Below are 144,179 nucleotides of genomic sequence, written 5' to 3'. Positions count from 1 at the left end.
CAGAGCACCCGGAGGAAACCCACGCGGACACGGGGAGAACATGCAAACTCCACACAGAAAGGCCCTCGCCGGCTTCGGGGCTCGAAGCCAGGACCTTCTTGCTGTGAGGCGACAGTGCTAACCACTACACCACCGTGCCGCCCTGTTAGTCAATTCAAAAAGAATATTTCTCAATGAAAGATTTATTCCATGTAGAGAATTTAGGTCTTTCAAAACCTACAGTCCATAATATTATGAAAAGATTCAGGGAATTCAGAGACATCTTAGTGCGTAAAGGGCAAGGTTGGAAACCACTGCTGAATGTGCGTGACCCACACTGCCTGAGAAACCATCATGTTAATGTGACAAATATAGCCACATGGGCTCAGGAGTACTTCAGAAAACAGTTAGCATGGTCCGCTGCTGCATCCAGAAATGCAACCTGAAACTGTATTATGCAAGGAGAAAGCCATTTGTCAATTCTATGCAGAAATGCTGCCAATTTCCCTGGGCCCAAACTCATCTGGGATGGACCAAAAGATAGTGGACATTTGGCCCCCTAACCCTGTTCAAAACAGCCCCATACATAAACTGTCTTTCAAGTGGCATATGGTTTAGCTTGGATATGCTACGTTGAAAGTAGTGCTCAAAAGATTATCAAATGTTTATGTATGATCAGTGTTGTCTGCAGTGAGTCCTTTAAATGTTCAGCATTTCTACACAGTCAGTGGAATTCCCTTTCACTGTAGTATCTTTGATTCACATGAGTCCTGCTCTGCAAGACACATGGCAACAACCAACACAAGCCCAATTTGTCGATTTCCAATAACAGAACAGATATATGCAAATGGATATGGTTTATAGATTATGAAAATCAGAATTCCACAATCTCAAATTGTTAGAATATTTCCAAAGATTGATTAAAAAAGGATTTACAATGCAGAAATGTCCAACTTTTGAAAAATATGTTCAGCTATACATTCAACATTTGGTTGGGGCTCCTTTACCATGAATTAATGCATCAATGTGGTGTGGCATGGAGGTGATCAGCACTGCTGAGGTGTTACTGATGTCCAGGTTACCTTAATAGCAGCCTTCAACTCGTCTGTATTTTTGGGTCCGGTGTTTCTCATTTTCCTTTTGACAGTACCCCATAGATTCTCTATGGGGTTCAGGTCAGGCGAGTTGTCTGGCCAGTTAAGCACATTAATATCATGGTCAGCAAACCATTTGGTCTTAGTTTGGGGATTGTGGGCTGGTGCTAAGTCCTGCTGGATAAAGAAATTAGCATCTAATAAATCTTGTCAGCACATGGAAGCATGAAGTGCTCTAAAATCTCCTGGTAGACAGCTGTGTTGACTTTGGACTTGATAAAACATAGTGGACCAACACCAGCAGATGACATGGCACCTCAAATCAACACAGACTGTAGAAACTTCACACTGGACTTCAAAAACCTTGGATCCTCTTCCACCAGACTGTAGGATTTTGATTTCCAAGTGAAATGCAAAATTTACTTTCATCTGAAAAGAGGACTTTTGACCACTGAGCAACAGACCAGTTCTTTCTCTCCTTAGCTCAGATAAGATGCTTCTGATGTTGTGTCTGGTTCAGGAGTAGCTAGATATTCAGAATGAGACAATTGTCACCCCTTTCACCTGCCTCAGGCCTCTCCTTGTGAAGCTCTCCCAAGGTCTTGAACTGACTTTTCTTGACAATCCTTTCAAGGCTGCAGTCATCCCTGTTGCTTGTGCATCTTTTCCAGCCAGGCTTCTCAACAATACCCTTCTGTAGCTTACCCTCCTTGTGGAGGGTGTCAATAATCATCTTCTGGACAACTGTGAAGTCAGCAGTCTTCCCCATGATTATGGTTGTGTGTACTGAAACAGATTGACAGATGCATGGTATTTATACTGTTTTAATTAAACTGGAAATAAAATAGTCTAATATTTTGAGGTACTGGATTTCTGATTTTCATTAGCCATAAGCCATAATCATCAAAAGTAAAACAAAAAAGCCTTGAAATATTTCACTTTACATGTAATGAATATCGAATATATGATAGCTCACTTTTTGAATAAAATTATGAAAAATTATGAAAAAATAACTTTTTCACAATATTCTAACTTTTTGAGATGCACTAATTATATAGTTCAAATCATGAACTATATAATTATATACATGCACACATTCACTGGCCACTTTAAGAATTTGTTCTTGATTCTAACATTCCTACTCTTGGCTGGTAGGAGTGGAACCCAATGTGGTCTTCTGCTTTTGCATGCTGAGATGCTTTTCTGCCACCATGGTTGTAAAGAATTGCTGTGAGTTGCTATTTCCTTCCTGGCAGCTCAAACCAATCTGGCCAATTTTCTCTGATCTCTCTTATCAACAAGGCATTTCCACCCACAAAACTGTCGCTCATTCAGTTTTTTTGTTTTTCACACCTGCTCACCTGGATCCCTGTAAGCTGGCTGGCCCATCAGTTGAAGGCCTCTTGACTAATGCCTTCCATTCCAGTCTATCTTGGGCCATATCCTTGATTTTCCTAAAGTCTTTCTCTTCCCTTTGAGTGATTTCTTTGATCTGATCTTCCCAACATTTTCTAGGTCTGCCAGTTGGCCTTTTGGTCTTTGGCTTCCAGTTGTACATTCTTTTTGTGTCCCTGGAATCTGGCATCCTAAGTACATGCCCATATCATCTGAACTGGTTCATTTCAATGATGGTTAGAACAGACTCTACAGCAAGTGAATTTCTGATTTTTTCATTCTTGATCCTGTTCTTCCTAGTCACTCCATAGATCAAGTCATAGGACTCTCATTTCTGTGGCTTGGATTTTACTTTTGAGTTTTTGTGCTGGGGTCCATGTTTCACTGCTGTACAGAAGCACTGGTCTTAAGATGGCTGTGTAAATCCACACTCACATCTTTTGGTATCTTCCTTTCTTTGAGGAGTGGGTACAGTGCATTAAGATTTTTGGTGAACTTGGCGATTCTGCTGTTGACTTCCTCTTCAACAAGATTGCTTGATGAGAGCTGACTTCCTAGATAGCTGAAGCTTGTTTTTTGTTTGAGGACATTTCCATTTATAATGATGTCACCTTCCCCTGGTTGTCTTCCTCCTTTCATGTATTCTGTTTTGTTGTAACTTCATTTCAGGCCCGTTTTGGTTAGCTCTTGGTCCCACTGGTTCATGATGGTTTGTCAATGGGCAATACTTTCTCCTGTCTCTACTATGTCGTCAGCATACCCAAACTGTTCAGCTTTGTAATCCTCCCGTTCTACATTTAGTATGACATGGTTGAGGTAGAGGATGAACAGGAGAGGTGAAAGGACATTTCCTTGTCGCACACCGGTGTTGATGGCAAAGTATTTTGTGCTTCCAAAGACAGTGCTGCTTTGCTTTTTGTATGTACTCTTGATGGCTATAAGTAGAGTGCTGCTAATCCCTGTTTCCTCGATTACTTTCCACATTTTATCTTGAGGTGCTCTATCAAAAGCTGGTTCCTTTCAATGATGGCTAGAACAGGTCCAAGAAACAGATGTGTTGATTGATGTTATATTCCCAACTTTTCTCCAGAAATAATCTCAAAGCTGCAATCTGGTCTACAGTTCCTCTTCCTGGTCTAAAACCACATTGGCTCTCTGAGAGGACACTTTCTGTGTGGGATCTCAGCCTCCTTTCTAATATTCTCTCATAGAGTTTGCCGATATGACTCTCATCTCATCTTGTCTCATCTTCATCCGCTTATCCGGGGCCGGGTCACGGAGGCAGCAGTCTGAGCATGGAAGCCCAAACTTCCCTCTCCCCAGACACCTCAGCCAGCTCCTCGGGAAGAACACCGAGGTGTTCCCGGGCCAGCCGAGAGACATAGTCCCTCCAGCATGTCCTGGGTCTTCCCCGGGGCCTCCTCCCGGGGGGACATGCCTGGAACACCTCCCCAGAAGTTGTCCAGGAGGCATCCGAAAGAGATGCCCAAGCCACCTCAGCTGATTCCTCTCGATGTGGAGGAGCAGTGGCTCTACTCCAAGCTCCTCCTGAGTGACTGTGCTTCTCACCCTATTTCTAAGGGAGCGCTCAGCCACCCTGCGAAGGAAACTCATTTTGGCTGCTTGTATCCACAATCTTGTTCTTTCGGTCATTACCCAAAGCTCATGACCATAGGTGAGAGTCAGAACGTAGATCGACTGGTAAATCGAGAGCTTTGCCTTTTGGCTCAGCTCCTTCTTCACCATGACGGACTGGTAAAGCGACCACATCACTGCGGAGGCTGCACCGATCTGCCTGTCGATCTCATGCTCTATCCTTCCCTCACTTGTGAACAAGATCCCGAGAGACTTAAACTCCTCCACTTGAGGCAGGACTTCTCCACCAACCTGAAGATGGCAAGCCACCCTTTTCCGGTCGAGAACCATGGCATCAGACTTGGAGGTGCTGATTCTCATCCCAGCCGCTTCACACGCGACTGCAAACCACCCCAGTGCATGCTGAAGGTCCTGGATTGAAGAAGCCAACAGGACAACATCTCATCTCATTATCTCTAACCGCTTTATCCTGTTCTAAATCAAATCAAATCAAGTTTATTTGTACAGCGCTTTTAACAATAAACATTGTCGCAAAGCAGCTTTACAGAATTTGAACGACTTAAAACATGAGCTAATTTTATCCCTAATCTATCCCCAATGAGCAAGCCTGTGGCGACGGTGGCAAGGAAAATCTCCCTCAGACGACATGAGGAAGAAACCTCGAGAGGAACCAGACTCAAAAGGGAACCCATCCTCATTTGGGCAACAACAGACAGCCTGACTATAATATTAACAGTTTTAACAGATATAACCCTCAACTGTCCTCATGGGGCCGTCCTTCACAGGAGTGGGGCAATAAAACTCCGACCAGACACAGGGCACCAGGATGGATCAAGCAGGTCCGAGGGGCAGAAGAGGCCAGCATCTCAATCCCAGGATCAACATGTAACTCAGAGGGACAGATGGGGGGGGAGAAAGAAAACACGTTGTTAGGTATGCCCTGCTCTGGCTGGATGCTTGATTGGGTGATGGGAGCACACTCCTCAGCAATGATGAGATGCACATGGGACCCTTAGGCCTGGCCAAGACAATTCAGTTACATTTCACCGGGTCTGGGACATGCGACAGAATGTCTGACGGCCGATTCCCTGCAGGCTACGATAGCCAGTCGAGGTCCCCACCGTCTCCACCAAAAGATTTCCTGTTGACTCCATGTAACTCAGAGGGACAGATTTGGGGTGGGGGGGGAGAGAAAGAAAACACAGGTGGTTAGGTATGCCCAATGTCACCTGAATAAGTAGGAACAGTATACATATTGCACCGAGTACAAGCAGGGACTCCGGCAACTAACTATGACAGCATAACTAAAAGGAGAGAGCCAGAAGGTAACACAGGCATGAGGGAGCCCCGGGACATAAAGCAGCCAGCCACTACACCGTCAACAAACTCGAGTGAGCAAGCGAGTGGGGACTGACAGCATCCATACATCCCAGTTTACCAAAACACTCTATGTCTGAGGACCCTCCAGATCTACTCCTTTACCTCATAAACACCATTAACAAAAGGCTTGACTAAACAGATATGTTTTCAGCCTAGACTTAAATGCTGAGACTGTGTCTGATTCCCGAACATTACTTGGAAGGCTGTTCCATAACAGTGGGGCTTTGTAAGAAAAGGCTCTGCCCCCTGATGTAGCCTTCACTATACAAGGTACCAGCAGATAGCCTGCACCTTTTGATCTAAGTAGGCGTGGCGGGTCATAGAGGAGCAGAAGTTCACTCAGGTACTGTGGTGCGAGACCATTTAGTGCTTTAAAGGTCAATAGTAGTATTTTATAATCAATACGAAATTTGATTGGGAGCCAATGCAGTGTGGATAAGACAGGCGTGATGTGGTCATATTTTCTAGTTCTAGTAAGGACTCTTGCTGCGGCATTTTGAAATAACTGGAGCTTGTTTATGCACTTATTGGAACATCCAGACAGTAAGGCATTACAATAATCCAACCTGGAGGTAACGAAAGCATGGACTAGTTTTTCTGCATCATGCAATGACATTAAATTTCTTATCTTTGCAATATTTCTGAGATGAAAGAAAGCTATCCGGGTGATGTTATCAATGTGAGTTTCGAATGAAAGACTGGGGTCAATAATCACTCCGAGGTCTTTTACTGCTGCACGTGAAGAAACAGAAAGGCCATCCAGAGTTACTGTGTAATCAGAAAACTTACTTCTAGCTGTATGTGGTCCTAGCACAAGTACTTCAGTCTTGTCAGAGTTAAGCAGAAGGAAATTTATAAGCATCCAGTGTCTAATGTCCTCAACACATTCCTCAATTTTATTAAGCTGGTGTCTCTCATCAGGTTTTGCAGAGACATACAACTGTGTGTCATCAGCATAACAGTGGAAACTAATACAATGTTTACGAATAATATCGCCCAGAGGTAACATATATAGAGAAAAAAGCAGTGGACCCAAGACAGAACCTTGTGGAACACCAAACTTTACCTCGGTACGTCTAGAAATATCACCATTTATATCAACATACTGATAACGATCAGTTAGATAAGACCTGAGCCAGGAGAGGGCCATTCCCTTAACTCCCACAACATTTTCTAGTCTATCCAGAAGAATGGAATGATCAATGGTATCAAATGCTGCACTAAGGTCAAGCAACACAAGTAGCGAGACACAGCCCTGATCAGACGCCAACAGTAGGTCGTTTACTACTTTAACCAGTGCTGTCTCTGTGCTATGATGAGGTCTAAATCCTGACTGATACATTTCATGGATGTTATTCCTATGTAAATATGAGCATAACTGCTGTGCCACAGCTTTTTCAAGGATCTTGGAGATAAAGGGGAGGTTTGATATTGGCCGATAATTGGACAGCTGACAGGGATCAAGGTCAGGTTTTTTAATCAGGGGTTTGATAACTGCTAGTTTAAAGGATTTGGGTACATAGCCAATCATAAGAGAAGAATTTATTATTTTTAGAAGCGGTTCAATTACTCCAGGCATTATCTGTTTGAATAGATGTGTCGGTAAGGGATCTAGTACGCAAGTTGAGGCTTTTGATGTAGAGATTAATGAAAGTAATTCAGTTTCTTTTAGGGGAGTAAAACATTCTAACTGATGATCTGATACAGTTATATTGTTAACTACAAGGTCACTTTCATTGTCTAACCTTAAATTAGTAGTTTGAATTTTTTGTCGGATATTCTCAATTTTGTCATTAAAAAAATTCATGAAGTCGTTGCTACTACATACTGCAGGTGTGCATGTGTTGATAGTGGACTTATTCCTGGTTAATTTTGCTACAGTATTAAATAGGAATCTAGGATTATTTTTGTTATCTTCTATTAGGGAGGAGAAATATGTTGATCTCGCAGCACTAAGAGCTTTTCTATACTTCAGGAAGCTCTCCTTCCAAGCCAATTTGAACACTACCAATTTTGTTTGACGCCATTTACGTTCCAATTTTCGAGTGGTCTGTTTTAATGTGCGAGTGTCATCATTATACCAGGGTGCTAATTTTTTGTCTCTGACCATTTTTCTTTTTAGAGGAGCTACATTATCTAAAGTATGGCGGAATGTTGACTCTAAGCATTCAGTTGCCTGATCAAGTTCTGCAGGGGCTGACAGTGACCCAATCAAAGTTGACAGCTCTGGGAGATCATTTATAAAGCTCTGTGCAGTAGTTGACGTGAAAGTACGTTTAATACAGTAGCGTGGTGAGGTGCATATATTATTACTCAGACATATTTTGAATGAGATGAGACAATGATCTGAGATAACTTCAGACTGTGGAAGTATGACTATATTGTCTACGTTTAATCTGAATGTTAGTATTAGATCAAGGGTGTGACCACCATTATGGGTCGGTCCTATGACATTCTGCTTAATCCCGACTGAATCTAAGATGGACACAAACGCTGTTTTTAAAGGGTCTTCTGGGTTATCGAAGTGAATATTAAAATCTCCGACAACTAAAGCTTTGTCTAAGGAAATAACCAAATCTGAGATAAAATCTGCAAATTCAGAAAGAAACTCAGAATATGTCCCCGGGGGCCTGTAAATAATAAGCAATGGAATTAACTGGGTAGACTTATTTTTCGAGGCTACATACATTATATGAGTATGAAGAACTTCAAATGTATTAAATTTATAACCAGGTTTGTGTGTTACACCTAGATAATCGTTATAAATAACTGCGACGCCTCCTCCTCTGCCAGTTAGACGAGGCTGGTGTATATAACTGTATCCAGGAGGACTCGCTTCATTTAATGCTATATATTCATTTGGCTTAATCCATGTTTCTGTTAAACACAGTACATTAAACTCCTGATCAGTAATGAGTTCATTAACCATTAGCGCTTTAGATGTAAGAGATCTAATATTTAATAGCCCCACCTTTAGATCAGAGGTGCTGGCAGCAGCTGTACAGTCAGTCTGATCTAATTTTATATTGATTAGGTTAATGGAACAAACTCTCTGAAAATTTCTACCTTTTTGTTGAGCTCGGGGAACAGACACAGTCTCGATGTAGTGGGCCCTGAGTGATGACTCTGTGCAGCTAGCAGACAGTCGGTTTAGCCTGTTCGTCTGCTCCCTGGCCTTGGCTCTGGATTGTCAGAAATTAACTAGGCCTGTTCTGAGACTATGACCTATGCTGCAGGAAATGAGAGCAGCACCTTCCCGAGTGGGATGGATACCGTCCCGCCCTAACAGGCCAGCAGTGCCCTCAAAATTAGCCCAATTATCTATAAAGCCCACACTGTTTTCAGAGCACCACCTGGACAGCCAGCAGTTCAGCGACCATAACCTGCTGTAAGCTACATCGCCACGCCGCATTGGGATGGGGCCAGAGCATACTACAGCATCGGACATCGCCTTCGCTAATTTAAACACCTCTACAAAGTTACTCTTAGTAACCTCAGACTGACGAAGGCGTATATCATTAGCTCCTGCATGGATAACTATCTTTGAGAACCTGTGCTTGCCTAGGACCCTAAGATTACCTGCTATGTCCGGCGCCCTGGCTCCCGGTATACACCTGACTAAAGCTGCTGGTGCCCCTAAAGGCTGAGCTAATTTCACGTGCCGTATGATAGAGTCCCCTATAACCAGAGCTCTTTCAGGTTTCTCAGTGGGTGCATCACTAAGGAGAGCAAACCTGTTCAACACGTGACGCGGAGAGGAGTGGTGCTCCCGTGGGCGAGCCTCAGCGGTAGCTTTGGCTCTACGCTTATGCCGCCGAGCCATCACCCATTCGCCCCGCTGTAAGGGCTCTAATGCCGGAGTTGGGGGATTGCTAACTCCACCTAGGGCGTCCAGACTTTCCCTAACAGAAACTACACTGTTCTCACGCTCACTAACCTGCTCTAAAGCCTGGACACGCGCTTCTAGCACTGAAATCTTCTCCGTCAGAGAGCTAACTAATCTGCACTTATCACAAGTAAAGCTAATAGAGCTATCGCTAGTGACGGAGGAAGAATGACTAAACATCCTGCACTCAGCACACTGAACAGGCTGAAGGTGTGCCATGATGAAAAGATTCACGTACCTTAAATGAAGATCTGTTGATATTAAAGCAGATCAGATGGCCTCCACTTGTGGACTTTACACAGGAGGAGAGAAAAAGAAAGCTTCCGGTCTCGGCGTTCTTCCGAAAAAAGAAAGAGAAAAAAAACGGGAAAAAAAAACGGAAAAAGGAAAGCGAAAGTGAAAAGTACAAAAATGAAAGCGACAGTATAATAAAAATGAAGAGGATACTGGAAATTTATTTATAGAAAAAAAGTTAAAAAAGGATTAGTAATTAACGCCGGCACTCGCGGGAAAAAGGACTCGGCGCGAACAACTCAGGAAACAGGAAGTGCGTAAACCAGATTTGTTCTACAGGGTCACAGGCAAGCTGGAGCCTATCCCAGCTGACTACGAGCGAAAGGCAGGGTACACCCTGGACAAGACAGGACAACATCATCCGCAAAAAGCAGAGATGAAATCCTGTGGTTCCCAAATAGGATTCCTTCCGGCCCCTGGCTACGCCTAGAAATTCTGTCCATAAAAATTATGAACAGAACCAGTGACAAAGGGCAGCCCTGCCAGAGTCCAACATGCACTGGGAACAGTGCAATGCAAACCAGACTCCTGCTCCGTTCGTACAGGGACTGGACAGCCCTTAGCAAAGAGCCCCAAACCCCATACTCCCGAAGCACCCCCACAGAATACCATGAGGGACATGGTCAAATGCCTTCTCCAGATCCACAGAGCACATGTAAACTGGTTGGGCAAACTCCCATGAACCCTCGAGCACCCTATGAAGGGTATAGAGCTGGTCCAGTGTTCCACAACCAGGACAAAAACCTCATTGTTCCTCCTGGATCTGAGGTTCGACTATTGGCCGAATTCTCCTCTCCAGTACCCCGGAGTAAACCTTCCCGGGGAGGCTGAGAAGTGTGATTTCCCCTATAATTGGAGCACACTCTCCAGTCCCCTTTCTTAAAAAGAGGGACCACCAGCCCGGTCTGCCACTCCAGAGGCACTGTCTGTGACCGCCATGTGATGTTACAGAGGCGTGTCAGCCAAGACAGCCCCACAACATCCAGAGACTTGAGATACTCAGGGCGGATCTCATCCACCCCTGGTGCCTTGCCACCGAGGAGCCTGCAAACCACCTCAGTGACTTCTGCTTGGGTAGTGGATGAGTCCACCTCTGAGTCATCAGCCTCTGCTTCCTCAATGGAAGACGTGACGGTGGGATTGAGGAGATCTTCGAAGTATTCCTTCCACCGCCCGACAATGTCCCCAGTCGAGGTAAACAGCTCCCCACCTGCACTGTAAACAGTGTTGGCAGAGTACTGCTTCCCCCTCCTGAGGTGCTGGACGGTTTGCCAGAATTTCTTTGAGGCTGACCGATAGTCCTCCTCCATGGCCTCACCGAACTCCTCCCAGTTCTGAGTTTTTGCCTCCGCAACTGCCCGAGCTGCGGCATGCCTGGCCTGCTGATACCCGTCAGCTGCCTCAGGAGTCCTGGAGGCCAACATGGCCTGATAGGATTCCTTCAGCTTGACAGCCTCCCTTACTTCCGGTGTCCACCACCGGGTTCAGGGATTGCCGCCATGACAGGCACCGGAGACCTTGCAGCCACAGCTCCGAACAGCCGCATCTACAGTGGAGGTAGAGAACATGATCCACTCAGACTCAATGTCCCCTGCCTCCCTTGGAAGCTGGGATAAGCTCTCCCGGAGGTGGGAGTTAAAGACCTCCCTGACAGAGTGCTTGGCCAGACGTTCCCAGCAGACCCTCACCATACGTTTGGGCCTGCCAGGTCTGTTCGGCTTCCTCCTCCGCCAGCGGATCCAACTCGCCACCAGGTGGTGATCAGTTGACAGCTCAGCCCCTCTCTTCACCCAAGTGTCCAAGACATAGGGCCAGAGATCAGATGAAATGACAACAGAGTCAATCATCGACCTCTGACCTAAGGTATCCTGGTGCCACATGCACTTATGGACACCCCTATGCTCGAACATGGTGTTCGTTATGGACAAACCATGACTAGCACAGAAGTCCAATAACAAAACACCACTCGGGTTCAGATCGGGGAGGCCGTTCCTCCCAATCACACCCCTCCAGGTGTCACTGTCATCGCCCATGTGAGTGTTGAAGTCCCCCAGTAGAACAATGGAGTCCCCAGTCTGAGCACCTCTCAGTTCCTCTCCCAGGGACTCCTAAAAGGCCGGATACGCTATACTGCTATTCGGCCCATAGGCACAAACAACAGGAAGAACCCTCTCCCCGATCCGAAGGCACAGAGAGGCGACCCTCTCATTCACTGGGGTAAACTCCAACACATGGCGGCTGAGCTGGGGAGCTATAAGCAAGCCCACACCAGCCTGCCGCCACTCACCGTGGGTGACTCCAGAGAAGTGGAGAGTCCAGCCCCTCTTGAGGAGCTGGGTTCCGGAGCCCAAGCTGTGCATGGAGGTGAGCCCGACTATCTCTAGCCGGTACCTCTCAACCTCCCGCACAAGCTCAGGCTCTTCCCCCCCAGTGAAGTGACATTCCATGTCCCAACAGCTAGCCGCTGTGTTCGGGGATCAGGTCGTCGAGGCCCCTGCCTTCGACTGCCACCCAATCCACACTGCACCGGCCCCCTATGGCTACCTCTGTGGGTGGTGAACCCACAGGAAGTCGGGCCCACATCACCGCTTCGGGCTGAGCCCGGCCAGGACCCATGGACAAAGGCCTGGCCACCAGGTGCTCGCATACGAGCCCCAACCCTGGGCCTGGCTCCAGAGTGGAGCCCCGTTTGCGCCATACCGGGTGACGTCATGGTCCTTGTTCTTTTAATATCCATAAGGGGTTTGGTGAACTGCTCTTGGTCTGGCCTGTCACCTAGGACCTGTCTGCCTTGGGAGACCCTAACAGGGGTGTAATGCCCCTGACAACATAGCTCCTAGGATCATTCAAGCACACAAACCCCTCCACCACAATAAGCTGGCAGTTCTAGGAGGGGGCCGATATGACTCATGAGTAATATTCCCCTGTAGTTCTTACATTCTAGCGGGTCCCCCTTGTTCTTAAAAATAGGGCATATCACTGATTGGTTCCATTCTTGTGGTACTGTTGCTGTCATCCATGCATGGTTAAGTAGCTTCAGTATGATGTTTTTCATTTCATCCACTCCTGCTTTGATAGTTTCAATGGGAATCATATCTGGTCCTGGGGCTTTGTTGTTCTTGGTCAACTTGATGGCTATTTCAAGTTCTTCTGTTGTTATCAGGTTCTCTGTCACTTGTTCAGCTGATGCATCACTGGTCAGCTCTGCATGGGATGGTGTGATGGGGTCATCTTCTCCTTCCACATTAAGGAGATCCTGAAAAAGGAGATCCAGCGGTCTGTTATATTGGTTTGTCCAGTGAATATTTCCCCTGTGCTATTCTTCAGGGTAGAGTTCTTTGGCTTGTCATTATTCCTGTTCTTGTAGGATTTAGACATGCTATAGAGCAGTTTTTTTTTTTGTTCCTTGGACATCTGTCTCTAGATCTTGCCCTATTGTCTCCCACATTTCTCTTTGTGCTCTCCTTTTCACTCTGTTTACATGGTTTCTCTGTTGTTCATAGGCAGTTCTATTCTCTGGTGTTCTTTCCTTTAGCCACTGTTTGAAGCATGTGTTCTTCTTCTCAACCTCTGCTTTCACTTCTTCTGTCCACCAACCAGTTCTTTTCTTTTTTCCCTTGCCTACTACAATCTTTCCAACTGTATTTTCTTGAATATCTTGTATACAGTTTTTGAAGCTTTTCCTGATCTTCCACATTATCCCCTGTGATGTTGCCTTTCTCCTTCTGAAGCTTGCATGAAATTGTTGCCTTGGTGTTTTCTAGGTTTTCTTTCTTAAGTCACTTCCTAGTTGCTTGCTTTTCTCTTGCAGGCAAGTATATTTTTAATTTCCCTTTAACCAGTCTGTGATCTGAATCCAGTGATAGTGACGGAATTGCACACACATTCTTAATGATGGACTTCTTGTTGGCAAATATGAAGTCAATTTGTGATTTTTGGTCATACTTCTTCAATCATAAGTTGTATCTGTACCATGTATACTGATAATTCTCCTTATGTTTGAAGTATGTGTTCATAATTGCTAGGTTATTTATCAGGCAGAAGTCTATGAGCATTTCTCACTCTTCATTTCTCTCCCCAACTCCAAAACTGCCCAATATACCCTCTACTGCTTCCTTGCCAACATGGCAGTTCAAGTCCCCCATGATTACAATGTTGCTTTCACTTGGAATGTTATCTAGGGTATCTTGTAGTAGTTAATAGAACTGTTCTTTTTCTTCTCTAGATCTACCTTGTTGGAGGGCATATGCTTGGATGAAGGTGATTATGTATCCACTCATGTTTAGTGTTGCTCCAATGATCCTGTTACTGACACAATCAATTTTTTTCTATATGCCTTGTAAATTCAGGGTCAAAGAAAATTCCTACTCTGTGTATGGTATCTGCACCGTTTCCAGAGAAGACCATTATGTATTGTTTTATGTATTATGTATTGTTTTTCTCCCATGTCCTTTTAGTCTTGTTTCAGCAACCCCTAGGATTTTAAGCTTGTGATCTTCCATAAGTTTGGTGATTTCTTCAGTTTTACCCCTTATTGTTCCTGCATTGATTGTTCCAATGTTCGCATATCCAGAGATCTTGGTCCATGTCCATTGGGTCTCCTTCCTGAAGGTCTGTCTATTTCAAGGCTTCCTGCATTTGTCTTGAGCAAATATTACCCACTGTTGGCTTGCTAGGCCTGTCCCGGCTTCACTGCTGTTGTTGGCGTTACCCAAGGGGGCACCACGAGGAGGTGACAGTCAGACTTTACCCCCCCGTTTTGCCAATGGTGTTTTTCACACCATTCTCTGTAAACTCTAGAGACTTTTATGTTTGAAAAACCAATTAGATCAGCAGTTTCTGAAATACTCAATCCAGTCCATCTGGCACCAACACCCATGCCACAGTGAAAATCACAGAGATCACAATTTTTTTCCCATTCTGATGTTTGACGTGAACATTAACTGAAACTTTTTATTTGTATCTGCATGATTTTATGCATTGTGCTGGTGTCAAGGGATTGGCTCATTAGATAACTGCAAGTGTATGGGTGTTCCCACATAAAGTCCCCTATAAAGTGCTCCCATATGGTGTGTGTCTCCAATAGCCTCTAACAACAAAGACCAGCTCTTGACCTGCTTGTGTGCCTTAGCCTTTCAGCCTGGCAGAACTGCTTCTTCTGACAGGAGAAGGGGTGAAGGCAAGTCTTCGGCACCTTATAAGCACTTGCTTTAGGTAGATGGAGCTCATCAGCATGAGAATGCAGACCATCCAGGAGAAGGAAAACTCAAATTTAAACCTCTGCTGCCTTGTGCCTATATCCACTCATGGAAAAGGCTTCAGGAGTAAACCTTGAGGGAGAATCCAGAGCTGGATCCCCTCAGGCAGTTCATTGTACATAAGTCCATTCTGTCAGCTCCTGCAATGGTGCCGGTCCCAAACTGTAATAGCCCTGCTGTTCCTTTGGATCCAATGGCATCATGGAGAGGGGGGACATGCTACATGGGCAACAACCTGTCCTCCTATCACATTGCTCAGGCTTGCATCCGACTACTAACTCACAACTTACATCCACACCTTAGATTTATACATACACCCACATTCTGGAAAGAACACTCCAGCTGCGTCTATGGTGTTGACACAAAATGGGGAGTAACAGTTACCAGTTATTAATCATCACCTGATTAACATAAAGCATGGCACCAGGAGTTGCTCCCAATGGTGGGAGGGATTATCAGATCTCATTGGACAGCTACTGCCTGTCTCAAGCTGGCCAGCCTCCAGCCAATAATGTGCTGTTCCATCATAGTCTGCTATCCACCTTGGGTGCATTGGGATTAAGAACTATCCAAAAATCAGACTGGAACCATTGCACCAGGTAACAGAAAGAGACCAGCTCTAAACCTGGGATGTTCAATGTCCAGACAGTGATGACCAGCCTCCCTGAAGACCTTAAGGACATCAGTGACTCAAGGAAAACAGTGGTCTTAAAAAATGAGCTCAAGAGATTGCATGTGGACATTGCCTTCAGCAAACACACCTGGCAGACTCAGTTACACTGAAGAAGGAATATACTTTCTACTGGCAAGGAAAGGGCTTTGATGAACCCAGAGAGCACAGAATAGGCTTTGTAGTAAAAAAAAAAACAGCATGCTGAGTATGGTAGAACTAGGCAGCAATGGCTCAGAGCAGCTCCTGACCCTCTGCCTCAACACCACCGAAGGCCTCATCACTCTCATCAGTGTACATGCCCCAACACTGTCTGCCACACCAGATGCAAAGGATGAGTACTATAAGAACCTTGCATCCATCATCATCAGCATCCCTAACAAGGAACAGCTTGTTCTCCTGGGTGATTTCAATGCCAGAGTGGGTGCAGATCACAACTCGTGGCCTTTCTGGCTTGGACAGTTTGGTGTGGGCAAAATGAATGAGAATGGACAGTGACTGCTGGAGCTTTGCAATTAACATGACTTATACATTACAAACTCCTACTTTAAAACCAAACCTCAACACAAGGTCTCCTGAAAGCACCTGCACTCAAAGCACTGGATCTCATCCTGCTTAGGCATGCTGCTGTCAAGAATGTTCACCACACATGCTCTTACCACAGTGCAGACTGCAACACAAACCATTCCTTGGTGTGTTGTAAGATCAGGCTACATCCAAAGAGATTTCACTGCACCAAGAACCAGAGGAATTCTTGTGTTGATGTCAGCAAGATGTCCCAGCCAGATCTCGTGGAGCAATTTGCACATATTTTGAAAGGAAAATGAGAGACTTGCAACTTGGAGACTCTGTCACTGAGAAGTGGGAAACTCTGCAGAATATCATACACTGCACAGCCCTGGTTACCTTTGGAAAGAAGACCTCAAAGACACATGATTGGTTTGAGGCCAAGTTGACAGAAATGACTCCTGTCATAGAAGCCAAGCATGCCACCTTTGTTGAGTACAAATGATCACCTACTGTGAAAAGCTTACAGACTCTCAGAGCTACCAGGAGCAAGGTTCAGCAATCTCCTAGGTGCTGTGCCAGTGAGTACTGGACATAGCTAAGTGAAGACTTCCAGAAGGCTACTGAAATGGGCAATATCAAGGGGATGTATGATGGCATTAAGACAGCACTCAGACTAGTCCAGAGCAAGGCACCTCCCCTCAAATCATCCACTAGGGTTGTTATTGCAGATAAAGGTCAGCAGATTGAAAGATGGGTGGAACACTACTCCAACTTTTACTCTAGAGAGAATACTGTATTCCCCTCAGCCATTTACATCATTGAGTGCCTGCTGACCATGAATGAGCTTGACATAGAGCCAATGGTAGAGGAGGTCAACAAGGCCATTAACAGCTTGGCCTCAGGTAAAGGAACTGCACCTCAGGACATGAGTGATGCCAATCATCATCCTCTATAAGAACAAAGGCAAAAGAAGCAACTGCAAGAACTACAGAGGCATCTTCCTACTCAGTGTCTTCAGCAAGGTATTTGCTTGGGTTTGGCTGACCGTCCTTCAAATGCTGACAGAACGTGTCTACCTAGAGTCATAGGGTGGCTTCCAAGCTGGAAGGTCAAAAGCAGACATGATCTTCTCCCTTCACCAACTCCAGGAGATGTGCAAAGAACATCAGATGCCCCTGTACATTGCTTTCATTGATCTTACTAAGGCATTTGATCTGATTAGCAGAGATGGTCTTTTCAAGATTCTCCTGAAGATTGGCTGCCCACCAAAGCTTCAGAGCATGATCAAATCATTCCACAATGACATAAAAAGGACTGTGTGTTAGGGTTTTCCTGGGATTCGAACCTGGATGGCTGGTGTGATAATCCAGCAAACCCCCACTAGGCCACCAGGGGGATGGCTCAAATGCAGAGGCATGAGGCAGAAGTAGAAAAAGTATCAAAAGGTTTATTTACAATATATACACAAAAAAATCCAAAAAGTAATAACCCAAAAACGCTCAGAAGATATAAGGGAAAAAATAAAAAATCCAAAAGTACAAAACAAAAGCCAAAAAACCAGAAAAGAAAAGGCAAAAATACCAAAGCTCAGAAAATCCAAAAACACAGTCACTACTAGGTCCAAAAGAAAAGCAAAGTGCAAAACAAAGAACACGGTACAGAGGAAACTGGAGATAAACATAACAGCACAAAGACTCCGTGACAAGAGGACTGAACTCAGGGGGTATAAATACACAAACTAAATTGAACACAGGTGAAAATAATCAGGACTAAACAGGCAATCAACACAAACACAAAACACAGGAACAGTGGCGGCCTCTAGAGGCCAAAACAAACATGACACGAAAAGGAAATAACAGCGGCCTCTAGAGGCCAAAACAGTCCCAGTCCTAACAGGACCCCCCCTCTAGGAGCATCTCCTGACGTTCCCAGGGCGATCCAGATGGGCCGAATGGAAGTCCCGACACAGTTCTTTATCTAGGACATCCTGAGCAGGAACCCAGCAGCACTCCTCAGGACCATAGCCCTCCCAGTCCACCAGATATTGCAGCCCGCCGCGGACCCGGCGGGAGTCAAGCAGGCGATGCACAGTGAACACAGTCTGACCCTGGAAGATGCGGGGGGGTTCCTAGGGGCAGGGGCATATGTAGACGTCAGTACAGGCCGCAACAGGGAAACATGGAAAGTGGGGTTGATCCTCAGAGTCCGGGGCAACTGGAGCTGGTAGGAGACAGGGTTCACCCTGTGCACCACCTTGAAGGGGCCAATGTAGCGAGGAGCAAGCTTGCGGTTCTCCACCCGCAGCGGAAGGTCCTTAGTGGACAGCCAAACCCGCTGCCCAGGGCGGAAAGTGTGGGCAGGTCTTCTATGGCGGTTGGCCTGAATCTGGTTAGTTCTGGAGGTCTGTATGAGGGTCTTCCTGACCTTGCTCCAGGTCTTGCGACACCGTCTCACATATTGGTTGACCGAGGGCACCCCCGCGTCCTCCTCCTGGCCCGGGAACAGAGGTGGCTGGAACCCAAATTGGCACTGGAATGGCAACAGCTTGGTGGACGATGACTGCAGGGTGTTGTGGATGTACTCTGCCCATGGCAGCCAGGTGCTCCACGATGTCGGGTTATCCATAGCCAGGCCTCGCAGGGTGGTTTCCAGGTCCTGGTTGAGCCTCTCCATCTGACCATTGGACTGTGGGTGAAACCCAGAGGAGAGGCTGGCAGTGGCTCCGATGACCTTGCAGAACCCGTGCCACACTCGGGAGGAGAACTGGGGCCCTCGGTCTGAGACGATGTCCTGTGGGAGACCAAAGACTCGGAAGACATGATTAAACATAAGTTTCGCTGTTTCAAGAGCAGAGGGGAGTTTGCACAGTGGTATGAAGCAGCAGGCCTTGGAGAATCTGTCAACTATGACCAAAATGACAGTGTTGCCTTGTGACTCAGGGAGACCCATGATGAAGTCGACTGCCACGTGGGACCAGGGACGCCGGGGAATGGTCAGAGGATGCAGGAGACCCTGGGGACACTGTCGTGGGTTCTTGGTTCTGGTGCAAACCTCACAGGACAGGACAAATGACCTTACTTCCTTCTCCATGTTAGGCCACCAGAAGCGTCTTTTCAGGAAGTCCAGGGTCCTCCGAGCTCCCGGGTGGGCGGTGAGAGGGGAAGAGTGACCCCACTGGAGAACCTTGGCCCGGGCTTGATGTGGGACTTACAAGAGGCCCGGTGGCCCCGTCCCAGGACCAGGGTCCTGGTGTTGGGCTCGTCGGACAGCCTCCTCAATACCCCAGCGGACAGGGGCCACAATCTGGGACACAGGGATAATAGGCCCGACTTCACTCTCCCTGTTAGTGGCAGAGAACAGCCTGGACAGTGCGTCAGGTTTGGTATTCTTGGAGCCGGGGCGGTACGAGAGGGTGAAGTCAAGCCGACTGAAAAACAGGGCCCACCTAGCCTGTCGTGGGTTCAGTCTCTTGGCTTGCTGGAGGTACTCCAGGTTCTTGTGGTCAGTCCAAACCAGGAATGGATGTTGCGCTCACTCCAGCCAGTGCCTCCACTCCTCAAGGGCCAATTTGACCGCTAGCAGTTCTCGATCCCCCACATCGTACTGGGACTCTGCAGGACTCAGGCGGTGGGAGAAGTACGCGCAGGGGTGCAGCTTTCCTTCCGAACGTTGAGAGAGCACCGCGCCAACACCACTGTCCGAGGCGTGCACCTCCATGATGAATGGTTGGGAGGTGTCCGGGAGGACCAGAATGGGTGCCGTGCAGAAGCAGTCCTTGAGGTCTTTGAACGCCTTTTCCGCCTGAGAAGACCAGACATAAGGAGGAGACCGGACCTGTCCCTTTGGTGAGGTCCGACATGGGTGCTGCTACAGAACTGAAGTTCCTGATGAACTTGCGGTAGAAGTTAGCGAATCCTAAGAACCGCTGAACCTCCTTAACGGACTTGGGAGTAGGCCAGTCCCGGACGGCCAGGGTCTTGGCTGGGTCCATTTGGAGTTGGCCTGTCCGTACAATAAATCCCAGAAAGGAGACCTTGGGAACATGAAATTCACATTTCTGGGCCTTGGCGAACAGATTGTTCTGTAGCAGCCTCTGGAGAACCTGGCAGACATGGTGGCGGTGCTCCTGCATGGTCTTGGAAAAGATAAGGATGTCGTCAAGATAGACAAAAATGTACAGGTTAATCATGTCTCTCAAGACGTCGTTGATTAGGGCCTGAAAAACAGCTGGTGCGTTGGTGAGTCCGAAGGGCATCACCTGGTATTCGTAGTACCCAGACGGGGTGTTAAAGGCAGTCTTCCACTTGTCTCCCTGTCGGATACGGATGAGGTGGTATGCGTTCCGTAGGTCCAACTTGGTGAAGACGGTGGCGCCTTGGAGCAGGTCAAAAGCTGTGGACATCAGCGGAAGGGGATATCGGTTGTGCACAGTGATCTTGTTCAGGCCCCTGTAGTCAATACATGGTCGAAGCCCCCCATCCTTCTTGCTGACAAAGAAGAAGCCGGCACCAGCAGGTGAGGTGGAAGGTCGAATGAACCCAGAGACCAGGGCGTCTTTGAGGTATTCCTCCATGGCCTTGCGTTCTGGCTGAGAGAGGGAAAACAGTCTGCCACGAGGAGGGGTAGTCCCAGGGAGCAAGTCAATGGCACAGTCATAGGCCTGGTACGGAGGAAGAACGGCGGCCCTGCTCTTGCTGAAGACCTCTTTGAGATCCCAGTACTCTGTGGGAACTTGAGATAACTCGGTGAGATCAGGGGGCTCGGCAGGAGACACAGGAGAGCTAGAGAGCAGACAAGAGGCATGGCATGCAGGGCCCCATTCCACAACCTGGCTTGTTACCCAGTCTATGCGAGGGTTGTGGCGAGTAAGCCAAGGAAGGCCTAGAATAACTGGGAACTCAGGTGAAGGAATCAGGTGCAGGGATATTTCTTCCTTGTGACCTTGAGACTGGAGGAAGACTGGAGAAGTAACTTGGGTGACTCTTCCATCATCTAACGCTTGGCCATCGAGGGCAGACACAGACAGTGGGACTTCAAGAGGTGCAGTCGGAACATTGATACTTTGGGCGAAGTGAATATCCATAAAGTTCCCAGCCACCCCTGAGTCTAACAAAGCTTGACAAGAGTGGACAGACTCACCCCAGGAGATGGAGGCTGGGATGTAGATTCCTTGGCCAGGGAGTCCGGGAGAGAGGGTAGGCCCCGTCACAACCCTCCCTCGGCTGGACGGGGCAGTCCTTTTCCCGAGAGTTCGGGACATAATGCTCGGAAGTGACCAGGCTTGCCACAGTAGATGCAGCACTTGTCCCTCCTTCTGCGCTCCCTCTCAGATGCGGAGAGGCGAGTACGACCCACTTGCATGGGTTCTGGACAGTCACTGAAGGAGGTAGACGGGCTCCAGGTAGAGGTAGGGAGGCTGGGGGGGCTCAGGACTTGGCGGCGTTCTCTAATCCTGTTGTCCAGACGAATAGCATGTGAGATGAGAGTTTCGAGGTCACTTGGGCATCCAATAGAGGCCAGACCGTCCTTGATGGGGTCAGACAGACCATGGTGGAAGGCTGACACCAGGGCAGTCTCGTTCCATCCACTTACTGCTGCAAGCATCCGGAACGAGATGGCGTAATCTGCGACTCTTCCTCCTTGCCGGATGGACATGAGCTTTCTGGCTGCGTCGGTACTGATGTCCGCCTGATCGAAGACCCGAAGCATCTCTTCAGAAAACAGCTGGAAATCAAAGCACTCAGGTCCCTGTTTCTGCCAGATAGCAGTAGCCCAGGCTCGCGCCTTACCAGCTAATAAGGTTATCACAAAGGCAATCTTGCGGCAATCCATAGTGTAGGTGGTAGGCTGAAGCTCAAAGGTGAGTTGACACTGGGTAAGGAACTCTCGGCACTCACTGTGCTTGCCATCATACCTCTGTGGTGCAGGAAGGCTGGGTTCGCGAGGTGAAGAAGGCAGTATGGCAGGAGGCACTGGAGCAGGATCAGGAGATGCAGGCAGAGGTGTCAGCTGTGCCAGGGTTTTCCCAATTTGCTGAAGCAGTTCCTCGTGGTGAGCAAGGGCCTCACGTTGGCTGGTGAGCGTTTGTCCATGACCGTCCATGGTCGCTCCAAAGCATGTCAAAGCTGCCATAATTCCCTGAAGGTTGGCCGGGTAGACAGTTGAAGCAGCCTCTGCTGAGTCGGTCATGACAGAGTCGTTCTGTTAGGGTTTTGCTGGGATTTGAACCTGGATGGCTGGTGTGATAATCCAGCAAACCCCCACTAGGCCACCAGGGGGATGACTCAAATGCAGAGGCGTGAGGCGGAAGTAGAAAAAGTATCAAAAGGTTTATTTACAATATATACACAAAAAAATCCAAAAACTAATAATCCAAAAATGCTCAGAAGATATAAGGGAAAAAATAAAAAATCCAAAAGTACAAAACAAAAGCCAAAAAACCAGAAAAGAAAAGGCAAAAATACCAAAGCTCAGAAGATCCAAAAACACAGTCACTACTAGGTCCAAAAGAAAAGCAAAGTGCAAAACAAAGAACACGGTACAGAGGAAACTGGAGATAAACATAACAGCACAAAGACTCCGTGACAAGAGGACTGAACTCAGGGGGTATAAATACACAAACTAAATTGAACACAGGTGAAAATAATCAGGACTAAACAGGCAATCAACACAAACACAAAACACAGGAACAGTGGCGGCCTCTAGAGGCCAAAACAAACATGACACGAAAAGGAAATAACAGCGGCCTCTAGAGGCCAAAACAGTCCCAGTCCTAACACTGTGCAGTTCAACAGAAGCACCTCTGAGCCCTTCAACATTCACAGTGGTGTTAAACAAGGCTGTGTTCTTGCCCCTACACTCTGAGATCTTTGCTCTGCTTCTGAAGCATGACTTTGGTACCATGACAGAGGGGATCTCCCTGTGTACCAGATCAGATGGTGGGCTTTTCAACCTCGCCTGTCTGAGAACCAAGACAAGGGTTTGCAAAGTCCTTATTAGAGATATGCTGTTTACTGATGATGCAGCAGTTGTGACACACATTTAGCAAGAACTCCGGTCATTGATGGACCGCTTCTCCAAGGCCTGCAAAGACTTCGGGCTGCCCATCAGCCTAAAGAAGATGAATGTCCTGGGACAGAATACAGAGGCATCACCTGTGATCAGCATTGATGATTATGAACTAGATGCCATCCACCAGTTCACCTACCTCAGATCTACCATCACCAACCTTCTTCTGGATACAGAAATTGACAAAAGGATTGGGAAGGCAGCTACAACACTTGCTCATCTCGGCACTTTAGTGTGGAACAACCCTAAGCTGACAGTGAAGACTAAGATGGCTGTGAACAATGTCTGTATTATCAGCACATTTCTATATGGAAGCGAATTATGAACTACACATGCCAGACAGGAGAGAAGACTTAACACCTTCCACTTGAGAAGTATCCGTCATATCCTGGGTATGTCCTGGCAAGACAGAGGGTCCAATGCTGAGGTCTTGTCCTGTGCTGGCCTCCCTAGCATGTTTACTGTGCTTAAGGACAATGTAGACTGCATTGGCTTGTCATGCCTACCGAGGGAGTTTTTCTTTGCCACTGTCACCACAGGCTTGCTCATTGGAGATAGATTAGGAATTAAATTAGCTCATGTGTAAAGTCTTTAATTTTCTGTAAAGCTGCTTTGTGACAATGTCTATTGCTAAAAGTGCTAAAAAGATGAACTTGAATTGGCATGTAGAATGGTCGTATTCAAAAAGGCATCCTCTATGGAGAGCTGGCATCTGGAAGGAGGACTACTGGCCGCCTCCAGCTGCATTATAAGGATGTCTGCAAAAGAGACATGAAGGCACTTGACATTGACACTGAGTCCTGGGAGGACCCTGCAGATGATCACATGAGGTGGAGTAAAACCCTAACCCAGCATCTCAAGACAGGGGAAAAGAAACTGAGGAACGCAGCAGCAGAAGAGTGGGCATGCAGAAAGGAACACAGCAATTCCAATTGACCAAACACTACATACAAATGCAACCTTTGCAACAGAGACTGTCATTCTCGCATTGGTCTCATCAGTCACAAATGATGCTGTTCCAGCCAAGGAAACAACCAAGACAACTAGGATGCATTACACATGGTCATCACTGATAGAGGGAGGCCCCTCAAGCATGTGTGTGTGTATACACAGACACACACAGAGTTTCCCCTAAAGCATCATAGCGTAGCGTCCCTTAGTGACATGCCGCTACCCGTAAAACTGCCACCATGATGCTTACAATTTAGGCCTACCAGGGATCATGATAATGCAGAAATTGTGCATTTTTATGCACAAAAATGCCAAAAAAAATGCACCTTCAGTATTTTAATGTATCCCATGACGCAGGGCTCCGACTTGAATTTTTCCCGATTGCCTTGGCAAATCTGCTTGATTATGGTGTTTAACAAACAAAGCAAAAGTGAACAGTAGGAAAATGTCACAGCATCCTGGTTGCTTTTATGTGACATCATGGCAACTGTGGATATCTGGATGTGGGCTTTGGATGCAATATATTTTATTAGACCTAATGCTTGGCTCAACTAGCAGCATGTTTGTTATGTACTGATAATGTAGATGAGGCTAAACACTGTAAAATATGTGAGCGTTAGGCTCTGGCTTGTTTATTACTGTTATAAGTCCACATTTGAGCTTACCTTTGTCATAATAAGGTATTTTCCTTTATCGGAAATTTCCCATAACGTTCTGGCATGAAACCTGCCTTGAAATATAGGTAGGCATTTGTACTTTTGTTTGCCTTTAGCATCTCTGGTGTATTCAGAAATCCCAAATATTAAATAGTTCAGGATGTTGTAGTGTCCCAAATCCAGTAGCTGGTTTGCTGAACACTTTTCAAGTGGAATAAAAACATTTGTGGGTAAATTAAAAAGAACAAGCCTTTATTTTTTATCTATTCATTTTTTTGTCTCAAGTAAACTCAAGCACAGTGAAATTCCTCCTCTGCATTTAACCCATCTGAAGAGGTAAACATGCACATGCGCGTGCACACGCATGTGTGCGCACACAGAGAGAGAGAGAGAGAGAGCAGTGTGCAGAGTAAATAAATAAATACATCTGTGGGTAAATTATATGGATCTGTGATGGCTGCCTGTTTCAGCTTTTGAATGTAACACAATCTGCTGGTATAAAATATATTTTTAACCATCTCAGAGAGATTATACTGATTGCAGTCATCTTGATTTTCATTATTAACTATCATGGCTGTTTCTTTGTTTACTCGGTAATATGACGGATGCTGCATGATAAACAAAAAGCGGTGACATCACTGAAAGTCCTCGATATTCTATTCCAGGTTCAAAAAATGCCAGGGACCCCAATTTGGCCAGTCATGTGGGTCCTGGGACCCAGAACAAAAAATTCTAGTGCCATCCCTGTCTACAGTATAAAGCTAGAATCAATATGCATGTGTTTTGTAGCATTTGAGCAGGTAATCAATACAGTTCTTGCAAGCCCATGACCCTGATCTTGACTTAAGTTCACAACTGATGTCAGAAAAGGGTATTCCATGCTGATTGGCTGAATGTGTGTGGTATCCCGTGTTGATTGGATGAACAATGCGCAATTAAGATTCATAGGTAACTCATGCAAAAATGGTGGAGCCTTCAAGCCAGGTACGAGTGAACAAAAAAACGATGGGTTGCAGCTTAATTACAGAGTTTTTCACAAAGAAAACTGGGGGAAACAACTCCGCAACAGTGGCAGACCATATTTGTGAGACCGCAACGGCCAATTTGCTGCATTTTGCTGACTGAATTTTGCCAAATGTCAGTGTAACAGTTCCTGATGTGGGTGGAGCACAGAAGCACAGCAGGAGAGAGTTGATGTTTACAAACACACTTTTTATTTGGTTATTTTGGCTTTTCAGCTTCATTCATTCATTCATTCATTCATTCAGTTACACACATGCATTGGGGGCGGGGAGCTCCTCTTCTCTGCTCTCTCCCTCCTTTTATGCACAATCCTTGTGACAAACAAACACACCCACACACATTAATGCTGGGGTGCCATGGTAACGGCCCGCGGGCCGGATACGGCCCGATTGGTCATCACGTCCGGCCCGGTGGTTCATGAGCCTTTTTTTTTAAAATAATAAATTAATAAAAATCGAATGTTGTGTTTTTTTTCGTAATGATTTTAAATCTAATGTTTCAATTTAATTCAATTTTCGTGTAATCCATCGGTTCGTTTTTAGCTGCTCTCTGCTTGCTGCAGCACGCGCAGGTGCAATGACCCGGATTTAATGTAGAGTAGGCTAGTTGTTGCTTGTACACAAGCAACAACAGTCTAAAAAGAGAAAAGTTGATTCTGAGGGTCGCATCTTTCAGGAAAAATGGAGAGAGAAATACTTTTTATGGGAAGTAGGGGGAAAACCTGTTTGTCTGATTTGTTCGCAACAAGTGGCTGTACCGAAGGAATACAATGTCAAAAGACATTACGAGACCCACGCCGACAAATACAGCCAATTCACCGGGCAACACAGGACTGAAAAGCTAAATGAGCTTGCCTCAAACCTTCAAAAACAGCAAGCAGCTTTCTCAAAGTCTCGAGAGACACATGAAGGTTCGTTTTAATATCATACATCATCTTCAGTTCTCCTTTAATGTTAAATGCGGCTGTTTTCAAAGAGGGGTGTCTCAATATCTTTGTTGTACATTTTATTTCATGTTAGGGGCAGTGAAGGCGAGCTACATCATCGCGTGGGAGATCGCAAAAGTGTCCAAGCCATTTTCGGAGGGTGCATTCGTCAAGGATAAATACGCATCTGTTGGAATCCAATCTTTCTATCAGTCATTGCCACCAGAGTACCCAATTATCACGGCCTTTGCCGGTAAAATACTCTGTATGTTTGGGACAACATAAATATGTGAACAGGCATTTTCAGTAATGAATATTAATAAATCGAAACTGCGTAGTCGTCTGACCCATGGACATCTCAACGATGTCATGAAAATAGCAACTGCCCAGAGTCTGTCCCCCAATGTCGACAAGCTGGTAAAAAGTAAAAGACTTCTGGCTTCCACATGTAAAATGTAGCTGGTATTTCTCCCCCATGTAACCTTGTGCTGTGTGCTTGAGGGGGAATAAACAGGATGGGTGTGTGGAAATATATGTGGGACTTGACCAGCAAAGTTAATGTGCCATCTGTAGTTTGTTTTTATTGGTATGTTCAGTCATATTTGGCTCTTTTAAACTAATGCTACTGGATATTTAGTCACTTGACCTATTGGTGGAATTATTTACCCTGGCACTTCTTTCTTTTGACTCGTTTAGGCCTACTTGCCAATCGTTTTAATTGGCCTAATTAGGCCTATGCATTGACATGTTTTTGATGTGCAAGATCAATAAATCTGATCTAAGTCATTTACAGTTTACACTTGTGTTATTTGTGTCTTAGTCCATTTCTGTAGCATTTTTTTTTATAAATGTAGGCTACTTGCATGCTTAGACTGTTACATTTTCAGAGGGTAAATTGCTTTTGTCTGCCATGTTATTGTGCGCCTCATTTTGAGGCTATAGCTTTACAATTCCTTTTGGGTGTATAGGCCTTCAAAAATCATATAAAATAATGTCCTTTTGTTGAGTTAGTGTCTGGTCTTTTCAGGCCAAAAGTGTAATTCGGCCCCCAAGGTCCCACTTGAAAAAAATCTGGCCCCCTTACCAATTTCACCCTGGCACCCCTGCATTAATGACACCAGGTGTAATGACTTAGCCACTTACCTTCCCTGACCCCACCCTCCATTCACAAACTGCCGCTTGGCCACACCCCATTGCCACATACCCCCACTGCCCGACTCAGGCCGGGGAGCCATCCGGCCTGAAGCAGACCCCCTCCCCCCGACAGGACAGGAAGTTCTCCACCACCATCTGCACCCCCAGCCTGGGGACCACCTCAAACTTAAACAGCTGGAAGGTGAAATACCAACAGGTGATCCTTGGCATCCTTCATGCGGTGGAGCCACTGGAAGGGCATGTGGTCCGAACAGAGAGTGAAAGGGTGCCCCAGCAGGTAGTATCAGAGGGCAAGGACTGCCCACTCGATGGCAAGGCACTCTTTCTCAATGGTGCTGTACTTGCTTTCATGCATTGAGAGTTACGGCTGATGTACAGCATGGGGTGCTCCTCGTTCTCCACCTTCTGGGACAAAATGGCCCCCAGCCCTCTGTCCGATGTGTCAGTCTGTAAAATAAAGGGGAGAGAGAAGTCAAGGGAGTGCAAAAGTGGCCCCCCACACAGTGCAGCTTTTACCTTAGAGAATGCCTGTTGGCACTGCTCCGTCCACTGGACTGGCTCTGGTGCCCCCTTTTTAGTGAGCTCGGTTAAAGGGCTATAAAAATAATTAGGTAGAAACCTACAATAATAGCCAGCCAGCCCCAGGAACTGTCTCACCCCCTTTTTTGGTCTTGGGCCTCAGGCAGGCCACAATCACTGCAGTCTTGTTAATTTGGGGATGCACCTGCCCATGACCCAAGTGGAACCCCAGATACCATACTTCCACCCGCCCAATTGCACAATTTTTAGGTTTAGCTGTGAGGCCCGCACACCTCAGCGACTTTAGAATGGCCCTCAGATGTTCTATGTGCCACGGCCAATCATGATTATAGATTATTATATCATCAAGATATGTGGCTGCGTAGGCAGCATGAGGGCAGAGGACCCTGTCCATGAGCCACTGGAATGTAGCGGGTGCCCCAAATAACCCAAAAGGGAGTGTGACAAATTGGTGTAATCCAAACAGTGTGGAAAAGGCTGTTTTCCCTCGGAATAGAGGAGTCAAGGGGATCTGCCAATATCCCTTTGTTAGATCCAGTGTCAAATAAAAGCAAGCCACACCTAACCAATCAAGCAACTCATCAATGTGAGGCATTGGGCATGCATCAAATTTAGACACTGCATTGAACTTTCTATAGTCCACACAGAACCAAACCGACCCGTCGGTCTTGGGACTCAGGACCACTGGGCTGCTCCAGTCACTGTGGGACTCCTCGATTATGCCCATCTCGAGCATGGCCTTGAGTTCATCCCAGACCACTTTTTTTTGTGTTTGGGTAGGCGGTAAGGGTGGCTACACACCACAACCCCCGGGGCATCTCAATGTGGTGTTCTATGAGGTGGGTGCAGCCGGGTAGGGGCAAGAACACGTCGGAAACTTCCTCCTGCAACTTGGCCATCTCCTTGAGTTGGGTCGTTGAGAGGTGGTCTCCACAGGGGACCAGAGTGTTTTGAGATGTTACCTTTTTTACCTTCGGCCCCAGCTCCACCTTCTCTGGAACTATCGACACCAATGCCACTGGGACCCCCTCATTCCAGCATTTTAAAAGGTTGAGGTGGTAGATTTGCAATGCCCTGCCCCTATCCATTCACCTCACCTCAAAGTCGATGTCTCCAATTCACCATGTGACCTTGAAGGGTCCTTGCCACTTGGCAATTAATTTAGAACTTGACATGGGCAATAATACAAGTACTTTGTCTCCTGGCATGAACTCTGTAAGGCGTGTGCCCCTGTCATACAGACGGCTTTGACGTTCTTGTGCCTGCTGCAAATTCTCCTGGGTTGAGTGTGTGGAGTTTTGCACACAGGTCAAGAATGTACTGAATTTCATTCTTGCTAGGTGAAGGTCCCTCCTCCCAGTTTTCTCGTAGCACATCCAAACTGCCACATGGCTAACGCCCATGTAATAATTCAAATGGAGAAAACCCCGTGGAGGCTTGCAGGACCTCTCGTACTGCAAATAACAGGGGCTCGAGCCACTTATCCCAATTACGTGCATCCTCACTTACAAATTATCGAATTATGTTCTTGAGTGTTTGGGTAAATCACTCCACTAAGCCATCCATTTGTGCGTGATAGACACTGGTGCAGATAGACTTAATCCCCAATAATCCATACAGCTCGCGCAGTGTGCGTGACATAAACAAAGTGCCTTGGTCTGTCAGGATTTCTTTCAGAATCCTGACCAGGGAGATAAAGCGGAAGAGCACTTCCGCAATACTGCATGCTGAGATATTGTGCAGAGGCACTGCTTCCAGATATCACATTGCATAGTCCACCAGAACTAAAATAAAGCGATATCCTCGTGCTGACCGATCTAATGGCCCGATGACATCCATCCCAATTCTTTCAAAAGGGGTCTCGATTAGAGGGAGAGGACGCAAAGGCGCTTTTGGAGTGGCTGCGAGATTGACTAATTGGCATTCACATCACACCACACACCACTGACGGACATCCCCGCAAATCCCTGGCCAATAGAACCGGGCCATTATTCAGGCTAGTGTTTTATCTTGCCCCAAGTTTCCATCCATGGGATTAAAGTGAACTGCATGGAATATGAGTTCCCTACAGCTCTTTGGGATCAACAATTGAGTTATCTGTTCTCCAGTTTGAGTGTTCTGTGTCACTCAGTACAACCTATCCTTAATAATAGCGAAATAAGGGAAGGCCAGCATTGCATTTGTCTGGAGAGTTTGACCATCGATTACTCTCACTTGGTCAAACGCATGCTGCAGAGTCTCGTCTCACGACTGCTCTAATGGGAAATCCCCAAGGGAATCCCCGAGATAGGGAGGAGGGGTGGGGTGCTCCTCTCTCCTTGCATCGCTCTGACACGGTGCTGACATAGATGGCTCTGCGACAGCTTCCCCAGTCAATGCCACACTGGGAGCTTCCTGTGATATATTTATGCAGGACCCACCTGTCATTATGTGTTCTGTCAATTCTTTAAACCCTGGCCAATCAGTTCCCAAAATTAAGGAGTGGGTGAGATGAGGGTTAACTGCCACCTTAATTCTATGCATTTGGCCCTGGAATAGAATATGGACGGACACTAGAGGGTAATTGTGAACATCCCCGTCCACACAACACCTTCACCGCTTGTGCTCTCCCCAATGCCTCACCTTGCACCAGGCATTGGTGAATTGAGGTCTGATTAAAACTGGAATCCACCAATGCGTGATATGTATCTCCTTGAACACTTACTGGTATGCAATACATTCCAGCCCGATCGGGGGTGGTCTCTGGCGCATCAGGGATCCGGATCACAGCTCCCACCTCCCTGGTGGAGCTCCGACTCTGGAGATGCTCCAACTCCCCGCTGCGCCAGCACACCGGCCCAGGCTTTTCCTCTGCACCGGCATTATGGGAGTCACTCACCTGAGGTGGAGACAACACAGACACAGAAGAGGGAGATGGGAGGACACCACGGGTGCGATGGGCCGGCTGGGGTGGAGCCGGCCGCCACCTCCATGGTAGGGGAACAGGGTGGGGAGGGGAAAGAGAGACAGAGGGGGAGAAGAGAGAGAGGAGAAGCGAGGAGAGATGCCTCGTCTGCCTGCCATCAGAGCCACCTCCAGATGGTCCTCCGGCAGCTCGATGGCTCATTCTAGCGACGCCGGGCAATAACACTGGACCCATTCTGCTGTTCCTTCCGGAAGTCAAGAGATTAACTGTTCCAGTGCCACCAGATCAATGATCTCATCGGCGTTGCGGTCTTCTGCCCTCAGCCACCGCCGGCAGGCATCCCGGAGTTGCTGGCCAAATGCAAACAGCTGGCCGATCTCCTCCAATGCCAGCATCCGGAAGCGCTGGTGATATTGTTCCGGGGAGCAGCCGACCCGCTGCAGGATGGCTTTCTTCAGGTCAGCATACACCAGTCGGCTGTCAGCAGGGAGCTGCTGCACTGCGAGCTGCGCCTCGCCAGTCAGGAGTGGGAGGAGGTGCGCTGCTCCAGCAGCCACCCCCACGCCTCAGCTGCTTAATCAAAGAGGGCGAGGAATGCTTCCGGATCATCCTGTGGGCCCATCTTCATGAGGGTGCCGGCTGCGGTGATGGTCGACGCCCCTGCTGATGCGAGCAGATGCTGGAACGCCTGGCGAACTTCCTGCTGGGCCAGCATCAAGGCTTTGGAGTGTTGCTCTTGTTCCTTTCGGAGGGAGATCAGCGCTTGATGCTGGTTCTGCTGGGCAGTAACGTGGGCAAGGATGAGCTCTTCGAATGGGGAGGACTCCATGTGGTGGTTCTATTCTGTGCATCCCGGGTTTCAGCACCACTGTAATATAAGTGTGAGTGTGTATATATATATATATATATATATATATATATATATATATATATATATGTGTGTGTGTGTGTGTGTGTGCGTTAAAATATGCCACTCATATATTTCATATGCATATATTTCCTGATGTGGGTGGAGCACAGAAGCACTGCAGGTGAGAGTTGATGTTCACATACACACTTTTTTTATTTGGTTATTTTGGCTTTTCAGATTCATTCATTCATTCATTCATTCATTCATTCAGTCACACATGTTGGGGTCGGGGAGCTCCTCTTCTCTGCTCTTTCCCTCCTTTTATGCTCAATCCCTGTGACAAACAAACAAACACATTAATGACACCAGGTGTAATGACTTAGCCACTTACCTTCCCCGACCCCGCCATCCATTCACAAACTGTCACTTGGCCATGCCCCCGTTGCCACAATCAGGTCATTTGATCTTTTCTCATTTTATCATCTGATGCTTTTTCATGTTATCATTGTTTATTATTCACTTCCATCTTGAGTATTAAGTATCTAGTCATCTGCACTATTGCCAAAATTTAATCATCACTACTTTGAACAATTCGTGCCATGTTGCAACACCATTCACTTTGTTTGATGTGAAATAAACTGCAGTCTTCTTTGGAACAGTGCACTGCTTGTGAGATTCAAGTGGGTATTGTATTGACTTCGGGGTTGTTGTTGTTTTTTTTTCTGTTTTTAGGGTGGGAATTCAGGAAAATTATCAGTAAAATATAGCCTTTTCCCCAACATGTTAAACCAGTAAAAATCAGCTCTAGATGTCTCTAGATGTCTATAGCATCAACGAAGCTGACTTTATGTTAGGACTGTTAATGTTATAGTCATGTTGTCTGTTGTTGCCCAGTGAGGATGGGTTCCCTTTTGAGTCTGGTTCCTCTCGAGGTTTCTTCCTCATGTCATCTGAGGGAGTTTTTCCTTGCCACTGTCGCCACAGGCTTGCTCATTGGGGATAGATTAGGGATAAAATTAGCTCATATTTTAAGTCGTTCAAATTCTGTAAAGCTGCTTTGCGACAATGTTTATTGTTAAAAGCACTATACAAATAAACTTGACTTGACTTGACATGTCCAAGGAAGCCATGAAATGAACCCATGTATTTCAAAATTTTCTGGGGGAGCATGCCCTCAGACCCTCCTAGCTTACACACCACCTATGGCAGCATGCTCTTTGCACCTCGCTGCAGCTGGAGGGCCACTACTCTTTCCAGTTTTTCTAGGGGAAACCCTGATATATATATATATAATGTGTGTGTGTGTGTGTGTGTATATATATATATATATATATATATATATATATATATCCTTCTCACCCCCGGCGGGGGGGTGGTATCCATGTCATCCTCAAGCTCGGGTCCTCTACCAGAGGCCTGGGAGTTTGAGGGTTCTGCGCAGTATCTTCGATGTTCCTAGTACTGCACTCTTCTGGACTGAGGCTTCAGATGTTGTTCCTGGGATTTGCTGGAGCCACTCTCCCAGTTTGGGGGTTACTGCCCCAAGTGCCCCCACTACCACGGGGACCACGCAACCCTTGACCTTCCACATCCATTCCAGCTGCTCTTTCAACCCTTGATACTTCTCAAGTTTCTCATGTTCCTTCTTCTTGATGTTGGCGTCAGCTGGGATCGCCACATCTATCACCACCACCCTCTTCTGCTCTTTGTCCACCACCACTATGTCCGGTTGGTTAGCCAGGATCTGTTTGTCAGTCTGGAAGCTGAAGTCCCACAGAACCTTGGCCCTGTTGTTCTCAGCCACCTTCTGTGGTATGGCCCATTGGGACTTGGGTACTTCTATTCCATACTGGTTGCAGATGTTCCTGTATACTATCCCAGCCACTTGGTTGTGCCTCTCCATGTACGCTGATCCAGCTAGCATCTTACACCCTGCTACTATGTGCTGGACTGTTTCAGGGGCTTCTTTGCACAGTCTGCATCTTGGGTCTGATCTATATATATATATATATATATATATATATATATATATATATATATATATATATATATATATATACCATATATATATATATGGGCGGCACGGTGGTGTAGTGGTTAGCGCTGTCGCCTCACAGCAAGAAGGTCCGGGTTCGAGCCCCGTGGCCGGCGAGGGCCTTTCTGTGCGGAGTTTGCATGTTCTCCCCGTGTCCGCGTGGGTTTCCTCCGGGTGCTCCGGTTTCCCCCAAAGTCCAAAGACATGCAGGTTAGGTTAACTGGTGACTCTAAATTGACCGTAGGTGTGAATGTGAGTGTGAATGGTTGTCTGTGTCTATGTGTCAGCCCTGTGATGACCTGGCGACTTGTCCAGGGTGTACCCCGCCTTTCGCCCGTAGTCAGCTGGGATAGGCTCCAGCTTGCCTGCGACCCTGTAGAACAGGATAAAGTGGCTAGAGATAATGAGATGAGATATAAAATGTGTGTGTGTGTGTGTGTGTGTGTGTTTTATATATATATATATATATATATATATATAAAATGTGTGTTAAAATATGCCACTCATATTTTTCATATGTATATATTTCTCTATATGTCACTCATGAGGAAATTGATGAATTTTTTTTATAAATTTGGGTAGTTTTATTTGTGAATGAGTCAGTATAATAAAAAGAAAATCACACGTTGGCTTGACTATATGAAGTTTATCTTCTCTTGTTGAAAAACTCATATTTTTCATGCAAAATGCATCGCGGATCTGAGTGACCTATTTAAATAATATTGTCTGGCTTTGAGTAGTATATCAGATATATTCCATTCAGCTAGCATGGTAATGAGTGAGTTGAAGGCAAGTTCAATATCATACTAGCTGAATGGAATATATCTGATATACCACGATAAAAAGCTATTATTAGTAGTATCTCATCTCATCTCATTATCTCTAGCCACTTTATCCTGTTCTACAGGGTCGCAGGCAAGCTGGAACCTATCCCAGCTGACTACGGGTGAAAGGTGGGGTACACCCTGGACAAGTCTATTATTATTATTATTATTATTATTATTATTATTTACAGAATAAAATAGATATGCAGCAGAGAGAGATTGGGTGATCCTGGCACAGTCAGGCTGGTAAGGCTCATCATCAGCTCAGGGCCCTCCCCCTCTCTACACGCAGCCCAGACAGCGAATGGGACTTCTCCCAGGAAGCGCTGCCTAGTCGAACCCACTAAGAACCTTTCAGAGAATATGGAGACTCCCCAACACAGCAGCCTTCTGCATTACCCAGATTGTCAGAAGAACTGTGCTCCCGATGGAAAACCCGGGCACTCTCTTGATCTGCGTCAAGAGATCAGGAGGTACCAAACCAAGGGCACCGAGAACAATGGGGAGTCAGACAACCGTGTACTTGGGATGCAAGCGAGACATTTCAAATGCGAGGTTTGCATATTTTCCATGTTTTTCCTGAATCTTGTCAATCACATTGCTGTCAAAAGGGACAGAAAATTCAATTATGTAAATGACTTCATTGGCTTTATCAAAAAGGACAAGATCAGGTTTGTTGGCTGGAATTTTGCACAGGTTGTATATAGGCCTATTCCAAAGAAGTTTAAAATCATCATTTTCCATGATGCCCCGTGTACATGTTTAGGGTCATACCATGGATGGACCTCGGAGTCAAAACCACAGGCATGGCGAAGACGGTAGTAAAAAGAATGAGCCATGCCATCATGTCGTTTTAGATATTGGTTTGTGCCAAAGCAGGGCATCCACTGACAAGGTGTTGGACAGTCTCATTAAATTCATTGCATAATCTACATTTAAAATTCACATTTTGCTTTAAAATCACATTTTGGCGATTACGAGTGGGCAGTGACTGGTCCTGGGCTGCAAAAAGAAAGCCCTCAGTCTCACTTTTCAGACCAACCGACTTCATCCAGGCAAAGGAATCGGTAAAATGACTGTTCTGTTCCACACACTGCATGTAGACACGATGCAGTGGTTTCTCAGAAAGCCTCTCCTTGAAATACCGACTCTGCGCTGATTTGATGTACGACTTCACCTGGTTGACGCCCATCTCAGTACCATCCAGCAGTACATCACCATCAGTAAAATCAACATCAAAATTAAGATTTTGTTCAACAACCTTAGCACGCTTAAAATAGCTGTGGAATTCCTTGCTTTCATCATGAGTCTTGACATGCTTCACCAGTGGATCATCCGACAAATAAATGTGAGCAAAAGTGCACACTAAAATTCTATCATGGAGAGCTTCCACATTAATCAAACCTCGACTTCCAGAATTAATTGGCATATATAAACGATTGAGAGAGGAACGAGGGTGGTGAGCTCTATTATCGGACATGATCCTTCTAGTGAGGCAGTCAAGACCCTGAATGTCTTGTTTAGTCCAGTCCACTATTCTGAAGGAGTAAGAAAGGACAGGCACAGCAAAAGTGTTGGTGGCTTTGACCTTGTTTTGAGCATTAAGCTCTGGACTCCAGACCTTTTTTAGATGAGATTTATATTCTGGCCTAAGTTTGTCTTTGATGTGGGCATTCTGGAGTTTGTCTCGAACTTGCATTCCCAAGTAAGTGTAGGCCTGATCTTCCACTAGATGCTCAATAACTCCTCCTCCTTGCAACTCAACTGATCCACCTTGTACTGCCTTGCCACGTTTCAAATGAAGAGTATTGCATTTGTCGAGTCAGAAGCTCATACGTATATCATTAGAAAAGGACTCAACAAGGAGAACCTGTTCTTTTAAGTTTGATTCTCCTTTGGCAAGCAGTTCAATGTCATCCATGTAAAGGAGATGAGTAAGGGGTGTTGGGGACCTGTGCTGAGGAGGTCCAGGGTGATATCCCTCCTCCCTATTGAGCAAAAAACTCAAAGGGTTTAGTGACAGACAAAAAAGCAAAGGGCTAAAAGAGTCACCCTGAAATATTCCTCGTTTAACTGGAATAGATTCTGAAGTCTGCGCCTGCCCTTGCGAGTACATCTCAAGCTGAGTTGACCAGCAACTCATTAAAGACTTGAGTAAAACAAGCAGTTGCTCAGGCAGGTCAACACATTGCAGAGACTTCAGAATCCACTCATGAGGTACTGAGTCATATGCTTTCTTGTAGTCTATCCAGCACATTGAGAGGTTACGGTGATAAGTTTTTGCTTCTTCAAGTATCATTTTTTGAGCAAGGAGTTGATCCTTGCATCCCCAACATCCCTTTCTCGCGCCCTTCTGCTCTCTATAAATTATATCATTGTTTGAGCAGTACGCTGACACTAAACTTGTCAAACACCCTATAAAAAAACTGAGTGTTTAAACAAGTGATTGGCCGGAAATTTTTGGGATCAGTCAAGTCACCTTTTTTAGGAAGAAGTATTGTGCATCCTTTGCAGAACCATGGAGGAACATTCCCTGAATCCAGAAACAAATTAAAATTGGTCACTAAGTGTGGCTGGACGCAGGGAAACAGTTTCCAGTACCGGTTTCTTATGCCATCAGGCCCTGGTGCCGTATTAGATTTGAACTTTTTTATAATAGTTTTAAGGCAATCTGGTGTAATATATGATATATACGGCCTTTTAATTTTCTCATGCATAGCATGATCATAATCTTGGACCCATGGTTCCTCAAGGTTGCAGTTGCCGGGTACAGACCACAACTGTTTCCAGAACCTTTCATTGGAGTCCATGGGGGGTCGTGTCTCATCACCACCTTCTTTTGATTTAAGTTGCCTATAAAATTGTTTTTCATCTTTTTGGAAAAGACTATTTTGTTTAATTAAATTATTTTTCTTTTCCCATTTTCTTTTACTTTCAGTTCAAACCTTTATTTTTGCCTTGAGGGAACCAAGAATTTGGAGAATAACTTTTTCTTTTGTTGTCTTAAATTTTGTCTTCAGTTTTCTCCAGATTGACTTTTGACGTCTTGTCATTGAATTCCCCGGTAATCGTAATTTGAGGCATAGTTCAATCCAGGAGATATCTTTTCTTGTTTGATTTATTTTCATTTGAAACCGATTTTTCTTTGGAGCTTTGTTTTTATTTACATTAATATCTTCAGTTTTGGAAACCGTATGTAGTTCCTCCAATGTTCGAGCAGCAGCATACACACAACAGTTGATTTCCTCCAATGAACTGTCCACAGATAAAGTTGCAGAAATAATTTCATTTAATTTATCAATTTCATTTTCAGGGAATGATTGCTTGGAATGTTGAAGTGGCCTCCGTTTATCAATAGGCTCATTTGGCTCATGTGAGCTAATTTCATTGGTGATTGGGGAAAGAAGAATGTGGACATCCATTTGGAGTTTCGGGTCTGCTGCCGCTGGAGCAGTGGGTTCTTCTGGCAAAGGTACCTGACAGACTGGTGATTTTAGCTCACTTGACTCACGGCACATGTACATTTTTAGTCGCTGGAGTTGATCACGCAGATTTTGGTCCGTCAGGTAAGCATACATGGGCATGGCATTGTCCTAATGTTGCTTCAGCATCTTGCCATTGATGTGTGGATTGTCAGGCCATCCAGTTGCCTTTGCACACTCAAGTAGTGCGGACTTAAGTTCTTTCGTCCAAGATATTCTTGGCCGGACATTGCATCTCCCCCTGGGGCAAGTCCCATCTCCAGTTTGGTTGGTTTCATCATTGGAGGGAGACTGACTGGGCTGCGGAAGTTGGAAATGATTTTTGTTTATTTGTTTCGTAACCCAGTATACACCAGCTTCGGGGGGGTTAGCCCTAACTGGGTGATGTACATTTAGTTCAGGGGAATAGATCCTCCCAATCTAGGCCCACCACAGAGAGGCGTACATCATCAGGCCCTTATTATTATTATTATTATTATTATTATTATTATTATTATTATTATACATACACAATCTCTTGTCCAGTTTTTCAATGTCCGTTGGTATGGTTTTCTCTTGTCAACAGAGGAGAAACATCAGGGCCTTCTAGGCTTTCAGAGAAGGCCCAAAAATATCAGCATTTCAAATGTTATATTTAATTGCTTTCATTCTTTAATTGCTTTCATTCTTTCATAATTTCATTATAATAATTCTAATTCTAATTTGCCATCATTTTCTATCAAATTTGTTTCAGAAATGAAAGGGTTACTGTCCTGAAAACATTTAAAATAGAATTATCCAATGAGATTATTTTGTTTTCTGTCTGTATGCAGAGAAGGGTTTTGAGCTGGCTCACTCATTGCCAGGACAGAAGGCTATGTAGGAATGCATATGTATGTATATGTAGAAAGTGACAGATGAATTAACTAATCAGATTTTGATTTATAGTGAGAGGGACCAAAAATTTATCGCCCTCAGCCTTCTCAAAGGCCACTGTGAGCTTAACTGTGAATTGGTGCCGTCAGCATAGCAGTGAAGTAACATTCCAGCTGGTGTAGCATTCATCTGTAGTGATAGCAAATGCTAATCAAGCAGTCAAGCCAGTGCTATTGAGAGCAGCTCTAATAGTAATGATTCACAGCTATTTGTAAATATGTGTGCAGAATATCTAATGAAGTTTTGGTAGCCTTTTGGGTGTTCAAGGCATCTTTAGTGTCAGTTGTCAGTTTATTTATTTAGTGCTTAATTATAACATAGCTAATCCTAGCATTGGATTAGTCTAGTCTTTCTCTTTCCTGGCAAGCCAAGAAATGCTTCTGCATATGCGCAGCAGAAAAGTTTTGATATTGGATATTCACATCAGCTCCAGTGTGTGATGTCATTGTGGCAGTGGGGGTGTGGTCAAGCACCAGTTTGTGAATGGAGAGCGAGGCCGGGGAAGGTGAGTGGCAAAGTGGAAGCACTTGTTGTGAATTAATGTGCTGTCTGTGTGTGTTTGTTTGCAGTGAGAGGGAACAGATAAAAGGGGAGAGAACCAGAGAGTGAGGATCTCTTCCCCTGGCTGAAATCACACCCATGCTTTGGGACAGTGAAAATTAAAGTCCGCTGAAAAGCGTGTTTTGTTTTGATTACTGGTTGATAAAATAAAAAACGAAAGTGAATTTAATCCCACCTGCCTGTTTCAGTGTCCATTGCAATAGGGAGACATTACACTGGTGCCAAAAGCCAGGGCACTGAAAAAGATCCATTGCCATGGAGTCCTTTCCATTCAGTGAGCTGATCTATGCCCTCACCGCCGCCCAAGAGAACCAGCACCAGATGCTGATTGCAATGAGGACAGAGCAGGAGCGGCACTTTGAGGCTCTGCTGCGGGCCCAACAAGATGACCGCCAGGTGCTCCTGCATCTCATCACACCCGCAGGTGCACCAGCCCCAGAGTGCATGGGATTCCCACATGTCACCCTTACAAAAATGGGGCCACACAACAACTCAGAGGCATTTATGAATTTGTTCAAGCAATCTGTGGAGGCGTGGGGGTGGCCAGATGAGCAGTGAGTGGCCCACCTGTTACCGCTCCTGACTGGCAAAGCGCAGCTCACAGCAGTCTCAGGCACATCCGCATCAGCTCCACATCATGATGACACAGAGAGAGGGGAGAGCTCTCCTCTCTCTCTAGGGAACCCCTTAGGGGATTTCCCATTGGAGCAGGCACGTGATGCTAACGTTGCTCTGTCCTTCCCGTACTTTTCTATTATTAAGGATAGGCTGTATTGAGTGAGGCAGGACACTCGAACAAAAGAAAAGATGATACATTAATTGGTCCCAAAGAGCCGTAGGGAACTTTTATTCCATGCAGCTCATTATAATCCTATGGCTGGGCATTTGGGGGCAGAATAAAACACTAAATCATCTCATGGCCCATTTCTATTATCCAGGGATTCATGCCAATGTCTGCAGGTGGTGTGCGGCATGTCGCGAATGCCAACTGGTGAATCCAGCAGCCATGCCAAAAGCACCATTGCATTGATTGAGATCTCCTTCAAAAGAACCGGCATGGATCTCATCAGGCCATTAGATCAATCTGCATGTGGGTATCACTTTGTGTTAGTCATAGTGGATTATACACTGTGATACCCAGAAGCAGTGCCTCTCTGCAATATCACCGCATGTAGTGTTGCAGAGGCACTCTTTTGAGTTATCTCCAAAGTTGGGATTCCGAAAGAAATCCTGACTGATCAAGGCACTACTTTCATGTAATGCACACTTCACAAATTGAACAAATTATTGGGGATTAAATCGATTCGTACTTGTGTTTTATAATCTGCAAATGGATGGGCTGGGTCGAACAACTTAACCAAACACTTAAGATCATGATTTGTAAGTTTGTTCATGGGGATGCTAAAAATTGGGACAGGTGGCTAAACCCTCTGTTTGCAGTGGGTGAGGTCCCACAAGCCTCCACCAGGTTTTCCCCATTTGAATTGCTGTATAGGCGCAAGCCCCGTGGTGTCCTAGACATCATTATAGAAAATTGGGAGGAGGGGCCTTCTCTAAGCAAAAATGAAATTCAATACATTCTAGACCTGAGAGCAAAACTCCACAGTCTGAGTCACATAACCCAGGAGAATTTGCTGCAGGCCCAACAACTTCAAGCTCACCTGTACAACAGAGGGGCATGGCTAAGGGAATTTGTACCAGGAGATAAAGTCCTCATTTTACTGTCCACTTCAAGTCCAAAATTGCTCGCCAAGTGGCACAGGCCCTTTGAGGTCACACAGCAAATTGGGGAGGTCGACTATGAGGTCAAGCATCCAGATAGGGGCGACACATGCCAAATTTACCACCTCAATCTTCTAAAACCATGGAGGGAGGAGGTTCCTGTGGCTCTGGCAATGGTTCCAGAGAGGGCGGAGCTGAGACCGGAGGTAAGTCTAAAAAGTGCAGCCCAATTCAACCCCGTCCCCTATGGAGACCACCTCTCACCGTCCGAGAGAGCACAGGTCATAAGATTGCAGGAGGAGTTCTCCAATGTGTTCTCGCCCTTCCCTCATCACATAGAACACCACATTCAGATTCCTCCGGGGGTGATGGTGTGCAGCCGCCCATATCAGCTCCCCAAGCACAAAAAAAATGTGGTTCAGGACGAACTCCAGGCCATGCTGAAGATGGGGGTAATTGAGGAGTCACACAGTGACTGGAGCAGTCCGGTGGTCTTCATTCCCAAGACTGATGGATGAGGCTGGTTCTGTGTAGACTATAGAAAAGTCAATGCGGTGTCTAAATTTGATGCATATCCAATGCCTCACATTGATGAACTGCTCGATCAGTTCAGCGCAGCTTGCTTTTACTTGACACTGGATTTAACCCTTTGGGGTCAAGCGCTTTGCCAGTGAAGCACAACAGGTTTAGAATGAGTAGAACATGTATTTAGATAAATATCTTTGCGAGTGGGCGGCACGGTGGTGTAGTGGTTAGTGCTGTCGCCTCACAGCAAGAAGGTCTGGGTTCGAGCCCCGTGGCTAGCTAGGGCCTTTCTGTGCGGAGTTTGCATGTTCTCCCCGTGTCCGTGTGGGTTTCCTCCAGGTGCTCTGGTTTCCCCCACAGTCCAAAGACATGCAGGTTAGGTTAACTGGTGACTCTAACTTGACCATAGGTGTGAATGTGAGTGTGAATGGTTGTCTGTGTCTATGTGTCAGCTCTGTGATGACCTGGCGACTTGTCCAGGGTGTACCCCGCCTTTCATCCGTAGTCAGCTGGGATAGGTTCCAGCTTGCCTGCGACCCTGTAGAACAGGATAAAGTGGCTAGAGGAGATGAGATGAGATCTTTGCGAGTTTTTTATCATACAAGTATGATAAACATATTGACAGAAACTTTATACTTTACACTTTCCTGTGCCCACTGCCAAATAATATTATAGTTTTTAAATTACCTAAATTAAATGCAACATAAAACTTGTCACCTTATTCAGTCACACCAGAGTCAAAGCGCTGAGTGCCCACTTATGTATTCATAAAATACTTCAAATGGTAACAGCATGATAATCACTTTCAATTTTTTGGTTTCAATTGGTTTCTCTTTCATGGTGGAAATGCCCACTGTAAACAGGATAAAATCTGTCAGACATAGTTCAGGCTATTTGGAGGTAAAACTTGTTGTGAGATGGCATGTAGATTTTATGCACTTCAGATGATTCAGGACAGCAATTAAATTTCAGGACAGCGAATGAATTCATGATTCAATTCATGATTCAGGACAGCGATTCAATTCAGTCTTGAGAACTGCGACACTGATGATGAGTGGTGTCTTTTTTTTTTAACTTTGACTCGATCCAGCCAAAGATCAGCTTGAGTAAGTGTCAATGTTTCTTCTATTTATTATTAGCATATTGGTTGATATTCGTGTGCTGTAGTGCATACACAGGAACAATGACTGAGCAATTTTTCCAGAGTTAAAAGTATTTTCTTCAAAAATAGTTAATTTTGCTCTATTTTGAGTTTAGAGAGTAAAAGTTGGAGTGGGAGCAAAATTATAGAGCAATTGTGTAAGAGAGTAGGTTGTGGCGCTGAACTGAGTAAAATAGTATAAGAGTTAATTTGAAGACACACTGAATAGAGTCAAATACCAAAATTGATTCAAATAGCAGATAAATGAAGCTGTTGTAAAAAAGCAGTTTTAGAGCTGTGTTGGAATGTGTGAAAAACATTCCCTTACCCATTATGACTTGACCTGATATGATTAAGAGTTGGCAGTGGGAGAGGTTTTCACTCTTCTTATGGAACGGAATGGAAATTTTTACCCTTCTCATTGAATACCCCTCCCACTGCCAACCCTTTATCCCAAAACAATAGGACATACTTTTTTTGATGGTCAATTAATTGTCCAAATCAATGGAGCAAATTTAACTTTTATGAACAGAATCACCTTAAGTGATCAAAACAGTTCATCACAATGAGTAAGGTAATGCTTTTTCATACATTCCAACACCATTCTAAAACTTCTTTTTACAGTACATCTTCATTTATGTTTTTTTTAAAGTACAATCATGACATACATACTACATAGATATTATTGTAGCTAAACTTGTGCTGAATACAAAAGTCATATGACTTTGAAAATACTGCTTAGATTTGTTGAAATTGACAACAAAACCAGAGCATGCTAAAATCATTAGAGTGGTAGAAAATATCCTCAGACCACAGAGGGTTAACAAAGGGATATTGGCAGATCCTCTTGACTCCATTATCCTGGGAAAATATTTCCTTTTCCTCTCCGATCAGTTTACACCCATTTGTCACCCTTCCTCTCAGGCTGTTTGGGGCCCCTACAATGTTTCAGCATCTCATGGACAGAATTCTCCATCCCCAAAATGCGTATGTGGTGGCCTACTTAGATGACATAATAATTTATAGTAATGATTGGGACTCTAAATTGACCGTAGGTGTGAATGTGAGTGTGAATGGTTGTCTGTGTCTATGTGTCAGCTCTGTGATGACCTGGCGACTTGTCCAGGGTGTACCTCGCCTTTTGCCCGTAGTCAGCTGGGATAGGCTCCAGCTTGTCTGCGACCCTGTAGAAGGATAAAGCAGCTAGAGATAATGAGATGAGATGAGTAATGATTAGGAGCGGCATCTATAACATCTCAGGGTGGTCCTGAGGTCACTGAGGTGCACAGGACTCATAGCAAACCTGAAGAAGTGTGCAATTGAGTGGGTAGAAATATGGTATTTGGGCTTCCACTTGGATCATGGGATAAGATTGCAAATTGATAAAACTGCAGCGATTGCGGCCTGCCCAAGACCTAAGACCAAAAAAGGGGTGAGGCAGTTTGTGCCTAATTTATCCTGGGGCTGGCAGGCTATTATAGGCAGTTTGTGCCTAATTTTTTGGAGGTCACCAGCCCGCTGACTGACCTCAATAAAAAGTGAGTGCCAGATCTGGTTCAGTGGACAGAGCCATGACAACAGGCCTTTAACCAGGTAAAAGCTGTACTCTGTGGGGGGCCATTTTTATACTCCCCTGACTTCTCTCTCCCTTTTGTGTTGCAGACAAATGTTGGACAGAGGCTGGGGGCCATTTTATCCCAATCTGTTGAGGGGGAGGAGCACCCCATGCTGTACATCAGCCACAAGGTCTCCATGCGGGAGATGAAGTACAGCACCATTGAGAAGAAGCGCTTGGCCATCAAGTGGGTGGTCCTCACCCTCCATTATTACCGACTGGGATGCCCTTTCACCCTCTGCTTGCATCATGCCCCGCTCCAGTGGCTCCACTTCATGAAGGATGCCAATGCCCCGATCACTCATTGGTGTCTGGCTCTGCAACCTTTTAAGTTTGAAGTGGTCCACAAGCCCGGGGCACAGATGGTGGTAGCTGGCTACCTCTCCCAGTGGAGGGGAGTGGGCTGCAGGCCGGATGGCTCCCCGGCCTGAGTCAGGCAGTGGGGGTATGTGGCAGTGGGGGTGTGGTCAAGCATCTGTTTGTGAATGGAGCGCGAGGCCAGGGAAGGTGAGTGGCAAAGTGGACGCACCTGATGTGAATCAATATGCTGTCTGTGTGTGTTTGTGTGCAGTGAGAGGGAGCAGATAAAAGGGGAGAGGAGCAGAGAGTGAGGATCTCTTCCCCTGGCTGAAATCACATGTGTGCATTGGGACAGTGAAAATTCAAGTCCACTGAAAAGCATGTTCTATTTTGCTTACTGTTTGATAAAATAAAAGCCAAAAGTGAACTTGATCCCACCTGCTTGTTTCAGTGCCTACTGCAGTAGGGAGACATTATAGTCATGTTGTCTTGACAACGTGCAATATTGTAAACAACATTGCACACTCATTTTCCATTGGGTAGAGTGACGTAATACATGTAGGATAAGCAATATGATAACAATGTTGCATGCTATCAAACCAAATTAAGGAAACCTGCTAGAAGGGAATAGAATACATGTTTTTATTCCATGGAAAAAGGGTTCTGTATGTATAATCATTCCCGGTATTTCACTCTGATGACATCACTCCCAGTGTTTTCTTGCTGACGTGATGTGCAGTGTCAAAATAGCGAACTGGTTCAAAATTGAAGTCCTTTTGATTAACAAGCATTTTTTGTGGATGCGTCCATATAATATAAAGAGCATTACATGGTGGCACAAAGATGAGTTTATCTTCTTGTGTTGAAAAATATCACTCATTTGCTTCACTCACTTTTGATGTATACATTCACCACTCAAAGATAAACTTCATATTTTCATGCAACCATGTAATATCACACGCGCGCATGCACACACACACAGATACATTTTATATATATATATATATATATATATATATATATATATATATATATATATATATACACACACACATACACACAGTGGGGCAAAAAAGTATTTAGTCAGTCACCAATTGTGCAAGTTCTCCCACTTAAAAAGATGAGAGAGGCCTGTAATTTTCATCATAGGTATACCTCAACTATGAGAGACAAAAAGAAGGAAAAAAATCCAGAAAATCACACTGTCTGATTTTTTAAAGAATTTATTTGCAAATTATGGTGGAAAATATTTGGTCAATAACAAAAGTTAATTTCAATACTTTGTTATATACCCTTTGTTGGCAATGACAGAGGTCAAATGTTTTCTGTAAGTCTTCACAAGGTTTTCACACACTGTTGCTGGTATTTTGGCCCATTCCTCCATGCAGATCTCCTCTAGAGCAGTGATGTTTTGGGGCTGTCGCTGGGCAACACGGACTTTCAACTCCCTCCAAAGATTTTCTATGGGGTTGAGATCTGGAGACTGGCTAGGCCACTCCAGGACCTTGAAATGCTTCTTACAAAGCCACTCCTTCGTTGTCCAGGCGGTGTGTTTGGGATCATTGTCATGCTGAAAGACCCAGCCATGTTTCATCTTCAATGCCCTTGCTGATGGAAGGAGGTTTTCACTCAAAATCTCACGATACATGGCCCCATTCATTCTTTCCTTTACATGGATCAGTCGTCCTGGTCACTTTGCAGAAAAACAGCCCCAAAGCATGATGTTTCCACCCCTATGCTTCACAGTAGGTATGGTGTTCTTTGGATGCAACTCAGCATTCTTTCTCCTCCAAACACGACAAGTTGAGTTTTTACCAAAAAGTTATATTTTGGTTTCATCTGAGCATATGACATTCTCCCAGTCCTCTTCTGGATCATCCAAATGCTCTCTAGCAAACTTCAGACGGGCCTGGACATGTACTGGTTTAAGCAGGGGGACACGTCTGGCACTGCAGGATTTGAATCCCTGGTGGCATAGTGTGTTACTGATGGTAACCTTTGTTACTTTGGTCCCAGCTCTCTGCAGGTCATTCACTAGGTCCCCCTGTGTGGTTCTGGGATTTTTGCTCACCGTTCTTGTGATCATTTTGACCCCACGGGGTGAGATATTGCGTGGAGCCCCAGATCAAGGGAGATTATCAGTAGTCTTGTATGTCTTCCATTTTCTAATAATTGCTCCCACAGTTGATTTCTTCACACCCAGCTGCTTACCTATTGCAGATTCAGTCTTCCCAGCCTGGTGCAGGTCTACAATTTTGTTTCTGGTGTCCTTTGACAGCTCTTTGGTCTTGGCCATAGTGGAGTTTGGAGTGTGACTGTTTGAGGTTGTGGGCAGTTGTCTTTTATACTGATAATGAGTTCAAACAGGTACCATTAATACAGGTAACGAGTAGAGGACAGAGGAGCCTCTTAAAGAAGAAGTTACAGGTCTGTGAGAGCCAGAAATCTTGCTTGTTTGTAGGTGACCAAATACTTATTTTACCGAGGAATTTACCAATTAATTAATTAAAAATCCTACAATGTGATTTCCTGGATTCTTTCCCCCCATTCTGTCTCTCATAGTTGAAGTGTACCTATGATGAAAATTACAGGCCTCTCTCATCTTTTCAAGTGGGAGAACTTGCACAATTAGTGGCTGACTAAATACTTTTTTGCCCCACTGTGTGTGTATATATATATATATATATATATATATATATATATATATATATATATATATATATATATATAAAAGCATAGTGCCAATGGTAGACAAAGAGCCAAGGACAACTTCCAAAGAGATAAAAGTTGAACTCCAAGGTTAAGGTACATCAGTGTCTGATTGCACCATCTGTCACTTTTTGAGTGACAGTGGGCTCAATGGAAGAAGACCCAGGAGGACTCCATTGTGGAAAGAAAAACTTAAAAAAGCCAGACTGGAATTTGCTAAAATGCATGTTGACAAGCCACAATGCTTCTGGGAGCATGTCCTTTGGATAGATGAGACAAAACTCAAGCTTATTGGCAAGTCACATCAGCTCTATGTCCACAGAAGAAAAAAAATCAAGCTTTCAAAGAAAAGAACACCATACCTACTGTGACCCGGAGGAGGCTTGGTTATGATTTGGGACTGCTTTGCTGTGTCTGACATGAAATGCCTTGAATCTGTGTAGGGCACAATTAAATCTCAAGACTGTCAAGGCATTCTTGAGCGAAATGTACTACCCGTTGTCGAAGTTCTGTCTCAGGTTGCAGGTCATGGGTCCTCCAACAGGATAAAGTCCCAAAACACACAGCTAAAAGCACCCAAGAATAGTGAAGAAAAAAAATTGGACTATTCTGAAGTAGCCTTCTATATGCCCCGATCTCAATCCTATCAAACATCAATGTAAAGAGCTGAAACATACAGTCTGGAGAAGGCACCCTTCAAACCTGAGACAGCTGGAGCAGTTTGCTCAGGAAGAGTGGGCCAAACTACCTGTAGACAGGTGCAAAAGTCTCATTGAAAGCTACAGAATTCCCTTGTTTGCAGTGAGTTAAGGGTCTCATCATTTTTGTCCATGCCTTTTTAATTTTTTTTTTGTTATTTAAAATATTCTGTTGAATCACAAATCAAAAGCAAAGTCTGATTTGTATTAAATATGGAATAAACAATGATGGATGGCAATATTTTTGTCAGTTTCAGGTTATTTCAGAGAAAATTGTGGGTTCTTCTTTTTTCATGGAAGGCTATCAGCAAATTTGTGTGTGTGTGTGTGTGTGTGTGTGTGTGTGTGTGTGTGTGTGTGTGTGTGTGTGTGTGTAAGCAAATATAATATTAAAAACTGTCATAATTGCATCATAATCTGGTGTCATTATGCATGATGGCATGGTGGTTAGCACTGTTGCCTCACAGCAAGAAGGTTCTGGTTCAAACCTCATGCCTGACAGGACCTTTCTGTGTGCAGTTTGCATGTTCTCCCAGTTTCTTCTGGGTGCTCTGGTTTTCTCCCACAGTTTAAAAACATGCAGATTAAGTAAAAATATCCAGCTATTGGGGTTGCACAAGCCAGTGTATACTTAGTGCTGGTCCCAAGCCTGGATGGGTTCGTGAGGATTGTGTCAGGAAGGGAATCAGCTGTAAAAACCGATGCCAAATCAAATATACAGATCATGATGATCTGCTGTGGTGACCCCTAATGGGAGCAGCTGAAAAAAGATGTATGTGGAGGTATATTCTTTGATGCTTATTTATGTATATATTTTTTTCTGTAACTACATATTACTATCCAAATTGGATTGTCCATACACAGAATAACTAAATATGTTTTAAGAGGCTGCCTTTGTATCTGATTTGAAATGCCCAGGTTTTACTTTTCTTTGTAGAATTGAGGGAGAATTGGGGAGGTTTGTGTCATACAGTTAAATAAATTAACTTGAAATATTGCAAAACATTTTATTTAGAAGACAAATTAATTTTTATGAGGGCCTACTGACATTCAGTTTTTCAAACCGTAAAGCAGTCTTCATTGATACTAATTCCCAGACACTGCCATAATGCAAATGGTGGTGCTTTCTCAGTCGACCTGGCTCAACGTGTCAACTTATTAGCAATTCCATCATGAAATTAAGGAGGAGGTGGCAGTAAAACACTGAAGTGTTCTGTAAGGGCACCCCAGAAACATCACTGTGGAAACACTGCTGTGCAACATTTATTTAAATCTAAAGCAACCAGTGAAGGGTACTAATGGTTTAAATGTCTATATCCAAGACTCTCACATCAAGAAGTTTGTAAAAATCTTTTCTCTTTTGAGGAATTACTAGTAAGGTAATGATGTACTCATATAAGCTATTTGTTTGGATGTTTACAGCCTACAGTTAGTTGTGAAATTTACTGTAAATTCCAGAAGACACTATTTAGGCATGTTTGAGGGTCTACAATATCACAGAGAGTATTGTTCAATCATTCTGCAAGATGTATGTTCAGGTTAGTTGTGTGTGCACAACTTTGCAGGGAAGTGCATGCTTTTACTTTGCAATACACCATGCAGGACAGATACCATTATGTCTTGCAATGTGTGTGTGTGTGTGTGTGTGTGTGTGTAAGCGGGAAGTCCTCAGTAAAAATGTAATGGGAGTGTAAAGCTAATTAGCTCTGTCCTTGCTTTCATTTGAAATGAGTCAGCAGTAGCAAGAGTCCAAACTTTCTCTGTTAATTTTCAATTAAATTTTGATGTGCAGCACACTAACAAACATGCAAACACCTCTCCAGATGAGACACCCGGCTGTTTCTCTTAGTGGTGTGTTATCACATATTGTTTCTTCTCTTCTCTCAGCCTATTTCACGCAGTACACCAGTCCAAGGCTGCACCTGTAACTCAGACTAAACAGCATTAACAGGGGTGTGTGTACATTGCCTTTATTACACACACACACACACACACACACACACACACACACACACACACAGATGATAAGGGGCATCAATTTTTATTTGACAGAACGAGATAAATGTGGTAAGAGGTAAATTTGGGAGCTAAAAGCAACTGACTTTGCCAGTCAAAAATAATTTTTTAAAAAGTACAATTAAAACATGCTTGTGAAAAAAAATCTAAAATCAATTGGTGTGCTGAAAGTCATGGGAATTTTCCTTGCAGCATATCAACAAAGTTCGCGATTAACTTCTTCTACAAAAGTAATAATATATATAGCGCCATAGGGCACGGGAAGGACTTTAGACTTTAGATATATATTCAAATACTTTTAGTTTTTCAACTATCATTCTTTCTCAAAATATTTCGCCATACTGGACAGTTTAGTGTTTTGTAACTCTGGCATGCCTCATCCAAAATAAGAGGGACTTGATCATTAGTTCATGTATTAATCAGGATACGGATCCAGGACTATATGATTCATAAACTCATGAAATAACTTACATTATGCGACAGGCAGAGGGCGCCACTTCAACTTTATGAATAGAGGAAAAGGAGAGGTATGAATGAATGCAGAGGAGGCCTGTGGCTTTTCTGAAACAGTGGCACACAGCCAAGCATGAAAAAACTGCATGACAAGCGTGAGCACCAGTGTAAGGGAAAGTTTGGAAATATTTAACCTGTACAATAAATTGGTCATAATCCTAATTGAAATAAGACTGACAAATCACTTTCATGCTCATCTAACTTTTTTTTTTTTCCCCTGAGTGATGTACTCGACAGTACGCTGTGATTAAGTCACTCAGGCTATATAGGGTATAGCTCTAAAATAACAGTGGGATAGTTACAGAGCACCAGTATCTTTATTCATATGCCCAAAAAGGTCCAAAAGCACATACTTTCTCACTAATTAGAAGCCTAGATCTGTAGCTGTACTACTGGTTACTAATTTAGTACATTATTAAATAAGGTAGCGTGCAGTTTCTGGACGCAGCCATTGACTTGGATAATGAATGATTCCATTTCAGATCACGTGCCCAGAGCATAGAGATCCGGTCTCCTGGCACGCACGCACGCACGCAAGGACACCTGTACGTGGCGACCGACACATACACACACACACACACAGACGACGACGAATATGATATGATTACACCCTAATTTTCCGATTATGGCAGACCGATCCTGAAAAAGACGACGGCTCTTGCGGTCAAGTGGTTCCTGTTGTGTTACTGTAACTTTCCGCAAACCTCTTTACGCAGTAGTCTACTGCTATGAATGGGGTGTATTTTGACTATTAAAGCATCAATACACAGTAACATAACTGCAAGCCTGACCATGCTTGGTAATTATGGATAGTGTTGAAGTCTAATAAAGTTTATATATGTGTGTGTGTGTACATATAAACCTAATTTGCATATATATATATATATATATATATATATATATATATATATATATATATATATATATATGTGTGTGTGTGTGTGTGTGTGTGTGTGTGTGCATATAAACCTAATTTGCAGCTTTCTTTTAAAGTCCTCGCAAAAGTTAAGGGGAAATGTGTACGTTTAATTTGACTACTGCCTTATGCCGCTCTGCTAAAAGGAAAATGCCGTGCCATAGACACGCCCACCGCGGTGCAGTCCAATCAGATGCGCTCATATGGAGTTTCAACCTCAGTGCGCTGCCCAAGTGACCGACAGTTGAAACCCCTCCAGCGCATCGCTTTAGCTTGGCTGCGGTGTCACGTCTCCGACTCAAAGATTTTTTTTTTAAGAAGAAGAAAGAAAAAAGGAAAGAAAAAAATTGGTGGTAAAAACTGTTGGAAACCCATCAGGAAGCGGATTCCGAAGTCCATTCTTTGTTATTTTTATTATTATTGTTATTATTCAGCAGCAGAAGTTAGAGACCTACTCGGTTTTACCGGCCACTTACGACTTCTGCGCGAGGGACTGCCAGGTTGTGACTGACTGAGCCACCAGAGCTCAAAGTTACATCAGAGTCAATAACTCGTTTAAACAAATTAACAGCCGAGTGACAGGTTAAGTCATGGGAATATTATCATCCTTTGATGTGGATTGTAAAGCCGTTTGAGCAGAAGCAGCTGAGAGTGCGTCGGGACCATGTGAGCGGATTCACGTCGTGCATGTGGCTTCTGACGTTTCTGGATATTTTGAAAATCATCGGCAACAGTTGAACCCGACGTCCTTTCCATCAGGTGTCTTGTCTCGTGGGACCAAAATGAGACTTTTAGCTTGGTTATAGGCTAGTTCTCCTGATAACCCTATCTTTCGGAAGATCCATCCATGTCTGCCCTGTTTTCTGAGACTCTCTCTGATGCTTTTAAACAAGTTCGCCTATCGTACGATAGGATTTTAGACAGACTTTCGCGTTGCGCCATGTCAGTCATGAACTTGGCCGTGCGCTTGTTGCAGTTGTTTTGTGTGACGCTCCTCTATTTCTCAGCTGTCAAGGTAAGGGTTTTTATTTTATTTATTTATTTGTTTATTTATTCCGTGTGTGCGCTCACGGTGTGTACTTTACTTTTGTCGTGCGTTTGGGATCGCACCAGTCGCGCGTTTGACAAGGACGTCCTTGTCACTGAGGTCATTGACCATGCTCTCTTCTACACCTACCCAAATGTATAGTAGTCTATCCTAATCAAAATGAAGTCTGCGTATTCTGCTCACGCATTTCCTTAGAGATAACGATCGAGTACTTGAAGGTTGGACTGTAATTACTACCAGCTTGTCAGTATGTGTGTGTTCGACCGAAGGGGAGAGTGTGATTTTTGTGAAGGCCTCGTCAGAGCCACCTTGGTAATATTAAAGGCGCAGTGTGCTTATGGATATGTGCCAGTTCAAACTAAACCCAGGGTGCGCGAGCACTACGTTTGGAGACTTTCATCCATTCATTGACTCTTTTCCAAATCACGAACACATAATAGTGTTGAACTAACACCAACAATCATAATAAACGCTTATGCATTTATCCAGAGGAAGAATATACCCAAATATTGGTATTGTTAATTCTGCAAGGATTTTGGATCAAAGTCAAACTTTTAAGGACTTGAAACCTATTATAGTAACATGTTGAACAAGTATAGACCATATAAATGGGGGAATCATTAAGTCAATTTCATCAGTTAGCAGAAATAAAGTGGAAATAAAGCTTGATCACAGTTTAAAGAAGCGCATAAAATGTAGACTATGCTATACTTTGACAGCTGATCATAGCCCTGTGTTTTCTGCCACTTTAAACTTTGGCAGACTTTCATCAGGTCCAGTCCAACTGTCTCACACCAGATTAACTTTCAGTGTTTTACCAGTGATCTTCTAGTTAGTAGCTAATCCCATGCATAATGCTTTCTAACAAGTACTGAAATAGGCTAAATTTGTGCACACACTTTGGCTAAAACGTACCAAATGACTTAACACAAGATGAATAGTTCCACTGGCCACATGAACATCCCCAGTGGCGAATACAGTATCTGCAGAGCGAATTTAAGTCCACCTGGACACAATGGAACACTGTAACAGTTGATTCATGATTGTAGGTATTCAGCATTGGGGGTATCAGTTCAACACTGGGGACTTCTGCTGTGTGAATATAAAATTGATCTGCTAATTATGATACTTAGAAGACTTGGAGCATGTTTGGAGGGTGATAGAGTTATCAGGGGAAAAGGGTTTACAGGAATGGTGGTGAATTAGTAATATTAATTCTGTAATATTAATAGAATTAAGTAATCAGTTGGAGTAATAACAATAATCAGCTAGTTCATGAGTAACTATGTAGTAGTGTGTTATATCTTAGGCTACTGGTTCTGAAACACCTAGAAAGTATGGGTTTATTTTGACAATTTGAGATGTATTTCTAAATTTATGCAAACTGTACTACTTTGCAAGTCAAAACATGGTGGAACATGACAGCAAGCCATAAGTAGGAGTGTTTGGCAAACAGATCATTGTTTAGCCATCGGTGATGTAAAACAAAGTATGCAAACTATCAGTAGCAGTTATTTTGTTAGATTTACACAAGTGCATCAGCTTGACAACGTGAGAAACATGACTCCAAACCAGTGTAACATCTGGTTTAGAATCCTATACATTGCCAAATCATGTGACTCAGTTGTGTTAGAAACAATTTTTATGCCATTATATATGAGATAAAACTGATAAGTGACATTGTCAGGCAGTCTAAGCTGTATTAATGTGCATACAGGATAGATAAGATGCCTTTATTGTCTCTTCAAATACAATGAGATATAGGTTGGAGGATGGAGGGTTTGGTTTACCTTGCTTTGGCAGCAATCCTAAAATTACGTCACTGTAGGAACTGCCATGCAATGAATGACAGAGGTTGCATCAAGCAGTGATATTTGCACAAGACAGTACTGAAAGCCAAACCTTTTTATGTCAACTAAATTTGGATGTAGGGTGGTAAATTCATGACAGAAACCAGAATTTACTAAAGATAAATAGGGCATCCCAAAACAGTATATCTTGAGTATGCCACTAAGTATAATTGAAACGGGAATAACCACATAGAGGAAAAAAATATCATGTATTAAAATAGTGTGGTTTGAAATTAAACCTCATGGTTGTTTTTTCCTTATTTTGCATCAATTTGTTTCATTTCCATTAATGCAATATCAGTGAAGAATTTTAGTTCAATTTCTGACTACTTTAACTCATTTTCCACAGAGTGCCTATATCCCCAAAGAGAATGGAGGCAACACAAATGAGGGTAAGTTAAGAAGGGTGCTGAAGGAATTAAATACAATAATTCTTCCTTAAGCAATGATTCTTCCTAAGTTTTATTACACATGCATAAGTATATGCACATGAATAGAGCACCCTCTCCTGGACAAATAAATAAATATACAAACTTCACTCGTTCTTAGACACTTTTTTATACAGTACAAACACAGAAAAGCACATTTGTATTGATTGTGTCTAGAGGATATCTATCTTTGTTAAGATATTATAGAGAACCAAGGAGAAACATGTAGTCCAGTTTATCTTCTCAGTACTCTAAAAACTACTCACATTAGCACATTGATCATGTGATGGAACATGATCGTTGAGTCAAAGCTGCTCAAATGACATGATTGCCTTTGTCCATGTTGGGTCTCGAGTCAGTTTTACTTATCAGATTATATTGATCATGTAAACAGGTCCAGAGTAGATTCAGGACTGAAGAATATCAAACGGGTTCAGATTTATGTCCATGTAATGGAAAGAAGTTGTTAACGGAAATCAACTATTCAGCATTGACACTTCTTTGTGTCACTGCATTCCAAAAAATAGGACAGCTTATGTCAAAAGAAAACAGTTTACGTCACTGCCTGCTGTATACTGCTGACAATATGCTGACATTGTACTTCTAATTCAGATTTCAATGTACTTTTTATTTTATACAGAAGAAACATAATACATTAGTGTAACAATAATGTAGAACTTGCAATTTAAAGCCCACATCCATGACAGGATAGAAGTAAATACGTCACAGGCAATGCAGTATTATAATTTGTAGTCAGAGTGGCTCACAAACCTCAATTAAACTAGACTTTCAAATTAATATTTACTTGCAAAAAGACAATATTATCACTGACTTTCTAACATAACTGAATTTATAATATGGCTTTATATCCCTTTGCAGTTGTGTCCTTTACTGAGGTCTACAATAAGTCGATGTGCCGGCCACGGGAGATGTTGGTAGAAGTCCATCAGGAGTATCCTGATGACATTGAGCACATTTTCATTCCATCCTGTGTGGTGCTCATGCGCTGTGCTGGCTGCTGCAATGATGAGATGTTGGAGTGCACACCCACTGCCACACGCAACATCACCATGGAGGTCAGAAAGCCACTCACTGAAATTCTTAGGGAGAATCTCATTGCTAATGGGGAGCATTTGTCTGCTTTGTGTATGCCAACATGTATAAACTCACTTTCAACTTCTCACTTTCAACTTGATTTTAAATGCGTATAATGTGTATCTTTCTGCAAATTATCTCCTCTCTATACAATATTTGATTTGTGTGAGCAAACTGATGTTTGTAAGGTTTTACTGAAGAAACTTTCAGTTATCTAATTCTTTTATCTAGTGATATACAAAAAGTAAATGTTCTGCCCCAAAAGTATGCTGTTTCCATAATTTAAAGATTAGCTTGAGACTTAATGTAACAACATTTTAATTATAAATATAGCACAATATATTAGGACATGGGCAATGTTATAGTTATTTTAGTTACACACAGTGTATTGAAGTTAAACTCCAGTATGAATATGACCTCAAAGTGCAGACTTTCAGCTTTAATTTAAGGGTACTTACATCCAAATCGATTGAACGGTGTAAGAATTACAGCACTATTTTATATGTGGTCCCATCATTTATAAGGGATCAAAAATAATTGAACAAACTAACAATCATAAATTAAATTGTCATTTTTAACACTTGGGTACAAATCCTTGCAGTCAATGTCTGCTTGAAGTCTGGAACCCATAGACATCAGATGCTGGGTTTCCTGTCTGGTGATGCTCTGCCAGGCCTTTACTGCAGCTGTCTTAAGTTCCTGCTTCTTCATGGGGCATTGTGCCTTCAGCAAGACTTCTCAATTAGGTCAGGTCAGATGCTTGACCTAATTGCAGGATATTCCAGTTCTTTGCTTTTGAAGTATGATTTGGTATCATTGTGCATCTGTACTGTGAAGTGCTGTTCAATTTTCCTTTCACCAGGGAAAGATTTTTTTGTTTTGTTTTCTGTCATCCACCAGAGTTGTCTTCTGTGGTATTCATAGCCTTTTGGTGTTCTTGAGCTCACCTTTTTTTTTAAGAATGTACCAGTAGTTGGTTGAGTCACACATAATGGTTTGCTGTTTCTGTGATGGTTTTTTTTTGCACATGCGGCCACCTGTGCGCTTCCAGCTTCAGGCTGCGGAGCCACATGCGGCCTTATCGCTGAATGCACAGATTACATCATCCTTGGATCCCGACGGACTACCAAGAAGAAGAGGGGTTTGTTTAGACTTTTCATATTGATTGATGATTTGCTTCACTGACAGCTCTTTGGACTTCATAATGAAATTTAAGAACAGCAGATACAAATATAAATGAAACCCTTGATATCAGCTCTAGACCTTTTATCAGCTAACCTGTAAATCAAAGAATGAGGGAATAACACACACACACACACACACACCTGGGCATGGAACACAACTGCCCAATTACTTTTGGTCCCTTAAAAAATTTGGGGGTGGGGGTTATGTAATAAGTAACTCTTACACCATTCACCTGATTTGGATGTAAATATCTTCAAATTAAAGATGAAACTCTGCACATTGAGGTTATAGTCATTATTTAATTTAAACTCCAATAACCTGTGTGGTAGACAACTAAAATTTGTAGACTGTGTGCAGTTTCCTATGAAAATATTGGAAAGGTAAGGCAAGACCAATGTTCTTCTTTTGCTATACACTGAAGACATTTGAGTTTGAGATCAAAATATAGATATTAGATGATAGATCAGAATTCTAGCATTTATTTCCTGATACATACATTTCGATGTATTAGAACGTGGCACCTTTGATGGCAGACCACGCAATTGTTAGGTGAGCAAATGTATTGGAACAAATACTCTTAAATTATATTAAAGTAAATAACACTTATTATTTGGTTCCATATCCCTTGCTTGAATCAAGCTGGTGACCCACTGTCATCACCACTGACATGTTTTAGGTTGTTTCTCCCTTCAGTCTCCTCTTCCGTAGGTGAAATACGCTGAATTGGGTTAAGATCTGGTGATTAAATTGGCTAGTCTTAAACCTTCCCCCTTTTCCCCAGATGAAGTCCGTTGTGATGTGGGCAGTGTGTTTTGGGTCATTGTTTTGCTGCATGGTGAATTTCCTCCAATTTGATTGGGTGCAGTTTTCTATAAATTGGCAGACAGAATGTTTCTGTAGACTTTTGAATTCATTCTGCTGCTACCATCATCACTTACATCATTAAAGATTAGTGAGCCCATTTCAAAAGCAGCTATGCAAGCCCAAGCCATGACACTCCCTTCAATGTGCTTGACCTGTCAGCTTGTATGTTTTGGATCATGGGCAGATCCTTTCTTTCTCTACAGTTTCGCATTTCCATCACTTTGGTAGTGGTTAAACTTCATTCCAGAACTTTTGTGGCTCATCTCTATATGTCTTTGCAAATTCCAAAGGTGCCTTCTGACTCTTACTGCTGATAAGTGGTTTGCATCTTGTGGTATTGCCTCTATATTTCTGATCTCAAAGTCTTCTTTCAATGGTGATTTGTGATACCTTCACCCTTGCCCTACGGAGGTTGTTGGTGTTGATGTCATTAACTGTTGTTTTGGGGTTTTTCTTAACAGCTCTCACAGTGTTTCTGTCATCAACTGCTGTTGTTTTCTTTGGTTGATTTGTTCAGTGTTTATTTACCAATGGTTTCTTTGCTTTTCATGACATTCTAAAGTGTTATATTGGCTATGCCAAATGGTTATGCAATGGCTCTGATGGATTTTCTCTCTTTTCTCAGTTTCAAACTTGCTTGCTTTTCTCTGATAGACAGCTCACTGGTCTTCATGTTGGTTTATCCTTTTCAACAAGAAATGCAATCTTCACAGGTGAAACCCAGGGGTCAAACCAAGAGTAGACATTCAGAGCTATTATTTGCTTAATTAATGCAATTAATGGCACACCTGGACAAGAAGAAACACCTGTCAGTCGCATATTCCAATATTTTTGATCACATGAATGTCACAACTGTGCATGTTGACACGCATGACAGAAGGACTCTCGGGTGTGTTCTAGACAGTTCGCGCTCTGAACTGGCTCATGCATGCGTGCCGTAAATGACACACACCTGCATGGGATTAAGGTGCAATCAGCACGCCTTTATAAGGACTATAAATGTACATTCACTTTGCGAAGTATTGCATTGTTAGACACTTTACTGAGCCTTGGTTCCTGATTGTTTCTTCTGGTTTCCTGATCCCTGATTTCCTGTTCCTCATTTTTGACCCTGCTTTGTCTACGATAATCTGTTTGTGCCTCGCTTGAGCTATTGCCTGTTTTGCCGTTTCTGATATATGCCTACCATTTTGGATTGTTTGCCTGATTGTCATCTTTGTAATAAACACCTTCTGCACATATATCCGTCTCCAACCATTGCTGACAGAACACTTTGCCCAGATGACAGAATAGTTTGCCAAAACACGGATGTAGCAGAAGTCAACCAGTACGTCCCTCAATGCCATATCCAAGTTTCCATGCCTCAGCCCCTAGCCGTGTTTCTCTGGCAGTGACTTGGAATAGACAACCCGGCGCCCTATGATCGAGTGGAATATCACCTCAAGGAGTTCACATTACAGTGCAACTTCTTTTATGCTGACCTGGAGGACCCCAAGCCTCCAGAACCTGTCTGGGTCAGCTGCATGATTAGGTGGCTCATGGGACGAACACGGTGATGGGCCAATTACCTGATAAGAGTGGAGCGCTGATGGCATGGCTTCCAGTGTCAGACTCTTATCCCCAGAGCAAGGGAAGATGGATTTAAGCTCCCAGAGGGAGCTTTTTTTTGGGGGGGGGGGGGGGGGGGGTTTGTCTGTCACACCTGTGCGCATTGGCGCATGCAACAGGGGGCCTCTCAGGTGTGCTGTGGACAGTGTGTGCTCCAAACTGGCTCACGCACGTGTGCTGCAAATGACACATCTGCACAGGATTAAGGTGCGATTAGTACACTTATATAAGGACTCAAAATGCACACTCACCCTGCAAAGTATTGCATTGTTAGACACTTTACCAAGCCTTGGTTCCTGATTGTTTCTCCTAGTTTCCTGATTCCTGATTTCCTGTCCCTCATTTTTGATCCTGCTTTGTCTACGATAATCTGTTTGTGCCTCGCTCGAGCTATTGCCTGTTTTGCCATTTCTGATATATGCCTACCATTTGGGATTGTTTGCCTGATTGTCATCTTTGTAATAAACCCCTTCTGCACATACATCCATCTCCAACCATTGCTGACAGAATACTTCGCCCAGCTGAAAATGAAAAATTAATGGGTTCAAACAAAAAAAAAATGCTGTGTTCTAAGTTGTTTAACACATCTGGATGTAAATATTAGGAAATAAAAGCTGAAATTCAGATCTATCCTCTCATATTCATCTTTTGATCGCCAACCTACATGGCTTCAGTGTATAGCAAAAAAAAAAACCCTTGCCATTCCATTACTTTCGGAGGGGATTGTATATAACATATATAAAATAAGCAATATGGTTTGGATAATTCCAGTTGCATATCGTGATAAAACGACAGGTTTGTTCTCCTCAATTCTTAAGGTTCCCCTGCTTGAAAAATGCCTGATCCTACTTATGGAGGTCATCAGCTTGTGAGCATGGTCTGGTGTGTTTGGAGCAAGGAATGAAATGAAACTCTGCAGGGCAGTGGCCCCAGGATTGGTGTTGATAAACTGATCTGTGTTTTCTGGCCAAATTGCACCTTGCAAACCATCAGCTCCAGAATTATTGGCAGCCCTGGTAAAGATAAAGGGTGAAGAAGGTATGTTTTTGTGGTTTGTGGTTCGTTAGCTTAATCGCAAACTAAACATATGACAGAAATTTAACCTTTTATTGATGTGTATTATTCTAAGAACATTGAAAACATTTTGGAAAACTGTTTGGAAGATGTGCAGGAAGAAACCCTTTTTTTATCTCACCACAAATGTAAACACCTTGAATTCAGTAATCACAACTTGAACTGGGTTCAGTGGTCAGTTGAGTAACTACCCAAGGCTTAGTGTTAAAAAAGGTTGGTTATATGGAAAATAACATAAAAGTATTGTGATAGGTCTGTGAATTTGTGGGACTGTTTTTCCTTCAAAGGCCCTGGGAACCTTGTAAGAATACACAGCATCATGGACTCCATGATATGCAAGGAGATTTTAAAAGAAAATCTAGCTGTGTCTGCCAAGAAGCTACAACTGGGTCCTGCTTGACTCTTCCAGCAGGAAAATGGTCTAAAATAATACATCAAAGCCACAAAAAATGCTGTAATGACCACAAAATCAAGTTTTTTAAATGGGCATCCCAGTTTCCTGACCTAAATTCCATTGATAATTTGTGGAGTGAGCTCAAGAGGAGAGTCCCCAAGAGAGGACGCTAGAGGATTTAAAGAGATTCTCCATTATGGTGGGCTCACTGTATTCTTCGTGATGTTATGGTAGCAAAGGGGGGTAGTATGGTAAATGCTGAGGTACCAATAGTACGTTTAACATTTTTTTTAACCAATCATTCCTGAACATGCAATAATTCTGGAGCTGAATGTACATGTGCCATTTTCCTAACATCACTACATGATCTGTTTTGTACATGCATAAACAGTACATAGCAGTTTCAGTTGACAAATCTTACTACTCACTTGTGGCTGGTAACTATTAAAATAATTGTGAATGAAAAATCATAGCTTTTTAAGGCTGGATGAAGTACTTGAGATGTTTGCTTTATGCATGATAGCATTCATAATCAAGTTGCATGGAAATAAGAATAGATTTGAGGGCACAGAATGGCATATTATGTAAACAAATTTAAAACTGCTGTACAACCAAAAAGATCAGAGATCTGACATCAGACTTGATGAGATCAGCTTCAGCTGTGTGGAAACCAGTTCTCACCCATTAGATCTATTTTTGACATGAGACAGAATTTTGTTGTATTGAATATCATGATACAAAATACTGTTGAGACAAATTTTGTTATGACTTGTACTTCCTCCAACACACTAGGCGGCAGCACCAGAGGTAGTAGTATGCAAAGCACAATGTTTGCAAATGAGAACCTCATTGTCCAGAAGCATACTTACTTAATAGTCCAAAAATGTATATAGATCAGAAGGAAGTGTTGTGGCATATGTGTGAAACACAAGGCTCTCAGCCTTGCTCTATTTGGCCTGTATGAACTTGGAAAAAATAATAACGAAATGGCCCATATTGTAGTACACCACTGCTCAACATTTTCCACACTATTCAGAATTCAAAGGCGGATCTATAAGGTAGCCATTTGAAGGACAGTTACCGTATATGCATGTATATGCACTCCGGTTTGCACCACAGCTGACTTGACCACAGTTTGAAATGCAGGATAAAATCAATGTCTGTGTGCTGTACTTGATGTAAGCCACACTCAGATCTAAAAACTATTAAGAAGCACGTTGTGTGTTATGCTGGCAGTGGTGTAACCAGAAACTAATTTGTAAGGGATGAAGAAATATACAAAATAAAATTGCAACTATTTTCCTCATCTGTACAACTAACTTGGTAAGTATGATGCGCTTGTACATTTCAAGTGGATGTTACGGATACAACAATGACAATTTTTATGAAACCTAATCATTAAAGGCACAATCTAGTGTCAAACAGGGTTTTTGGATTTTTTTGCCATGAAATACTTTTATGAGACTGAAAATGTACATCATATGCAAACAACACACCCTAATTTACCCTCATATTATGTAACTGCTAATCAACCATATTAAAATAATCCCCTTAAAATTACATGCATGCCAACCAGATGTGAGTTTGTTACTACAGATATCACAAAGACAAAATCGATGAATAATCAAACTGTCAGTGGAGTTTGCATGTATGTGTAATAGTTTGGGCTTTAATCTGTCCTGACACATTGCCAGAAAAGTTTGTGCCAGACAAAAAAAAAAACAACCAACCAACCAACCAAACAAACAAACAAACAAAAACTTTTTTGGTTTTCAATTTAGTGAATCCTTACTTTCAGTTTTGCTCAAAATGTTTCATTACCAATCACTACCATTTACCATAAATGTTTCTCTGCTTGTTTCATTGTTGCTCACACTCACTTTCATATTTTCTAATTAATGCACTTTCTTTTTTAAGAACCACTTTATCTGAAGTGTATCTACTAGGGCTATAATGGTATAACATCATTTCATTTGATACTAGGCAAGCAAAAAAATACATTCAACACTCTGCACAATAAAGTATGCTATTTGTCATAAAATACCACTTACTATAATGGTATAACATCATTTCATTTGATCCTAGGCAAGCAAAAAATACATTCAACACTCTTCACAATAAAGTATGCTGTTTGCCATAAAATACCACTTAAATATATTACATGAGGTATACAAACATTAAAATTTTTTCAAGCTCATACTTTTTCCTCTGAAAAAGTAGAAAGTACCTTGAATCAGGAGATGCTACAAGGATTTAAAAAAGCACACTTCTCCTATGTGTGTTGTTTTTCAACAAGTAAATATGGTTTGGGTGGTACGGTGGTGCAGTGGTTAGCACTGGCACCTCACAGCAAGAAAGTTCTGGGTTCAAACCTCATGGCTGATGAGAGGCCTTTCTGTGTGGAGTTTGCTTGTTCTCCTCATGTCTGTGTGGATTTTCTCTGGGTGCTCTGGTTTCCCCTACAGTCTAAAGACATGCAGTTAACTAACTGGCTGCTCTAAATTGTCCATTGATCAAGCTTGGAGAGGGATGGGCTCTGCCAAGTTTAACTGCCCTACACACACCTATTAACACCTACACACTGTTAAAATGTCATCATACCATTACTGGCTATGGGGAAAAGAAGAAATATGATTTACAATCACTTAGCGCACAAGTCTTTTAACACAAATCTAAAGTCTTTTAGCACAACTCTAAAGCAGAGCCAGCTCTCACTAACAGGGTGGGCCAGGAAGATTTTTTTGTGGGGCAATTGTATGTGTGTTTTATCCTTTTCAAGTGTGTATTTGAATAATTTAACAAACTGGCCAGCAGCCCTGACCATCAAAGGATCCCTCATTGTTCACCTTTTTCTAATCACCACGTAAGGGAAATTCATTCACTACAAGAAATTTCACCACCTCTCCAATACTCTTTAGGTAGTATCTTTTTTTTTCTTTTCTACCTGTTGAGGACCTAGGAGCGAGGCAACAGTTGTGCCCATTTCCTGACATCTTTTATAATCTTCCCAATTAGAGACAGCGTGTATGTGTCCCTGGCTTGATGCATGCTATTGTAGCCCACGGTTGTATTCTCGTGCTGCTTTCTAGTTACTAAATCCTGTTGTCACAAAGACAATGTCTTTATCATGACATGCAGGACTACTAAATACCTGGCATGGAAAGCAAAAGCAAGCATCTTTTTTGATGGAATATTCAAGCCAGGGTCTGGACTTATACCATGCAGCAGAGAAACATGTCTCCCTAGCACCGATTATTCAGCATGGATAAGCTTTTAAAATTAGCTGGCTTGGGAATTGCTTGTTTAAATTATCAGCAATACTGCTAGACTGTCCAGCAGCATCATCACTACCAAAAATATCAGTTGAACAAGACTGAGAGTCCGATCCATAAGGCTGAACATTAGTGGCCATCACACTGTTGGCTAGCCCTGTTTTCAGTACCAGAAATCTACACATTTCTAAGCTAAACTAACTAGTGAGCTAACTTGCTGCTAATGTCATTAATGTAGCTAGCAAGCTACCAAAACCTCTGATCTAGATGGTAATCTAGATGAATAACCACATACAAGGGAAAGATAAAAGAACCAAGACTGGTATAAAGACAATAAAGGAGATGAAAACCAGCTGCCGTTATTATGTTCAGTTTATGTAAGTCTCTATTGTCAGGGTGCAGGCATTTACGGATGCAAACACAGGGGAGAGCGCGTGCATTGCAAACTGTCAACAAATCCAAATCAGGAAGCCAATGTCGTACTCAGGGACAGGCAAGGGTTGGTTGATCAGCAAATGGGATATTAGAGGGCATGCGAGGAAATGGAGTCAGGAAATAAATATAAACAGAGTCTAAACACAAGTAGTCAGGCAGAAAGTCAGAAGGCTCAATAAGGTCAGGTACTGGGACACAGAATTATACTTTGTGATGTGTGTTTGTGATTGCTGAGCTTATATAGGGGAGTGATTGCAGACTAACGAGAGACAGGTGTACTTGTTAATAATCTGGAGATGAGGGGCACTGTGGTGTTTGGAGAATGAGTCCAAGATGTCCCTGGAGCTAACCCAGCTATGTTCCTCCAGGCCATACCCCTCCCAGTCAACCAGATACTCAAGCTGCCCTTGTCTGCTTCGAGAGTTGAGGATTTTATTAACTTGGTATATGGGGTCACCTTCTAGATCTAGAGAGGGAGGTTCTTGTGTGGGTGTGTGTGGCAGCGGGGGCGTGGTCAAACATCGGTCTTTGAATGGAGGGCGGAGTCAGGGAAGGTAAGTGGCAGAAGCACTGCACCTGATGGGAATTAACCTGTGTTTGTGTGTCTTCCCCAGTGACCGCGCCCTATAAGAGGAGAGGGAGAGCAGAGGAAGGGGGCTCTCCCTGAACAAGAACACGTGTGTGTGTGTGTGTGTGTGTGTGTGTGTGTGAGAATAATTAAAAGCTGAAAAGCTAAAATAAAAAGGGTTTTTGCAAACTCAGTTCTGGCCTGCCATGGGTCTGTGCTCCACCCACCTTAACTATTTCTACAGTGGTGCCGAAACCCGGGATGGAGTACAGAAGAGAACAGCCTCATGGAATCCTCTCCCTTCAAGGACCTGGTCCATGCCCTCGCCTCGGCCCAACAGAGCCAGCACCAGGCACTGGTTGCCCTCCGGAAGGAGCAGGAACAATGGTTCGAAGCCCTGGTGCTGGCACAGCAGGAAGATGGCCAGGTGTTCCGGCGCCTGCTCGTGTCGGCGGGGGGTCCACCATCACCATCGCTGCGGACCCTCCCCACCTCACCCTAACGAAGATGGGTCTGCATGACGACCCCGAAGCCTTCCTTGCTCTTTTTGAGCAGGCGGCAGAGGCATAGGGTTGGCTGGTGAAACAATGTGCGGTGCGCCTCCTCCCCCTGCTAACGGGTGAGGCGCAGCTGGCCACACTACAGCTCCCTGCTGACAGCCAGCTGATCTACGCCGACCTCCACAGGGCCCTCCTCCAATGTGTGGGGCACACCCCAGAGCAGCAGTGGCAGCGCTTCTGTGCGCTGCGCCTGGAGGAGGTCGGCCGGCCGTTCGTGTTTGGCCAGCAACTCCGGGACACCTGCTGGCAGTGGCTGAGGGCCGACAACCGCGACGCCAAGGGAATCATCGGCCTGGTGGTACTGGAACAATTCATCACCCGACTTCCGGAAGGACCAGCGGAGTGGGTCCAGTGCCATCGCCCAGCGTTGCTGGATCAGGCCATCAAGCTGGCGGAGCACCATATGGCGGCTGTTCCGACAGCATGTCTCCTCTTCTCCCCTCTCTCTCCTTCTGTTCCTCATCCTTGCCCCATTCCCCCACTGCGGAGGCGGGGGCCGGCTCCACCCCAGCTGGCCTGCTGCACCCGCGGTGCCCTACCATTTCCTACTTCCATGTCTGTGTCTTCCCCCCCTCAAGTGAGTGAGCTCTGGAACACCGGTGCAGAGGGAAAGCCTGGGCCGGTATGCTGGCGCTGCGGGGAGCCAGGGCACCTCCAGCATCAGTGCTCAGCAATGGAGGTAGGTGCGGTGGTCTGGATCCCCGACGTGCCAGGGACCGCCCTCGATCGGGCCGGAGCATATCGCATATCAGTGAGTATCCAAGGGGATACGTATCAGGCTTTGGTGGACTCCGGCTGTAATCAGACCTCAATCCACCAAAGCCTGGTGCAAGATGAGGCATTGGGGAGAGCACAATTGGTGAAGGTGTTGTGTGTGCACGGGGATGTTCACAACTACCCTTTAATGTCGGTCCACATTCTATTTCGAGGGGAGAAATTTAGAGTAAAGGCGGCAGTTAATCCTCGCCTTACCCACTTGATAATTTTGGGGACTGACTGACCGGGATTCGGGGAATTAATGACACATTTAGTGAAGAGTGGGGCCTGCCATAGTTTAGTGGGGGGAGGTCCCGGTGTGGCTTTGGCGGGAGCAGCTGTCACAGAGCCATCTACGTCATCAGGAGGAGGCAGCAGGCACCTCCTCCCTCTCTCAGGGAATCCCTCGCAGATTTCCCATTAGAGCAGTCGTGAGACGAGACTCTGCGGCATGCGTTTGACCAAGTGAGAGTAATGGATGGTCAAACACTCCAGCCAAATGCCACCCCGTCCTTCCCCTATTTCTCCATTATTAAGGATAGATTATACCGAGTGACGCAGGACACTCAGACTAAGGAACCGATAACCCAGCTTTTGATCCCAAAGGGCCTTCCAGGCGGCTCACTTTAATCCCATGGCTGCACACTTAGGGCAGTATAAGACACTAGCCTGAATAATGGCCCAGTTCTATTGGCCAGGAATTCGCAGCGATGTCCGTAGGTGGTGTACGGCGTGCCGCGAATGCCAGTTAGTAAATCCAGTGGCCATTCCAAAAGTGCCTTTGCACCCTCTGCCATTAATTGAGACCCCGTTTGAAAGAATTGGGATGGATCTCGTCAGGCCATTAGATTGGTCAACACAAGGATATCGCTTTATTTTAGTTCTGGTGGACTATGCAACACGATATCCAGAAGCAGTGCCTCTTCGCAATATCTCAGCATGCAGTATTGCGGAAGCACTCTTCCGCATCATCTTCCGAGTCGGAATCCCCAAAGAGATTCTGACGGATCAAGGCACTACGTTTATGTCACGCACGCTGCGCAAACTGTATGGGTTACTGGGAATTAAGCCTATCCGCACCAGCATTTATCACCCACAAACGGATGGCTTAGTCGAATGGTTCAACCGCACCCTCAAGAACATTATTCAAAAAATTGTAAGCGAGGACGCATGCAGCTGGGATAAATGGCTCGAGCCCCTGTTATTCGCAGTGCGAGAGGTCCCACAAGCCTCCACGGGGTTCTCCCTGCTCTAATTATTATACGGGCATAAGCTGCACAGCATTTTAGATGTGCTGCGTGAAAATTGGGAGGAGGGACCTTCAACAAGCAAAAACGAAATTCAATATGTTATCATCCTGCGTGCCAAACTCCACACCCTCACGCACCTAACCCAGGAGAATTTGCAGCAGGCCCAAGAACATCAAGTCCATCTGTATGACAGGGGCACGCGCCTTAGGGAATTCACACCAGGAGATAAAGTACTCGTGTTGTTGCCCACATCGAGCTCCAAATTGATCGCCAGGTGGCAAGGACCCTTTGAGGTCACACGGCGAGTCGGGGACGTCGACTATGAGGTGAGGCGAATGGACAGGGGTGGGGCGTTACAGATTTACCACCTCAATCTGTTAAAACCTTGGAACGAGGAGGTCCCCGTGGCGTTGGTGTCGGTGGTTCCAGAGAAAGCGGAGCTGGGGCTGGAGGTTCAAAAGGGAAAATTGACATCGCCCACCACTCTGGTCCCCTGTGGAGACCACCTCTCCCCGACCCAGCTCATGGAGGTAGTCCAGTTGCAAACAGAATTTTCTGATGTGTTCTTGCCCCTGCCCGGCTGCACCCACCTCATAGAACACCGCATTGAGACGCCCCCGGGGGTAGGAGTGCGCAGCTGCCCTGACAGACTGCCCGAACACAAGAAAAAGGTGGTTCAGGAAGAACTCGAGGCCATGCTCAAAATGGGCATCGTTGAGGAGTCCCACAGTGACTGGAGCAGCCTGGTGATCCTGGTTCCCAAGGCCGACGAGTCGGTCCGGTTCTGTGTGGACTATAGAAAAGTCAACGCGATGTCTAAATTTGATGCGTACCCAATGCCTTGTATTGATGAGTTGCTTGATCGACTAGGCACGGCTCATTTTTATTTGACACTGGATTTGACAAAGGGATATTGGCAGATCCCCTTGACTCCGCTATCCCGAGAGAAAATGGCCTTTTCCACACCGTTTGGCTTACACCAGTTCGTCACACTTCCTTTTGGGCTGTTTGGGGTGCCCGCTACATTCCAGCAGCTTATGGATAGGGTCCTCCGCCCCCACACCACCTATGCGGCCGCATACCTGGACGACATTATTATTTATAGTAATGACTGGCTGCGGCATCTAGAACACCTAAGGGCCATCCTTGGATCGCTGAGGTGAGTGGGTCTCACAGCCAACCCAAAGAAGTGTGCGATTGGGCAGGTGGAAGTACGGTATCTGGGCTTCCACGTGGGCAATGGGCAGGTGCGTCCCCAAATCAATAAGACAGCAGTGATTGTGGCCTGCCCGAGGCCCAAGACCAAAAAAGGGGTGAGACAGTTCCTGGGGCTGGCTGGCTACTATCGTAGGTTTCTACCTAATTATTCAGACGTCACCAGCCCGCTGACTGATCTCACTAAAAAGGGGGCACCAGATCTGGTCCAGTGGACGGAGCAATGCCAGCAGGCTTTCTCTAAGGTAAAGGCTGCACTGTGTGGGGTGCCACTGTTACACTCCCCTGACTTTTCTCTCCCCTTTGTTTTGCAGATGGACGCATCGAACAGAGGGCTGGGGGCTGTTCTGTCCCAGGAGGCGGAGGGGGAGGACCGTCCAGTGCTGTACATCAGCCACAAGCTGTCAGTGCGTGAGGGCAGGTACAGCACCATAGAGAAGGAATGCCTTGCCATCAAGTGGGTGGTCCTCGCCCTCCGCTACTACCTCCTGGGGCACCCTTTCACCCTCTGGTCGGACCACGTGTCCTGCAGTGGCTCCATCTCATGAAGGATGCCAATGCATGGATCACCCGTTGGTACCTGGCACTCCAGCTGTTTACATTCGAGGTGGTCCACAGGCCAGGGGCGCAGATGGTCGTGGCGGATTTCCTCTCCCGTCGGGGGGGGGGGGGAGTCAGCTGCAGCCCGCATGGCTCCCCGGCCTGAGTCAGGCGGTGGGGGTATGTGGCAGCGGGGGCATGGTCAAGCGTCGGTCTGTGAATGGAGGGAGGAGTCATGGAAGGTAAGTGGCAGAATCACTGCACCTGATGGGAATTAACCTGTGTTTGTGTGTCTTCCCCAGTGACCGCGCCCTATAAGAGGAGAGGGAGAGCAGAGGAAGGGGGCTCTCCCCAAACGAGAACACGTGTGTGTGTGTGTGTGTGTGTGTGTGTGTGTGTGTGTGTGTGTGAGAATAATTAAAAGCTGAAAAGCTAAAATAAAAAGTGTTTTTGCAACCTCAGTTCTGGCCTGCCATGCGTCTGTGCTCCACCCACCTTAACTATTTCTACAGTGTGTTTGTGGCTAGAGGACCTTGGATGATGGGCTTCAAGCATGACGTGAAAAGTGGGAGCTATTTTGCAGTGAAGTGGGAGTTCTAACTTGTATGGGAACTCGTTGAGCTTGCAAATCACCTTGTATAGACCTATGTATCGGGCTTGAAGTTTCCGGCAGGTATTGGGCGCTCTTAAGTCTTTCATGGACACCCACACTCAGTCCCCTGGAGCATATTCTGGGGTCTCCCCTCTATGTTTGTCTGCATACTGCTTGTACTTCTTGTTGACTTATTCTAGTCTCTGGTGAACCAACTCCCATACTTGCTTGTGCTTCTTAAACTATGAATCCACTGCCAGGATCTGAGTTGGTGCATAGTCCCATGGAAAAAGTGGTGGTTGATAGCCAAAGATACACTGAAATGGGGTTAACTGAGTAGCAGAATGTTTCAGGGAGTTTTGTGCATGTTCTCCCCAGGGAATGAATCATCCACAGTCCTTCTGGTTCCTCATACAAAAAATTCTGAGGAAGCAGCCTATCTCTTGACTGGCGCATTCCACCTGGTTGTTGGACTGTGGGTAGTATCCTGATGTTTGGCTCATCAATACCCCTAGCCTGTCCATGAACTGAGCCCATAACCTGGGTATAAACTGGGGACCCCAGTCACTGATGATGTCTTCAGGGATGCTATAACAGAAGATGTAATTAAACAGGAGTTCTGCAGTCTTGAATCCCATGGGGAGACCAGGCAACGGGAGGAGTTTGAGGGCTTTGGAGAATCAATCTATGACCACTAGGATGACTATGTTGCTTTGGGATCAGGGTAGGTCGGTGAGATAGTGTATGGTAATATGTGACCAGGGTTGTTGGGGCATCGGGAGAAAACAAAGCTTTCCGGCCAGCGGAACTTGTGGTACCATCACTTGGGCACAGGCAGAGCAGGAAGAGACGAAATGATTAACGTCTGAGGTCATGTTCTTTCACCAATACTTATTTTTGAGTAGTTGGTATATATGATGACTACTGGGGTGTCCTGTGGCTGGAGATGAGTGAGCCCAAGTGATGAGTTTACCTTCGAATCGTGGCAGCACATACATGAGTCCGGGAGGACAGTTGTCAGGTGGATTGGTAGGTTGAGACTGTCTTATTTCCTTATCTATCTCCCAAGAGATGGTTTGTACAAAACAGTCAGGTGGTAATATGGGAGTGGGTTCTGGAGTGTGGTTCAAGGTGGCATGGATTCTGGAGAGGGTGTCAGCATTGGTGTTTCTAGAACTGGGGCAGTAGGAGATTGTGGCTCTAAATCATGTGAAGAACAGGGCCCATCTGGCTTGGCAAGGGTTCAGGCATTTGGCTGTCTTCAAATACTCTACATTCTTGTGGTTTGTAAGGATGGTAAATGGGTGTGCAGCACCCTCTAACCAATGTCCCCATTCATCTAATGCTAGTTTGATGGCTAGGAGTTCTTGGTTCCCAGTGTTATAATTCTGTTTTGTTGGGGTGAGTTTCTTAGAATAGAAAGTGATGGGGTGCAATTTCAGTTTATCCCCTAATCGCTGTGAAAGGACTCCTCCTACTCCTGTCTCTGAAGCGTCAACCTCTACAACAAATGACTTAGTAGGGTCTGGATACTGAAAGATTGGGGCCATTGTGAAGGTGGACTTGAGCCAGTTGAAGGCTTCCTTGGCTGACTGAGTTCCACTGGAGGCGGTGCGGCCCCTTCTTTAGCAGAGTTGTGAGCGGAGCGGCGATCGTGTTGAACCCATGAATGAAGCAACAATAAAAATTTGCAAACCCCAGGAAACGTTGTAGCTCCTTCACTGTGGTAGGAGTTGGCCAAGATGTGACTGCTGAGACCTTATTCAGGTCCATGCTTACACCCTCTGAGCTGATGATGTACCCCAGGAAGGATATCTGGTGGACATGGAACTTGCATTTCTCAGCTTTGACAGACAGATGGTTCTTTAATAACTGGGTAAGTACTGACCTTACATGTTCATGATGAGAATCTTCACTGGGGGAATAGATCAGGATGTCATCTATATAGGCAATTATGAACCTCCCCAGCATGTGTCTGAGAACATCATTAATGAGGCACTGGAAGATGCTTGGCATGCAAGGAAGGCCATAAGGCATGACCAAATATTCAAAGTACCCAGATGTGGTACTAAATGGCGTCTTCCATTCATCACCCTCTTGAATCCTGACCAAGTTTTTTGTGCTTCGGAGATCCAGCTTAGAGAAAATCTTGGCTGATCTAAGTTGTTCTAAGGCTGATGGCACCAAGGGAAGTGGGTAAGGATATTTTACTGTGATTTGGTTCAAGCCTTGATAGTCTATGCAGAGGCAAAGACCTCCTCCTTTCTTCTCCGTGAAAAAGAAGCCAGTTAAAGCTGGAGATGTTGATGGCCTAATGTACCCCTGTTTCAAGGCCTCCTGGACATACTCTTCTATGGCAGCTTGTTCGGTGATGGACAAAGGGTATATGCAATTGAGAAGAGGAGTTGTACCTGGGAGGAGATCAATGACACAATAATAGGATTGGTGAGGAGGAAAGCCACTAGCTTTACCCTTGCTGAACACTTCTTTGAGGTCCAGGTAACATGAAAGAACATTGTCTAAAGAGTCAGGCAATGGTCTCTCCACAGAGGTGGAAGATATCACGAGCTGGGGAGTTTCAGGCAGTTCTGGAAGCAAGATGGGGACCATTGAAGGATTTCTTTGGGTTGCCATGAGATGAGAGGGTCATGAAGCTGGAGCCATGGGAACCTGAAAAAGAGATCATGATGGGCGTTGTGGGTAACCAAGAAGGAAATGAACTCAGAATGAAGTGGTCCCACCTGAATTTCAAGGAGTGACATGCACGTGGTTATGAGCCTGTCACCAATGGGGCCCCCATCTATGGCCTTCAGGTTGAATGGTCTTTGGAGGTCTTCTGTGGACAAGTGGTATTTCTGGACAATCATGCTACTGATGAAATTCCCCTCTGCCCTTGAGTCTATGAAGGCAGAGAGGACAAGGGTTGAGTCTGGCAGTTTTAACAGAACAGGCATGTTTAGAGAATGTCACTTATGAACTACTTTAGGACTCACCAGGCTAGGTTGACTGGTTTCTTGAATGGAGCTGACTCTCTCTCTTTGGGCTAGGTGGGCGAAATGGGCATTTTACTATCAGATGGCCAGACTCACCACTATAGAAACATAGCCCCTCCTGGCATCTCTTATCTCTCTCCAAATGTTGTAGGTTGTCAGGCCATTATTAAAAAATGTTCTGTTTCCGGTCCACCGGCCAGGTGAGTGCCGTTTGTGCAGGTGAAATTTTTTTTTTAACGCCGGTTTTTCGACATTTTTTTCGGGCTCGTAAATCTAAACTCGAACTTGACATTTACTCATTCCCAGGGCTTTCCACTAAGGCTCATACTGCCTCTGCCGAGTGTGCGTGCACACTACTGCCTCCACCGAGTGCACGCGCACACTACTGCCTCCACCGAGTGCACGCGCACACTACTGCCTCTGCCGAGTGCGCGCGCACACTACTGCCTCTGCCGAGTGCGCGCGCACACTACTGCCTCTGCCGAGTGCGCGCGCACACTACTGCCTCTGCCGAGTGCGCGCGCACACTACTGCCTCCGCCGAGTGCGCGCGCACACTACTGCCTCCGCCGAGTGCGCGCACACACCGCATATCGGGGCCGCGGATACTCTCCCCTGATCAACGAAGTCGGCGGGGAATTTGTGGTTATTATCGGTACAAACAGCGCGAATCACAACTTAAATGAGTGCGGTTCAGTTTGACATTATTGTCAGTCTGTTAGATAAACATTTAATTTTATTAAAATCAAAAATTAATATTTAGAGCCTGTGGACTACAAAAATAGTCATTAAAGTAGCCGGCTGGACTTAATTGCGTGGCTGCAGCCGGCGCTTGTGGAAAGCCCTGTCGAATCAGCTCTGTGCATGCGCCGTGCGGCACAAAAAAATGGCAGCCACCATGAAGGAAGGAGATCCGGAGTTTTCAAACATTTGCTTAAGTGTGAAATCGCAAAATGGTATTCTAGCGAACAACAAAATAGTAAAGATTCAGAAAAACAAATCATTCAGTGATCATTTTAATAGTGTAATTTCATCCGAACTAGGCCTAACAGTCGATTTAGAACTACAAAAAGTCCATGTGTCGGACATTTTAAGTTCCTTTGTAAAAGTTTTGCAAATGTTGCAGTCAGCATTTAAAATGCTAACTTACAGTTTTTGTACAAGTTTCAGTTGATTTAAACTGTCATATTGTATTAAATGTGTCTGCTTTTGTAATAAAAAAGTACTGAAAGAAAAAGCAAACACAGCATTGCAATTTCTTATCCATCCATATATAATAAAAAAAAAATTAAAACAAAAAAATCCCTCCCTCCCGACTGAAAATTTTTTTGCTCACCCGGTGGACAGGAAACGGATTTTTTTTTTAAGGATGGCCTCAGTCTTACGTGCTGTGGTGTGTGCACCTGAAGGCGTGCCTCAGGCTGTACGCGCGCCGAGTGGACTCCAGCACATGCACCGTGAAAAAGGCAGACCTGGGCTCAATTAAGGAACTATGTGTTTGCCTATTTAAGGACTGTGCTGATGCATTTGCATCGCCAAGTATTACGATATGCTACGTTAAGTATGCATTACTGAGCCTTTCTACCCATGTTCTTGTTTTCCTGGTTTCTTGATTCTTGTGCCTGTTTCTCGTTCTTGTTTCTCGCTTAGCCTTTGATGTACTGTTTGCACCTCGACTGACCCTTTTGCCTGTTATCACGTTTTTGATCTAGCCTGCCGATTTGGACTGTTTGCCTTTGTGTGTGTTTTATGCACTTTGTATATACATATTGCACTTTATTATTAAACTGAAATATTCTGCACATACATCTGCCTCCCTCACTTACCTGACAGAATACTTCACCTTACAATGGATGTAGCAGAAGCATTTCAGTACGCAATTCCACACCGCTTCCGGGTTTCCCTGTCCCTGCTGCTAGCCTCGTATTTCCACCGGTGTACCGATGCTTACAGTCTTACGATGGAGAGTATCATCTGTGTGGATTCTGCATCCAGTGTGGTGTCCTCCATGATGACCTCCAGGAGCCCAAGCCACCTGAACTCATCTGAGTAAGCTTCATCCTAATGTTCACTACTGGACGAGCATGCAGATGGGTGGACTACCTGATTCGTGTTGAGCACCCATGCCTAAAAAAAGTTCACAGACTTTCTTCGCCATTCTCAAGTTCATTTTTGAATCATTGGAAAAGGAGGAACCCCATGAAAATTTTGGGGGAGGTGCAATCATGCCAGTGGTTGACTCAGCGGAGGAGGCCGTTGTTCCAGAGCTCCCTCCAGTGGCCAACCCAGCTGAGGCGGTCGTTGCTCCAGATCTCCCTCCAGTGGCCGACTCAGCCAAGGCCGTCACTCCAGAGCTCCCTCCAGTGGCCGACTCAGCCGAGGAGACCATCGCTCCAGAGTTTCCCCCAGTGGCTGATGTAGAGACCGCAGAGGAGACTGTTGTTCTCCTCCTCCTCTGCTGAGTCGACCTGGAATTGCTCTTGTGGAGGACGGCCCCATATGGACAGTTGGAACGATACTTTGCATTGTGTGTTTGTGACTGCTGAGCTTATATAGGGGAGTGATTGCAGACTAACAAGAGACAGGTGTACTTGTTAATTCTCTGGAGATGAGGGGCGCTGTGGTGTTTGGGAATTGTAGTCCAGATCAGCCATGTTTGGAGGCTGCTCAGAACTCAGGTTTTCAGTGCTGTTACTTATATCTACACACAGGGCAAACTTTATTGTACACACAGTGAACTGGGTGACCGCCGAAATGTGCTCAGTGAGAATCTGTCACATAAAAATATCATGGTGAACACTGATTGGGTGTTCGTCTCTGTTCACGTGAACAGTGATTGATAGGCCTATGTATATAGAGTCTGAGACTATTAATAGTTTTGTTTATGAGACAAAACACTTTTTTTTCCAAAACAAGTAAATTTAAAAAAAAACATTAAAATATATGACATTTTTTTCTCTCTTTCTTCCCCTTGGGTGGTTGGGCCAACCTTGTGATTGGGTGGGCCAGGCCCACCATGGCCCCCCTGTGGAGTCAGGCCCACTCTAAAGTAATTTTGCACAAGTTCTCGGAACATTTAAACTTCATTAGAAATACCTACTGATCATGTTTAAAGATGTTTGATGGATTTTTTTTTTGATGGAAAGTTCTTGAGATTCTGATCGATTGTATGAGCGATTATATTTCGCCACTCCACCATCTTGAAACTGCCATGTTTGATGATGCCCATATGTTAGTCACTAATCCTTCCTCCAAACAATTTAACACAGTACACCAGTTCAGCTCCAGTCGACTTCCAGGTTTGTTTTATAAATATCTCTATTAAAGTAGAAAGCTTAAAGTATATTATATTTATTATTTACAATAAAGTTTATATTGCACTTTCATTTAATTGCAATTAATTCTAGAATACTTTAGTGGAAGTTTCTTTGTTTACATCTTGTAACTGTCGGTTACTAAGGAGAACATGATTCTCATTTTCTTATAGAAATGTGTCTTTATTTTGGTCATAGACTTTGTGCCTTTATTCATCAAATACATACAAAAACAGTTATATGTGATATCAAATGGACTTTTAATAATTTCGAGTAAATATTTAGGATTAGAGTTCACTCTTAGTTGGCAAAATGCATGTTGTCCAGTGGGGTAAGAGACAGTCTCCCAGGGAAGTATTTTGGGAAATGTGTAAATTATTGACAGTCAGTGGAGTTTGTGATATGATCCGAAGTGACAGTGATGGTATCTATTAAGGTGCCCACAATTCAAGGTTTCTTATAACTTAAAGCATATATGCAGAGCCATGGCCTCACTTTCGTTTATAAATGCCTTGAGACCTCAAGAATGGCACAGGAATAGTTTTAAGCACTAAGAATAAATCTAATATAGTAATTTTTATGATTAAAGTGATTTATATAGGTAGCGGTCTGAGTGAATGACCTTGACGTCCGTGACGTTCGTAACGTCACAACAGGAAGTCTATTGGTCTATTCACCATTTCCACTATACTAAAACACAGAACTGACTGTGACTCCGATCCTCCATTTTGAGCTAATTTATCGCCATGCCACGTAGATGTTGCTGGCCGGTGCAGCAACATGACAGAAGGTGGATTTATGTTGCATTCATGGCCCAAGAATGTTCAAACTGCAAAGATGGACGCGTTTTGCAAGAAATTCATGGACACATTGGGCAGCTACGAAGTGGTCTCTCCTCTGCTCTGCACATTTTACTGAAGACTCGTATGAAACCTCTGATCTGTTGAGGAGTGTTGGCTATAAGCCCGTATTGAAAGAGGGTGCAGTCCCAACAATTAAGGAAAAAGAAAACAGGAAAAGGAAAGTATTTATTTTTTTATTTTTTTTTAAATGAGTTCAGTTGCACCGGTCCTTCTGGAGCGTGAGCCGAGGGTTGTTGCTAAAACCCAGGACGGAATGGGACGGGACATATCGCTCGGGCAGTGACCTCCCCACGGTTGTTGTTATAACTTGTGACATCCCATTCTATCCCGGGTTTTAGTAATTGCCTGAGCCAAGCAGTAACATAATTCATAGTTGGTGAAGGTCAGATGTTTGCATGGTGATATCTGCAAATGCCTGTCACAATTCAATTCTTGGGAGAAAAGAATAGTGTGGAGGTGGTGGTTAGTCTGAGCCTCACCCATCCACTTATCCTGGGAACAGATTGGCTGGGGTCTAAAACATTAATAAAACAGTTAGTAGTGGGTCACTCCTGCGGTAGTACATCATGGGGGAATCCCACTGAAATATTAGCTGGGGAGGTGGTCCCAGGGCCATCCACGTTAGCTCCATGTCATGATGACATGGAGAGTGGAGAGGGTGTTCCTCTTTCTCTGGGGAATCCCTTAGGGGATTTGCATTGGAGCAGGTGCATGACAAGTCTCTGAGACATGCTTTTGACCAAGTGAAAGTAATTGATGGCCAACCCCTCCATCCTAAGGTAGTGTTCCTTTCTGTATTTTTGTATTGTTAAGGATAGGCTATATCGAGTGATGCAGGACACTCAAACTAAAGAAGAAATAACACAGTTGTTCCTGAAAAGCCACAGGGAACTTTTATTCCATGCAGCTCATCATAATCCTATGGCTGGCCACTTGGGGCAGGATAAAACACTGAATTTTCTCATGGCCCATTTCTATTGGTCAGGAATTCATGCTGATGTCCACAGGTGGTGTGCGGCATGTCTCGAATGCCAGCTGGTAAATCCAGCGTCCACACCAAAAGTGCCATTGCACCCATCACCATTAATTGGGATCCCCTTTGAAAGAATTGGCATGGATCTCATCAGGCCATTAGAACGATCTGTACGTGCATATCACTTTGTATTAGTCATAGTGTGGAAGAGCACCTCTCCAACATAGCACACTGAGATATTGTAGAGCAACATGATATCGGGAAGCAGTGCCTCTCCACAATATCTCAGTGCACTGTGTTGCAGAGGCGCTCTTCCACATTATCTCCTGAGTTGGGATTCTGAAAGAAATCCTGACTGATCATGTCACTACTTTTATGTTATACATACCACATTAATTGTATGAATCATTGGGGCTTAAATCAATTTGTATTAGTGCTTATCATCTGCAAACAGACAGGCTGTTTGAATGATTTAATCAAACACTTAAAGCATATATGCAGAGCCATGGCCTCACTTTCGTTTATAAATGCCTTCAGACCTCAAGAATGGCACAGGAATAGTTTTAAGCATTAACAATAAATCTAATATAGTAATTTTTATGATTTAAGTGATTCATATAGGTAGCGGTCTGAGTGAATGACCTTGACGTCTGTAACATCACAGCAGGAAGGCTATCGGTCTCATCACCATTTCTGCTATACTAAAACACAGAGCTGACTGCAACTCTGATCCTCCATTTTGAGCTAATTTATCGCCATGCCACGCTGCACCTGCCAGCAACATGACAGAAGGTAGATTTACATTGCATTCATGGTCCAAGAATGTTCAAACTGCAAAGATTTGGATGCGTTTTGCGAGAAGTTCATGGGCACATTGGGTGCCTATGAAGTGGTCTCTCCTCTGCTCTGCACATTTTACTGAAGACTCGTACGAAACCTCTGATTTGTTGAGGAGCGCTGGCTATAATCCCATATTGAAAGAGGGTGCAGTATCAACAATTAAAGAAAAAGAAAACTACAAGAAAAGGAAAGTATTTATTTTATTTTTTTTTTAAAAAAGCAAAGTTTACTTGCACCAGAAAAACCCCTATGGAGAAAAAAATCCAGGACCGTGACGTCGCCCGGTAGGACGCAGCCAGGGCCCCACCCTGGAGCCAGGCCCGGGGTTGGGGCTCGTATGCGAGCGCTTGGTGGCCGGGCCTTTGCCCATGGGGCCCGGCCGGGCTCAGCCCGAAGAGGTGACGTGGGCCCGACCTCCTGTGGGTTCACCACCCACAGAGGTAGCAGTAGGGGTTTGGTGCAATGTGGATTGGGTGGCAGTCAAAGGCAGGGGCCTCGACGACCTGATCCCCGGACACAGCGGCTGGCTGTTGGGACATGGAATGTCACTTCGCTGGGGGGAAAGGAGCCTGAGCTTGTGCGGGAGGTTGAGAGGTACCGGCTAGAGATAGTCGGGCTCACCTCCACGCATAGCTTGGGCTCTGGAACCCAGCTCCTCGAGAGGGGCTGGACTTTCCACTTCTCTGGAGTCGCCCGTGGTGAGCGGCGGCGGGCTGGTGTGGGCTTGCTTATAGCTCCCCAGCTCAGCCGCCATGTGTTGGAGTTTACCCCAGTGAACGAGAGGGTCGCCTCTCTGCGCCTTCGGATTGGGGAGAGGGCTCTTGCTGTTGTTTGTGCCTACGGGCCAAATAGCAGTATAGAGTATCCGGCCTTCTTGGAGTCCCTGGGAGAGGTACTGAGGGGTGCTCAGACTGGGGACTCCATTGTGCTACTGGGGGACTTCAATGCTCACGTGGGCGACGACAGTGACACCTGGAGGGGCGTGGTTGGGAGGAACGGCCACCCCGATCTGAACCCGAGTGGTGTTTTGTTATTGGACTTCTGTGCTAGTCACGGTTTGTTCATAACGAACACCATGTTCGAGCATAGGGGTGTCCATAAGTGCACGTGGCACCAGGACACCTTAGGTCGGAGGTCGATGATCGACTTTGTAGTCGTTTCATCTGATCTCCGGCCCTATGTCTTGGACACTCGGGTGAAGAGAGGGGCTGAGCTGTCAACTGATCACCACCTGGTGGTGAGTTGGATCCGCTGGCGGAGGAGGAAGCTGGACAGACCTGGCAGGCCTAAACGTATGGTGAGGGTCTGCTGGGAACGTCTGGCCGAGCACTCTGTTGGGGAGGTCTTTAACTCCCACCTCCGGGAGAGCTTTTCCCAGCTTCCGAGGGAGGCGGGGGACATTGAGTCTGAGTGGACCATGTTCTCTACCTCCATTGTGGACGCAGCTGTTCGGAGCTGTGGCCGCAAGGTCTCCGGTGCCTGTCGTGGCGGCAATCCCCGAACCCGGTGGTGGACACCGGAAGTAAGGGATGCCGTCAAGCTGAAGAAGGAGTCCTATAGGGCCATGTTGACCTCCGGGACTCCTGAGGCAGCCGACGGGTATCAGCAGGCCAGGCGTGCTGCAGCTCAGGCAGTTGCGGAGGCAAAAACTCGGAACTGGGAGGAGTTCGGGGAGGCCATGGAGAAGGACTATCGGTCGGCCTCGAAGAAATTCTGGCAAACCGTCCGGCGCCTCAGGAGGGGGAAGCAGTACTCTGCCAACACTGTTTACAGTGCGGGTGGGGAGCTGTTGACCTCGACTGGGGACATTGTCGGGCGGTGGAAGGAATACTTTGAGGATCTCCTCAATCCCACCGTCATGTCTTCCACTGAGGAGACTGAGGCTGATGACTCAGAGGTGGACTCGTCCATTACCCAAGCCGAAGTCACTGAGGTGGTTTGCAAGCTCCTCGGTGGCAAGGCACCGGGGGTGGATGAGATCCGCCCTGAGTATCTCAAGTCTCTGGATGTTGTGGGGCTGTCTTGGTTGACACGCCTCTGCAACATCGCGTGGCGGTCGGGGACAGTGCCTCTGGAGTGGCAGACTGGGGTGGTGGTCCCTCTTTTTAAGAAAGGGGACCGGAGAGTGTGCTCCAATCACACTTCTCAGCCTCCCAGGGAAAGTTTACTCCAGGGTACTGGAGAGGAGAATTCGACCAATAGTCGAACCTCGGATCCAGGAGGAACAATGCGGTTTTCGTCCTGGTCGCGGAACACTGGACCAGCTCTATACCCTTCATAGGGTGCTCGAGGGTTCATGGGAGTTTGCCCAACCAGTCCACATGTGCTTTGTGGATCTGGAGAAGGCATTCGACCGTGTCCCCCGTGGTATTCTGTGGGGGGTGCTTCGGGAGTATGGGGTTCGGGGCTCTTTGCTAAGGGCTGTCCGGTCCCTGTACGAACGGAGCAGGAGTCTGGTTCGCATTGCCGGCAGTAAGTCAGACCTGTTCCCAGTGCATGTTGGACTCCGTCAGGGCTGCCCTTTGTCACCGGTTCTGTTCATAATTTTTATGGACAGAATTTCTAGGCGCAGCCAGGGGCCGGAAGGAATCCTGTTTGGGAACCACAGGATTTCATCTCTGCTTTTTGCGGATGATGTTGTCCTGTTGGCTTCTTCAAACCAGGACCTTCAGCATGCACTGGGGCGGTTTGCAGTCGAGTGTGAAGTGGCTGGGATGAGAATCAGCACCTCCAAGTCCGAGGCCATGGTTCTCGACCGGAAAAGGGTGGCTTGCCCTCTCCAGGTTGGTGGAGAAGTCCTGCCTCAAGTGGAGGAGTTTAAGTATCTCGGGATCTTGTTCACGAGTGAGGGAAGGATGGAGCGTGAGATCGACAGGCGGATCGGTGCAGCCTCCGCAGTGATGCGGTCGCTTTACCGGTCCGTCGTGGTGAAGAAGGAGCTGAGCCAAAAGGCGAAGCTCTCAATTTACTGGTCGATCTACGTTCCGACTCTCACCTATGGTCATGAGCTTTGGGTAATGACAGAAAGAACAAGATCGCGGATACAAGCGGCTGAAATGAGTTTCCTTCGCAGGGTGGCTGGGCGCTCCCTTAGAGACAGGGTGAGAAGCACAGTCACTCGGGAGGAGCTCGGAGTAGAGCCGCTGCTCCTCCACATCGAGAGGAACCAGCTGAGGTGGCTCGGGCATCTTTTTCGGATGCCTCCTGGACGCCTCCCTGGGGAGGTTTTCCAGGCATGTCCCCCCGGGAGGAGGCCCCGGGGAAGACCCAGGACACGCTGGAGGGACTATGTCTCTTGGCTGGCCTGGGAACGCCTCGGTGTTCTTCCCGAGGAGCTGGCCGAGGTGTCTGGGGAAAGGGAAGTTTGGGCTTCCATGCTTAGACTGCTGCCTCCGTGATCCGGTCCCGGATAAGCGGAAGAAGACGAGATGAGACGAGACACTTGCACCAGTCCTCCTGGAGTGAGCCGAGGGTTGTTGCTAAAACCCGGAATGGAACAGGACGTGACATATTGCTCGGGCAATGACCTCCCCGCAGTTGTTGTTAAAACCAGTGACATCCCATTCAGTCCCAGGTTTTAGTAATTGCCTGAGCCGAGCAGTAATGGCGGAGTACACAGTATGGAGAGAATGAATGGACCAGCCATCTTATTTCTAAACTGGATATTGCTGCCATCTCGCCCTTATGTGGAAGAAGTGAATGAACGGAGATCTGAACAAACAACTGAAAGTCAGATTGTTTCAAAACAATCGGCCACAAGATTGGCCTTCCAGAAGCGAGAACACAGACGGGTAAGCTTCGACTCTCATTTGGATAAAAAAAACAACAAAAACAACGCATTGTTTACCTACATGTAACTTGTATTGGGTATTTAAGTTACCCAAGATGATTTAATTTGCTTCAGAATGTAATTGTCTCAGTTCATCTGATTATTTAATTAGCCTTTTACATTTTATCAGTGAAAATGCATGCGTGTACATAAGTTATAACACCTATCCTGTTTTAATGAGAGTCAACCCACAATCAATGAAGTCAAATCAGTCCTAGTTAAGCAAGTCGGTAACAGTATTTCTTATTTTCACCATAAATTTTTATTTACTGTATATGACTTTGGTCTAAGGGCGGCACGGTGGTGTAGTGGTTAGCGCTGTCGCCTCACAGCAAGAAGGTCCTGGGTTCGAGCCCTGGGGCCGGCGAGGGCCTTTCTGTGCGGAGTTTGCATGTTCTCCCCGTGTCCGCGTGGGTTTCCTCCGGGTGCTCCGGTTTCCCCCACAGTCCAAAGACATGCAGGTTAGGTTAACTGGTGACTCTAAATTGACCGTAGGTGTGAATGTGAGTGTGAATGGTTGTCTGTGTCTATGTGTCAGCCCTGTGATGACCTGGCGACTTGTCCAGGGTGTACCCCGCCTTTCGCCCGTAGTCAGCTGGGATAGGCTCCAGCTTGCCTGCGACCCTGTAGAAGGATAAAGCGGCTAGAGATAATGAGATGAGATGAGACTTTGGTCTATAGCTGTCAAAGGCCTCGGCCTTAAAACCAGTTACTGCAGTGACATCACACACTCAGGGCTGGCTGGCTCAGTGGGGCAGCTTGGATGCCAACTTTGCAGTCAATTTTAACTCTCAAAAAAAAAATTTTATATATATATATAGTCAGCCCTGTGATGACCTGGCGACTTGTCCAGGGTGTACCCCGCCTTTGGGATAGGCTCCAGCTTGCCTGCGACCCTGTAGAACAGGATAAAGCAGCTAGAGTTAATGAGATGATATATATATATTTTTTAATTATTATTCCCATTTATGCAGCATACAAGAGTCAAAGATGGAGATACTATCCACTCAGAAATTTATTTAAAAATAAAGGTTCTGCATATACTTTAACTACAAATATCTAAACCCACCAAAGAATCGGATTTTCAGTCCATGTTTTAGGAATAACTTGTCATCAACTGATCCATAACATACAGAGCAGCAGAAAACGAAAGTTTAATATTTAATGGTCATCCTGGCTTCTCATTCCTAAATAATCCTAATAAACCCCTTACTATATCAAGAAGTATATTTTATTTTGATTATTATGACCATTCCACATTGAAATGAGAGTTGTGTGAAAGGACTTTAGATTTGTGCTAAAAGTCTTGTGCAGAAAGACTTTTGTGCTAAATGACCAGATACCATAAATACACTGTGCTAGCATATTAGGCTTTGTTTTGCAGCAAGCAGGAGCTGGAAGATTTAAGGCCAAGTGTATGGGAGCAAGTTGGCTCCCTGAGAGACAATGAGTGGTGGACCGAAACATTAGAGTGTGCCAGATTTGCCAAACATGTGTACAATACACTTGTGTTAATAATACAGCAAAAATATAGTTATATGGTGCAAATTCACAGATATATATCCACACATGTGAACATGCAGCAAACTAGCCTCATTTAGGTACTCTTTCCTTGCTGTTTCAATCTGGGTTAAAGAAATCACCAAGTGATTATGGCATTCATGTTCAGTAGTGGAGAAAGCAGGATTCAAAAATAAACTGAGGGCTATGAGCACAATGTGACTGAGAGCACAAGCTAATGGGAAAAACCCATTGAGGGTTCCCACACCTTAAACATCAAATTCAAGGACTTGTCCAGGACTTTCCAGGCCCATTTCCCTCAAATTCAAGGACACAAAATGGCACAGTTTGAGACAGATTGAAGTTCATTACTGTTTGTCAGTCCTGCATGCTGTGGCGCATGCACCTGAAGGCACGCCTCGGGTTGCACACACACCGAGTGGACTCCAGCACTCACACCGTGAACAAGGTGCACCTGAACTCAATTAAAGAAGTACGTGTTTACCTATTTAAGGACTGTGCTGGTGCTAATGCAGGGCGAAGTATTACGCTATGTTAAGTATGCATTACTGAGCCATTCTACCCGTGTTCTTGTTTTCCTGGTTTCTTGATTCTTTGGACTGTTTCTTGTTACTGTTCTCACTTAGCCTTCTACGTTCTGACCGACCCTTTGCCTGTTTTCACATCTCTGATCTAGCCTGCCGATTTGGACTGTTTGCCTATGTGTGTATTTGTATACAGTATATATGCATGTGAAGGTAGCTGAGCGGACACTGTTGAGCGGGAGTGGATTTGGCCACAAAAAATCAGAGTCAGTGTGAGAATAGACAATATAATTTAATGTCAAGCTTAAAAAAAGATGAATCAAGCAATGTGTCCATAGCAAAATTCAAATCAATCAGTAAAATTACAAAAAAGAAAAAAAAAAGAATCAAAATTCAGAAAAATTAAAAAGTCAAGAAACATACAAAATACTGCCAAATTCAGAATCAACTAACCTCTAAAATGCAGAGGATTAATTGTAACACTCACAGAGCCTCGGTGCTCACACACAATATAACAATCAAGACCCAGACATGAGACGAAACAAGCAAACATATACCGGTAGCAGGTGGCCAGCACCATTTACAAACAACAGTGAACACATAACAATCAATTAGCACTTAAACAACAAGAGAGACTCTGAGACAAAAACACAAGTTCTTATACATGCAAACAAGCAGATTTACTAAATAAATACAAAGACATGCCATCCTAATAGCACATGAAAAGACAATACAGAGGTGGTTTGATCAAGGCCGCCTCTGTCATCCCCATGGCCACAACCAGGATGAACTAACCCAATTAGACACGGAACCAAATAAATACTACATCATTTCCTGCCGGCACCCTTTTGCTGCCGGACAGATGCTGCCAGAGTGAAAACCGCAACAAACATTAACCGCCCAAACGGTAATCATTTTATGCTCAAAAGCATTTATTTTGCACTCAAGTTTGTGCCCCTACTTAAGCACAATAAATGTCCCCAGCATAATAAAATAGTCTTGCGTGTGTCTTTTCTATAACATTGCATTTGTTAATGCACCAGTCCAGTGTTCACTCGATAATGTTATATGTGAACGCAAATGTAAAAGTCCATGTACAAGTATGGGCTTATGTGTGTGTACATGAACGTCTGTGTGTGTGCATTTGTGTGTAGAACAGTCTCTATGGAGGGCTTCTCTGCGCGGTCGCTTCATGACCGTCACAATGCACTGTATTAAACTGAACACTTCTGCACATACATCCACCTCCCTCGCATACCTGACAGAATACTTCGCCATACAATGGATGTAGCAGAAGTGTTTCAGTATGCAATCCCGTGCCACTTCTGGGTTTCCCTGTCTCAGCCCCTCGCTTCGTATTTTCGGTTGAAGACTGACTGGAGCCCTCTGGCAATCTACTATGGAATATATCACCCTATGGGATTCAAGCTACAGTGTGACTTCTTCTGAGGACCTCCAAGAGCCCAAACCACTCAAACCCATCTGGGTAAGCTTCATATTAACATTTATTGCTGGACAAGCATGCAGATGGGTGGATTACCTGATTCGTGTTGAGCACCCATGTCTTCGAAGTTCACAGACTTTCTTTGCCATGCTCAAGTTCATTTTTGAATCCTTAGAAAAGGAGGAACCCCATGAAAATTTTTGGGGAGGGCAATCATGCCAGTGGCCAACCCAGCTGAGGAGGCCGTCGCTCCAGAGCTCCCTCCAGTGGCTGACTCAGCCGAGGAGGCCGTCGCTTCAGAGCTCTCCCTAGTGGATGATGTAGAGACAGCAGAGGAAGCTGTTCCTGAGCCCCTCTTGGAGGCTGTCTCCTTTGAGCTGGTTTCTCAGCTAGAACCAGCACCTGAATTAATGCCTGAACCTGTGTCTGTATCAGAATCCATGCCTGAGCCAGTGCCAGCATCCATGCTAGTGTCAATGTTTGTTCCTGTGTCAGCGCCAGTGTCTACTCCAGTGCCAGAGGCAAAGCCAGAGTCAGTGCCAGTGTCTGCTCCTGTGCCAGAGGCGGAGCCAGAGTCAGCGCCAGTGTCTGTTCCTGTGCCAGAGTTGTAGCCAGAGCCTGCGTCAGTGCCTACACCAGAGCCAGCGCCAGAGCCTGCGTCAGAGCCTACTCTAGTGCCAGAGCCAGCGTCAGAGCCTGTATGAGTCTACTCCAGAGCCAGTGCCAGAGCCAGCATCAGAACCTGCATCAGAGTCAGCGCCAGAGTCGGCATCTGCACCAGCTTCAGTGCCGGTGCCAGAGTTAAGGCCAGAACCTGAGCCTGTTCCTGAACCTGTGTCTGAGGACGGCAGAATGACCTCTGCCTCACCCAGCCAGGAAGACATCTGCGTCGTCCCGTCGCTAGGTCCTAACCCAGACCAAATTAGTGCACTGACAGAGCTCGAGCCTGTACCTGAGCCAAGTCCACAGTCTGAAAGAGAGCCAAGTCCACAGTCCAAGCCAAGTTCAGAACTCGAGTCATCTCCTGAGCTCAAGCCCAGCCCTACATTCAAGCCAGTTCCAGAACTCCAGCTTGAGTCATCTCCTGAGCTGGAGCCAGAGCACAAGTCATCTTCGGAGCTCGAGCACACTTCCAGCCCTGTGTCCAAAACAGTTCTGGAACTCCAGCTCGAGTCCTCTCCAGAGCTTGAGTCCAGCCATACATCCAAGCCAGTTCCAGAACTCCACCCTGAGTCATCTCCTGAGCTGGAGCCAGAGTTGTCACCTAAGCTCAAATCATCTCCAGAGCTTGAGTCCAGTCCCGAGCCCAAGCCAGATCCAGAGCCCAAGCCTGAGTCATCTCCTGAACTGGAGCTAGAGTCCAGCCCAAAGCTCAACTCCTCTCCAGGGCTCGAATCCAGCCTGGAGTTTGAGGCCACCTTCAGTCCTGGATCCGAGCCTAGTCCAAGATTCAAGTCAAGTTCAGAGTCTGAGCATGATCCTGGCCCAGATTCCAAGTCAAGTCCCCAGCTCAAGCCCACTCCTAGCCAAGAACCCAAGTCATGGCCTGAGCCTGAACCCCCACCGGGGCCGAGTAGGATGGATTTTCGCTCCCGGAGGGGGCTCTTTGGGAGGGGGTTCTGTCAGTCCTGTGCGCTGTGGCGTGTGCACCTGAAGGCACGCCTTGGGCTGCACACGCGCTGAGTAGACTCCAGCACATGCGCGGTGAACAAAGCGCACCTGAACTCAATTAGAGAACTATGTGTTTACCTATTTAAGGACTGTGCTGATGTTAGTGCAGGGCGAAGTATTATGCTTTGTTAAGTATGCATTACCTAGCCTTTCTACCCATGTTCTTGTTTTCCTGGTTTCTTGATTATTTGGACTGTTTCTCGTTACTGTTCTCGCTTAGCCTTCTATGTTCTGTTTGCGCCTCGACCAAGGCTTTGGGTGACTTTGTCGGAAAGCGTGAAGAGAGAACAGCCCTTTATATTCGTGGGTTGACTGATTGCTGATTACTGTAAAATAAATTTGTATTTTGCATTTTGTATGTTTTCACTTTCAACATTTTGCAATTTGTAAAATGTAAACATCATGCATCATGACAGTGTCATAAATGCAAATTTGATTACCACTTCAATTTGAGGGCATTTAAAATATTTTGGCTTGTTGACAAGCCCTTGACATAATATGTGACGTTTATTTCATGTTTCATAGTACAAAGGTTCAAAATATTTCATAAAACAGAGTTGCCAACATCTACATTTTGACCCTAGCAGTTATAGTTTTTAATGTCTGGCTACTGTGATACAAGACACCACGTCTGCTTTTTCAGCAAACGCATCAGTCAGCAAATCAAAGCAAATAAAGTTTGTCAGTTCACATGAAGGGGAAAGTTACTTTCACTTTGCCCCAATTTTATGTAGGTAAACTTTGACCTCAGTTTTATGTGTGAGCCAGTAGAAATCAAGAGGGCGTGGCTGTGGTCTCTGGTTGGAAAAAGTACAGTGATGTTTATAATTTATGCTGTTAGCATGGAGCCATCTCATTCACCAACATACAGTAGTTTATTTGGTGGTTAAAAAATTCCCAAATAATGTTTTGTTAGCAATTTTGGCACCTCTGCACCACCAACACTTTAATTAAAGACCATTTAATTTAATGCTCCTATTTGTAGTACATGACTACACTTATAGAACATCTCTTCTTGAACAACATAATGAAAAGAAAAAATCCTAAGAAAGTCCTTTGACCTAAATGATAATTGAGGATCTGTCTCTGTTCTTTCTTTCATGTAAAACACAGCAATGCACTTCATAAGACTTTTGTCATCCCACCAGTTTTGACATTAGCTTTGCATAAATCCTCCAGTATTGCTTATAATATGCTATATAAAATCCTTATGAATGTATTATAAAGCTCTAGTTTAGGTACCATTTAAACAGATTACTACTATTTTTAAACATACACAGACTATTACAATAAATTATATGATATTTGAGCTATCACTTTTCATTGCTGTTATTAGGACAAAGTTCTCATGGACATGAAATGTCAAGCCTGTTGTATGTACCATTTTGGCTGTGTCATGGAGTGTTTTGTTTTGTTTTGCTTTGTTTTGTTTATAGGTGCAAAAATTAAAACCCCTACGCATCAAACACAACTATCCAATGAGTTTTGCAGAACACACTGAATGCGAATGCAGGTACAAAATTTTACTGCAACACAATCACAGCAAGTAGAATTTTTGTTGAAGAAACTGCTCTATCTTTTCCCTTTCTCTTTACTGTTTATTGTGGGTATTAAAATGTAAGGGTCTGCTCTGTGAGGGGCTTCCTAACCTAACCTAGAATATAGTTAAGAGATACCATAGGACTGCTTAGGTAAAGTGATTTTGAACTTTCCACACTGTTGTAGTCCAAAACAATAAGCATGAAGTTAATTTTCTCTCTCTCTCTCTCTCTCTCTCTCTCTCTCTCTCTCTCTCTTTTAGAGTAAAGAAAGACATACAGGATAAGATAGAAAAGTAAGTGCACACATTTTCACATCATGATTGTCTGTGTGTTCTTTTCTATTCTTATTCCTTTCTGAATATAATATAAATTACAACTAGAACTCTCATATCTTTGTTTCCTTTTATGTAACATTCATTGCCATGTAGTATGTGGTAATGTTCATCTTCATTATTATCATCATGCATAGTGGTTAACTTTATGGTATAAATTTGATGTTTAGTGAGACACTGTAGTTTATGATTCAGTAGTAAAGGTAGATTTACCAAACATCATTCAACGTTATGAATTCAGATATCTCACAGGTAGGTGAGTTTTTGGACTTCTGATACTGAGGTCAGTGGATTTACTCTTATATTTAGTGACATTATTCCTCCATTTATGTATGTTAATGTTGACTTGGTATAGATGAGAGCAACCTGCACAATAAGTGACTTTTTTAATGATCTGAAGTAAACTGTTGATGGGGAGTTCATAGCCTCTGACATCTTTAGTGGTCTCAGATAAGAGTGAGCTTTTGAGACTGGCTTTTGACACTTTATGATTTTTTTTCTAAGGCACTGACTTGCCTTATCTCACCATTGGGCATAGGAAAATCAACATCTGCTTTTGTGTCTCTAAATGGTACCTTTTGTGGTTGTTGGTAACTTTGTCCTTTGTGGAGTTCACAGGGTAATTCTGGGTTAGGAATATCTAAGTCGTGTAGAGGTGTTTCTGAGTGCTATATCTTTAAAGCCAAAGGTTATACTGGAGGATGCTTTGCCACATTTTCTGGGAAACAACTTTTCACTAGGCATGTGCCGATCTATGGTCATAAAATATACTATGATATTTAATTGCACAATTACACAGATTAAGGATGGGTCTGGCAACATGAAATTTGAGTGATGTTGTTCTACTTGACTTGCCACAGGAAGGAGCTCCAAAAATTTAAGAAATCTCTGGCAGTTCATTCATTAAACAAAACACAAGTAACTTTCATTGATTAAAATAACCCTGCTTATCATCAAATAATAGGTTGCCATTAATGGTCAACATTTTGAGCTATTCCTCGCTCTGTATGTTTTGCATTATTTGTTGTTTTGACTTATTTGTGTTTATACTTTCATCTGCCATGTCATCTATAATGCACATTTAAAAAATCTCATTACTAGTGTCATGTTGTATTGTATCTCCATTTATTTGTCCTCTGTTACATAATACTAAAAACTATAGGAATTAGTCTATATAACATGCTGTGAGCTAGCTGATGCCTCTATTATTATTTTTTTTCCTTTTACCCCCATACCCCTACTTTTTCCTCTGCATTGGCTGTTTGGCTTACTTGTTGCATCATTTGCCCCAATTCAGTTGTTCGACTTCGCTGTATTTTTGTTTTTTGTTCCTTTTCCAGAAAACCCCGGAAAGGCAAGGGGAAAAGTCAAAAGGGAAAGCGAAAGAAAAACCGCGAGAAAATGCGGGATTTGTATGTTACCTCAGCCTTCTCCTCCACCCACCTGCACCTGAGTGTTATGCTCTTGGTCATCAAATTAATTTGGGAGGAGATATGTTGTCTCCTTTAATTAACCAAAATCACAATTAATTATCATTAATCCATGGCAAGTACTGCGAACTTACCTTCATTTTTGTTCAAAGAACCAAATCCAAACTGCAACACAACTGCAATCCCCAGCCTAACTTTCTTCACATTAAGGGCCTGATTGATGAATAATTGATGAAAGCAGTATTATTTAGAGGTGTAAACCTCAGGCTTTTACATGATGGAATACAATTTTGATTCTTAAGGCAACGATTCAATATTTGACAATACCACTGAACCTGCTACAAAATTATATGATTTAGTACTCACTGATCAATATGTAAGCAACTTTGTTCAGTATTGGGGTAGAAGTAGAGAAGAACTATTTTAAAAGTATCAAATTTATAGTCAAATTACCTCACTAGCCTATTTACGCATCAGTTTAAAAATGTCATTTTTTACATACCATTGGCTTGTCCTTTTCAATAATAATTGATTTCTAATAATTTGTAATCCACTCAGATAAATGTAGTATTGTTGTCTTGATTAATTTTGTTGCCTTTTAAACCAATGCACCAATCCAGATCATCCAATCATTACACCCCTAGTATTGATAGCATGCAGAAATTGGCTAAAGTATTCATTATTGACCAAAATTTAATTCAGTTGGTACAGAAAGTCAGTAAAGTCCTTAGTAAATCCAGCTCTGTGATTTAAAAAAAAAATGGACAAGATGTTCACAGTAATAGAGGGCCCTTCTGCTTTCTCCAGCTGCATGGCTTACAAATGGTACTAATCTTTTAAGACCTTTGTTGATATCTTGGCCATTGTTTTCTAATGACCTTCTAATTTCTTTCCTTAAAAATGTGACTGCTGAGTCTGTCCTAGGTGTTATATCTTCAGTGTTATTTCTCATGTCTTTTTAAGTAGGTCTTACATTATTCTTTTTGTTGAGAACTGAGATCATTTTTGCTCTGGTTTCACCCCTGTGATTTCTGAATGAACAGTTTGGTCTGAGACATCACTGTGTTGTTTGTTTCCTTGGTTATGAATATGTGAAACATTATGTTTTTAAAATGATGAAAGAGAGAGGGAATGCATTCTTTCTTTCTTCTATTAGACTGGAGCATCCCTCATAAAGTTGTGATGGCAGTGCATTTTATATTGAAGACAGATGTGTATGGGTTAGTTAGTTAGTTAGTTAGTTAGTTAGTTAGTTAGTTAGTTAGTTAGTTAGTTAGTTAGTTAGTTAGTTAGTTAGTTAGTTAGTTAGTTAGTTAGTTAGTTAGTTAGTTAGTTAGTTAGTTAGTTAGTTAGTTAGGGAAAATTATAAGAGTACTTAATGGGTAAAGACCTAAAAAAAAGGTATAATTTTGTGTACCAGTTTTTTAATCATATACCACAGATGTCTGCTCTGCACATATTCACGTGTTTTGTCAAAACATTGAAATGTACATAATAACTATATCCCTTGCAAAGAATAGACTATTATAAGCTTTAGCATCTCTTCTCTTTTCTAATCAGTTCCATCAAAGTGACAGTGTATTCAGGCCCATCAGATATTCTTACTGACATTCTTGATATAACAGAACCTTGAATGAACAGAGTTGTTAAGACTGTAACAGGTTGTATAAAGTTCTGTTATTCAAAAGCCTTAGGGACCCTAAATTTGTTTTTATATAAAATAAAGATCAGCCATAACATTAAAGCCACCTGCCTAATATTGTGTAGGTCCTCCTGTGCCACCAAAACAGCTCTGCCCTGTCAAGGCATAGACTCCACAAGACCTCTGAAGGTGTGCTGTGGCATCTGGCACCAAGATGTTAGCAGCATATCCTTTAAGTCCCATAAGTTGTGAGGTGGGGCCTCCATGGATCAGACTTATTTGTCCAGCACATCCCACAAATGTTTGATCAGATTGAGATATGGGGAATTTGGAGGCCAGGTTAACACCTTTAACTCATGTCATGTTCCTGAACAATGTTTGCAGTGTGGCATGGTGCATTATTCTACTGAAAGAGGCCACTGCCATTAGAGAATACCTTTGCCATGAAAGGGAGTACTTGGTCTGCAACAATGTTTAAGTAGGTGGTACCTGTCAAAGTAACATCCACATGAATGCTAAGACCCAAGGAGTCCCAGCATCACACTGCCTCTACCAGCTTTCTATCTCTTCCCCTTGTAAGCATCAGCCATCTACATGATGTAAAAGAAATCGTGATTCATCAGACCAGGCCACCTTCTTCCATTGTTCCATGGTCCAGTTTTGATGGTCATGTACCCATTGTAAGCAGTTTCGTTGGGGTACAGGGGTTAGCATGGGGACTCTGACCAGTCTACAGCTGCGCAGGCCCATACACAGCATGATGCAATGCACAGTGTGTTCTGACACCTTTCTATCATAACTAGCATTAACTTTGTCAGCAATTTGTGCTAAAATAGCTCTTCTTTGGGATCAGACCAGATGGGTTAGCCTTCTCTCCCCATGCGCATCAGTGAGCCTTGGATGCCTATGACCCTGTTGCCAGTTTACTGGTTGCTCCTTGGAACACTTTTGGTAGGTACTAATGACTGAATACTGGGAACATCCCACAGAACCTGCCTTTTTGGAGATGCTCTGAGCCAGTGGTCTTGCCATCAAATTTTGGCCCTTGCCACAGTTGCTTCAGTCCTTATGTTGGCCTATTATTCTTGCCTCCAAGAACTGACTTGGAGCTGACTGTTAACATGCTGCCTAATGCAGCTCTGGAAAAAAATAAGAGACCACTGCAAAATGATCAGTTTCTCTGGTTTTACTATTTATAGGTATGTGTTTGAGGAACCTGAAAAATTTAGTTTTATTCCATTAATTACTGACAGCATTTCCTCCAAATTCCACATAAAAATATTGTCACTTAGAGCATTTAATTGCAGAAAATGGCAACTGGTCAAAATAACAAAAGCGATGAAGTGTTTTCAGACCTGAAATAATTCATAGAAATTAAGATAATATTCAATTATAAACAACTCAATACTAATGTTTGAACTTAGAATTAGTTCAGAAAATAATATTTGGTGGAATAGCCCTGACAATTAATGATAGCTTTCATGTGTTTTGGCATGCTCGCCACCAGTCTTTCATGTTGCTCTTGGGTGACTTTATGCACAAAAATTCAATTTGCTCAGCTTTGTTTGATGGTTTGTGACCATCCATCTTCCTGTTGATCACATTCCAGAAGTTTTCAATGGGGTTCAGGTCTGGACATTGGGTTGGCCATGACAGGGTCTTGGTGCTCCCTGATTAACCTGGCTGTGTGGCATGGAGCATTGTCCTGCGGGAAAACCCAGTCCTCCAAGTTAGGGAACATTGTCAGAGCCAAAGGAAGCAAGTTTCTTCCAGGATAACCTTGTACAGTGTTGCTTGAAAGTTTGTGAAACTTTTAGAATTTTCTATATTTCTGCATAAATATGTCCTAAAACATCATCAGATTTTCACACAAGTCCTAAAAATTGATAAAGAGAACCCAGTTAAACAAATCAGACAAAAATATTATACTGATTATTTATTTATTGAGGAAAATGATCCAATATTACATATCTGTGAGTGACAAAAGTATGTGACCCTTTGCTTTCAGTATCTGGTGCGACCCCCTTGTGCAGCAATAACTGTAACTAAGCATTTCCAGTAACCGTTGATCAGTCCTGCACACCGGCTTGGAGGAATTTTAGCCCATTTCTCCATACAGAACAACTTCACCTCTGGGATGTTGGTGGGTTTCCTCACATGAACTGCTCACTTCAGGTCCTTCCACAACATTTTGATTGGATTAAGGTCAGGACTTTGACTTGGCCATTCCAAAACATTAACTTTATTCTTCTTTAACCATTCTTTGGTAGAACGACTTGTGTGCTTAGGGTCGTTGTCTTGCTGCATGACCCACCTTCTCTTGAGCTTCAGTTCATGGACAGATGTCCTGTCATTTTCCTTTAGAATTTGCTGGTATAATTCAGAATTCATTGTTCCATCAGTGATGGCAAGCCGTCCTGGCCCAGATGCAGCAAAACAGGCCCAAACCATGATACTACCACCACCATGTTTCACAGATGGGATACGATTCTTATGCTGGAATGCAGTGTTTTCCTTTCCCCAAACATAACGCTTCTCATTTAAACCAAAAAGTTCTATTTTGGTCTTGCCTGTCCAAAAAACATTTTTCCAATAGCCTTCTGGTTTGTCCACATGATCTTTAGCAAACTGCAGACGAGCAGCAATGTTCTTTTTGGAGAGCAGTAGCTTTCTCCTTGCAACCCTGCCATGCACACTATTGTTGTTCAGTGTTCTCCTGATGATGGACTCATGAACATTAATATTAGCCAATGTGAGAGAGGCCTTCAGTTGCTTAGAAGTTATCCTGGGCTCCTTTGTGACCTCGCCAACTATTACACACCTTGCTCTTGGAGTGATCTTTGTTGGCCGACCACTCCTGGGGAGGATAACAATGGTCTTGAATTTCCTCTATTTGTATACAATCTGTCTGACTGTGGATTGGTGGAGTCCAAACTCTTTAGAGATGGTTTTGTAACCTTTTCCAGCCTGATGAGCATCAACAATGCTTTTTCTGAGGTCCTCAGAAATCTCCTTTGTTCATGCCATGATACACTTCCACAAACGTGTTATGAAGATCAGACTTTGATAGATCCCTGTTCTTTAAATAAAACAGGGTGCCCACTCACATGATTGTCATCCCATTGATTGAAAACACCTGACTCTAATTTCACTTTCAAATTAACTGCTAATCCTAGAGGTTCACATACTTTTGCCACTCTCAGATATGTAATATTGGATCATTTTCCTCAATAAATAAATAACCAAGTGTAATATTTTTGTCTCATTTGTTTAACTGGATTCTCTTTATCTACTTTTAGGACTTGTGTGAAAATCTGATGATATTTTAGGTCATATTTATGCAGAAATATAGAAAATTCTAGAGGGTTCGCAAACTTTCAAGCACCACTGTACTTGGCTTGATTCATGTGTCCTTCACAAACAAAAATCTGCCCCATTCCAGCCTTGCTGAAGCACCCCCAGATCATCACTGATCCTCCACCAAATTTCACAATGGGTGCGAGACACTGGCTTGTAGGCCTTTCCAGGGCTCTGTAAGATCACCAGGTGATGGGAAAAGCTGAAAATTTGATTCATCAGATTAAATGACTGTAACGGTTCAGTGTTCATGGGTGGAGCACAGAGGACGGCAGGACAGAGATCAGGTTTGACAGAACGTTTTATTGCCACACTTTTCAGCATCACAATTTCGTATGCACTTTGCAGACACACACACTCAGCATCTGGTTCGGGAAGAGCCCCCCTGCTCTCTGCTCTCCCACCCTAAATAGGGCGCAGTCACTGGGAAGACACACACAAACAGGTTAATTGCATTCAGGTGTAGTGATTCTGCCACTTACCTTCCCTGACTCCTCCTGTCACAGACTGGCGCTTGACCACGCCCCCGCTGCCACATACCCCCACCGCCCGACTCAGGCCGGGCGGCCGTCCGGCCTGCAACCGACTCCCCCCCCCCCCCTTGACGGGAGAGGAAGTCCGCCACGACCATCTGCACCCCTGGCCTGTGGACCACCTTAAAATTGAAGGGTTGGAGTGCCAGATACCAACGGATGATCCGCGCGTTGGCATCTTTCATGCGGTGGAGCCCCAGCAGGTAGTAACGGAGGGCGAGGACCGCCCACTTGATCGCCAGACACTCTCTATCGTGCTGTAGCACCCCTCACACACTGACAGCTTCCTGCTGATGTACCGGATGGGGCGGTCCTCCCCCTCCACCTCCTGGGACAAAACCGCCCCCAGCCCTCTGTCCGACGCATTGGTCTGCAACACAAAGGGGAGAGAAAAGTCAGGGGAGTGTAAAAGTGGCCCCCCACACAGTGCAGCCTTTACCTCTGAAAAAGCCCGCTGGCATTGCTCCGTCCACTGGACCGGATCTGGTGCCCCCTTTTTAGTGAGATCAGTCAGCGGGCTGGTGACGTCCGAATAATTAGGTATAAACCTACGGTAATAGCCAGCCAGCCCCAGGAACTGTCTCACCCCCTTTTTGGTCTTGGGCCTCGGGCAGGCCGCAATCGCTGCCGTCTTATTAATTTGGGGACGCACCTGCCCGTTGCCCAAGTGGAAGCCCAGATACCATACTTCCACCCGCCCAATCGCACACTTCTTTGGGTTGGCTGTGAGCCCCGCTCGCCTCAGCGACCTAAGGACGGCCCTCAGATGTTCGAGGTGCCGCTGCCAGTCATTACTATAGATGATGATATCATCTAGATAAGCCGCCGCATAAGTGGCGCGAGGGCGGAGGACTCTGTCCATCAGCCGCTGTAACGTAGCGGGCGCCCCAAACAGCCCAAATGGAAGGGTGACGAATTGGTGTAAACCAAACGGTGTGGAAAAGGCCGTTTTTTCTCGGGATAGTGGAGTCAAGGGGATCTGCCAATATCCCTTCGTCAAATCCAGCGTCGAATAAAAGCGAGCAGTGCCGAGTCGATCGAGCAACTCATCAATACGAGGCATTGGGTACGCATCGAATTTAGACACCGCATTGACTTTTCTGTAGTCCACACAGAACCGGACCGACCCGTCGGCCTTGGGTACCATGACCACCAGGCTGCTCCAGTCACTGTGGGACTCCTCGACGATGCCCATTTCGAGCATGGTTTCAAGTTCTTCCCGAACCACCTTTTTTTTGTGTTCGGGTAGTCTGTAAGGGCGGCTACACACTACTACCCCCGGGGGCGTCTCGATGTGGTGCTCTATGAGGTTAGTGCGACCGGGCAGGGGCGAGAACACATCCGAAAACTCGGTCTGCAACTGGGCGACCTCCTTGAGCTGGGTCGGGGAGAGGTGGTCTCCACAGGGGATCGGAGGGGTACGTGATGTTAATGCCCCTTTTTGAACCTCCGGCCCCAGCTCCGCCTTCTCCGGAACCACCAACGCCACGGGGACCTCCTCCTTCCAGAGTTTAAGGAGATTGAGGTGGTAAATTTGTAGTGCCCCACCCCTGTCCGTTCGCCTCACCCCATAGTCGACATCCCTGACTCGCCATGTGACCTCAAAGGGACCTTGCCACTTGGCGATCAATTTGGAGCTCGAAGTGGGCAACAGTACGAGTACTTTATCTCCCTGGGTGAACTCTCTAAGGCACGTACCCTTGTTGTACAGGCGGGCTTGCTGTTCCTGGGCCTGCCGCAAATTCTCCTGGGTTAGGTGGGTGAGCGTGTGGAGTTTTGCGCGTAGGTCCATAACGTATTGAATTTCGTTCTTGCTTTGTGAAGGTCCCTCCTCCCAATTTTCCCGCAGCACGTCTAGGATGCCGCGCGGCTTACGCCCATATAATAATTCGAATGGGGAGAACCCCGTGGAGGCTTGGGGAACCTCTCGCACTGAGAACAACAAGGGCTCGAGCCACTTATCCCAATTACGTGCGTCCTTACTTATGAATTTTTTAATGATATTTTTGAGGGTGCGATTGAACCGTTCCACTAAACCGTCCGTTTGTGGGTGATACACACTGGTGCAGATCGGCTTAATCCCCAATAACCCATACAGTTTGCGCAGTGTCCGTGACATAAATGTAGTGCCTTGATCAGTCAGAATCTCTTTCGGGATTCCGACCCGGGAGATGACGCAGAAGAGTGCCTCTGCAATACTGCATGCTGAGATATTGCGCAGAGGCACTGCTTCCGGGTATCGCATTGCATAGTCCACCAGAACTAATATAAAGCTGTACCCTCGTGCTGACCGATCTAATGGCCCAACGAGATCCGTCCCAATTCTCTCAAACGGGGTCTCAATCAATGGAAGAGGGCGCAAAGGCGCTTTTGGAATGGCCGCTGGATTTACTAACTGGCATTCGCGGCATGCTGTACACCACCTAAGAACATTGGCGCGAATCCCCGGCCAATAGAATCGGGCCATTATTCGGGCTAGTGTTTTGTCCTACCCTAGGTGTCCAGCCATGGGATTAAAGTGAGCCACCTGGAATACCAATTCCCAGTGGCTCTTTGGAATTAAAAGCTGCGTGATTTGCTCTTTCGTCTGAGTGTCCTGCGTCACTCGGTATAATCTGTCCCTCATAATAGAGAAATTGGGGAAGGATGGGGTGGCGTTCGGCAGGAGCGTTTGACCATCGATTACTCTCACTTGGTCAAACGCATGTCGCAGGGTCTCGTCTCACGATTGTTCTAATGGGAAATCCGCGAGGGATTCCCCGAGAGAGAGAGGAGGAGCCTGGGGCTCCTCACTCTGACGCGGAGATGACGTAGACAGCTCTGTGACAGCTGCTCCCGCCAAAGCGACACCGGGACCTCCCCCTGCTAAATGGCAGGACCCACTCTCTACTAAGCGCGTCAACAAACCCCGAAATCCTGGCCAATCAGTCCCCAAAATCAAAGAGTGGGTAAGGCGAGGATTAACCGCCGCCTTCACTATAAATTTTTCCCCTCGGAAAAAAATGTGGACTGACACCAAAGGGTAGCTGTAAACATCCCCGTGTACACACAACACCTTCACCCCCTGTGCTCCCCCCAATGCTTCGTTTTGCACCAGGCTTTGGTGAATTGAGGTCTTATTACAGCCAGAATCCACCAACGCCTGATTATGTATCCCCTTGGATACTCACCGGTATGCGATACGCTCCAGCCCGATCGAGGGCGGACTCTGGCGTGTCGGGGATCCGAACCACCGCGCCCACCTCCATCGCCGTGCACTACTGTTGAAAGTGGCCCGGCTCCCCGCAGCGCCAGCAGGCCGGCCCGGGTTTCCCTCTGCACCGGTGATCTGGGGCTCACTCACCTGAGAGGGGGGAGAGACAGACACAGAAGGGAGAAACAGGAGGGCACTGTGGGTGCAGCGGGCTGGCTGGGGTGGTGCTGGCCCCCGCCTCCACGGTGGGGGAATGGGGCGAGGACGGGACACAGGAGGAGGGAGAGAGAGAGAAGAGGAGAGAAGAGAAGATGCCATCTGCTGTCCTGCTGCCGGGACAGCTGCCAAATGGTCCTCCGAAAGCTCGACTGCCTGATCCAGCGATGCCGGGCGGTGGCACTGGACCCACTCCGCAGTTCCTGCTGGCAAGCGCGCGATGAACTGTTCCAGCACCACCTGGTCGATGATTCCCTCGGCGTCGCGGTTGTCGGCCCTCAGCCACCGCCAGCAGGCATCCCGGAGCTGCTGGCCAAACGCGAATGGCCGGCCGACTTCCTCCAAGCGCAACGTGCGGAAGCGCTGGCACTGCTGTTCTGGGGTGCGCCCCACACGCTGGAGGACGGCCCGGCGGAGGTCTGCGTAGGCCAGCCAGCAGTCGGCAGGGAGCTGTAGCGCAGCCAGCTGTGCCTCTCCCGTTAGCAGGGGGAGGAGGTGCGCCGCGCGCTGCTCCATCAGCCACCCCGAGGCTTCGGCGACTTGCTCGAAGAGCGTGATGAACGCCTCGGGGTCATCCTGCGGGCCCATCTTGATGATGGTGAGGGGAGACGGGCCCCCGGTAGGAGCGCTGGTGGACCCCGCCGACGTGAGGAGGTGCCGGAACGCCTCTCGATCTTCTTGTTGGGCCAACACCAGGGCCTCAAACCACTGTTCTTGCTCCTTTCGGAGGGTGAGTAGCGCCTGGTGCTGGCTTTGCTGGGCCGTGGTGAGGGCGTGGACCAGTTCAGCGAACGGGGAGGACTTCATGGGGCTGTTAGGCTGCTGTGCTCCAGGTCCCGGGTTTCGGCACCACTGTAACAGTTCAGTGTTCGTGGGTGGAGCACAGAGGATGGCAGGACAGAGATCAGGTTTGACAGAACGTTTTATTGCCACACTTTTCAGCATCACAATTTCGTATGCACTTTGCAGACACACACACTCAGCGTCTGGTTCGGGAAGAGCCCCCCTGCTCTCTGCTCTCCCTCCCTAAATAGGGCGCGGTCACTGGGAAGACACACACAAACAGGTTAATTGCAGTCAGGTGTCGTGATTCTGCCACTTACCTTCCCTGACTCCGCCCTCCTGTCACAGACCGGCACTTGACCACGCCCCCACTGCCACAATGACCTTACTCCAGTCTTCTATGGTCCAATCCTTATGTTCTTTAGCAAACCTCAGCCTTGCTCTTCTTTGCTTCTCATTGATGAAGGGCTTTTCTAGCTTTGCATTACTTCAGTCCTGCCCAGAGAAGCCTGTTTCAAACCATCCTTGCCCAGCTGTCATTTGCCACTCTTTTTGTTGGCCACTTGATGTCATCCTACAGTTGTTAAGTGACATTTATGGGAGTTGATGATCAGTTGATGGTCAGTGGAGAGTCATTTTCACTGTCTGCCAGTCTGTTACTTTGTTGTCCCCAATATCTGCTACTTGACCTTGTTCTTATGAACTGCCATCTTTAAAATTATGAGGATGGAAGCAACCTGACACTCATTAAAACCAGAATTTAATCCTATTTTCTCACTCAAAACTTGTTTTTAACTCTTTTGGCATGATGAATAGATAGTTTGTATTCTAATTAAATTTAAGGTACTACTAGTGCTGTTTTTTGCCATCCAAACTGGTCCTATTGCAAGAGGATACTGATGACCACAGCAGTGTTTGTTTGTTTTTTAAAATAATTTTCCTCATTAAATAAGATTCAGGTGATCATCTAATCAGTACCTCATTAAGTAAATTCTAGCACAGACACTGGAATGAAATGACTGCCATACATAGAGATGCTGATTTAAGAAAAAATTGAAGTGGTTTCTTAATTTATTCCAGAGCTGTATATCCCACCCCTTGACAGATGCTATTGTAATGACATACGCATTCACTAAGATAATTAAGATAAGTTATTCACTTCACCTGTCAGTGGTTTTAAAGGAACAGTCCACCGTACTTCCATAATGAAATATGCTCTTATCTGAATTGAGATGAGCTGCTCCGTACCTCTCCAAGTTTTGCACAACCTCCCAGTCAGTCAGACGCAGTCAGACGCGCTGTCACTCCTGTTAGCAATGTAGCTAGGCTCAGTATGGCCAATGGTATTTTTTAGGGCTGTAGTTAGATGTGACCAAACTCTTCCGCGTTTTTCCTGTTTACATAGGTTTATATGACCAGTGACATGAAACAAGTTCAGTTACACAAATTGAAACGTGGCGATTTTCTATGCTATGGAAAGTCCGCACTATAATGACAGGCGTACTAACACCTTCTGCGCGCTTCGGCAGCGCATTGATACGGATCTCAGATATCAATGCGCTGCCGAAGCATGCAGAAGGTGTTAGTACGCCTATCATTATAGTGCGGACTTTCCATAGCATAGAAAATCGCTACGTTTCAATTTGTGTAACTGAACTTGTTTCATGTCACTGGTCATATAAACCTATGTAAACAGGAAAAACGCGGAAGAGTTTGGTCGCATCTAACTACAGCCCCAAAAAATACCATTGGCCATACTGAGCCTAGCTACATTGCTAACAGGAGTGACAGCGCGTCTGACTGCGTCTGACTGACTGGGAGGTCGCGCAAAGCTCGGATAGGTACGGAGCAGCTCGTCTCAATTCAGATAAGAGCATATTTCATTATGGAAGTACGGTGGACTGTTCCTTTAATGTTATGGCTGATCAGTGTATAAAGTAACAACATTATTTTGTCTGGAAATTTGCAGAAACCAAAACAAAGAGACAGTGAAATTCTGGAAAAGATCAATGGCAATTTCACAAATATGCTTAGAACAGGCCAGTAGCCAACTGTGTATTTAAGAGTTGTTGCACTTTTAAAGGCAAAAGATGGACACAGTTTAGATATTTACAAACTTTTTTAATACAAGAGCAAATTATACTAATTGTCATACAAAGTAAAATTCAATTCAATTCAATGCCTTTATTGTCATTATACGTCAAGTACAGCGAAATTATGCTGCTACTCCAACTCAGTACTCAATACCATCAATAAATAGTAAAATAATAAAATAAATAGAACAATAAAACAATGAAAAACAACATCTATACAGAATGCAATCAAGAATAAAAAGTACAACGTGAAGAGTTCATAAGTGAGAGGGTGGCTTAGGCAATTGTCATTTCTGTTTGTTTAGGTATGTTATGGCATATGGGAAGAAGCTGTTTATGAATCTAGTGGTTCTGGATTTGATGGACCTATAACGCCTGCCAGAGGGCAACAGTTCAAACAGATGGTGACCTGGGTGAGAATTGGCCTTAATGATAGTTCGTGCTCTGGAGAGAATACAGGCCAGAGCTTTCTTATCGGCAACAGAGCACCCCGCGAGCCACACAGAGATGCAGTATGTCAGGATGCTTTCTATTGTCGACCTGTAGAAAGACACCAACAGCTTCTGACACAGATCGTTTTTCCTGAGTATTCTCAGGAAGTGAAGACGTTGTTGAGCTTTCTTTACAGTTGCCTGTGTGTTTAGTGACCAAGTTGTGTTGTCTGTGATGTGGATGCCCAGAAGTTTGAATGAGTTCACTGTTTCCACACACACGTTATTAATAAGGAGAGGCTGATGGTTTATGTTGTGTTTCCTGAAGTCTATTATCAGTTCTTTTGTTTTTGTGGCATTGAGGATGAGGTTGTTTGCAGAGCACCACTCGGACAGGCACAGGACTTCTTGCCTGTAGGCGGACTCATCGCTGCCTGTAATGAGTCCAACCACAGTAGTGTCATCTGCAAATTTAAAGACAGAAATGGAGGGAGATGAAGATGTACAGTCATATGTGTATAGAGAATAGAGGAGGGGACTCAGCACACAGCCCTGAGGTGAGCCGGTGCTGAGTGCAATTGAAGATGAAATGTGAGGGCCGACTCTGACAGACTGGGGATGGCTAGTCAGAAAGTCTTTGATCCAGCTACAGATGGATGGAGGGAGGCCAAGGATCAGCAGTTTACAAATCATGATGTCTGGGATGATGGTGTTAAAAGCGGAAGAGTAATCCACAAAAAGCATCCTGACGTAACTGTTCTTGTGTTCCAGGTGTTCCAAGGCAGTGTGGAGAATAATGGAAATGGCATCATCTGTGGACCGGTTAGTTCTGTAAGCAAACTGATATGGGTCCAGGGATGAAGGGAAGCAGGTTTTAATGTGTTTTAGCACCAGTCTTTCAAAACACTTCATTATAAGAGGGGTAAGGGCCACCGGTCTGTAGTCTGCTAAACTGTTTGCAGATGATTTCTTCGGAACAAGGATGATTATTGCTGACTTTAGAGAAGGGGGGATGGTAGCCTGGGAGAGAGATAGATTGAAGATGTTGGTGAAGACAGGAGCGAGTTCATTGCAGCATGCTTTGAATACCTTCCCTGGTACCCTGTCAGGGCCAGCAGCCTTCCTGGAGTTCACCATTTTAAAGACCTGCCTCACCTCATGCTGTTCAATGGTGAAGGCAGGTGTTGTGGTGTCCAGGGGTGTTGTGGAGGAGGAGCTTCTGGTCTCGAAGCGGGCAAAGAAGTTATTTAGCTCCTCTGCCAGCAGGGCTCCGTCTGCTGCTGTATATGCTGTATGGCTGCCTCTGTAGTTAGTGAGATGTTGTAGCTCCTGCCATACTCTACTCGGATTGTTATCCGCGACCAGATCTTCAATCTTATCTTTATATGCAAGCTTAGCCGTCCTAATCCCCCTCCTCAAATCAGCCCTAGCAATGGTGTAAAGTGCTCTGTCCCCTGATCTGAAGGCTCCGTCCCGTGCTGTGAGGAATTGGTGGTTTTTGATTTGGAAATACCCGTATTCGTTTATTTACAGTTACATTGTCAATGCATGTGTTAATATAGAAAAGGACAGTTTCTGTGTACTCCTGAAGATCCAGATTTTCAAACAGGGACCATTCAGTATTTGAGAAACAGTCTTGGAGTTGTGCGAGTGCACTATCGGGCCATGTTGTGATGGTTTTAATGCAGGGCTTAGCTGTCCTCCTAAGAGAGGTGTAAGCAGGGAGGAGGAGCAGAGAGAGATGATCTGAGAGGCCCAGATGGGGGAGAACCACTGTTCTGTAGGCATGCTTGGGTTTCCAGTTTTGAGTGAACGCTGGCGCATTTGGCTGCTGCTACTCTTTGGTCCTGCATTTGTTTGATTATTATTATTTTTAGCATTTTACTTTCACGCTATCTGTGTGTTTTTATTTTCCCTAATCTTCTTTGGAGATGGGTTTGTTATCTCAAGCTTCCTTGAATGTCATCTGCAAATACTTGCCTAAACAGTAACGTTACCTGTTGAGCGGATTCCAGGACTACCTGTGTCAGATTTCCAACGCCCTCGGAAACCTGTTTGCTCTTAACATCCTAAGATAAGCCATCTGCTACTGCTGAAATCAGGATATAGACTGTGTACTGACTGGGGATTCATCTTATCTACCTGTCCGGACTTTAAACAGGAGTTTACTGAACTGTTGGCCAAACTGATGAACTAGGCTACTACTAATGCTGACTACCCTGTGTTACCTTGCGCGAGCCCTCTTAGGTGTGTCTGCCTTACCTGTTCTTTTGGGTAAGTCTCTTACTTGCTATGAGGGTAAGTTTTTTGTTAGAATGAACTACTGCTCTCCCTAGGGCTGGCTATTTCTGTTGCCTTGCCCTCTGGAGTGTCAAGTGGAGTATCCTGTTGGCTAACGTGTTAAGGGCACAGGTGTCTGGCTAGCTGCTCTGTGTGTAGCCCACGTTTGTTTGCTTGGATGGTGCATGCAACAATGATTCTACTCTGGCTCCTTGTTTTTGATCTAAGCCACCTACACTGGCTTTACAGTGAGCCAAAACTTTCGCATCGGCTTTCCTGGGACTTCTCCATGGCACTTAAATATTCGTCTGCCTATCTCCACTATTTGGGGAATAAAACGTATAAGTTCCCTGACACCCTGCTTGCGCACAAACATCTTGGGTTCCTGTGTCGGCCTAAATTTATACACAGGGGCTCTGGACGGACATTTGCTCGCCACCAACATCTAAACAACATTGATTCGTTTTGGAGCTGGAATCATAACATCAAGCGGACTGTCGTTGAGAGGTGCTCTGTTGACTTTAGGAACTTGTGTCCCATAAATTTCGTTAAAACTTCGCAGAATTGCCCTTCCTCAAGAAATGCGCAGTTTGCTTTATTAAATGTGCGATTTCTTAATAAAAAAAGCACCCTACGTTAATGACTTGATCACTGATGTTGGCATAGATATATTATGTTTAACTGAAATTTGGCAAATACCAAATTATTTTCTGGCCTTAAATGAAGCTACTCCTGTGGGATATGAGTATATGGAGAAGCCACGTTTAACTGGGGAGGGGGCGGTCTTGCTGTGATCTATCGCTCCAGTTATAGGATTGTATCTATGCCCTTGCAGGATTTTTCATCATTTGAATGTCTTGCTCTGAAGTTTACTGGTGGTCTTCCTTTACTGCTTTTGCTCATTACCAGCTTCCCAGAGTTTCCTCTGTTTTTATTAATGAATTGTCTGAGCTGCTTTCATCTGTCAGTGCTCTGTGTCCATCTATACTGGTGCTTGGTGATTTGAACATTCATGTTGACTCAGATAACTGTGATTTTGCTAAAAACTTTGTGGCTGTCCTTGATTGTTTTGATTTCACCCAACATGTAGATTTTCCACCCACTCAAAGGGTCATATCTAAGACTACGTTCAGACTGCACCCTGAAACGACCCATATCCGATTTTTTTGCCCATATGCGACCTGTATCCGATTTGTTATTGACAATCTGAACGACACAGATCCGATTTTTTCACATGCGACCCAGGCCGCTTGGATATGTGGTCCTAATTCCGATGCATATCCGATATTTTCACATGCGACTGCAGTCTGACCGGACAGGTCGCATTAATGCGACCTACACGTCATCAACAAGAGACAAACGTCACTATTCTGCGTTGGCTAATCCCGCCTCTTTGGTGGAAAACAACAACATTTGTACAGTTTTCAGAATTTAAATAGACTTTTATAGAATTGATCAAGTTAATGGTGGATTTGGTAGGGACCTGGATGTTTTTTCTGTTAGCCTGATTAAATAAAACAGTTTCTATAACTGATTTATAACGTAAACCATCCTGTATTACAAGATTATAAGATTGTTCTGGAAATTTCCAGTAATTTGACACCTTCAGTCTCATTAGTCTGCTGCCCACATTAATCAGATTATTATGTGAGTTCCGCCACCGCCACAAAAACCACATCGCCAGGTCTCGCCTCATCTCCATAGCAAACTGCACTGGTGTTTATGCACCTTGAGCCAGCGCTGAGAGAAGTTGCAGAATTCAGCTGGCTATAAACAACCTAAATAAATATTTATAAAAATGTAGAAAAAGTTTATTAATATGATGAAATAAATATGTGCAAATTATTAAGCCTGAATTAAGAGTTTGGTAATACAGCGGCCGTATCCCAAATGACTGCCTACTAGGGCTGTAACGATACACCCAACTCACGATTCGATTCGTATCGCGATTTTTGACCCACGATTCGATACGCCCACGATTTTTTTTAAAATGTTTTTTTAAAGTATTAAATTTGACTTATTAACATTTGCTTACTTACATTAACTATTTAATAACAAATAATTCAGACCACTGCAGAGAATGAGTAATATGTATGCAAAAATGAACAAATGTATATCCAAAGATTGTTTTATTTCTCAAAATAATACTGTTGAGCCAGAAGCTCTGTTTTTTTCAGTTCTGAAAAAGTCATTTTTCCAAATCATGTAAATCCGTTAAGATTTTTTTTGGGGGGGTGGCTCTCTCACTGTCTCACTCTCATAGGGCCAATGATTTTCTGTGATCGCGGAAAACAGATGGAAATTACGGAATTTTTATGGTGAAACATTGCTCGCATGTCAAAATGTAACTGCCGCAGAAGGCTTCTGCCCAAGCAGACATGCCTTCAGTGTTGCCAGATATTGCTAACGTTTTCCACCCCAAAATATGTTCAAAACCAGCCAAAAAGCACCTAAACCTGCCCAATCTGGCAACACTGCATGCCTTTCCGGTCAAGTGATTGTGATTGGCTTGTGGCACACCTAGCCAGCCAATGAGCTGCTTGTTTACAGATTCGCTCCCCACGTCGCAACCAGAATGGCGACCGCTTAAAAGAAATGAATGCTCTGCCAGTGGCGAGTGTGGACGTTGCGTGACTCGCAGAAGATTGTCGCAGGTCGGCGAAAAAACGACTTACTAATAGATATAAAAAAATAAAAGTAATATAAGTAAGTTTAAAATGTAATTTAAATAAAAAGTATTCATAAATTGAAGTTTGGAAGCGCCTCTGTTTTTGGGCTGAGGAGAAGTTTGAAAGGGTGTACCGCGATTCTGCCTTCTTGTATCGCGATATGGATCGTGGCTCTGAGTATCACGATTTCGATTTCGATACACATATCGTTACAGCCCTACTGCCTACTGAAGCTCGAGTGCACTATATAGAGCTTAAAAATCCATTACTTCCTAGTAACATGTAGTGCACTTATATAGAAATTAGAGAGACATTTAGGAGTCAACCCTCGTTACCAGGCTACACGTTTTCATTTCAGTTCAGAAACAAAAACACACACGAGACCTCACACTTTAACACTAACCAGATAACTAAACAAACAAACAAAAAAGAAATCATTAAACTTGAAGAGTGCGCTTTTTTTTGTTTACGTATTACGTAGATGTGCTTATTACGTGTCAATTTGCACATGCGGGACACTTTTGGGTCGTTTTCCGTTCATATTGGAGATCGCATACAAGTCTCATATAATTGGTAATGTGAACGGCCTCACAAAAAAATCGGATTTCACAACAAATCGGATATGGGTCGTTTCAGGTTGCAGTCTGAACGTAGTGTAAGATCTTGTTTGTACCTCTGGCATTACACTATCAAATTTATATTCCAGAGATTTCTGTGTTTCTGATCACATGGTTATTTTTTTTTAATATTGCTGTCCCTGAGCCTCTCCATCGTAGACGTGAATTTCGCACCATCACATACAGGAACACAAAAAACATAGTTACAGCTGATTTATTTGACACACTACATCCTATTCTGACCACTAAATCATTAAACTCATCCCCTGAGGAGTTAGTCATGCTCTACAACTCTCACCTTGCTGACTCTCTCAATCACCTTGCCCTCCTGAAGACGCATACTGTCTCTTTCTCTCACTCTGCTCCGTGGTTTACACCTGAGCTTCGTAAAATGAAGGCTGCTGGTCGGCAGCTGGAGAGACTTAGTCGTAAAACTGGCCTGACAGTTCATGCACTAGCATACAGTAACCATGTCTCTGCCTACAAAGAGTCTCTAATTGATGCCAAGACCAGCTATTACACCACCATCATTTCCAGAGGCCAAGGAAACCCTAGAGTGCTTTTTTCTACTGTAAACAAACTTCTTTTGCCTGCTAAAAACTTTCCTCTTACTCCTTCCACTGATCTTTGTTGTAAATTTCTTGAATTTTTCCAAAATAAAATCAACTCTATATACAAGCAGATCAAATCCACTCCCATCACTCCCTCTAATGTCCCCTTTTCCTGTCCACCACCAGTTGGATCTTTCTCTGCTTTCTCATTAGTTGATGAGCAGTATGGTATGTCTTCGGCTTAGTATCTAAATCAAGGCCTACCACCTGTCTCCTCGACCCTATGCCCACCTCTTTGGTCAAGATTTACCTGCCAGTTCTCTGTCCCCTGCTGGTTAAGATAATAAACTCATCCCTTTCAACTGGATTAGTCCCTCAGGCTCTCAAAACAGCAGCTATCACTCCTGTCTTGAAAAAACCTGGAGCAGCTATTGATGATTTTAAAAATTTTCGCCCCATGTCCAATCTTCCCTTCATTGCAAAAGTCCTAGAGCGTATTGTTGCCAATCAGCTCCAAGAGCATTTAACTCAATATAATCTTTGGGAGAAGTTTCAGTCTGGGTTTAGGGCCATGCACAGCACCGAGACTGCCCTGTTCAAGGTTGTAAATGATTTGCTGTTAGCTGCTGACACTGGCCATGTCAGTATACTTGTTCTCCTCGACCTTACAGCAGCTTTTGACATTGTATGTCACAATCTTTTATTGAGCCACTTAGAAACTCTGCTTGGCATCACTGGTTCTTCTTTAGCCTGGTTCAAATCTTATCTTACCATGAGAGAACAGTTTGTGTCAATTGGAGACTTTAGATCCCCTAAATCACCCCTCCTTCATGGTGTCCCTCAGGGCTCTGTCTTGGGACCCTTATTATTTGTAATATACATCCTTCCTCTTGGCCACATAATACAGCATTATGGGCTTAACTTTCACTGTTATGCAGATGACAACCAAATTTATATTCAAACCAAACCTTCTTACCCACTCCCTCCGTCCAATCTCGTCAACTGTCTAAATGCAGTTAACAACTGGATGGTGCAGAACTTTCTTAAATTAAATCAAGACAAAACAGAAGCCATCCTCATTTCCACCCCTTCTATCTTGAAAAAACTGGAGCACTCACAGCTATCTATTCCTGGTTATTTCACTTCCACTACTGTTGAAGTAAGAAATTTGGGTGTTATTCTGGACTCTACTCTCTCTTTTGACTCACACATTAAAAGTATCACTAAAACAGCTTTTTTTCACCTGAAAAGTCTCTCCAAACTCTGTCCCTCCTTGACTTCATCTACAGCTGAAATGCTTATACATGCTTTTGTCACCTCAAGACTGGACTACTGCAATGCCCTGCTCAATGGCATCCCAGCCAAGTGACTAAATAGGCTGCAATATGTCCAAAACTCAGCTGCTAGGGTACTCACTCACACCAGGCCCTGGGATCATATCACTCCTATTCTATACAACCTGCACTGGCTCCCAGTTAAATAAATATAAAATTATCTTGCTTGTTATAAATCCCTACATAATCTGGCCCCTCCCTATTTATCAAATCTCCTAACTCCATATCAGTTACCTTTAAATCTTCGGTCCACAGATGCCCACCTATTAGCAGTCCCTTACTCTCGGCTCTGCTCTGTGGGTGACAGGGCTTTCAGTGTAAATGGCCCTAAGCTGTGGAATGCCCTGCCACTAGCATTGTGCCAATGCTCAACACTGTCCTCTTTCAAAAAAACACATCTCTTTAGCTTGGCCTTTTCTCTTTGATTTTTAATAATGTTGTTATTATTATTATTGATTTCTTATTATTTTATTATTGTTGTTATTTTGTTGTTTTGCTTTTATTGTTTGTTTTTTACTGTTCAGTGTCCTTGGGTACCTTGAAAGGCGCTTATAAATAAAATGTATTATTATTATTATTTAAGTTGCAATAAACATGGTCAAGAATATTGCTTCCCCTGGTAGCACAATTCACATATTGAGTGAATTTAAGCTTGCCTGATTAAAGTTCCCTGCAATCACATGGACCCCTCAGGGTGCTGTTTCTGCTGCTTGCTGATGAGCTGGTGAAGGTGGGCAAGTCCAGCGCTAGCATTAGCATCAGGGGCAATGTAAACAGCAGTCAGAATGACAACACTTATCTCTCTCGGCAGGTAAAAGGGCCTGCACAACACTGACAGAGACTCCAGATCCCGGGAGCAGTGACAGTCAATAATACGGCTCTGTGTACACCAGTTATTATTCACATACACACTTAGCCCCCCTCCTCTGCTCTTACCGGTGTCGCTGGATCTGTCCTGTCTGTGTAGCATCCTGTCGGCTAGCTCAACGGCAGTGTCCGGGATGGAAGAGTTGAGCCATGTCTCTGTAAAGATTATGGCATTTATATTCCATAAGGTGTTATTAGCAGCTAGAAGAAGCTCCAGTTCACCGATCTTGTGGGTGATGGACCTGGCGTTTGAGAGAAAGAGGCTGGGAATTGGTGGTTTGTGCGGGTCTTTCCGTAGCCTAGCACGGATGCCCGCCCTGCAGCCCCGCTTCTGCTTCCTCTCTCTCCGGCGTCTGCGTCGCTTTTCCGGGATGGTAATCCACGGGGAGCCCAGAGCTCTAGCGATAGTGGTAGGGTACTGTGGGTCCGCTGGAATGATATTGTTATTGCCCTACTATGGGCAACTCCAAAGTCTATCAATTCCTGCCGACTATAGTGCTGCGTTGACTGATATAGGTCGATTCGTAACAACAGCCAAAAACACACAAACAAGTACCAACTAGGAGAGCGAAGAGCCGCTGCACTCATGCGCGCCACCATCTTGAATGATTCGAATGAGTCAAATACAGACAACTTGCATTATACCAGTACCACAGATAAAAGGTGATATTAGTTTTAGACCATAAATAATTATGCCATTATCAACAGCAAAGAATATAATATAATATAATATAATATAATATAATATAATATAATATAATATAATATAATATAATATAATAAATTATGTAATATAAAGGGAAATGCCTGTATTTTTTAACCTGGAGCAAAAAGATGGGAAAATAGGGCCCGGGTTTAAAAAAACAAACAAAAAACCCACAGGAGTTTCCCTTTAACTGTAATATTAAGCTATGATGCAGTAGGTGTTGCATCAATCATTTATTTGCTCCTCTGTCCAAATGTACAGAACACATTATATTTATAGTATGCAGCACGACAGCCCTATCCTGTGGCTAAGTTTGTGCCTCAAGCCCCACTTTCTCAGCAGCTCAAATTTACAGTAAAATATTACCCAAAATCAAACTTAATTCCCACTAAAATCTAACCAAGCTAGAGACTGCATGGAACCTTAGATGGTCTCAGACAGGTTGCACACCCACATGTGACTGCTGTTTTCTCACCAATCTAAACAAAGGGAAAACCAAAAGGGAAAATGGACCAGGACTGAGTTCAAATTCACTTAACACTGCATTCTGTGTCCTAATAGGTGCGAAAGTGCCCTAAGTGTTTTATTCATTGGAATGTTTTCATAGAGCAGAAAGTATCATGATCAGTTTATTTAGGCAACCAGTTAGTTTATATTCTCGGACCATATTTCAGTAACTGTAAGTCCTATGGCAGGTAGGTGCTAAATAGACTATCAAATGCATCTAAAAGATTTTTTACTTGAGTAAGTTTTTACATTAAATATGAGGTGACACAGACTAAGGGAAACTAATTCCCTTAGTTATTCAACAACGTGGAGACAATGAGATGAATAAAAGGAGACAAAATTATGTTGACCTTCATAAATTAGACAATAGCTATAAAAATAGCTCAATGCCTGAAAATTCCCCTATCCACCCGGGGTAATAATTAAGAAGATTTAAACAACCGGAGCTATAATGAACCTGCCTGAAACAGGACACGTCTGTTTTACTTCTACGCACAGTAAGGAGGATGATTAGAGAACCAAAAATTTCTCCAAGGATCATGGTTAGAGAAGATTTGCAGAAGCTGGTAGAATTTTGGGGTCACCATTTTTCTTAATCTACACTTAAACGGCAACTACATGCCAACAAACTGTTTGGAAGGTGTGCTAGAAGAAACTTTTTCTTTCATCTAACAACAAACATAACTACCTAGACACAACTGGAACATTGGCTGGAACTGGGTTCAGTGGTCAGATGGGACAAAAATAGAGCTTTTTGGCAACAAACACAAATGGTGGGTTTGGTGTAAAATGAAGGATGTTTATAAAGAAAAGGCCTTAATCCTGTCTGCTAACTATGGTGACAAATCTGTGATGTTGTGTGGCTTTTTTTCCTCCAAATTCCCAGGGAAGCTTCTTACTTTAAATGTCACAATGAACTGCATGAAATATCAGGGGATTTTTAAATGAAAATCTGGCTGCACCGACCAAGAAGCTATTGGGTCATGGTTGGATCATTCAGCATGACAATGATCCAAAATGTGCCCAAATGCACACAATAAATGGTCCAATGACAGAATCAACATTTTAAATGATCATCCCCATACTCTGACATAAACTACACTGAAAACCTGTGAGGTGAGCTGAAGAGGAGACAGGACCCTGGAGAATCTGGAGAGATGCTGCAATGAGGAGTGGTCTCAGATCCCTTGCTTTCTATTCTCCAGGGTCATCAAGCATTTTAGAAGACTCAGCTCTGTTATGGTGCCAAAGGGAGGTTGTACATAGTGCTAAATGTACAAGTGGAAAGCAGCAGGCCCGGACAAGTTGTGTCCCCAACTACTGAAGACCTGTGCTGCTGAACTGGGTGAACCACTCCAACGCATCTTCAACCTTAGCCTGCAGCTGGGGAGAGTGCCCACCCTCTGGAAGACATCATGTATCATTCCAGTTTCCAAAAAGAATCGGCCCAGCGAGCTGAACGACTTCCGACCGGTGGCACTCACTTCACATCTGATGAAGACGTTGGAGCGGCTCTTCCTCAGCCTCCTCAGACCCCAGGTACAACATGCCCAGGACTGTCTGCAGTTTGCGTACTGGGCAGGTGTCGGTGTGGAAGACACCATCCTCTACCTGCTACACCGAGCCCACTCGCATCTGGATAAGGGAAATGGCACAGTGAGGATCCTCTTCTTGGAGTTCTCGAGTGCCTTCAACACCATCCAGCCCCTATTGCTTCAGGACAAACTGAACAGGATGTGAGTGGACCCCTGCCTGGTCACCTGGATCTCCAGCTACCTCACTGACAGGCCGCAGTACATCAGGCTGAAGGACATCACATCTGACACTGTGATTAGCAGCACCAGAGCACCCCAGGGCGCGGTGTTGGCCCCTCTTCTCTTCACCCTGTGCACCGCGGAGTTCTACTATAACTCGGAGCTGTGTCACATCCAGAAGTTTGCCAATGACACAGGCATCGTTGGGTGTATCAGTGACAACAGAGAGGAGGAGTATAGGAGCCTGGTGAGGGACTTTGCTGTGTGGTGCAACAGGAACCATCTGCAGCTCAACACCTCGAAGACCAAGGAGCTGGTCATTGACTTTGGGAGGTCCAGACCAAGGTCATGACCAGTTCTGATCGAGGGAGTCGAGGTGGAGGCTGTGGATTCCTACAAGTACCTTGGGCTGTGGCTGGACAGCAAGCTGGACTGGACTTGCAACACCAAACACTTATACAGGAAGGGACAGAGCAGGCTATACTTCCTTAGGAGGCTGCGGTCCTTAACATCTGCAGGAAACTCCTGTGGATGTTTTATCAGTCTGTGGTTGCCAGTGTCCTGTTTTACACCGTGGTGTGCTGGGGGGGGCAGCACATCCAAGAAGGACACATCCAGGCTGGACAAACTGATCAGGCGGGCCGGCTGTGTGGTCGGCATGAAGCTGGACTCTCTGGTGACGGTGGCAGAGAAGAGGTCTATGGACAAACTACTGAACATCATTGATGATGCCAGTCACCCTCTGCACACCGTCATCAGCAACCAGAGGAGCCTGTTCAGTGACAGAATGCTCCTTCCCAAGTGCAGGACGAACAGACTCAAAAATTCCTTTGTCCCTCATGCCATCAGACTGTACAACTCCTCTCTGGGGGGGAGGAGGGGTAACAGGAGGACAGAGGACGGGAAGGAGCAGTAGCCTAGCCTAACAATAAGTAATACCAGACAATGTGCAATATAAAGTGCAATATCTCTCCTACTGCCCCTCCTTCTCCCCACCTTTTTTCTCTTCCCCCTCCTTCCCCCCGCCCCCTTCCTCTCTTCCCCATATCTTATTCTTCTTATATATTTGTATATGTAAATACTTAATTTATTTTAATTTATCTAGAAGTTTTATCTATTTCTTTTCTCTGTTTATCTGTAATGATGCTGCTGGAATCTTAATTTCCCTGAGGGAACCCACCCAAAGGGATCAATAAAGTTTTATCTAATCTAATCTAAAATTCAGGGGTACAAATAACTATGACACATGATTTTGATACAGAGTCTAATTTGTGTGTTTTGTTTATTTTCTTTAAATAGATTTACAACTAAAGGTTAGAGTTCTCTGATTTTGTAAGCTTGTAAGTTTACATGTTGCAGTGCTTGAGCTAGAATGTTGTTGTTCAGCAGCTCACTCTGGTTCATGGGACACTAATGTGTGTGTTCCTCCATTTCCCTCTCACAACCTGAACTATCAGAGCTAACAGGGCCCTCTAACAGGTTCACATCAGTGAATTTGCTTGATTCCAGTTCCAACATGGGTCTATTGGAGTTAAGGGGCTGTCAGTGATGTGTCATCCATCTCTGGATGACCCCCAAAGATGCATTCTTTTCTCAGAGAAAGGGAGATGGTCCCTGATGTGAAGCACTTCTCATGAAAAGGGTATACCTAGGTGTGGTTCTCCATCAGAGAGAGAGGCAATGTTGTGACAGTTGCATAAATCACCAGAGGGGCATGAGGTTAAAAAAATATTCTTCTTCTAACATGAAGTGGGCTCAAGTAGGATTTCCAACAGTGAGCCTCACTGAGAACAATATGATGTCTGTAACAAGCAGTCTCAAAAAGCTATCCTGAATGCTAGAGCCCCTAGCACATGGAGCTTATGCTCTCAGATGGGAATTATAATATAATAATAATAACATACAATTTATATAGTGCCTATACAAATATGCTCTAAGCGCTTTACGATCACAAACCAGTAAATAATAATTCAATACCTAATCTTATTATTATTATTTTGGCTGCTCCCGATTAGGTGTCGCCACAGCGGATCTTTCATCTCCATTGCTCCCTTTCTTCCGCATCCTTCTCTACCACACCTGCCACTTTCATGTCCTCTCTCACCACATCCATGTATTTCCTCTTTGGCCTTCCTTGTTTTCATGTGCCTGGCAGTTCCATCCTCAACATTCTCCTTCCAGCATGCTCTGCATCTCTTCTCAGGATGTGCCCATACCATCTCAGTCTCATCTCTCTTAGCTTAATTCCCAAGCTCTCCACATGTGGTGTCCCTCTGATGTGCTTGTTCCTTATCCTGTTCAACCTTGTCACTCCCATTGCAAACCTTAACATCCTCAACTCCACCACCTCCAACTTTGCCTCCCGTCTCTTCGTTAAGGGTACTGTCTCCAATCCATACATCACAGCTGGTCTCACTACTGTCGTATACATCTTACCTTTCACTTTTGCTGGGACTTTCCTATCACAAATGACTCCTGAAATCCTTCTCCAACTGCTCCACCCTGCCTGCACTCTCTTCTTCACCTCACTATTGCAGCCCCCATTTTCCTGCACAGTTGACCCCAGGTCCTTGAATTCACCAACTTTCTTTATGTCTACTCCTTGCATCTTCACTACACTCTCATCCCCATTCTCATTGATGCACATGTATTCTGTTTTGCTACTGCTCACCTTCGTTCCTCATCGTTCCACTGAATACCTCCATCTCTCCAAGCCCAGCTCAACCTCCTTTCTACTTTCACCACATATCACAATATCATCTGCAAACATCATGTTCCATGGTGATTCTTGCCTTATTTCATACGTCAAGCTATCCATCACTATGGCAAACCAGAAAGGACTCAAAGCAGATCCTTGATGAAGTCCCACCTTCACCTTGAACCATTCAGTCATTCCAACTGCACACCTCACTGCTGTTTCACTGTTCTCATACATGTCTTGCACCATTCTTATATACTTCTCATTCACTCCACACTTTCTCATACAATACCATAACTCATCTCTCAGCACTCTATCGTATGCCTTCTCCAGGTCTACAAACACACAATGTAGCTTTCTCTGGCCTTCCTTGTACTTCTCTATTAGCATTCTTAAAGCAAAAATTGCATCTGACATGCTCTTCCTTGGCATAAACCCATACTGCTGTTCACAGATTGCTACCTCTCTTCTCAAGCTCGCCTCCAATACTTTTTCCCGTAACTTCATGGTGTGGCTCATCAATTTTATCCCTCTGTAATTACTGCAGCTCTGCACATCTTCCTTATTCTTGTATATTGGGAGTAGCACACTCTTTCTTCACTCATTCGGCATTTTCTCATTCTCTAAGATTTTATTAAACAACCTTGTTAGGAACTCCACAGCCATCTCACCCAAACATCTCCAAGCCTCAATCGGGATACCATCTGGTCTGACTGCTTTCCCAGTCTTCATTCTTTTCATGGCTGCCCTCACCTCATCCTTACTAACCAACTCTACTTCCTGATTTGCTGTCTCCAACAAATCTGACCTTTTCTCTCTTGCATTCTCCTCATTTAATAAATCCTCAAAGTACTCTTTCCACCTTCTTAATACACTCTTTTTGTTTGTCAGCACATTTCCATTTACCACAGTCCTCTTTCTTACACCATATCTGCCCATCACGTCTTCATGTCCTCTGCTTCCCTCACCAATGTCTGTTGAAATCTGCTCCTATCAGCACACGCTCCTCCCTCGGTATACTTTCTGCCACTTCATCCATCTTTTCCCAGAAATACTCTTTCTCTTCATTCTCACATCCAACCTGTGGGGCATACACACACACACAACATTGATTACCACTCCTTGAATCTCCAACTTCATGCTTATCACTCTATCTGACACCCTCTTCACATCAATCACAAAGTTGACCAACTCTCCCCTCAAAACAATACCAACACCATTTATCTTTCCATCAACTCCATAATAATAATTCAATAACTAATCAATAACTAATCAAAACACTAATAACTAAAGACTAAACAGCTTTTTAGCGAGCTTAAAAAGATGTGTCTTAAGTCTGGCTTTGAAAACATTAATGTTCTCGGAAATGCGCACATGGTCAGGCAATTTATTCCAAAGAAACAGAGCATGTGAATAAAATGACCTAAAACCATAATTGTTCAGTCTGTAGGAGACTGGGACAAGCCAAATAGCAGAAGTAAAGGAATGTAAGGTTCTTCTAGTTCTATACACTGTCAAAAGCTCTTGTAGGTAGGAAGGCACAAGACCATTCAGACATTTAAAAGTAAGTAGAGTAATCTTAAACATAAGTCTAAATTCAACTGGCAGCTAATGCAGCTCCTGTAAGACAAGCGTTATGTGATCATATTTGCCCTTCATATGAATAACTCAGGCTGCAGCATTCTGGGCAGTCCAGAAGTGTAGAGTTGAGTATCATCTACATACAGGTGGAAGTCCAGACCATGGATAATGCTATAATGTCTCCAAGAGGCAACGTATACAGAAGGTATAAAATAGGACCAAGCACGGAGCCCTGGGGAACACTGCACGCCAGTTTGCGCACTCCAGATGAAGTCCCCTCGATGTGGACAAACTGAGCGTGATCCCCCAGGTAGGATTGAAACCAAGAAAGAACAGTTCCAGTAAAACCAAATCGAGCAGACAGTCGTTTGAGGAGTAAGTGATGGTTGACAATACCAAATGCAGCAGATAAGTTCAGTAATAACAAGAGAACACAACGGTTGTTGTCAGTAGATTGCAGAATATCATTTTGGATGCACACAAGCGCAGTCTCACAGCTATGAAACCGTTTGTATGCTGACTGGAACCATTCCTCAAGGTTGTTCTCATGCAGATGATCCAGGACCCGAACAGCAACAACTTTCTCAACCGATTTTGGTAGAAACCGATGATTCGACACAGGTCTAAAATTAGAGTAAACCTCATGACCAAGGAGCGGTTTCTTCAATAAAGGAGAAAGCGCAGCCTGTTTCAGCAGCAAAGGCACTGTTTCAGTGTCAAATGACAGAATGACAAACTTAGTTAATACAGGAAACAAGTCTTCTAGGCAGTAGCCAAGACGTTTAACAGGAACAGGGTCCAAGCAGCATGACTTAGAAGCAGTCTTACGAATGAGTCCAAGAAGCTCTGAGTCTGTTGTAGGCACAAAAAGTTCTAGCACATGACTATACCTAGGTGAGTCAAGTTCCTCGTTGAACTTAGATGTGCTGTATAGTTGTCAGAAAATACTGGAAGTTCAGATCGAATCGAAGAGATCTTTTCAACAAAAAATCAGAAAATTTGTTACTTAATTCAAGAATCAAACTGCATGTCAGGTACTGCTTCTCAAGCTCCAAGAATGGTCAATTGAAGCTGGTGTTCTGCCCAATGCTTAAAGTGTTATCCATTTTTCAGCAGCTGCTAGATAATGGCAAATCCCTGTCTCTGCTAAAACTGTATGTGACACCCATTTTTGGAGTGTTTGACACTTTTCTAGGAGCTCATAGGCACGTAACGTTTCTGAGAGGAGCTGGGCATTTCCCCAAGAGCTTGGTGTGGGGACCACCCCCTTGTGTCAGAGACTCACAGGAGCTCTCCATTCAAAACCTATATGGATACTGATCTGAAAAAGTATCATTGAAGACACTCTTTTTGCTGACAATCACCTCATAAAGGGATAAAAGGATGAGAGAACTACATGCCTTAGTGATAAGTTTGCCCTGCATGTGTTGTTGGCAGAATGATTTCTGTGTGATTTTGTGACCTAACACAGGTTCTTTAAGGCTATTTCACCAAAAATTGTGAACCAAGTGATTGCCCTCGCAGCATTCTACAAACACCCATCTACAGTGTGTTCTCTACTATGCCTAGTACACATGTTGTGCAACTGCGTGAACTGCATGACAGCTATTTGTCCATCAGACTAGTTGTTCATCAGTCACAGTGCAAAGACATGTCTAAGCAAAGATTGGCCCATTGGGTGACAGAAGTCATCACAATGGCCTACAAATGGGCTGGGCATTCAGTCTCCTACAGTGATGTGCCATTCCGTTGCATGAGCAGTGTTTCATCCTTATGGGCACTACTTAGAGGCATGCCACTCCAGCAGGTCTGCATTGTAGCTACCTGGGCATTACTGTATTTCCCTCCAGATCCTTCAAGGTCACCATCTCCAAGTACCTTTCCAATTGGCCATGTGAGTTGGTTCCCTGTGGCAGGGATTATACATTGCCATGATATCCAGTGGTATTTGCTTGGATTATTTTATATTACCAAAAGCTGTTAACCTTCTGTAAGAGGTAGCTGCATACACTAATATGAGTTATCATTCAAAAATACAGGAAAAAGAACACATTTATGTATAAAAGGATTATATAAAAATGCACTTTTTTTATTGGTTGCTGTTCATCACTGTTGAATCACCTAAAAATCTATCATCAAGTTGAGCTTTTTGTCATTGCCACTGCTAGCAAGTAGTTTTTGACTGCACAGTGGGCAATATTACTATGCCCTTTCTTATTTTCCTAAAACTGGATATGGTGGAAATGCTCTTTTTCCTGTCTTCTTTGGGCAGTTGCTTCTTGGTAATTAAATCATTTATCACAATATTTTTAATGGTAAATTTTGAGCAAGGAATAATAAATCTTGCATAAATCTATTGCATGATGTACATGTGCACAAGAGCACATTCAGGTGTTACACACTGCCCCTGCCAGTTATCTGCTGTCTACAAGGGGCACAGTTATACTGTATATGTATCTGTAAATAATGTTTTATCTTCTTAAACCAAGAGAGTGTATGAGTTTGATTCATCTTAAATTATATACAATAGATGTATGGAATTTAGAGCCCTCAAATTACTGGCAAAGTTGATGCAATCACAAAAAAAAATACATTGTTTTTCTCCTAGCTTTAATGTTCATATTTTGAACATATTTTGAGAAATCTATGTGACAGTTTAATTGTTAATTAACTGTAATCCATTAACTGTAATGGATGAACACTTTTTTATCTGCCTTGGGATCTCCCAAAATACAACCACACACAAGAATTACTTTTTTTTTTTTAAGGCAAACACATCAACAGTTATTGGGCAAAATGTAATTTTACTTATTGCGTGCACCCCCAGAGGTCAAATGTTTTTTTTTTCTTCAGGTCCTCAGGAAGGGGTACTGAGTCTGTGTACAAAATATGCTGTCAATCCATCAAACAGTGGCTGAGATATGACTTCACTTCTTGTTTGGTGGCTATATGAAAATGTAGTGAAAACTGGACAAAAATTTGTGGCCTGTGAAAAATGGATAACTTTTCCAGGAAATGGCATTGACTTAAACTTGGCTTAAGCCAAGGAATCCAATGGTACTTAATTTTTGAAAATCAGACATACAGTTCAAATGTTACATGCGTACTGTAAAAGTACCTCCCAATTCGACCCGTTGGTGGAACTGTAATGGATGAACACTCGAAGTGCAAACATGAAACTTGGCGAAATGAATCAGGGGACTGTCCCCAACTAGGGTGCCAAATTTCAAAACTTTATACCATATGGCCCTATGGGCTGCCATAGACACTCTAGCCAGAAGACGAAAATCATGAATAATAATAGGACGAAAAGGTTGAAGCACAATGGGCACCTACACAGCTTCGATGCTTGGTCCCTGACTATGCAAGTGAAATTTAGGGTTGAACCTGAATTAATTTACCATACAACACCAAAATGTGTCAATTTATTGGAATTGCGGACCATTTATGCAAAAGCAATCAATATCACATTTTTAATTCAAATCTTACAATACCCAGTGAACCATTGGCATAGCTAGGGGGTGAAGTATGGGTTTATCTCTCTCTGGTGCTCTGCCAGTGGCAGGTCCAGTCCCTTATAATATTCTTTCAAAGGCTTGCCTCTTAACTTGTGCATAAGAGCACCCATCCTTTATGTCTAACATTGAAACTCTTTGTCTCCCAGGGGGTCTCTTACCCTCTATTCTACCTTTGTTGGGCAGCAGGTGGGCACTCCTTCAGTGCTTCCTACAGTGAAGTAAAACAACTCTTTCCCTTCACTAGTCTTGGAGCTCGCCTAGGGCAAGTGTTAGTACTCCCGTCGCTTCCTGAGCCAGAAATAAGATGAAGTCATGGGCAGCAGCATGATGGATAGTTGTATCAGCAGAGTGTCAAACTTGACCAATGGTGATACAGAATGATGCTTGTTTGTTAAATATGGCTAGGGTCTCCAAGTCCAGTAATGTGACCACTGTGACTGAGGAAGGCAACAGGAAATCATCTCTGTAACTTTGCCCAAGACTCCTAATAGTATTATGACTGATAGCATGAATGACTTGAGAAGTAACAACAGGACATTTGATAGGCAAGGTGCTGCATTCGGGAGGGGGGCTGCTGCTTGGGTTTATACCCCTTGTGAAATATTCCAAATGCTTATTTGTAAATGGCTAACATAAAAACCTCAAAATACAGCTCATTACGTGTTTTAAAGATGTCCTTAAACACCCCAGACATCAAATGAATGCCTCCATTAGTTTGTATTATCATATTTTATTGACTATCAGCTACTATGGAAAGAAAAAAGGATTAACCAATAGGAAATTATGCATACAGTGGTGCTTGAAAGTTTGTGAACCCTTTAGAATTTCCTATATCTCTGCATAAATATGACCTAAAACATCGTCAGATTTTCACACAAGTCCTAAAAGTAGATAAAGTGAACCCAGTTAAACAAATGAGACAAAGATATTATACTTGGTCATTTATTTATTGAGGAAAATGATCCAATATTACATATGTGTGAGTGGCAAAAGTATGTGAACCTCTAGGATTAGCAGTTAATTTGAAGGTGAAATTAGAGTCAGGTGTTTTCAATCAATTGGATGACAATCAGGTGTGAGTGGGCACCCTGTTTTATTTAAAGAACAGAGATCTATCAAAGTCTGATCTTCACAACACGTGTTTGTGGAAGTGTATCATGGCACGAACAAAGGAGATTTCTGAGGACCTCAGAAAAAGCGTTGTTGATGCTCATCAGGTTGGAAAAGGTTACAAAACCATCTCTAAAGAATTTGGACTCCACCAATCCACAGACAGACAGATTGTGTACAAATGGAGGAAATTCAAGACCATTGTTACCCTACCCAGGAGTGGTTGACCAACAAAGATCACTCCAAGAGCAAGGCGTGTAATAGTCGGCAAGGTCACAAAGGACCCCAGGGTAACTTCTAAGCAACTGAAGGCCTCTCTCACATTGGCTGATGTTAATGTTCATGAGTCCACCATCAGGAGAACACTGAACAACAATGGTGTGCATGGCAGGGTTGCAAGGAGAAAGCCACTGCTCTCCAAAAAGAACATTGCTGCTCATCTGCAGTTTACTAAAGATCACGTGGACAAGTCAGAAGACTATTGGAAAAATGTTTTGTGGATGGATGAGACCAAAATAGAACTTTTTGGTTTAAATGAGAAGCGTTATGTTTGGAGAAAGGAAAACACTGCATTCCAGCATAAGAACCTTATCCCATCTGTGAAACATGGTGGTGGTAGTATCATGGTTTGGACCTGTTTTGCTGCATCTGGGCCAGGACAGCTTGCCATCATTGATGGAACAATGAATTCTGAATTATACCAGTGAATTCTAAAGGAAAATGACAGGACATCTGTCCATGAACTGAATCGCAAGAGAAGGTGGGTCAGATGCAGCAAGACAACAACCCTAAGCGCACAAGTCATTTCACCAAAGAATGGTTAAAGAAGAATAAAGTTATTGTTTTGGAATGGCCAAGTCAAAGTCCTGACCTTAATCAAATCGAAATGTTGTGGAAGGCCCTGAAGTGAGCAGTTCATGTGAGGAAACCCACCAATATCCCAGAGTTGAAGCTGTTCTGTACGGAGAAATGGGCTAAAATTCCTCCAAGCCATTGTGCAGGATTGATCAACGGTTACCGGAAACATTTAGTTGCAGTTATTGCTGCATAAGTGGGTCACACCAGATACTGAAAGCAAAGGTTCACATACTTTTGCCACTCACAGAGATGTAATATTGGATCATTTTCCTCAATAAATAAATGACCAAGTATAATATTTTTGTCTCATTTGTTTAACTGGGTTCTCTTTATCTACTTTTAGGACTTGTGTGAAAATCTGATGATGTTTTAGGTCATATTTATGCAGAAATATAGAAAATTCTAAAGGGTTCACAAACTTTCAAGCACCACTGTGCTTCCCATTTCTGTTTGAAAACTAGAAACAGCATAGCGATACCAAGATGGCAGCCTGTGAAGTAGGTTTATTGGAGGTGGAGAATTCCAGATCTGGTTTTATAAGATAAAACACTATTTCCCTCTATTACTAATGTCTAATTTCAATCATCTGTAGTTGCACTATCATAAAGGCATTTTGTGGCAATGCTGTACAACATGGTTGATGTTAGGTCATACTTTAAAGGATTAAATACATTTCTGCCATCGCTTCTCCTCCTACTGTCTGGCATCTACACAAAATGCATGAGTACCTCAGGCTTATCAATGTAATTGTACAGATCACATGGTGTTTTTTATTTATTATATTTCCTCATCTACCCTGAAATTAGTTCCTGAATACAACACTGCAGTAATTTATGACCGCCTATGAGACAAAATAAAGAACTACACTGTGGAATAAAATCAGTTGTTCATGAGTCTTTTTGTGATCTATGTTTTTATGTCAAGCATCACCTAATGTTAGAAGAGATACAGGGGGCATGTCCAGTGTTAATCTGTGTCTGGTGATATCTGGTTACTGTGGTTACATGTTTCACACCTCAGCAGGGCTGCAGGTGCATGCCACACTGTGCCTAACATCTCCCAGTCCCCCATGCACATTCAGTTAGGCTGTCCCCATGGCTACAGGCTAAGCCTGAGACTTGGCTCAACATAATCCACTGCTTGCTGATTTTTGCTGTCCAAAACAAAACTTAGTCAAGCATCTCTGTGTGTTTGGAGCAAGTCAGAATGTATATTGCTTGATTTGCTTAAAACACTGGATTCTGATTATTTTAATATTACTTAATAATTTACTTTTCTCTTATTTTTCTTCCTGTCTTCAGTACTCACTGTAAACCATGCTGCAGTACATGTTCTGAGAGGAGAAAAAGGTTATACATTCAGGACCCTGAAACGTGCCTGTGCACCTGCAAACACTCAGAGGCTGACTGCAAGCAAAAGCAGCTCGAACTAAATGAGAGGACTTGCAAGTGAGTATGTGAATGTGTGGAAGGGTGTGTGTGCATTTTGTTGCTATATTAGTGTAAATTTGGGTTAATCTATCTTCTAATCACATTCCAATTTCCCTCTGTTCTAGATGTGACAAGCCAAGGAGATGAGCAGTGATCACCCTATATATGTTTTTTTTTTTTTCTGAATAAAGGCATAAACACTAATAACTAATAGCACCGCACTTTGAACCTTCAATTTAAATGTCAACCCTGGACTCTTGAAGCATTCCCCTCGACGGACAGTGAGTGAGTGAGTGAGTGAGTGAGTGAGTGAGTGAGTGAGTGAGTGAGTGAGGAAGTGTCAGTGAGCAAGTCTTCCCCCTGTAAATTTCACCATAAATGTGTATATTGAGTAAAGACTGAAAAGGACAGAACAAGTAGAATTGCTGCTAAATTGCTGCCTAAGAGGATTGGCCGTGTCAGTGCTTTTGACTACAATGAATGCATGTCAAAATCACTCACTGATGCAGCATATCACTGGATTAGCCATGTTTTTTTTTTTTTGTTTGTTTGTTTGTTTGTTTTTTTAAATATCGACCGGCAAACAACAATGGATATACAGATCATTAATGGGACTGAAAATGAACCACTGGCTTCTTCAAAGACTATCAACCTATGCTGCCAGATTTCAATAGCCAGCGTAACTCATCTTGAATGGCACAAGAAACTTATCAAATAACAAACAACATAAGATCTTGTTTTATCTGCTTTTATTAAGGCATGCCACTTACTTTGCCTAGATTCTGTGACTTGACTTCATTCTCTACTGACAGATGACTACTTGAGATTTTTGGTCACTTATTTCTATAAAATTGTGTGTATCTTTTTCCTGTCATTCAGCCAACAGTGAATCACAAAATGGAGAATGCAAACCCACAAGGTCATTTGAATGTTTATTAATATTCATGATAGCATATGACCCCTTGAGTCCATAACTTATATTTTCAGTATTCTTCCTGTCCATATTTAATTGGTTCTATTTATGTGCAGTGTTATATTCCGATCTCTTTCTAATAATTCTTATCGTCAATCTGAAAGTCTGAGGAAAGTAAGTACATTCCCGTAGCTGATCGTTTCTGTGTTTCAGTTTGCCTCAAAAATTGTTTTTCTCTGCATATATAAGGGTTGTGTTGTTTCTAAAAAGCTAGGGGTGTGTGTGTGTGTGTGTGTGTGTGTGTGTGTGTGTGTGTGTGTGTGTGTGAGAGAGAGAGCATGTAGTATGAGAGACAGGGAAACTAAACTAGACTTTTGAGTGTGTTTTGAAGGCTCCATACCTATAACAATAAAATATAGCCAAAAGAAATCTTAGGCTACCAAACACCTGCTACCTTTTTTATTTTATTGTTGATGTATAGAAGAGGCTGCCTAAGTTTAGTTTATTTACATTCTCATTCTCAGTTATTTATTTACTCCCTGTAAATATGTCTAGATTTAAGGTCTTTTTGTGTTTGTGTAATGTAGTAAAGTATATTTATTTTCCAAATTGTATCACTTTTTTCTATAAAATGTTTGAAAATCTGTGGTTTTCTTTGATTGTGTTGATTTCTGATACAATTACATTAAAAACTACTTTATTCTGTATGTAAATAAATTAGAAGGTAGTCTGAGGCACTTTTCAAATATTAACTTAAAGTTAATATGTCAAAGAAACTTTGACCCATTGAACTGTTCGAATCCTAAGGCTTTCAAAGAAACTTGAATTATATATATATATATATATATATATATATATATATATATATATATAAAATTCTAGTTTTTATCATATTGATTGACCATGACAGTATACACTATTAGAAAAAAAAATTTAATTCTTTAAAGGTTCACTGGGTGCATACAGGTTCTTAGCTTCATAAAAGTGTTTTGCTTTGAACCCTTTCTAATAGGGGATCAGTCTGTTGTAGGGTTCTATAGTAAGACTATAGGTAGTCTATAATCATGGAGGAATGAAGAAAACTGTTAGTCTGTAATCATAGAGGAATGGAGAAAACAGTAGTGAAGTAAACAAGATGGTTTGATGATGATTTATAATAACTCCATTAAACTGCAGAACTGAATCAAAACAGAAGACATTATTCCCTTTCATAATTATAATTTTAGATCCCTGTGCAAGATTCCACCACACCACCATGTCTGAAACAGTTGGAACTTTGCCAGAAATTGGACCCATGAACACACGGTTACTCTACAAAGTGGGAATGGCAAAGGAGGCCAAAAAAAAAACACTTTCAGGAGGTTTACACTTGGCCATAACTCAAGAAGATGATGATCCAAAGATATAATTCAACACAAAAAAAAATTTATTAAAGAAACAAAAATTTTTTTTGTTTTTCAATGCCCACCTCAATCAAGTCAGGTTTATTTTTACAATGCTTTTAACAATAGACATTGTCACAAAGCAGCTTTACAGAAATTTAAAGACTTTAAACATTAACTAATTTTATCTATCCCCAATGAGCAAGCCTGTGGCGATGGTGGCAAGGAAAAACTCCCTCAGATGACATGAAGAAGAAACCCCAAGAGGAACCAGACTCAAAAGGGAACCCATCCTCATTTGGGTGATAACAGACAACATGATTATAAATAACTTGCTTCTATTACAGTGTCCTATATACAACCCTGATTCCAAAAAAGTTGGGACAAAGTACAAATTGTAAATAAAAACGGAATGCAATGATGTGGAAGTTTCAAAATTCCATATTTTATTCAGAATAGAACATAGATTACATGTCAACTGTTTAAACTGAGAAAATGTATCATTTAAAGAGAAAAATTAGGTGATTTTAAATTTCATGACAACAACACATCTCAAAAAAGTTGGGACAAGGCCATGTTTACCACTGTGAGACATCCCCTTTTCTCTTTACAACAGTCTGTAAACGTGTGGGGACTGAAGAGACAAGTTGCTCAAGTTTAGGGATAGGAATGTTAACCCATTCTTGTCTAATGTAGGATTCTAGTTGCTCAACTGTCTTAGGTCCTTTTTGTCGTATCTTCCGTTTTATGATGCGCCAAATGTTTTCTATGGGTGAAAGATCTGGACTGCAGGCTGGCCAGTTCAGTACCCGAACCCTTCTTCTATGCAGCCATGATGCTGTAATTGATGCAGTATGTGGTTTGGCATTGTCATGTTGGAAAATTAAAGGTCTTCCCTGAAAGAGACGTCGTCTGGATGGGAGCATATGTTGCTCTAGAACCTGCATATACCTTTCAGCATTGATGGTGTCTTTCCAGATGTGTAAGCTGCCCATGCCACACGCACTAATGCAACCCCATACCATCAGAGATGCAGGCTTCTGAACTGAGTGCTGATAACAACTTGGGTCGTCCTTCTCCTCTTTAGTCCGAATGACACGGCGTCCCTGATTTCCATAAAGAACTTCACATTTTGATTCGTCTGACCACAGAACAGTTTTCCACTTTGCCATAGTCCATTTTAAATGAGCCTTGGCCCAGAGAAGATGTCTGCGCTTCTGGATCATGTTTAGATACGGCTTCTTCTTTGAACTATAGAGTTTTAGCTGGCAACGGCGGATGGCACGGTGAATTGTGTTCACAGATAATGTTCTCTGGAAATATTCCTGAGCCCATTTTGTGATTTCCAATACAGAAGCATGCCTGTATGTGATGCAGTGCCGTCTAAGGGCCCGAAGATCACGGGCACCCAGTATGGTTTTCCGGCCTTGACCCTTACGCACAGAGATTCTTCCAGATTCTCTGAATCTTTTGATGATATTATGCACTGTAGATGATGATATGTTCAAACTCTTTGCAATTTTACACTGTCAAACTCCTTTCTGATATTGCTCCAGTATTTGTCGGTGCAGAATTAGGGGGATTGGTGATCCTCTTCCCATCTTTACTTCTGAGAGCTGCTGCCACTCCAAGATGCCCTTTTTATACCCAGTCATGTTAATGACCTATTGCCAATTGACCTAATGAGTTGCAATTTGGTCCTCCAGCTGTTCCTTTTTGTACCTTTAACTTTTCCAGCCTCTTATTGCCCCTGTCCCAACTTTTTTGAGATGTGTTGCTGTCATGAAATTTCAAATGAGCCAATATTTGGCATGAAATTTCAAAATGTCTCACTTTCGACATTTCATATGTTGTCTATGTTCTATTGTGAATACAATATCAGTTTCTGAGATTTGTAAATTATTGCATTCCGTTTTTATTTAAAATTTGTACTTTGTCCCAACTTTTTTGGAATCAGGGTTGCATTCACAAAGTATAACTGTGAAACCAGGACATTCATTATAGTTTTAACATGAAGTCTGTTTTGTTGAAGTTATAAACTGTTCATTGATGGAAACTTGAGTGCAAAACTGTTCATGACAACTGTAGTCCTAGAGTTAGCAAGTGAACTGTAGTCCTCAGCCATAAAAGCATTACTGTAAGTGTCCAGAGCATCTTCCAAGTGTGACTTTCAACTGTCCATATGGGGCCGTCCTCCACAGGAGCGATGTGATTAGACTCCAGGCAGACGTAGGGCATCAAGATGGATCAGGCAGGTCAGAGGAGCAGAAGAGGTCAGCATCTCAATCTCAGGATCGACATGTAACTCAGAGGGACAGAGTGGGGGGGGGAAACACAGGTTGTTAGGTATGCCCAGATGTCACCTGATGAGTGGGAGAGAAGATAACAACCTCCACGTGGCCTCCCCTGCGAGTAGTGAGAAATGGTGCAAGACCAACTCATGACACTAATGTCGCTGAAGAATCATCGAGCTGACAGACCAAGGTACAAGCCAAGGTCAAGACCAAGGCAGAGAACATCCTTCTTAGGATGGGCAGATACCCCCACCATCGAAAACCAAGGCCTGTCAGTGCTCCAACTCAATGTCGAGGGCCTTACCATCACCAAACTTGAAGTCATCAGACATCTTGCCAATTCCAATAAAGTGGCAGTTCTCCTGCAAGAGACACACTGGGTTTCTGACAACAACCTCAAGCTGCCTGGGTTCCTTCTCACTGGGTCCATCCACAGCAAGACACATGGAATGGCAACCTTTGTCCGGGAAGGATTAAGTTGGTCAGCCACCAGCCACTCTCCACCTGGCTGCAACATTGAGTGGCTGGTCACCAAAATCCAAGAAACATCTGTTGTGAATGTATACAAGCCCCCACCAACAGTGCTGACTGTATCATCAGTTCCACCTGTGCCTGCTCCCGCCATCTATGCAGGTGACTTCAACTGTCAACATACAGATTGGGGTTACAACCACACATCACATGATGGTGAAGCGCTGAGTGAGTGGGCTTCTAACATTGAAGCACTGCTGCTCTTTGACCCAAAAGAGCCCCCAAGCTTCTTTTCTGCATGCTGGAACTCTTACACCAACCCAGACCTGGCCTTCGCTGTATGCTGCAGTAACGACCTCAAACTGGAGAGACGTGTCTTGGACAGGTTCTCTCATTCACACCACAGGCCATCCATCATCAAAGTACCATCACTGGTACAGCCAGTAGCTGGCAAACCGGTTAGCAGATGGAATTTCAAGACGGCGAACTGGCAGTTGTTTATGGCAGAAACAGAAAGAAGAACTGCTGGTCTGCTGGACCCAGAAGCAGCTGATGTGGACGCTGCATATACCACTTACTGTAAAGTCCTCCTAAGGGCAGCAAAACACAACATCCCGTGTGGCTACAACAAGAACTACATCCCAGGCTGGGATGAGGAGTGCAGCTGCCTGTTGTGCCAACACCAGCAGGCGAGCTCCAGGGAAGAAATGGACACAACAGCAACAACCTTACTGCAGAAGCTGAATGACACCCGAAGGACTAGGTGGACTAAAGTGGTGGAATCTATCGACTTCACCCACCCTAGCCGGAAGGCATGGCAGACCATCAACCTGCTTTCAGGGAGAAAAACAACACCCCGCAGGTGTCAAGTGACAGCAGATGCCATTGCTTCCCAGCTCTTGAAAAATGGTTGCTTCCCAGATGCAGACAAAAACTTCACATGACTGATCTCATGTGAGGTATTGTCTCTCTCCAGGGCAGCCAGCGTCGATGCCAACCTCTCAGGAGACTTCAAAGCAGCCAACGTAAGTGCAGCAATTAACAAACTGAAGCTGGGTAAGGCACCAGGTTGAGACAATATCCACCCAGAGTTTGTCATACACCAAAGTGAAAGAACATCTTGCTGGCTACGCTCGTTCTTCTCAGCATGCTTCTGGAGGTCCAAGCTTCCAAAGACCTGGCACCATGCTTCCGTCATAGCCTTGCCAAAGCCGAACAAACCTGCTGAAGATCCAAAGTACTACAGGCCCATCTCTCTGCTCTGTGTCCCATATAAGATCCTGGAAAGGCTGATTCACAGCCGCATTGAGCCAGTGGTGGACCCACAACTCCCACTGGAACAAACCGGCTTCCACTGAGGTAGGTCAACAGTGGATCAGGTAACCCTACTCACTCAGGACATCGAAGACAGCTTTCAGGATAATGAGAAAGCTGAAGTAGTATTCCTGGACCTGACAGCTGCCTATGACACCATGTGGCACCGTGGACTACATTTGAAACTGTTGAGGACAATCCTAGACTGGCACATGGTGAGGTTCATGATGGAGATGCTATCGAACCATAACTTTATCCTACAGACCAGTGATGGCCAGACCAGCAGGCTTCGAAGGCTGAAGAACGGTGTCCCGCAAGGCTCCGTCCTCTCACCAATGTTGTTCAACATCTACATTCACGACCTGCCAGATATAATACGGTATCTACCAAGTATGGCTATGCAGATGATTTGGCCATCATGCTTCGACACCCAACATGGAAGGCAATGGAAGATGGTCTCAACCGAGACATGAGCATCCTGGCAGACTACCTTCAGAAGTGGCACCTTCAGCTCAGCGCGGGCAAGACAGTGTCTGCAGCATATCATCTCAACAATCAGGAAGCAAGAAGGGAACTGGACATGTATGTTGGAAACAACCGCCTGGAGTTCCAGCAAGCCCCCAAGTACCTTGGTGTATGCTTGGATCAGACACTGTCCTATAAGCAACACCTGGATGAAGTGAAGGCCAAGGTAACAGCAAAGGTCTTGCTCATCCACCATCTGGCGGGTTCGACTTGGGGAACTTCCCCCCCCAGACCCTTTGCATATCCGCACAAGCCCTTGTCCTACCCATAGCCGAATACTGTGCCCCTGTCTGGAGCAAAAGTCCACATGTTAACAAGGTAGAGACTGCCATCAACAGCGCCCTCCGGATAGTAACTGGTTGTCTGAAACCCACCCCTGTGTCCCACCTGCCAGTCCTGGCTGGAATCACCCCAGCCAGTCTCCGCCGGGATGCAGCTACCCTCACCCTGGCAAGAAAAGCCTGGAAGTATGAATGGCACATCCTGCACAAAGCCACAATAACACCGGCTCCACCAGGTAGGCTCAAGTCTCTCCATCCCTACAACAAGGCAGCACAAGAGATGCTACAGTCTATCCCTGAGGACTTGTCCAGAGATGCCTGGCTGGCAGCATCCTGGAAACAGACGTGGGAGACGGCTGGACCCTCCTGCATCCAACAATACATCAGGGACCCAGGAGGCAGTGTAAAAGGTGGCATGCCACCTGCCATGCCACCTGTGGACCTTGCTGAACCATCTACACACTGGGGTCGGCCGCTTCAAGTTATCTTTGAAGAAGTGGGGCCTATCGGACAGTGCGGCATGTGAGTGTGGCAAACCTGAACAGACTGCCAAGCACATAATCACCGGCTGCCCCCTATAAAGCCCACCCTCAGAAGCTGGCCTCTTTGACTTAGGACCAGAGACGAGGTCGTGGCTGCACGACACTGATTTGGCCATCTGATGATATACGAAAGAGAGAAACCTGATGAGTAAGAACAGTATACATTTTGTGCTGAGTGCAAGCAGGGACTCTGGCAAAACTAACTCTGACAGCATAACTAAAAGGGGAGAACCAGTAGGTAACACAGGTATGAGGGCACCCTGAAACATAAAGCAGCCAGCCAATACACTGTCAACAAACCCAAGTAAGCGAGTGAGTGGGGGGATGACAGCATCCATACATTCTAGTTTACCATACAATCTATGCCTGAGGACCCTCCAGATCTATTCCTTTACCTAATAAAACTATTAACAAATGAAATGAACAAACAAATATGTTTTCAGTCTAGACTTAAACACTGAGACTGTGTCTGAGTCCTGAATACTACTTGGAAGGCAGTTCCATAACTGTGGGGCTTTGTAAGAAAAGGCTCTGCCCCCTGATGTAGCCTTCACTATAAGAGGTACCAGCAGATAGCTTGCACCTTTTGATCTAAGTAGGTGTGGTGGGTCATAAAGGACCAGAAGTTCACTCAGGTTCTGTGGTGCGAGACCATTCAGTGCTTTAAAGGTCAATAGTAGTATTTTATAATCAATATGAAATTTGATTGGGAGCTAATGCAGTGTGGATAAGACGGGTGATGTGGTCATATCTTCTAGCTCTAGTAAGGACTCTTGTTGCTGCATTTTGAACTACAGTGGATATAAAAAGTGTACACACCCCATTAAAATGATAGATTTTTCTGATGTAAAAAAATGAGACCACAATAAATAATTTCAAAACTTTTCCCACCTTTAATGTTTAGTTTAGTTTAGTTTAGTTTAATTTATTTGTCACATAAAATATAGATTACACATAAAGTATAAATTACAACAAAAAAATAAATATATACATGTGTATAGCAAAATAGGGAAAAAAAAAGAAATAGATACAAACGTGACAGGAGAAGAAAACAGGGCGTAAGCCCCAATTGACATTCAACCCCCACAGATTACAAAAATATAAAAACTTATGACGCATTTAGGATAGTAAAAAAAAAAAAGGGGGAGGGGGAAAAAAAAATAATAAATATCATACGTTACGGAGGATGGTACAAAGTGAGTTTCTCAAAGAAGTGAACAGATATTTGTCTTTTGAAGGAGATTGGCGTGGGGGAGAATTTTATAGCAGATGGAAGGCTGTTCCATAATTTAACAGTTCTTGGAAAGTAAGAGTTCCGATAGTAGTTTTGCTTGTGATTGAAGAAGAAGCGGAGATCAGCTGGATGGAAGTTTCTGGTGTAATATCTAGATGTAGTTGGAATGAGCAAACTAGCTAAACTATCACTAACAGTACCGTTTTTGATTTTGTAAAGCAAGACAGCATCACTGATTTCTCGGCGATACTCTAAAGGGAGAAGACTGAGCGACTTAAGGCGATCGGTATAGGACACATCAGGGGGGTAGTTCAGGATAAACTTTGTGGCGCGGCGCTGAATGTTCTCTAAAAGAGCCTTGTGCTTAGCAGTTGAAGGTGACCATATGCTTGAGGCGTACTCCAGGCGAGGCCTAACTAAGGTGCAATAAAGCAATTTCCTTGTACTTTGGTCATAGATGTCGTGACAGACCCGCCTCACCAGCCCAAGCATCCTGTTAGCTTTTGCACACATGAGCTCTATATGTGACCTATAACCTGTACAATTCAATTGAAAAACAAACAAATCTGTTAGGGGGAAAATATAAAAAAATTAAAAATGTACAATAAGCTGGTTGCATAAGTGTGCACACCCTTTAATACTTTGCTGAAGCACCTTTTGATTTAATTACAGCATTCAGTCTTTTGGGGTAGGAGTCTATCAGCCTGCCATATCTAGACTTGGCAATATTTGCCCACTCTTCCTTGCAAAAGCGTTCCAAATCTGTCAGATTGCGAGGGCATCTCTTGTGCAGAGCCCTCTTCAGGTCACCCCACAGATTTCCAATTGGATTTAGGTCTGGGCACCGGCTGGGCCATTCCAAAACTTTTTTTGGGAGGGGGGGTCATTGTCATGCTGAAAGATGAAATTCCTCTTCATCTTCATCTTTCTAACAGACACCTGAAGGTTTTTGGGGCCAAAATTGACTGGTATTTAGAACTGTTCATAAGTCCCTCCACCTTGACTAAAGCCCCTGTTCCAGCTGAAGAAAAACAATTCCAAAACATGATGCTGTCACCACCATGCTTCACTGTGGGTATGGTGTTCTTTTGGTGATGTGCAGTGTTGTTTTTGCACCAAACATATCTTTTGGAATTGTGGCAAATTTTGGAAAAGTTCAACCTTGGTTTCATCAGATCATCACACATTTTCCCACATGCTTTTGGCCATGTACCCTTCTCGTGAGAAGGGTACAAAAATGATGAGATCACTTTGATGCTTGGTAAGCTTTCTGTGAACCATGGCTTTTGCTGGAGGATTTAACTGAGTAAATGTCTGAACTTTATTTGGGGTTAATCAGAGTCATTTTAATTGATGGCAGGTGTGTACCCAAAAAGACTGAATGGGTGTGTCCACTTTTTATATCCACTGTAACAGGAGCTTGTTTATGCACCTCTTGGAACACCCAGACAGTAAGGCATTACAATAATCCAACCTAAAGGTAAAAAAAAAGGGATGAACTAGTTTTTCTGCATCATATAGTGACATTATATTTCTTATCTTAGCAATATTTCTGAGATGAAAGAAAGCTATCCGAGTAATGTTATCGATATGAGTTTCAAAGGAAAGACTGGGGTCAATAATCACCCCGAGGTCTTTTACTGCTGCATGTGAAGAAACAGAAAGGCAATTCAGAGTTACTGTGTAATCAGAAAACCTACTTCTAGCTGCATGTGGTCCTAGTACAAGTACTTAAGTCTTGTCAGAGTTAAGCAGAAGGAAATTAATAAGCATCCAGTGTCTAATGTCCTTCACACATTCCTCAATTCTATTAAGCTGGTGTCTCTCATCAGGTTTTGCAGAAACATACAACTGTGTGTCATCAGCATAACAGTGGAAACTAATACAATGTTTACAAATAATATCACCCAGAGGTAACATATATAAAGAAAAAAGCAGTGGACCCATGACAGAACCTTGTGGAACACCAAACTTTACCTCAGTATTTCTAGAAAAATCACCATTTACATCAACATACTGATAGTGATCAGTTAAATAATACCTGAGCCAAGAGAGGGCCATTCCCTTAACTCCCACAATATTTTCTAGTCTATCCAGAAGAATGGAATGATCAATGGTATCAAATGCTGCACTAAGGTCCAGCAACACAAGCAGCAAGACACAGCCCTGATCAGACGCCAACAGTAGGTCATTAAATTACTTTAACCGGAGCTATCTCTGTGCTATGATGAGGTCTAAATCCTGACTGATACATTTAATGGATGTTACTCCTATGTAAATATGAGCATACAGTGGGGCAAAAAAGTATTTAGTCAGTCACCAATTTTGTAAGCTCTCCCACTTAAAAAGATGAGAGAGGCCTGTAATTTTCATCATAGGTGTACCTCAACTATGAGAGACAAAATGAGGAAAAAAAATCCAGAAAATCACATTGTCTGATTTTTAAAGAATTTATTTGCAAATTATGGTGGAAAATAAGTATTTGGTCAATAACAAAAGTTCATCTCAATACTTTGTTATATACCTTTTGTTGGCAATGACAGAAGTCAAACATTTTCTGTAAGTCTTCACAAGGTTTTCACACACTGTTGCTGGTATTTTGGCCCATTCCTCTATGCAGATCTCCTATAGAGCAGTGATGTTTTGGGGCTGTCGCTGGGCAACACGGACTTTCAACTCCCTCCAAAGATTTTCTATGGGGTTGAGATCTGGAGACTGGCTAGGCCACTCCAGGACCTTGAAATGCTTCTTACGAAGCCACTCCTTCATTGCCCGGGTGGTGTGTTTGGGATCATTGTCATGCTGAAAGACCCAGCCACGTTTCATATTCAATGCCCTTGCTGATGGAAGGAGGTTTTCACTCAAAATCTCACAATACCTGGCCCCATTCATTCTTTCCTTTACATGGATCAGTCATCCTGGTCCCTTTGCAGAAAAACAGCCCCAAAGCATGATGTTTCCACCCCCATGCTTCACAGTAAGTATGGTGTTCTTTGGATGCAACTCAGCATTCTTTCTCCTCCAAACACAACAAGTTGAGTTTTTACCAAAAAGTTATATTTTGGTTTCATCTGAGCATATGACATTCTCCCAATCCTCTTCTGGATAATCCAAATGCTCTCTAGCAAACTTCAGACGGGCCTGGACATGTACTGGCTTAAGCAGGGGGACACGTCTGGCACTGCAGGATTTGAGTCCCTGGCGGCGTAGTGTGTTACTGATGGTAGCCTTTGTTACTTTGGTCCCAGCTCTCTGCAGGTCATTCACTAGGTCCCCCCATGTGGTTCTGGGATTTTTGCTCACCGTTCTTGTGATCATTTTGACCTCACGGGGTGAGATCTTGTGTGGAGCCCCAAACTGAGGGAGATTATCAGTGGTCTTGTATGTCTTCCATTTTCTAATAATTGCTCCCACAGTTGATTTCTTCACACCAAGCTGCTTATCTATTGCAGATTCAGTCTTCCCAGCCTGGTGCAGGTCTATAATTTTGTTTCTGGTGTCCTTTGACAGCTCTTTGGTCTTGGCCATAGTGGAGTTTGGAGTGTGACTGTTTGAGGTTGTGGACAGTTGTCTTTTATACTGATAACGAGTTCGAACAGGTGCCATTAATACAGGTAACGAGTAGAGGACAGAGGAGCCTCTTAAAGAAGAAGTTACAGGTCTGTGAGAGCCAGAAATCTTGCTTGTTTGTAGGTGACCAAATACTTATTTTACCGAGGAATTTACCAATTAATTCATTAAAAATCCTACAGTGTGATTTCCTGGATTCTTTCCCCCATTCTGTCTCTCATGGTTGAAGTGTACCTATGATGAAAATTACAGGCCTCTCTCATCTTTTTAAGTGGGAGAACTTGCACAATTGGTGGCTGACTAAATACTTTTTTGCCCCACTGTAACTGCTGTGTGACAGCTTTTTCTAGGATCTTAGAGATAAAGGGGAGGTTTGATATTGGCCTATAATTGGACAGCTGACAGGGATCAAGGTCAGGTTTTTTAATCAGGGGTTTGATAACTGCAAGTTTAAAGGATTTGGGTACATCGCCAATTCTAAAACAAGAATTTATTATTTTTAGAAGTGGTTCAATTACTTCTGGTATTATCTGTTTAAAGAATCATGTAGGCAAGGGATCTAGTACACAAGTTGAGGATTTTGATGCAGAGATTAATGAAATTAGTTTGATTTCTCTAAGGGGAGTAAAACATTCTAATTGCTGATCTGATACAGTTATATTGTTAACTACAGAGTTACTTAAATTGTCACTTACATTGTCTGGCCTTAAATTAGTAGTTTTAAATTTTTGTTGGATATTTTCAATTTTGTCATTGAAAAAATTCATGAAGTCATTGCTACTACATATTACAGGTGTGCATGTGTCTATAGTGGTCTTTTTCCTGGTTAATTTTGCTACAGTCTTAAATAAGAATCTAGGATTATTTTTGTTATCTTCTCTTAGTGTGGAGAGATACCGGTATGTTGATCTAGCAGCACTGAGAGCTTTTCTATACTTCAGGAAGCTCTCCTTCCATGCTTATTTGAATGCTACCAATTTTGCTTGACACGATTTACGTTCCAATTTTCAAATGGTCTGTTTTAAAATGCGAGTGTAATTGTTATACCAGGGCGCTAATTTTTTTCTCTCTAATCATTTTCCTTTTAAGTGGTTCTACATTATTTAAAGTATAGTGGAACGTTGATTTTAAGCATTCAGTTGCCTGACCAAGTTCTGCAGGGGCTGACAGTGATCCAATCAAAGTTGATAACTCTGGGAGATCATTTATAAAACTCTGTGCAGTAGTTGACGTGAATGTACGTTTAATACAGTAGCGAGGTGAGGTGCATATATTATTGCTCAGACATATTTTGAATGAGATGAAATAATGATCTGAGATAACTTCAGACTGGGCAAGTGTGACTATATTTTCTATCTTTAACCTGAATGTTAGTATTAAATCAAGGGTGTGGCCACCATTATGGGTAGGTCCTATGACATTCTGATTAACCCCTACTGAATCTAAAATGGACACAAACACCGTTTTCAAAGGGTCTCCTGGGTTATCAAAGTGAATATTAAAATCTCTGACAGCTAAAGCTTTGTCTAAGGAAATTATCAGATCTGAGATGAAATCCACAAATTCAGAAAGAAACTCAGAATATGGCCCCGGGGGCCTGTAAATAATAAGTAATGGAATTGACTGGGTCAACTTATTTTCTGAAACTACATACATTATATTAGTATGAAGAACTTCAAACATATTAAATTTATAACCAGGCTTTTGTGTTACACCTAGATAATTATTATAAATAACTGCGATGCCTCCTCCTCTGCCAGTTAGACGAGGCTGGTGTATATAACTGTATCCAGGATGACTAGTTTCATTCAGTGCTATATATTCATTTGGCTTAATCCATGTTTCTGTTAAACACAGTACATTAAACTCCTGATCAGTAATAAGTTCATTAACAATTAGCTCTTTAGATGTAAGAGATCTAATATTTAATAGCCCTACCTTTAGATCAAAGGTGCTGGCAGTGGCTGTACAGTAAGTATGATCTAATTTTATATTGATTAAGTGACTAGAACAAACTCTCTGAGTATTTCTACTTTTTTGTTTTGCTTGGGGAACAGACACAGTTTCAAGATGTTTATTTGTCATATACACAATAACAGACACAGCGGTTTATTATTGGGTAATGAAATTCTTATTTTGCAACCACCCGACCAAACTATGCTTACTAATATAAAAAGAAATATATATAAAATATAAAGTGCATATGCAATGCAAAATATAAAAGTAGAATGAAAATCAACGAAAATAAACATAATTTAAAAAAAAAACAATCAAACAATATGCAAACATAGAGGTAGATGTACTGTACAATGTGCAATGTCTTGTGCAAAATTACAAATATAGAGGTAGATGGTGATTATAATCCATGGTTCAAAAGCCTGATGGAAATATAGAGGTAGATGGTGATTATAATCCGTGGTTCAAAAGCCTGATGGCCTGGGGGTAAAAACTGTTTGTCAGTCTAGTAGTCCTTGCTTTCACACTCCTGTAGCGTCTGCCAGATGGTAGGAGTGTGAATAATCTGTGTTGTGGGTGTGTTTGGTCCCTGATGATGCTCTATGCCCTTTTTGTGACCCGGGTGTTGTAAATGTCCTGTAGTGGGGGGAGGACAGCTCCACAGATGAACTGTGCCATTTTAATGACACGCTGGAGAGCCTTTCTGTTCTGAGTTGTGCAGTTCCCGTACCACACAGTGATGGAATTTGTCAGGACACTCTCCACTGTGCACCTGTAGAAGTTGCTGAGGAGTTTGGTGGACAGTCCAAATTTCCTCAGCTTCCTCAGGAAGAAGAGTCTCTGTTGAGCCTTCTTGATGGTCTGCTGTGTGTTGTGTGTCCAGGTGAGATCCTCACTGATGTGAGTTCCGAGGAATTTAAATGTTTTCACCCTCTCCACCTGTGTCCTGTCAATGTGCAGCGAGGCGTGCTGGTCTCTCCTCCTCTTCCTCAGGTCAATAATCATCTCCTTGGTCTTCTCAGCATTCAAGGAGAGGTTATTTTCCCAGCACCAGGAGACCAGCCGAGCCACCTCCTCCCTGTAGGCTCTCTCATCTCCGCCAGTGATCAGCCCACTGACAGTGGTGTCGTCAGTGAACTTGATGATGGAAGTGTTACTCTGGGAGGGGGTGCAGTCGTAGGTGAAGAGGGTGTACAGGAGTGGACTGAGCACACAGCCTTGGGGGGTCCCTGTGCTCACTATCTTGGTGCTGGATGTTCTGGTACCGACTCTGACAGCCTGGGGTCTGTTTGTGAGAAAATCCAGGACCCAGCAGCAGAGGGAGGATGTAAGTCCAAGGGTGGAGAGCTTCTCAGTCAGTCTGCTGGGGATGACAGTGTTGAAGGCTGAACTGTAGTCCACAAACAGCATTCGAACATAGGTGTCCCTGTGTTCCAGGTGTGACAGGGCTGTGTGGATGGCTGCATCGTCAGTTGAATGGTTCTGATGATATGCAAATTGAAGGGGGTCTATTGTGTCTGGGATGTCCTTTTTGATGTGTGACATGACTATCCTCTCAAAACACTTCATTACAACTGAAGTGAGTGCAATTGGGCGATAGTCATTCAGGCATGTTATATTGTTTTTCTTTGGGAGGGGCACTATGGTGGTGGTCTTGAAGCATGTGGGCACAGACGACATGGAGAGGGACAGGTTGAAAATGTCTGTGAAGACCTCGCTAACTGTGTGGAGCAAGCCCTCAAAGCACGGCCGGGGATGTTGTCAGGGCCGGCTGCCTTTCAGGGGTTAGTCCTCCTGAAGACCTTGCTCACCTCGGTTATGGTCATAGTGGGTGAAGAGCTCTGTGCTGCCTCTGCTGGTAGAATCCCTCTGCGTTGGTTGGTGTTGAAGGTGTCGAAGCGAGCATAGAACTCGTTCAGCTCATCTGGTGATGTGTTGTGGTTGGCTGTGACCCTGCTGTTCTTCTGCTGGAAATTGGTGATATGTTGCGGGCCCTGCCACATGCATCTGAAGTCTGAGGTGTTGTAATATCCTTCCAGCATCAGTCTGTACTGCCTCTTGGCTTCCCTGATGGATCTGCATAGGTCATATCTGGCCTTTTTATATCCATCTGCGTCACCAGAGGCAAAAGCGGTGGATCGTGCATGTAGCATGGACCGTACTTCACTGTTAATCCAAGGTTTTTGGTTTGGATATATTTTGCAGCACTTGGTGGGGACAATGTCATTAATGCATGTGCTGATGTAGCTGGTGACCACAGATGCATATTCCTCTAAATCCACAGAACAGTCTTCTCTCAAAGCAGCAGTCTTAAACACATCCCAGTTTGTAGAACTGAAGCAGTCCTGGAGCACCAGATCAGTCGCTTCATTCCAAACTTTAACAGTTTTACTCAATGGGGGGGCTTGTTTGAGAAGGGCCTTGTAGGCTGGGTAGAGGAACACAGAGATGTGGTCAGACTGTCCAAAGTGGGGGCGGGGCACAGCCTTGTAGCCATTTCTCACGTTGCTGTAGACATGGTCCAGGATGTTGTTGTCCCTTGTCAGAAAGATCACGTGTTAATGGTACTTCGGTAGCACAGTCCTGAGGTTGCAACGGTTAAAATCCCCGGCCACGATGAACACGGCATCTGGGTGTGTGGTCTCATGTTTGCCGATGATGTCATGTAGTAGTCCTAGCGCTGTAGTCCGGTCGGCCTGCGGCGGGATGTAAACAGCCAGCATAAACACAGCACTGAACTCCCTCGGTAGATAAAAGGGTCTGCACTTCACCATCAGCACTTCAATGTCCGCACAACAGTGTTTTTCAATCACCTGTATGTCCATACACCATCTGTTGTTAACATAAACACACA

At 44.1% G+C, this 144,179-nt stretch overlaps 1 protein-coding gene across 2 annotated transcripts; it reads left to right on the top strand.

Moving 5' to 3' along the window:
- The first annotated feature begins 52,346 nt into the window (after positions 1 to 52,346).
- On the top strand, positions 52,347 to 128,331 carry vegfab (vascular endothelial growth factor Ab). 2 transcript variants are annotated; one of them, XM_060902812.1, is made up of 8 exons: positions 52,347 to 53,122; positions 55,355 to 55,397; positions 56,313 to 56,509; positions 90,249 to 90,325; positions 90,614 to 90,646; positions 92,026 to 92,097; positions 126,715 to 126,861; positions 126,969 to 128,331. In XM_060902812.1, the coding sequence occupies exons 1-8, from the start codon at positions 52,955 to 52,957 to the stop codon at positions 126,988 to 126,990; spliced, it is 759 nt and encodes a 252-aa protein (XP_060758795.1). In that variant the 5' UTR covers positions 52,347 to 52,954; the 3' UTR covers positions 126,991 to 128,331. The 2 variants fall into 2 exon arrangements, with proteins under 2 accessions (XP_060758795.1, XP_060758796.1); XM_060902813.1 differs by lacking the exon at positions 92,026 to 92,097.
- Positions 128,332 to 144,179: the final 15,848 nt, after the last annotated feature.

This window comes from Neoarius graeffei, chromosome 21 (genome assembly GCF_027579695.1).
Source record: "Neoarius graeffei isolate fNeoGra1 chromosome 21, fNeoGra1.pri, whole genome shotgun sequence".
NCBI classification, from domain to species: Eukaryota; Metazoa; Chordata; class Actinopteri; order Siluriformes; family Ariidae; genus Neoarius; species Neoarius graeffei.
This window is presented reverse-complemented; position numbering and strand designations above follow the sequence as displayed.

Bases quoted from the DNA above. Each gene is read 5' to 3' on its own strand.
- vegfab (XM_060902812.1), top strand. From the start codon at position 52,955: ATGTCTGCCCTGTTTTCTGAGACTCTCTCTGATGCTTTTAAACAAGTT. The intron at 53,123-55,354 runs GTAAGGGTTTTT...CATTTTCCACAG, and splicing joins TCTATTTCTCAGCTGTCAAG to AGTGCCTATATCCCCAAAGA. The intron at 126,862-126,968 runs GTGAGTATGTGA...CCTCTGTTCTAG, and splicing joins CTAAATGAGAGGACTTGCAA to ATGTGACAAGCCAAGGAGAT.